Raw genomic sequence first — 144179 nt, 5'->3', positions numbered from 1 at the left:
AACTTTCCACTTGTTTTGTGCTGTTATGGATAGCACTGCTCTCACTGTTTCCATTCTTGCAACCGGTGCGAAAGTTTCCTCATAGTCTCTCCCATACTGCTGCTTGTATCCTTTGACAACAAGTCTTGCCTTGTGTCTTTCTATTTTTCCTTCAGCATTACTCTTGGTCTTGTAAACCCATTTGACTCCAATGACTTCTTTTCCTTTTGGTAGTTCAACCAAATCCCATGTCTTGTTTCTTTCTATGGCATTAATCTCCTCATCCATAGCTTCTATCCATTTCCTATCCTTAATTGCATCTTCGAAATGAATAGGGTCATCAACATGACAATATAAAGCAAACAAAGAATTCATACCTTCATCATAAATGTCACTTAAATTTCTGAATTTCTTACCTCTTTCATTTGGTGTACAAGTGCTTGAAGATGCACTTGAATTTCCTCCTTGTGGTGTGCTTGGAGAAGCACTTTCATTTCTTCTCAAGGGTGTCCCTTGCTGTCCTTGTGTTGGCACTACTGTTTGGGGATGTATTTCAGCCATCTCCTCATCATCTTCATCATGAGACAAACAGTTTTTAACATTCATTGTTTTCTCTATGATTCCATCCCAAGCTTTCTCCTCAATTAATTGAACATCTCTGCTCACAGAAAAATTCTTGGTAGATGGGATATACAACCTGTAAGCTTTGGATTCTTCACTGTATCCAATGAAAATACATTTCTCCCCTTTGCTATCCAACTTCTTCCTTAGTTGATCTGGAATGTGTGCATAAGCCACACATCCAAAAACTTTCATGTGGGTGACTCCTTGCTTTCTCCCACTCCATGCTTCTTCTGGCACTCTATTCATGACTGCTTTTGTAGGACACCTATTCAAAATGTATGCTTCACAGTGTACAACTTCAGCCCAATAATCATTTGGCAAATGCTTTGCCTTTAACATACTTCTCTCCATATCCATGATTGTCCTATTCTTTCTTTTGGCAACTCCATTTTGTTGCGGAGTGTACCTAGTGGTAAACTACTTATGAATTCCATTGTCTCTACAAAACCGTAGAAATTCTTTGGAGATATACTCACCTCATCTATCAGTCCTTAGAACTTTGATATGCAGCCCACTTTGGTTTTCTACAAGTGCTTTGAAATTTCGAAATTTTTCAAACACTTCACTTTTGTTCTTTAGGAAATAAACCCATGTCTTTCTGGTGAAATCATCAATGAATGTTAGAAAAAATTGGCTGCCTGCTAGTGATGGAGTTTGCATAGGTCCACATAAGTCTGAGTGGACAATCTCTAAGGGTGCCTTTGCCCTGATGCTTTTCCCTAATGGAAAACTTTCTCTGTGTTGTTTCCCCAAGATACAACCTTCACAAAGGTTGTCCGATTTCTCTATCAATGGTAATCCTCTTACCATTCCTTTTCTACTCAACAAATTAAGACCTCCAAAGTTGAGATGCCCAAATCTCAAATGCCACAACCAATTTTCATCTTTTGGTACGCTTTGGAAAGCCTCTTGGGTAACTGCTGCAATTACTTCTTTGTTTTTCAAATCTGCCTTTATTCTGAGAGGGAACATCCTGTTCCTCGTCATCTTCACTTCAACAATACATCATTTGCTGGGTGCTCTATCCATGATGGTGCATACATCATTCTCAAAGAAAACATTGTTCCCCTTTTGAACAAGTTGTCCAATACTTAAGAGGTTACACTTCATTCTAGGAACATAATAGACATTTGCTATGGTTTTCTTTTCACCTTTCTTTGTAAATATTTTTACTTCTCCTTTTCCCATAACTGAAATTTTACTATCAGTCCCAAGTGTGACTTGTGATTTCACATTTTGATCTAAAGCAGAAAACAGAGCTATGTTTCCTGTCATATGGTTGCTGCAACCGGAGTCTAGAAACCATATATCATCACTGTTTGTTTTAGCCATATTACAAGCTAACAACACATTATCTTGGCTGATATTTTCTCTAGTGATATTTGCACTAGATCTATTACTCATATCATGCTGCTTCTTCCTACATTCATTGGCATAATGCCCATATTTTTTACAATAATAACATTGGACATTGGATTTTTCATACCTTTGTCCTTGAGCATGATGTTGTCCACTTTGTTGGCTGCTGCCTTGGCCTTGGTTCTGATTTGGATTGCTGCCTCTTCCTTGAACATTTGCTGGACTATTTCTTCCACCTCTGTTTTGGCTTCTGCCTCTTCCTCTCTTGTTTCCTCTGCCTTGACCTCTTCCTCTTCCAAAGGACATCTGGGTCTTGAAGGCTTGCTCTAGAGATGAGTTTTCATTTCTACTCAACCTCTGCTCATGTGTTATCAGTGATGCATGAAGTTCATCAACTGAAAAGTTTGTGAGATCCTTTGTCTCTTCTATGGTGGTGACAATCACATCGAACTTTGAGGGTAGGACCCTCAACAGTTTCTCCACAATCCTCCTTTCTTCAAGAGTTTCTCCATGAGACCTTATTTGTGTGACCAGACCAATCACATGTGTGAAGAATGAGTCAATATTGTCTGACTCCTTCATGCACAGATTCTCAAAATCTCTCCTCAGCAATTGTAGTTTTGTTGTCTTCACTTTCTCCATGCCTTGATAGGCTGTCTTGAGAGTTTTCCATGCTTCTTTGGATGTCTTGGCTGCTGCTATCCTTGGAAACACACTCTCATGCACTGCTTGATACAAAAATACGAGGGCTTTTGAATCCTTCTTCCTATTGCTCTTCAACAGATCTTTCCCTGCCTGAGTTAACCTATTAAACTCATCTTCATCTCCTGGTTCTTCAAACCCATATTCAACAAGTTCCCATAAATCTTGTGAGGAAAACAGGGCTCTCATGGTTATTGCCCAATAGTCATAGTTTTCCCCATTAAACTGTGGGAGATGAGTATTAAAAGTACCCATGCTAGTGCTGGTGCTGGAGCCAGCCATTCCTTGCACTCTCAGCTATGCTTCAAATATTTGACTGTGTATTTAAAAAATCACTGATTGTCTTCAACAGCAACACAAAAAAAACTTTGAGAAATACCTGGATCCTTTCTTGACTGAGTCTTCACTCTGCTAGAGAAGCTGCTACAACAAGAAACCCTTCCTTCAGCTTCTTTGACACCTTCAAAGAGCCTGGACAAGATCTGATACCACTGTTGGGAATTTTTTGGTAAATTCCAAAACAAAATCACTGAACAGAGAGTAATACTCTGTTTTTGCCACAGGATCTTTAGCATAGGCAAGCATAAAAATTTTTTTTGCTAGAGAACAGAGATTCACACCCATAAAAACTCTTTGTATTCATTAACCAGAACTGCTGTTACAAAACCATCTTCCTCTCACAAAGGGATTCTCCAAGAACACTTTAGTTCCAAAACAAAAAAATTTACTCTGTCTCATTTTGAAAAGATTTACATTGCTGTGTGTAAATTTTTCATTTACATTTACTGCTGTAAATAAAAAAATTCTTACATATGCTGCTGCAGTTTTACATTCATATTCAATAAAAAAAACATTACATTCAGGCTCTGCCGAGCATTCCCTTTCTCCCTACTCACGCGCTGCTACGTGCTTACAATGCTTCCTTCTCAATAATATTTTCACGCTGCTCTGTTCTGGTTTTGTTTCACACTGCTGTGCATTTCTTCCCTTGCATTACAATGCGTATATGACAATGAACAAAAAAAAATTACATATGTTGTTTGACTTTTGCGGTAAAACATAAAACTTACTCCCGTGAATTTAAAAACATTAAAATTAAAAGCTTATACCTAAAATCTACGACCACAGTACATACATATTAATTCATTAATTGTTTTACTGGCGGTCAACAGAACTTTACTTCACGTCACGTAATGTTGCAGCAGGCCTGTGCACAACTTTGGCTTTAATCAACGGACATCATCCATCCTTGTAATCGGATGAATATCGCTTGCCCAAACAAAACGAACAATACGTCCCGATAAAAAGCTATTTTGCAAAAAGTATTGTGCACATGCGTCAAATGGTGTACAGTAATGGATCCCCTCGGAGGAAAACCACCAACTCGTGAAAGGCGGTGCGATAAGGCTCAGCGGTTTTCTGGAGTAGTTTTACGGTCGTTGTTTTAATGCTGTTGCACGACAGTTGAAAGTATAATTTCAACAGAAAAACTGCCCAAGAGCCAATTGTTTCTTTTCCAACAAATTATTAACCGCATCACTGGTATAAAATATCAGCATTTCACCTTTAATACTTTTGTAAAGGGGACCAAATACATGAGAGTGTCTAAGTGCTGCATGGAAAGTGGTTATAACTAGTAAAGTTCGTTGTTACACATGGTGCAAATTCTAAAGTTTTCGTAGATTTCTTTAATACATTTTGTTAAGAACTCTTATGGATATAAGAGGATATCTAATGTACACTTCAGTTAGGAGTGCTGCTACACTTTAAGTGACAGACAAAAATGGTTATAACAAGATAAGATATAACCAAGAGAAGTTCTTTTTTACACATGATGCATGTGCTAATGTATTTGTAGATTTCTTTAATACGTTTTATTAAAAACGATTCTTTATATAAGAGTATAGGTAACTCACATGGTAGTTAGGAGTGCTGCTGCATGCGACACACCAAAATTTTATTGTTGTTTCCTAACCAGTAGAATAATAATGGACTTTTTTCACTATTTAATCAACGAGAGATTTATTGTTTATTTGTTCTTTAGTTTTAATATTTTTTATATTTTATAAAAGGATATAGTGTTTTGGGTTTTTAGGGATTTTTAAATAATAAGATAAGATGTTATTAATAAGATGTATTCTAGTATTTTATATGTGGAATTGAACTTATATTAAGAGAATAATAACTCTTCTTACTAGTTGAGTTACATTCAATTGATAAGTTTATTGTTTATTTATGAAATTTTGGTTTCTTTTATCCATTATAAAACTACTATTTGGTATTTTCTTTCTGACTAAGTATTTTATGTTGTACTATTTCATAGTATCAAAGCTTTTCACCCACTCCCTATACTGGATTTGCAGATTTGAAAGGTTAATATGGCTCTTGGAATATAGTTATTAGTGTCTTATTTGTAAAATTAACTTTTTCTTCTTTTACATACAGTGTCAAAATGCATTTGTTGAAGGTTTGGATCCCTATTTCTATTGGTTGGTTAGAGGTGGATATGAAGAGTCTTAGTGAGATCCCTTGGTTGGTCAGAGGTGGATATGAAGAGTCTTAGTGAGATCCCCTACCCGTGCTACCCTAATCCTGTTTATGTCATCTACAAATGAAATCTTGTCCATCTTTAATGGTAGTGGGTTTGAGAAGGGAAATGCGACTAGGAAGTTGGAATTATTGTAAGAGTTATGTCCATGTATTTTTACTAGGAACGATTCAAGATGAGGAATGAGTTACTTCATATCTATGGTGTTGTTCTTTATCTTGAGCAATCTCCTCACCCTTTCTTGCAATGCCAGGCCACTGAACGCATTCTAAAGTTTTTCAAAATTTAGACTAATACTCGGATCAACAAACATTCCTCAAAGACGTTTAGGAATGATTCAAGATGAGGAATGAGTTACTTCAGATCTATGGTGTTGTTCTTTATCTTGAGCAATCTCCTCACCATTTCTTGCAATGCCAAGCCACTAAACGCATTTTAAATTTTTTCGAAATTTAGACTAATACTTGGATCAACAAACATTCCTCAAAGACGTTGCATTAATGGTGGTTATCAATTGCAGAGAATCTAAGAAATACTTAAAAGTAAAAATAGGAGTTAAGGAAACATAAATAAAGACCATCTTTGAATATTAAGAGGAAATCTATGTTGGAAATTTTATAGAATCTATCAATTTCACATAATGTAAGTGATTTTTTTAATTCTTTTTTGTCTTTTAACTTTGAATGACATTCTATTTATTAATTTTTATCTTCAATCATTTTTTATATGACGGGATTAGTTGATGCATAAATGAGGCATACATGGAGAAAATCTAAGACATTGAAATGATGTGACGGTTTCATTTTGTAATATGCATGTGTTTATTGCACTCAAATTAAAAAATTGTTGAAAGTAAATAATTTCTTTTGATATTCTATGGAGAAGAGGAAAAATATCCTATTTATATTCATAATAAAAATGAAATTACATCTTTTAAATGCATATTGCATCTTCACATAAATATTATTCTATTTCCTACATATTAAGAACATATCTTCTATTTTACTATTATAAAAGATAATCCCATATTATTTACAAATACTTCCCCATTTTATAAGAAAAATATATTTCACAATATTACAAAAAGGTTTTTTTATAATAGTTTTTCATTGTTTGTATAATGTGTTGGAAATAATACTGAGGGGGGGGGGGGGGTGTGAATCAGTATTAGCAATTTAACAATTTTCCATTTCCATAAACAAAGTGATATATGTTAATTCTGTTAATTAAACCCATGTATATACGCAACTGTGTTTTGAGAAAACCGCGTATATCTTGCAGACTTCTAATTTAGTTAGCTAATCTTAATCTGTGTATTAGAACCATAAAACAGTAATCAAGTGCAGTAAACAGTACAGGCAATCACACACATGAACACAAAATATAAGGTGGAAACACAATGTGGGTGAAAACCACCTGCTGCAATTCGTCTCTATCTTCTTTTAATAAGAAACTTCTTTTTACAATATTTTTGTACTGGTGCAGACTTATACCAATACGCAGGCTTCTACCTGCAGAAGGATACAACCTTCTCTCGTTCTATAGTTTCTTCTGGAAGGGAGATACTACCCCCTTAGCTCTTGTACTAGCTGATGTACTAGTACGTAGGTGCTGACCTACAGAAGGCTACAACCTTCTCTTCTCTTCTAGGGACCATGTTTCATAAATTTTCACACTAGATCCATTAATAACATCAATCAAACATCAAATATATTTGCATCAACCAATCTCCATTGCACCAACCAAAAACTAAATCTATGAATCATTTCTCTGAATGTTGTAACCAAAATACAATAACAGTAACCAGAAACCAATCCTGAACCCAGAACGCTGCAACAATAAACAAAAGTAGCTAAAACAGATTTTATGAGATGTACGCTACTTCAATATGTATAACCTACGTGCATACACTGCCAGATTAAGGAAAACCTACGTATATGCCATTTTCAATTACCGAACAAGCGTGTATATGCGCCTTTGATATGTTGAACCTGCGTACAAATCTATAAAAGATAATTTACCCTTTTCAATTAATCAGACATCAGTTATACCCAGATCATCAGATTTATAGATCAAGTCATGTGCCAAATATAACAGATCAAAATCACATAAACATACTTCTTTTCAAGCCTTAAGATCTTGACCCATCAATAAAACTCATCCTTCTCCTAGCGCTCAGGTTCCTCCTTGATTAAGATCTAGCTATGCACCATAACCGAATGACCAGTATTCTAGATCTTATTCTTCATAAGATATCTAATACTTGAGTGCCTTTGCCTAATGATCTCCTTCCCCTTTTATAGTCTTAGGATTTACTCAATACCATGGTCCAAAACCACTTAGAACCAATACTTGGGTCCAAATACCTGGGTTCAACACTTTGGACGAGATACCATGCTCCAAAACCATAGGTCCGAATACCAAGGACCAAAAACCAAGCTTTCAAAATTGTACGTGCTTTTCTGTGCATGAAAGTGTGTATATACACATACGCACCTTTTGGTCTGTTAATCCACGTGTATACGCATCTTTGTCAATGGGAACCTGCATATACCTCCTTTTCCTTTATTCTAAGAACCTGTGATCCTGAACTGTCATCTCAGTGATTTGTTGAGTGAGTTGCCATCAAGGATAATACCTGTGCCATAGTGCCAAGCTTGTGTCATAATGCCAACAATCTCCCCCTTTGGACTTGATGGCAACCCCCAGTCACTGTCCCCCTTTGTCATCAAGGGCAAAGGGTTATGCTCCCCCTAAGTACATGTTGAAATCTTTGTTCTGCTGAAGTGGATTGCTCATGCTCCCCCTAACTGTAAGAAAGGTCTGCAACAAGATGTTCTACAAGAAGAACATGACTCTATATATCATAAATGACCTTCCTATCACCAAAGACTCATACAAACATCCATCTCCCAACCAAGTGGGGATATACCAATATTGAATCATCTACCCAACCAAGTGGGGATACACCAAAAGCTTATACATGATAAAACAAGAACATTACATCATCCATCCCAGGCATAGTGGGGAAAAAAGATAGGTCGTTAGATGACCTTGATAAAGAAATACATGACATAGAGACTAAATAACTAAGACAAGACAATGCTAGTCATCAGTAACTATCATGAGCAGCATCTGTCAATCAGCATCTAGACCAGCAACCATGATCTCCCTCTGCACCTATTCCACCTAAATAAAAAACAACTGTGAAATTGTACCAAGATCTTCTAAGGTAATGCCAACAATGCACTATTAGAAGTATATGCTCCCCTTGAACCTATGCCAGATGATGAGACCCACATCAGACTCTTTTCATCCTGAGTCTGGCCCATTGATATTCTTCAAATCAACATATACGTGACTGTATCCACAGAAACCTACGTATGTACGCGGATACACTTCATGAAACTCGCGTACAACCACTGTTCTCTGAAACAGATAAGTGTCAACAGCAAGATGATGCATCAACTACTCCCAGCTTCTGTTTGAGGTATTCAAATGTCTCTCTGGGCAATGGTTTGGTGAATATATCAGCAACCTGTTCCTTAGAGGGAACATACTCCAATTTGACCTTTTGTTCAAGAACTTGTTCCCGAAGAAAGTGATATTTGATAGGTATGTGCTTGGTCTTGGAATGCATGACAGGATTCTTCGAAATACTGGTTGCACTTGTATTATCACATAAAATGGAGATAGGTAGAGTACAAGTGATTTGAATGTCTTGCAATGTTTGCATCATCCAAAGGAGTTGTGTTAGGCCCCTATACTACTAGTGTAACCCCTTATTGTTATTAGTACAACTCGCTTATTATATTGATGTACCCATGTAGTGCCCATATTGTTATTAATGTGCCCCATAGAAGCCCACTATTGTTATTATTGTGCCCTTACATTATTATTGTTATGTCGGCTCTGATTATGTTATGACCCCTTAGACTCCTATATATAGAAAGGAGGTCTTTTCATTTGTATCATCCAAGAATTGTTCATTTATGTAATGTAAAGGAGGTTGCCCCCTCGAAGAGGCTGAATTCTAAGGCGTTGATCTATCTTTTCTATCTTTTCTTGAGCTGGTTTCATAACATTTGGTATCAGAGCTTTAGATTCTAGGGTTTCGCTGCTCCAAACAGGTCATCGTGGCATTTTCTCTATAACTTTTTTTCTGTGAGGCTTCAAAATTCGCAAAAAACCCCATTTGAGAAGAAATCGCGCTGAACCTTGGGTCCGAATTTCAGAGATTTTCGCGCGATATTTTCGAAGATATGATCTGAGGAAGTTGGTCTTTTTGCAGACTCTTGAATTACATTCAAAACAGGTGACCTAGGGAAAATCGTCATAACTTTCTCTCTGAGGATCGGATTGAAATTTCGTAAGAAGGTACAGAAAGAGGACAGACTGTAGTTTCTTGTATATATTTTTCAGAGCCAAAGGTCGAAAAATTGACACGTGGCACTTCATACAAGTTTGCTCTTCTGGAAAGGTCTATAATTAGGTCATCTTGGGAGATTGTGCATAAATCTTTCTTGGAGAATCCAATTTGGATCAGACTGGTGGCATTAAAAAGAGGACACAGAGGGCTACTATAGGTAGCAATTTCAGAACTTAAATATCCGCAAGTACAGAGTTATAGTCGTTTCAAGATCGAGGTCCTAAAATCAAGAAAAAGCAAGATGAGGAAGTTTGATGGCAAGGATCCGGTAAATTGGATACTTCAGATGGAGCAATATTTTGATCTACATGGTGTACCACTGTTACAAAAGGTATGTATTGCATCTTCGTATTTAGAACCAGATCAATTTTTATGGTATAAAGGGCTTTGTTCTCGTAAACAACTTGTTACGTGGTCAATTCTCATGGAGGAAATGATAGCACATTATGAGGATACAAAGAGCAACACCTTCTTTAGAGCAACACCACAACAATTGGAAAGAGTAAAAGGGCTTTGTGACATATTTGAAAGTAAAATTATGGCAACAAGGAAGTCTACCCCTCACAACTTTAAAGATGGACGTGTTGTTTCTCCTAGCCTTCCACAACCTACAAGGGTTACACCACAACAATTGGAAGAAAAAAGAGAAAAAGGGCTTTGTTACAATTGTGACAACAAATGCACTAAAGGTCATAAGTGTGCTGAGAAGAAATTATTTTACATAGAGTATGAAGAGGAGGAAGAAAAGGATCAAGAAACATCAAAAGAAGAGGATATATGCCAGGACCTGACCCCAGAGAAAGAAGAAATGAATCAGAACATATCTTGTAAACTATTGGCAAGAATGACCACTCCTCAAACTCTCAAGATAGAAGGACATATCAAGAAGAAAAAGGTGCAAGAAGTGAAAGATCACATCAAGAAAGAAGAAATGAATCCAGCCATATCTTGTAATTCATTGGTCAAAATTACCACCCCTCAAACTATCAAGATAGAAGGACATATTAAGAAGAAAAATGTTCAAGAAGTGAAATATCACATCGAGCATCATGATCCAGGTGGATGTTGGTGGCCACCCACCTATCCCATTTGGACCCCCACAACTGTCTCTTTCAGTTTTTCTGTTTCCTTAATTATAGCACAATTTACTATTTTTAGCAGTTTTTCGGGTCCTAAACTTCCGGAGCCGTTTTGAGGCCCTAAACGACGTTTTTTGGGAAATCCACCGCCAGTGATTTTTCTGTCTAAAAATCATCTTTTCCGTCGTAGTCCTTGGAGAGATCTTTCCAACGGGCTATCATGCGCGTCAAACGGAGATAGTACGACCAATTCGCGACCTCGGGAAGTTGATGTACCAACTTACCCAAAAACGGGGCCCACAATTTGGCGTTTCATCTTCTAGGGTTAGGTTTTGGAATGTGAAGGGTTTTCCATTATTTCTCAACAATAAATAGGCCCGCGAGCCTCATTGTAACACAGTTCGATACAGTTCAGAGGCATGTAGTCGACACATCTCTTCTCAGAGATAAGCTACCATCGCCCTAGCTGGGTTATTTCTATTTGTAAGCATATTTCAATATTCTCCATTAATGAAATGAAGTGTTATTTCCGCTGCATCTCTGTTTTTATGGTTATCGCATCTCTGTATTTATGGTTATCTCTGTAATCTATTGCGTTCCTGCTTAAATCCGGATCAGTGGTATCAGAGCGGTCTGCTTTTTCTCTGTTTTTCTTTGCATGTCCCCAACGAGGTCGGGATATAAGGAGTTAGGGCTTGAATTGGTCGAACCTTTGCAAGACCAGCCTCGCAAATCTCGACGACCTCCCATGGCGGATGAGAAGAAAGACGAGGGGGCAGGAGATCCTATCAGAATCTTGATCGAAGAAGCCCTCGAGCGGCAAAGGAACGCGATGATGGATAGCTTTGCGCAGATCCTTCAGCGGCTACCCAGAGGCGACGCATCGGCTTCCAACAGCTACTCTGGAAACGCCACACCGTTTAAGGTACAAGTTAATTTTTAAATCCCCATCTTCGAGGGTCAAATAGATGCAGATGCCGTAGATAAATGGTTAAATATGCTAGATGGGTATTTTTCTGTTCATGAATTTTCAAGTCGGGAAAAGATTGTTTTCGCTCTTCTCAAAGCAGCCCCCCACGTCAAGGACTGGTGGGAAACATACTGCGAACAGAAGGATGAAAGTACAGGCTCACTGTTTTCAGCCGCACCCACTTGGAATGACTTCCGGGATGCCATCAAGGAGCAGTACTACCCTGTCCAAAGCTATGAGGACAAATACATCAAATGGACCACACTGCGACAGGGACGAGACCAAGATGTGTCGGAGTTCAGAAACATTTTTCATACCCTTTGCACACAATTGGGTATCAAAGATTCTGAGCTGCATCTGGTACTCAAATACCGTGGCTGCCTACACAGATACATCCAGGAAGAGATGGAGTTCTTGAACATCTCCTCACTCGGAACAACATACCGATACGCTGTCAAAATCGAGCAAAAGTTCAAACAGAAGAAGCAAGACTTTGGATCTGCAAATCCAAAGCCCAAAGGACAAAGCCAAGGCGGGGTGACCCAAGACAACTCGTCGAAGCCACAAGAAAAGAACAACACCACGAAGCCGAAGAAGGACACAGGAAAGTGGTGTGAGTTCAACAAGATGTTGGAGAGGTAAATCCCCTCTACGGATAGAGGCGATCCCTACTAGCCCAAAATGGGTCTAGCAACAATCAATCAATGCTACTGTGCAAGTTCCTAATTGCAATTAAAAGAGAGGCAATGAAAACCTACTTGGATTCCAACGCTATTGTTTGACGAAGAGATGCCGCTCTCGCTCCTTCGCTTTGGCCGGTCACAATCCTCCACGATCTCCGTGAATAGATACCTGCACACACGAAGAGAAAGACAAACACAAGCGTGAAATCTAATAAAAGCAATTATACATTAGTCAGAAAGGATGTAATTCACATTAACCATTACAAGACAAATGAGAATGGAACCATAACAGTAGTCATCTATTATTAAATCAATAACAGAGAAAGGTACAACCAAAGTTCTGACGCTGAGTCCTTCTCTAGAGGGTCCAGCCAGCAAGTCTCTTAAGCATTCACCCTTGGAGGTAGATTCTCCCAACACAAAAGCTCTCTCTCACACAAGCAATACTCACAACCTTCCTTAAGCTTCTTCTAGCAAAACCACACTTGTCACACCAACTACCTACTAGTAGCAACAATCCAGGCACTATGAATTCCACACTATCCAAACTAGCTGCTCATGGTAATGGTGGAGGTTTAAATATTGTAGAGGTCTCCATGAATGGTGGGAGGACAAGCTTATCTTCAAGGAAGGTGGTTCCAAATGACGAACAGACATGCCATAGAAGGGAGGGCGATACTCACAAGGCTAACAACCAGGTCTGGAGTTATCTGGAAGGTTGGTTGTTAGAACCAATTCGCCCAAACTGGATCAGCGCGGGTGTAACACTGAACTGGAGCGCTGATAGCGCATCATAATAATAGAGAAGGCTGTGTCAGCATGGCTTAATACTTTCATAGGATGCGCTGTCTCATGAAATTCGACCAGCGCGGAAAACCCGTGTGCTTCCGCGCTGGCAGCGCATCAGTTACACTATGAGCCGCCAATCAGCGCGGGAATTTTAATAACAGTCGCGCTAATGAAATAAACTTAGGAAAAGTGGGTCATTTGGCTAGTTTAGAGAGCATGAACATGGTGCATTTGATTCCATGGCATGATAGGGAGACTGACAAGGAGACAGTGACAATTTACTGCGTAACAGATGCCCCCTAAAGCATGAAGCCCGAGAGAGTGGGAGGGGTGAAATGCTTTACAAAACTGCTGAACTGGAACACCACCAGGAAGAACCTGCACGTATGTACAACTGATATCTCGATTACATGTAGTCTAGGCATGGGCACAGCCATCCCAAAAGACATACGAAGAAGGTCTGTGGTATGGACGCAGCCACCCAGCTGAAGAGACCATGATGATAAGAAGGTATGGTCGCAGCCATCCGAAAGACTCAGGTATGGGCGCAGCCATCCATCAATGAGTCATGTAATAATAATCCACAAAATCGCAGCCTGGTTCATAACAGACAAAAACCAGGGTCTTGCACTCCATCCAATCCGAACAAAGTACAAGTTCAAGCACGTGAATATATGAGTTGAAGTCGAACATGCATGAACAACGTCTGATTACCAGTCAATAATGAAAACTGTTAACAGACGCGAGAGGTACCACCAATAATGACAATGGTCCTCAAGGTACTTATAGGTACAATCCGCGGCGTGTGAATCAATGAGTTGGTGTCAAACACCCGCAGAATCATCCGATCGGAGGCCAATGATGAATACCTCACATCGAACACGAAGAACCTGCCATTGAAGCATGCAGGCTCTAAGGCACCTGAAGGGAGTCTCTAGGTCACTTTCCTGGATAATGAGCTGAAGTCGACAGGAAGTAACCTTGATCGAAGGTGGGCCATAATGTTTCCCACATCATCGACGCGAGACAGAGAAGGATAAAATATTTTGTGTGAGACATCAGAGGGAGGTGGTAATCTTGCAGAGGCCAACTTATCTTGAACATATCGGCGGCACAACAACGGATTTGGCAGTATCTGACATCAAATGAGCAGAGGTCATGGTGACAAGGCAACGAGCAGATGAGAGGTCAAATAGGATAACCCAAACCCACGGAGGCTAGTGTGAAACAAGATGAGAAATGCCCACCCAAACACGAATGCAGACGAGTGCCATGTCCAAGAGCGACATACTGCCGACACGACCATTATTACAGTTTTATTTTCCCCACCATTTCTGGTAGGTACCCCAGTTATTTTTGGAGGACAAGCTTGACGGGGATATCATATGCTTGGAAAGCATCATTTCGACGATATCCAATGTCATGAGGTTTAACGAGCCTGACAAAGGGAGAACTCGGCGTCTTTTCCTGTTTAGAGAGTCTGAAAAGACAGCGGAAAAGGAAACTCCAGGGGGGTCCTTTTTCATAAAGTTGTGTCTCTCGAGCCCGAAAAAAGTATAAAACAATGCCCGAAAGAACCGCCCGACCAGTACGGTCGAGGAGTACTTTTCGTAAATAGTGACTTCGACCCGAAAAAGTAAAAAAGCGGTCGGAAGCACGTCGTTTTAGAGCCAATAACGAGTGCGAAACGACAAACACCCGGCAATCTTTTTAAGTTAAACGGTAAAAAAAAGAGCTTTAAAATGACCGCCTCTCGTTCCCTTTAACGAGCTGAAAGGAAGCTCGGCCATCTTTTCTTGGTTTATGTCAGAAAAGAGCTCAAAGACGACATTTTTTGGGACCAAGTGTGCATAGAATTGTTACTACCACGCCGGTTACTAGAACCTGCACAAGAACACCACCCGCATAAATCTGTTCGACAACATAGTAAAACATGCATAAAAGCATAAACATAGCGACATTAGAGCTAAATCCATGGCAAAAATATGACAAAAACCCACATTGATAAGAAATTATAGCTAATTATGAATTTTTTACCATAAATAGGGGGGTAAAAGTCATTTTTTACCATTGTTACCATTTTGAGTTGTGAAGAACGTTGTGGAGCTGCCAGGTTGACGGAGCGATTTCCAGCCCGTGCGGACACCATTCATCCGGCAGCTTGTTCCAGGTAGGTTCTCCTCTCCCTGCGCTTTAATTTGAGTCTTTTTGAGAGCAATTCCACGGTGGGAAGTGGCCCTTTGGGCAAATTTTTTGAGCATTGGTGCGCTCTCGGTCAGCGCGGATTTCCCGCTCGGGACCGCGCTGATCGATTTACATTTACACACACCACCTCTCGGGTCAGCGCGGAAAACACGTGTTCTTCCGCGCTGACCCAAGGAAAAAACAACGGGGTGCCATGATCAGCGCGACTGTTTTAAAAACAGCCACGCTGACGCCGTAAAAATTTGTTTTTAAGAAAATGAACGTTCAAATTTCAACGATTAGCACTCTAATGTTTTTTCATGGTCTTGTAGGGAAAAATGTCTTTTGTTTGGCAAGAGAGAGCTCACGATGATGAGGATATAGCCACTTATGCCATTTCCGAATGCCGAAATGCACTGCGGGCATGCGGGTTCCTAAAATTCTTCCTCACTCCGCGCCTGAGGGCGCAACCTGATCTGCTCGAGCTCTTAATCAGAGCTTGGAACCCAGTTGATGGAAAATTCATGATCCGTGGCCGGGACATTGAGTTTGATTCCACGGATATCTATTTTTTGACTGGATTATCACGCCGGGGCCAGATGCCCATCCTGGAGGGGCAACGACCCAGCAGTGAGACTCTTGACCAGCTGATGGCTCGAGTGTGTCCAGGGGCTGTTAAAACACGGAGCGGGAAGGTTGGTATTCCGACAGTGAATGACATGGCCCTTCGCACCATACTCTTTATGGTGACACGGGCAGCGGGCTCTTTGGCCAACCATGAGGCCTCAAAGACCCAACTACTACTGGCTCTTGAGTGCTTACAGCCCACCATTTTCAACTGGGCAGCAGCTGTGACGACTAGCATGAAGAGGCAACTAAGCAACTGTCGACGCGGAGAGTCGAAGCAGTTTGCTTATGGGTCGCTCTTACTTCCGCTCATGCTGGAGTGGGTGCTGGCCCTACAGCTACAGACCATGGCCGTGGATCCACCCAGAGGTCCCCGGGAGACGAGGGCCAGTCGATGGGCTCGTGTCATGCCACGTGGAGGTGGCGGCCGCCCAGTGGCTTGGGGGGTGTATTTTCGAGAGTGGCTGGATCGGCAGGCCATTCTTGTAGAGGACTGGCCATATGCCGGTATGGACTTCCGCAACGATCCCGACATGCCACTGCCCGCGGGAGAGCATTGGGATGATGGAGGTATGACACTTGATCTCTTTTTAATATTTTTTAATGTTTTTGATTTTGTATGTACATGTCTTGATAAATGTCATGGTGTGCAGATGTGGGACCTGTGAGACCCATTGGCCTAGCCCCAGAGGCACGGAGAGAGGGGCAAGGAGCTGGAGCCCTGGCCCTAGTTCCTCCAAGAGTTGACACGACGGAGACTATAGCTCGCAACCTTGAGGGTTTACTAGAGGGGGTGCCAGATTACCAGGGGGTCGAGGAGGTCCCCATAGCTCACCAGATCCACACAGTGGGGGTGGCACCTAGGATGCACCGCCTTTTGAGGCGGGTGGCACGGGCAGCTGTATGCTATAGAGAGCATAACCCAGATCAGTAGTTACCTAGGTCTTTTCCACTGATGTTTTTGAGAGACACATGTCTCGGATGTACCGAGAACACCGGCTTTACTTCAGACATATACACTTATTTTTGAGCGCCTTAGTGCACCACACGATATATATATATACTGTTTTTGGATGGATCTTTTTCACATGTGATGATGTTTTTATATGCTATGCAAATGTCTAATACAAATGTGATCTAATTGTATCAGTTTGCACAACACACGACCCATGTATTTTCATCTTTATGCAAGCTTGAAAGCACACATGCAGGCACACATGCAAACTATGCTTGGAAAATAATTTATTTACACATGCTTATTCTATGGTCTTATTATGTTTTCTATGTCTTCTTGTATGATTTTTATCCAACACATGGTTTGCCAATGCATCAGTTAACGTATTTAATCGTCTCGGAATGTGTTGATATGTGATGTAATCAAAATTTCTTTCTAACAATCTTACACGTAAATACAACCTTAGAATGCGTTGGTCTTTGACGGAATATCACCCGTTGAGTTGATGGACGACAAGTTGAGAGTCCAGGTTTACCACTAATGCACGAATGCCGAGACCAACTGCTTCGGCTAGTAATTCAATTACAGCACTATATTCAACAACATTGTTGGTGGTATGGCCCAAGCACACGCCTTGAAGGTCTAGCAACTCGCCGTGAGGATCGTAGATCGCCCACGCCGCAAAAGACAAATTGCAAGTACTACGGCAGGCGCCATCGGCGAAACCAACATAAGGTGTATTAGACATTTGCACAAGAAGCAGAAAACAAAATAAGAGGCAAACACGCCTTCACACCAAAGCAAAACAAGAAATCATGCACACATAACACACTTGCTAAGAACACGCGTATGTACAAACTAGGTGCACGAAATCATGCATAGTATTTTTTCAAATAAAGCCCGTTGCGGGGCTTGTCAAGAGGATTTCCTTCGTAGTCGATCAGCTCATATGCCCCCTTTTGCAACACTCTCTTTATGATATAGGGGCCTAGCCACATGGATTCGAGTTTACCTGCCCCCAGCTTATCCTTAGCTTGATCATAGAGCAGTACTAAATCTCCCTCAACAAAGGAACGAGGTTGAATGGTGTTATCGAAGTGAGCCTTAACCCTCTTCTTCTGTGCTTCGATAGCTAGAGAAGCTAAGCGACGGGTCTCGTCTAGCCGCTCTAAATAAAGAAGTCGTTCCTCCACCGGAGTGGTGTTGGGAAGCAGCTCGACAGCTAACTTTAACGAAGGAATCTCAAACTCAACAGGAAGGGTGGCCTCTAGTCCATAAACCAGCTGAAAAGGAGTGAAACTGGTGGCGTCCTTCACAGAGGTCCGATAGGCCCATAAGGCGGGGAACAGCATCAGATGCCAGTTAGACTTGTGCGTATTCACGGTACGTTGGAGCATTGTGATCAAAACTTTGTTCACAGCTTCAACTTGACCATTGGATTGAGGGTAATACGGCGTCGAGCTATCTTGACGCAAGCCTAGCTGGGTCGTTAGTTCCGTCATCATGTGATTACGGAAATGTTTTCTGTGATCAGTGACGATAGCCTGGGGTATTCCGAACCGAGTAATGACATAATTAAACAAAAACTACGCCGCCGTGTAACCGTCTTCGTTCAATGTAGGCATCGCTTCGGCCCATTTGGTAAAATAATCGACGGCAACGATGATATAACCATGCCCCCCGACTGAACGAGGGTTACAGGACGTATAATCGATGCCCCATTTGGCAAATGGACCTACGGTAACAACGGGGTGCAGTGGTGCAGGAGGTGCATGCATTTTCCAGTGGTAGACCTGACATTCATGACATGCACGGACGGAAAGGATGCAATCCTTGAAGATAGAAGGCCAGAAATAACCAGCACGGAGAATTTTCTGGGCGGTGGCATATCCGGACATATGGCCGCCACAAGCACCGGAGTGGCAGTCATTCAATACCTGCTCGGCCTCCTCGAGAGTCAAACATCGGCGGAGAACATAATCAACGCCGAGGCGGTACAGGGTATCGCCAATAATGCGATAGGGTTGAGATTGGTGACGAATCCTCCATCGAGCATCTTTCGATACATTAGGACGGAAGGAAGACGTCTGCAAATATACTATGATGTCCCCGTACCAAGGGTCGAGGGTGCTAATTAAAAACAAAGTTTCATCCGGGATATGCTCTTCCGAACGAGATGGTACAGAAGGGGATGGCAAAGAACAGAGCAATTCTGCAAATACCAGAGATTTCTTAGACTTGGCAGCAGTAAATTCCAAGTCAAACTCTTGTAGGATGACAATCCATTTCGAGTATTTGCCCCCCAGCAGCTGACGCGACAAGATGTAGGTCATTGGGTTGCAGTGGGAAATCACGGTCGTAGTGCGCAACAGGATATAGTGCCGGAATCGTTGGACGGCGCAAACAGCTGCCAATGCCAACTTCTCGACATAAGCGTAGCGAGTTTCCGTATCCAAGAGATTGTGACTAAGGTAATAGATAACGTGCTCATTTCCATCATTATCATCCTGCACCAGGACCATGCCGATAGTGGTGTCAGCGGCAGCTAGATAGAGAGAATAATCACGGTGATAGTTCAGAGGTCTTAATAGTGGAGCCGAGACAAGGAGATCCTTGAGTCGCTCGAAAGACTCCTGGGCGATGGCATCCCAACGAAAGCGTGTGTCTCGCTTTAACAACCGTGTGAAACCCTTAGCCACCTCGGCATAATTCGGAATGAATCGTCTGAGGAAATTCGCTTTGCCCTGCAAGCTCTGCAATTGCTGCAAAGAGGCAGGGGGAGGAAGATTCAGAATGGCCTCAACTTTGAGGGGATCCAGACGGATGCCTTCTCGGGAGACGATGAACCCGAGAAGTCGGCCTGATTCTACGCAGAAGACACACTTATGAGGATTAAGCCTTATGCGGTAGTGTCGACAGCGGAGAAAAATCTCGCGAAGATGAGAGGGATGATCCTGACGCTTAGCTGAATGAGCCGGGAGGTCATCCAGATAAGGTTGTACAATGTGACGAATATCATGAAAGGCATAAGACATTGCATGTTGAAATGTAGCGCCGACATTCTTTAGACTAAAAGGAAGCTTCTTATAGGCGAAGGTGCCCCAAGGACAAATAAAAGCTGTCTTATGCTGGTCCGTGGGTGCAATGTTGATCTGGTTATAGCCAGAGAAGTTGTCCATAAACGAGTAAATTTCACTTCCTGCGCACTCGTCAATAAGCTGATCGATGAAGGGCGTAGGGAAGTTATCCTTCGGACAGGCACGATTGATATCACGATAGTCAACACAGACCCGGATAGTGCCCTGCTTTTTATTCACAGGGACTATATTAGACACCCAATCCGTAAGAGGAATGGGGTAAATGAAACCAGCTTTAAGAAGTTTTTCGACTTCGGCCTTGATGGCTGCAGCCTTTCGAGGGTGCACAGGGCGTAAGCGCTGACGAACAGGCTTAGCACCTAGATATGTAGGTATTTCGTGCACCACTATACTAGGATCGATGCCAGGCATTTCCTCATAGGACCATGCGAAGACATCACGAAATTCGCGAAATAGAGCAGTATAGAGTTGAACTTCCTCTGGAGTGCAAGTGACTCCGATATGAATGTGTTCGACGATCCCTGGTTTGACAGAGATGTCGATCGGTTGGGTTTGCGTGATATTTCCCATATTGCCCTCTGAAGACACTTGATAAAGCTGAATGGGTGTTTGGAGGGGCGGGGATGGGACATATGAAGCAAACCGCTCGAGACATGCGGTCATTTCCGGATGGGGAGGGAGAAACGAAGAGCGATGGTGGTGATCTGACCAAGGGAGCTCTTCGAGACACATGGTCTCTATGATGGCTTCGTCGGAAGGAAATATTTCCTTCAATGGATCAGAAGTAGCCTCATCTCCTAGCCAAGGGAAATGATCATATGAATCGGGAACTCTGCTCGGGAGAGCAGGTTCATCAGGGGGAGCCGATGCAGCAACAATCTCGATGTAGTTGAGTTCGGCAGGACTCAACGGCATCATATCACCCCAAGAGTCTTCCTGATTAGCAGGAGGAAGAATCCACGGATCAGAGCGTACAGAGATCATGTTGATAGGGGCGAGATTTGGAGGTGGGTGGGGAAAGACTCCCATTAAAGTGGGATCTTTGAAAATTCCGGCACCCACGCTCTCGAGTGACTTTGAGGTATGCTCCACAAATGGCACATTACCTTTAGAAGAAGAGGCGAAGAAGGAGAGCTGGTCCACCGTGACAATCTTCCCCTGGTGAGGGAAACGAATGACACAGAACAGGGAGGAAGCCACGACTTGCATGGCGTATGTCCAGCTTCGTCCGAGGAGGAGGTTGAAAGTGAGATTGGCGTCAAAAACTTCGACCTCCACTTCTACGGTCTTTCCTTCCAAAGAGATGGGTAAGCATTGGAGGATACCGTAAGGACGGGACTCTCTTCCATCGAAAGCTTCTAACGTCGTAGGGGACTGACTCAAAGCAGGGGAACCAATCGCCTTCCAGCAAGCAACGGACATGATGCAGGTTGAGGCACCTTCATCAATAACCGTACGATGAATCGTTCTGCTATTGATGATGACCTGTATAAGGAAAGCGACTTGGTGAGGCAGTCTTTGTGTAAAACCCTCGAGATCGAAAGAAATCAAATCTGAATCTGCCGGGTCGATGCCACCAATCGCTGATAGCAGGGACTTCCTCTGGGAGGGGCAGCTCTGGAGGACTTCTAGAGCGGACATAGCAGACGGAGCCTGAGCTAAGTCCTCAACAATGCTATAGTGCTGGGCAGCACGAGCATTAGGGTTGTAAGATGACTTCCTGAGTACACCTTTTGGAGGGGGTCAGGGGATCGTCTCAGTGCTGGGCCTTTCGATGTGGAGAGGACCAGAACTAGACGGAGGAGCGCTGGAGGGAACCTCCGGCTCTTTCCCGGCACGAGATGGATAATATTTCGCTCGAGTTGAAACATGGATGGGAATCGTTCCAGCCATGAACACTTGAGAACCGAACGAGGAAGAGGGTTGAGACGGGTCTGCCACCATTTGGGTCTGCTGGGAAGGGAAAGGCTCTTTAAGCACGGCGGGAGTCCCAGGAGCACCTTTCAATAACCGAATAACTTTGGACCGCCTTGGGCAATCCTTAGTGTAGTGATCTGCATCACAGATGAGACAAGGATACTTAGGTTTTCGTTTAGCTCCTTCCTCGGGAGGAGGTTTAGGGGCATCCTGCTTGGGCTGTCCAGATTTATCTTTAGCTTTCCCTTTCTTTTTCCCTTTTGAGGATTTATCCGCCGCGGTGGACTAAACGGCGTTTACCTAGGAGGTACTTCCAGGATTAGATTGGCCTTGAGGAGCAGTTTCATTAGAAGCGTTTTGTTTTTGCTTCCCAGGGTTCGCGGCCGATTTCTTCGATGACGAATTAACAGAGCCAATGACTCCATCAACAGATGGTTTGGGCGGAGCCTTGGTCTGTCCAGGCCTCGGGGCGTCTGGCAAATAATCATATAGAGTACCCGACTGAGAGTACACTAAGTCGAGGTACTGAGCACGCGCGATCGCTTGCTCTTCAGTTACACAAGCTCCCATGGCGATGTCTTTTGCAATTTTAGGGACAAAGGAAGTCGTGAACCAATCGGTCAGGAGTTGATCAGGAATCCAGAATTTGATCAAGCGGCGACGCCTTCTCCATTCATGTATATGATCAGATATGTGCGTAGCTGTGTCCTGTTTGAGAGACGTGAGGAGATTTGTCCCTGTCTCGTACCGAATGGGTAACTGAAAATGAGTTAAGAACGCCATAGCCAGCGAGTTGAAATCTTGAAACATGCCGCGATTCAGCTCAATATACCATTTAGCGGCTGAGCCGGTGAGAGTTCTTTGAAACAGGCGAAGTCGGATAGAGTCATCAAGCCACGAGTTCGATGAACACCAAAGGTGATAGGTCATAACATGTGCTTGAGGATCCTCACCCGCTTTGCCATCAAATTTTGGACAATCACCGGGTATTTTAGTTGGAACTGGTGGCCAATATGCATTATGCAGAATGGGATCATTCGTTAACTTGGATACATCCGGGAGTTCCAACGTCGCTAAGAATGGCAACCGAGGCTTAAAGGACATTTGTGGCTGTGGATTCGAGGCAGTATTAGGGTTCCAACAAGGTGGTGGTTGCCCCCATGGACTCTGTCCAGATGGACCTGGCCCAAAAGGGCCTGGCGCATAGGGACCTTGTCCGGATGGACCTGGCCCAAAAGGGCCTGGCGCACAGGGACCTTGTCCGTAGGGTTCTGCCCATATGGATTCTGTCCATATGCAGACAGTTGACCTTGGGTCTGCCCCCCAGCACCCCATGTGTTAGCAACTTGACCCGCAGGCGCAACATACTGATAATTTTGGTAAGGAGTGACCTGCATCTGTTGATAATTCTGGTAAGGGGTAAACTGAGTTTGCCCCTGGGATTGCTGGTAGCCATACATTTGCTGGGCTCCATGCTGAGCCTGATAAGCAGGCTGCGCTTGGTAGGAAGGTTGGGGCCGTGGCCCGCCTTGCATTTGATAACTCATTTGAGTTTGAGACCCAGCATAATGTCCTTGAACCGGTTGGGCTTGAATCATCTAGCCGGAAGGTTGGCCTGGTTGAATTTGGGATGGACCTGTTTGCCCAGAAGGACGTACTTGCTGGGTGCCAGGTTGTCCTTGAGCAACCAAGGATTGTCCTTGCGGAACAGATGATTGAGCAGGCTGGATGGCTGGTTGACCTTGCGGTTGGCCAGCCTGTCCAGATGGATGATTAGGGCGGACGGTGGGTTGGCCTTGCTGTATAGTAGGCTGGCCCGTTTGTCCGGAAGGTTGTACTGGCTGAGTAGTGGGTTGGCCCTGCTGTACGTAGGGTTGCCCCCCTTGCCCAGAAGGTTGCACGGGCTGAGCAGTGGGTTGGCCCTGCTGTACGTAGGGTTGCCCCCCTTGCCCAGAAGGTTGCACGGGCTGAGCAGTGGGTTGGCCCTGCTGTACGTAGGGTTGCCCCCCCTGCCCAGAAGGATACCCCTGTTGGACTGCTGGTTGACCTTGCGGAATATAATTTTGCCCAGCTTGTCCAGCGGGATACCCCTGCTGGAAACCAGGTTGGCCTTGTTGGATGTAAGGCTGCCCTGGCTGACCAGACGGGTAACCTTGCTGGGTACCCGGTTGCCCCGGATAACCAGAAGGTTGACTCTGATAGGAAAAAGATGGACCACCCATGGCCGAAGGTTGTCCCGGGTAGGGTTGTCCTTGTGGGCCCCCAGATTGTCCTGGGTAAGACTGGCCATAAAGTGGTTGCCCTTGGGGGGCTTGCACATAAGGTGGCTGGCCTAGATTGGGTGGTCCTTGAGGCTGTCTAGGAATTGCCTGGCCCCCATGAAAGGAATGAGTAACGGGATCATAAGTAATGTTTAATGGTACCGAGACTTCAACGAAAGGTTGAAGAGGCGCGGAATGAACGTACTGGAGGTACTGACCGGTAGAATCATAATAAAAGAGTGGACCTTGGTAATTCGGGTCCACAATGGGTTGCCCATGGGCATCATACGGCCCCCCTCCTGGAACAGGACCAGAAGAGGGCTGAGCACTTTGTGCAGGATCGATGACTCCAGACGAAAGTCCCGGCTGGCCATTGCTCACTTGACTGTGAGAGGGACCAGCCCCAGGGTTCGTAGATGAAGATGCTGTCACAGCACTGACGACCGGAGTTGAGTATGCTACACAAACAGTTGGATTTGTGGGAACTGAGGTAACAGGTGTATTAGGGGGTTGCGAAAGAAAGGGTTCCGTGGTGGCAATGAGACTAGGATCCTATATAGTCGTAGAAGGCATTCTGACAGCTATTCTATCCCTCATCGACTGATACCGTGGAGGGAGTGGAGAAGTAGCTGGGATGGGAGATTCAACATTTGACACCACAGGTGTCTCACCTGCGCTGGGAGATGTCTCGTCCATGTGGGAAGTGGACATTGGAGACGACATACCGGGAGGGGTAGCAGGAATATCGTCCTTGTCAGGCTCCCAGATAGGGTTCCAATATTCTTCGTAATCCTCGTCGCCCGGGGCACGTACGTTGATAGGCTGGATACTCGGGATAATCGGAAGAGTATCGCTTACAACTGGTACCTCAGGAGCAACAGAAGATGGAGAACCTTGATCACTTGGACCGAGAGTTGACGGGTCAGCCAGGATGACAAACCCCACACAAAACCCTAAAGGAAACTAACGATAAAGACCCTACTCAAACTAACGCACACAAAATCTAACCAGGTAATGTTATCGTGGCCGAATAAATTTTTAAGACACAGGAACTGAACTTGACCTTTTCATGTTTCGAGAGTCGAGAAAAGGACGAAAAGATGACTCTAGTCTCCTTCGAATGTTTAATGAGCACGAAGTGACAAGAAGCTCACTGGCACCTTTTCATTTAGGGAGTCCGGAAAGGATCAAAAGTGACTGCTCTGGAGATTCTAGGCAAAGGGTTTACCAAGCAATCAGTAAAACTGCTTATACACCTTGGCAATCGTATGAGAACCAAGGACTTTCCATACTGCAGTCAATCTTCCCGAATGCTGTGTTCGGTGTGTTACGGTTCGCAAGGCGGCAGACTCGGCTTCCTAGGGATCAAGGTCGATAACGTAGTGGGGTCTCCCCTATATACGCGACGGTACGTGGGAGCTCAAATCCGTGCTAGACCACTATCAAGTCACAAGAGGAGGAATCACCCAACCGTAATGTGAAACAACAGTGACTAGGTTTAACGACGCCGGAGCACGTCTCTAGCCTAGACCTCTACAATATGAGCGTTATGTTCCAATGCGTTTTTAGATTTATTCAGTTTATTTTATGGTTGATCTTGAATTAAGTTTCGGTTTCAGGCCTTATTGTATGATCTCTCACGATTACCTAGATGCAAACTACATGCCAAAGAATACCATTTCGTTCGATGAATTCTAACTATGAGAGGGTTAAGAGTTTTCAATCAAACAAAATGAACTCAAACAATCAAACAATCTAATGCAGCTAATGACAAAGAAATGAAATTTTTCTTTTGAGAACACAAATCAATGAAATGCTCTTCTTTTCATTAACTATTGAATGCGAAAAGATATTAGTTTGATTTCTTTTTCAATGGCACAATGCACTTAAAAATGAATTTTGAGAGACAGCAACACCGAGTAAAGAGAAATAAAATCACTCAATGAAAAGCACAACAAGCGTGAAAAGAGCTGATTGAACCCAAGCAAATGTGATCTGTGTCTGGGTAGTGAAACAATCTGAGGATTGGTCCAACAACAATCACCTCAAGCAACCAAGCAAAGAAAGCAAAAAGAGGAAGGTTTTCGTGATAGCAAAGGCAAGTAGCAATGAACTTTTTGTGAACAAGTGGATGAAACTAGGTCAATCCAATGACAATAGGATGATGGCACTAGGTCACGGGAGACAAAAACGAAATTCGTTCGACAAGACTTTGCAAGCAAGTGTTTCACGATTCAAACAATAAATATCAAGTCAAAACCAAGTAGAAAGAGCTGGAGATAGTCAAACCAACAGGCTCAGGAGGCAAAATTGAAACAAATTCAATTTTACAGGATCAGCGCGGGTAGCGCTCAGCAACAATGCGCTGACCAGAGGTCACGCGTAGCAACTAGGCGCTGTCAGCGCGGAAGGACACGACTTAAGCGCGCTGGTTCGATTTCAGAACCGTCGCGACTGTTTTACGCACAAGCGCGATGACAACGGGGTCAAAAAGACAGCTATGCGCTGTCAGCGCAACTGTTTTGATTTAAACCGCGCTGAGGCTAAAAAAGAGGCAGAATCAAGCCAAAAACTCCCAAACCAAGGCCAGAACTCTTTAAACAATTAAGACACTTCCCAGATTGAACCAGGAGGGCTAAAAGCAGAGAACTAATCTCCAATTTTGAAAAGAGAGTAACAATCAAACTCAAACACAAGAATGAACAAAAAGAGACAAAAGGCCAGCTCCCCAGTGGAGTCGCCAAATTGTTGGAGAGGTAAATCCCCTCTACGGATAGAGGCGATCCCTACTAGCCCAGAATGGGTCTAGCAACAATCAATCAATGCTACTGTGCAAGTTCCTAATTGCAATTAAAAGAGAGGCAATGAACACCTACTTGGATTCCAACGCTGTTGTTTGATGAAGAGATGCCGCTCTCGCTCCTTCGCTTTGGCCGGTCACAATCCTCCATGATCTCCGTGAATAGATACCTGCACACACGAAGAGAAAGACAAACACAAGCGTGAAATCTAATAAAAGCAATTATACATCAGTCAGAAAGGATGTAATTCACATTAACCATTACAAGACAAATGAGAATGGAACCATAACAGTAGTCATCTATTATTAAATCAATAACAGAGAAAGGTACAACCAAAGTTCTGACGCTGAGTCCTTCTCTAGAGGGTCCAGCCAGCAAGTCTCTTAAGCATTCACCCTTGGAGGTAGATTCTCCCAACACAAAAGCTCTCTCTCACACAAGCAATACTCACAACCTTCCTTAAGCTTCTTCTAGCAAAACCACACTTGTCACACCAACTACCTACTAGCAGCAGCAATCCAAGCACTATGAATTCCACACTATCCAAACTAGCTGCTCATGGTAATGGTGGAGGTTTAAATAGAGAAGAGGTCTCCATGAATGGTGGGAGGACAAGCTTATCTTCAAGGAAGGTGGTTCCAAATGACGAACAGACATGCCATAGAAGGGAGGGCGATACTCACAAGGCTAACAACCAGGTCTGGAGTTATCTGGAAGGTTGGCTGTTAGAACAAATTCGCCCAAACTGGATCAGCGCGGGTGTAACACTGAACTGGAGCGCTGACAGCGCATCATAATAACAGAGAAGGTTGTGTCAGCGTGGCTTAATACTTTCATAGGATGCGCTGGCTCATGAAATTCGACCAGCGCGGAAAACCCGTGTGCTTCCGCGCTGGCAGCGCATCAGTTACACTATGAGCCGCCAGTCAGCGCGGGAATTTTAATAACAGTCGCGCTGATGAAATAAACTTAGGCAAAGTGGGTCATTTGGCCAGTTTAGAGAGCATGAACATGGTGCATTTGATTCCATGGCATGATAGGGAGACTGACAAGGAGACAGTGACAATTTACTGCGTAACAGTCCCACTCATAACACAAGTGAGTGTCGGACCAAGCAGTCGCTGGTGGCCGAGTTGAAGGCTTCCGAATCAGATGCATGTTCAGACTCTGAGTCAGAACCCGACAAGGGGAATGACAAAGGGAAGCAGATCATTGATGCGGATCCCAGTTCCACTGTTGCTACTGCCAAGATCCAGAAAAATGAGCCCGAAGATCTAGAGGAGGGGGAACGTCTTTTCCACTCACAGATGTGGGTGAAGGGTTCACCGCTGCAATTCATTGTCGACAGTGGCAGCCAAAAGAACCCCATTTCAGCAGAGGTCGTGAAGCGGTTGGGCCTACCAACTACACCACACCCACAGCCGTACAGTATCGGTTGGCTTCACGAAGGACGAGATCTCAAAGTTCGCCAACAGTGCCGCCTTCCCTATAGCATCAAGCCCTTCACAGACGAGGTATTGTGTGATGTTACACCTCTGGATGTTTGTGATGTACTATTAGGCCAGCCATACTTGTGGAGGCGACATGTTGTGTATGAGTCAAGGCCTCGCGCTGTCATCATTTCTTTGGATAATTCATTATACAGGATACCGAAGGTAGCCCCACCTACCGCCACCTCTTTGATCAATACTAAGAAAGGCAGCAAGCTCATCTCACAGACTAGGAAATTTATTTTCTGTCTGGTTCGCTCCCAAAGTAACGGGAAGATCGTTGCTACATCCATGACCCCCGCGAAGGGTTCCTCCACACAGCAGCAGCAACAAAGGGATACAGTCGTGACAGAACACATGAACAACTTCTCCTTACCCGGAGGGGTACCACAGAAGTTTCAGGTGGGCGACAAAGTTTGGTTACATTTGCAGAGGGAGCGCCTTACCAAAACCCATTAGAAATTTAGACCACTTCGACATGGTCCTTACACCAGTAACAAGGCTACGGGAAACAATGATTTGAAGCACAGCATTCCTCCATTCCTTCGCTTGCACCGAGTGTTCAATGTGGACCGTCGCTAACCATGCTCCCCACCATTTCTGGACACATCAGAGATTGTAGAACAGCTCACCAGAGACCCAGCTCAACAGAAGCTTCCTCATCTCAGGGAGGAACTCAACGCAAGGGGGACCATTGCTTCCTAAGGGGGGAGGAATGATCCAGGTGGATGTTGGTGGCCACCCACCTATCCCATTTGGACCCCCACAACTGTCTCTTGCAGTTTTTCTGTTTCCTTAATTATAGCACAATTTACTATTTTTAGCAGTTTTTTGGGTCCTAAACTTCCGGGGCCGTTTTGAGGCCCTAAACGACGTTTTTTGGGAAATCTACCGCCAGCGATTTTTCTATCTAAAAATCGTCTTTTCCGTCGTAGTCCTCGGAGAGATATTTCCAACGGGCTATCATGCGCGTCAAACGGAGATAGTACGACCAATTCGCGACCTCGGGAAGTTGATGCACCAACTTACCCAAAAACGGGGCCCACAATTTGGCGTTTCATCTTCTAGGGTTAGGTTTTGGAATGTGAAGGGTTTTCCATTGTTTCTCAACAATAAATAGGCCCGCGAGCCTCATTGTAACACAGTTCGAAACAGTTCAGAGGCATGTAGTCGACACATCTCTTCTCAGAGATAAGCTACCATCGCCCTAGCTGGGTTATTTCTATTTGTAAGCATATTTCAGTATTCTCCATTAATGAAATGAAGTGTTATTTCCGCTGCATCTCTGTTTTTATGGTTATCGCATCTCTGTATTTATGGTTATCTCTGTAATCTATTGCGTTCCTGCTTAAATCCGGATCACATCAAGAAATGAATCCGACCATATCTTGTAAAGGATTGGAAGAAATTAACACTCCTCAAACTCTAAAGATAGAAGGACATATCAAGAAGAAAAAGGTTCAAGCAGTGAAAGATCACATCGAGCATCAACAACAAGTTCTCCAAGTTTTAAAGGATAATGCCACTTCGGTGAAAAATCAAATGAAACAACAAGTAGATCAACATCATAGTGAAAAATGTTTTGATGTAGGCGACTGGGTATTTTTACTGCTACATCTAAAGCAAGCTATTTATGAGAAGGAAATGTTGGCAATACTACACGCACTTAAAAAATGGCGACCTTACCGAATGGGAAGGCTGTTCAAGGATGAGGATGTGGAAGCATTGTTTTGTGTTATTTCTATTATCCAACCAGATTGGATAAACGAAGCAAGGGATGAATGGAAGAAGGACAAAGAAGTATGGCCACTTATTCAAAAGTTGCAAAAGATCCCAATTCAAACAATATTGCCAGATATTGAAAAGGAAGGAAAAATCATATTCGAACCTGGAGCAGTCACAGAAACAAGAACCTGACAGCTACGAAATCGATCAATTTCAGAGTATCTCATCAAGTGGAAGAACTTACCCGCTGAAGATTCCACATGGGAGGACAAGAATTTTATACAGAAGCATCAAGAACTACTCAAGCGTTGAGGACAACGCTTTTTGAAGGAGAGGTGCATGTTAGGCCCCTATACTACTAGTGTAACCCCTTATTGTTATTAGTACAACCCACTTATTATATTGATGTACCCATATAGTGCCCATATTGTTACTAATGTGCCCCATAGAAGCCCACTATTGTTATTATTGTGCCCTTACATTATCATTGTTATGTCGGCTCTGATTATGTTATGACCCCTTAGACTCCTATATATAGAAAGGAGGTCTTTTCATTTGTATCATCCAAGAATTGTTCATTTATGTAATGTAAAGGAGGTTACCCCCTCGAAGAGGCTGAATTCTAAGGCGTTGATCTATCTTTTCTATCTTTTCTTGAGCTGGTTTCATAACAAGTTGTGTGAGCAAGATGCAGCAGCCACATATTTTGCTTCAGCTGTAGATAATGCAATTGAACTTTGTTTCTTGCTGAACCAAGACACTAATCTAGAACCCATAAAGAATGCACCACCACTAGTACTTTTTCTATCATCCACGCTTCCTGCCCAATCCGCATTTGTATATGCATGAAGTGTGAGATTTGTCTCTCTAGGATACCATAAGCCATAGTTTTGAGTTCCTTGAAGGTATTTGAAAATTATTTTAACTTCTTGAAGATGAGCTTCCTTTGGATTTGCCTAAAATCTTCCAACTATTCCCACTGCATGCATGATGTTTGGTCAGGTACCTATTAGATAGAGTAGACTACGAATCATGGATCTATAGGTTGGTTGATGTACTGCTGCTGATTCATCATTTGCGCTGAGGCTGCATCCTGTTACCATAGGGGTACATACTGGTTTCAAATCTTCCATGCCATATTTCTTCAAGATCTTCTTGAGGTACTTGGTTTGTGATAGAAAGATATCATCTTTGTTTTGTTGGACTTGTAAACCAAGAAAATATGTGAGCTCACCAAGCAAGGACATTTCAAATTCTTTCTACATCACCAAGGCAAAGTTTTGACTCATGTCTTCTTCATTGCTACCAAAGATGATATCATCAACATACACAACAAGTATTAGCAATTTATCATTGTCAATTTTTATATATAGATTGCTATCTGCTGATCCTTTTGAAAAACCTTGTTGATGGAGGTATTTGTCCAGATGATAATACCAAGCCCTTGGAGCCTGTTTAAGACCATAGAGAGCCTTTTTGAGTCTGCATACAAGTTTTGGATCATTTCCAAGGATAAATCCATCTGGTTGCTCAATATACACTTCTTCTTCTAAGTCTCCATTTAGAAAGGCAGATTTCACATCCATTTGATATACTTTGAACTTCTGAAAGCTAGAAAGAGCAAGGAACATTCTTATGGCTTCAAGTCTGGCAACCGGTGCAAAAGTTTCTTCAAAGTCTATACCTTCTTGTTGAGCATACCCTTTACAAACAAGTCTGGCCTTGTTTCTAATAACATCTCCATTTTCATTCAGCTTGTTTTTGAATATCCATTTTGTCCCTATGACATTCTTATCATTTGGTCTAGGAACCAACTCCCAAGTGTTATTATTTTCAATCTGCTCAAGTTCTTCATTCATGGCCTTGACCCAACATTCATCTTTGCATGCTTCACTTATGTTTCGTGGTTCGACAGAGGAGAGCAATGCTAGATAGCTTGAAGCTTCTGTAATAGTTCTTCTTGTTTGTACACCTGCCTTTTTTTCCCCAAAATTTGAGTCTCTGGATGGTTCTTCTGGACATACCTGGATGGAGTCTTTTCTTCTACCCTTATCTGTTCCTATGTTGCCTCATAAGTTTCTTCTTCAACATTGGACTGATTTGATGTTGAAGGATAGTCCTCATCATCTTCAAAGTCTTTGGTTTTTATCTATTTTGGTTTGTTGCCTGCTTCATCAATCACCACATCAATGCTTTCAACAATTTTACCAAGTCTTTTATTGTAACACTTATATCCTTTACTTCGGGAAGAGTAACCAAGGAGAATGCCTTCATCTGCTCTAGGTTCAAACTTGCCAAGCTTTTCATCAGTCCTTTTGATGTAAAATTTTCTTCCAAAAACTTTGAAGTATTTTATAGTCGGGGTCTTACCATACCAAAGTTCATGAGGAGTTTGAGTGCTGTTTACCCGGACGTTTGTTTTCAGCTTCACCCCAGAAGGTTGCAGGAGTTCCAGACTCATCAAGCATAGCACGAGCCATTTGCTGAACCGTTCTGTTAATCCTTTCTACCACTCCATTTTGCTGAGGAGTCCTTGCAGTAGAGAATTCCGTTCTTATTCCATGTTCTTCACAAAAGTCGAAAAATTCATCCGAGGTAAATTCCCCTCCTCGATCAGACCTAAGACATTTGATTTTGTGATCTGATTCATTTTCAACAAAGGCTTTGAAATCTTTGAACTTTTCGAAAGATTCGTCTTTATGCTTTAGAAGTCCTATCCAACACATCCTGGAAAAGTCATCAATGAACAATATAAAGTATTCTTCTCTTCGAGGTGACTTTTTCCTTGATGGACCACATAAATCAGTATGGACAAGTTCAAGTGGCTTACTAGCTGATCCTTCCTTTTTAGGGAAATGTGTTCTGGTTTGCTTACCAAATTGACATGATTTGCATATTGTATTGTCTGGTATTATGATGTCAGGAAGATCGCAAACAGCCTGATATTTTCATGCTTTCATTATTTGAGGGAAGCTCAAATGCCCCAATCTTCTGTGCCATATCCAATGTTCATCATTTTTGCTTAGATAGCATTATTGCTATCCTCCCTTGAGTATGTATAAATTATTTGGAGTTCTTATGCCTTTGATCATTGTTTCTCCTGTATCAAGCTCACGAACAATACATCCATTTGATCGAAATACTACTTCATTTCCTTGATCACACATTTGACTAACACTCAATAGATTATGCTTTAAGCCATCAACATACATAACATTTCCAGCTTTGACCTTTTCTTTTAAAAGAACAGAGCCTTTACCTTTTATGAGTGCAGGGGTGTCATTTCCAAATGAGACCTTCCTTTCCTTTTCTAAGGCACTATATGACTAAAGTTTTCCTTTATCACCTGTCATATGTTTCGAGCATCCACTGTCGATGTACCATTGATTTTCCCGTCCTTCTGCATATAGGGCTATACCACATCTTTCTGTTTGTGGTTCTTTCTTTCTCCATGTTTTGGGACCTGATGAAGCTTTCTCCTTCTAAGATGTTTGCCGAAACTTACTCCTACATTCAGAATCTTCATGACCGAAGTTGTTACAAATAGAGCATTCTATTTCATTTTCAAGAGCAGAAAAATTATTGTAGGTCCTCTTCATGATCCCAGTCATACTCCTTTGATTATGTGTTTCTCTAGTCATGATGGTCTTGTAGGAAACACATTGAGCAGCTTTGTGTCCAAAGTTATGACATGAGAAACATTGGCCATTAAATAAATTCTTGCGATTATTAAATCTGCTGACCATGTGATTGTAGTTTCCATTGACATTCATTCTTGAAGCAAATTGGGAATGATTTACCTGCAGTTGGTTGTAGCTTCTGTTCATCCTTGAAGTAGATTGACCCCGATTTACTTGGTGAAACATTGGCCATTAAATAAATTCCTGCGATTATTAAATCCACTGACCATGTGATTGTAGTTTCCATTGACATTCATTCTTGAAGCAAATTGGGAATGATTTACCTGCAGTTGGTTGTAGCTTCTATTCATCCTTGAAGTAGATTGACCCCGATTTACTTGGTGAAACATTGGCCATTAAATAAATTCCTGCGATTATTAAATCTACTGACCATGTGATTGTAGTTTCCATTGACATTCATTCTTGAAGCAAATTGGGAATGATTTACCTACGGTTGGTTGTAGCTTCTGTTCATCCTTGAAGTAGATTGACCCCGATTTACCTGGTGATCCGCTTTACACCTTTGCTATCGATTGTCAACCTGTTCACTTCTCCTTGCTGCATCAAGATAACTTTTGGAGGTGGATGGCTTCTGTGCTTGAGATGCTTCTTCAGTATATCCAAGACCTGTCTTTATTAGAGGAGAACGTTGTACTTTGATAATCTCATCTAAAGTTTCAGATCCTTTAGAAAATCTAAGATTAAGAGCTTTTGTTTTCTCAATATCTTTTCTAAGTCCCACAATTTCACATTCTAACTTTTCATTGTGTTTTTCCCTTTCAACAAGTTGGAATGTCAAAGTATCTATAATCATACTCTTTTCTTCTAAACAAATTTTAAGTTTAGAAATCTCTTCATAGAGATCATCTTCATCTATAGCATCCAAGAAATCATCAGCTTCAAAAGCCATCAAAAGTCTATAATCATTACCATGTTCATCTTCATCACTATTTGAAAGTCCATCGTTGTCTTCATGTGTATAATAGCTCTTCTTACTTATGCTCTGTTTTCTATTCCATTTAACCGGTTCCTTACCTTTATCAAGCTTATCTTTATGAGGACATTTGGCTGCATAGTGACCGACTCTTCCACAAGCAAAGCATTTGAAAGGTAAGCTTACCTCTGAATCTTCCAGAACCCCGTTGAAGGTTCTTGACAAAGTTTGATTCTTCCTCTCCTTCTGACGTATGTGCTGACTCATTGTATTCTCCTTTTCCTGAAGCTTTGAATGCAGCTTCTCTCATGTCTGATGGACCACCTTTTCTCAGTTCGAAAGTAGTTAGGATTCCGTGTAGCTGTGACATGGTAATACTTTGAAGATTATGCTTTTCTTCTATGGAAGAAACTTTTGATTCAAACTTAGAAGACAAAGATCTTAGAACCTTTTCAACCAAAGTGACTTCTTTTATCTCTTCACCCAAGTTTTTCATGCAATTAACAATTTCATCTATACATAAGAAATAATTAGCCACACTTTCATCAATGTGCATTCTGATAGTTTCATATTGAATTCTGAGAGATTGTAGTTTTGCACGTTTTACCTGATCGTCTCCTTCATAGCTCAGAACGATCTTGTCCCATATTTCTTTGGCGGTTTTGAGTTGCATCACCTTGACAAATTCTGATTGAGATAGACTCCCCAATAAAGTATTGACAGCCTTTGCATTTGTTTCATACTGCTTTTTACTAGCCGTATCTATAGGAGTTGTTGATGGAAATGTGTATCCTCCTTCCACGATATCCCAAACTTCTGTACCAAGAGATTGAAGATAGGCTGTGATTCTTACCTTCCAATAGACGAAGTTGCTCCCATCAAAGATTGGTGGCCTGATAGATGCCTCCTTTTCGTAGTTGCTCATGATGATAGATCTTCCTTCAAGCGATCAAGCTTCTTCTGAAGGACTTGCTCTGATACCAATTGTTGGAAATAATACTAAGAGGGGGGGGGGGGGGTGAATCAGTATTAGCAATTTAATAATTTTCCATTTCCATAAAAAAATTGATATACGCTAATTCTGTTAATTAAACCTACGTATATACGCAACTGTGTTTTGAGAAAACCGCGTATATCTTGCAGACTTCTAATTTAGTTAGCTAATCTTAATCTATGTATCAGAACCATAAAACAGTAATCAAGTGTAGTAAACAGTACAGGCAATCACACACATGAACACAAGATATAAGGTGGAAACCCAATGTGGGTGAAAACCACCTGCTGCAATTCGTCTCTATCTTCTTTTAATAAGAAACTTCTTTTTACAATATTTCTGTACTGGTGCAGAGTTATACCAATACGCAGGCTTCTACCTGCAGAAGGCTACAACCTTCTCTCGTTCTCCAGTTTCTTCTGGAAGGGAGCTAGTACCCCCTTAGCTCTTGTACTAGTTGATGTACTAGTACGTAGGTACTGACCTACAGAAGGCTACAACCTTCTCTTCTCTTCCAGGGACCACGTTTCATAAATTTTCAGACTGGATCCATTAATAACATCAATCAAACATCAAATATATTGACATCAACCAATCTCCTTTGCACCAACCAACAACTAAATCAATCAATCACTTCTCTGGATGTTGTAACCAGAATACAGTAACAGTACCTAGAAACCAATCCTAAACCCAGAACACTGTAGCAATAAACAAAAGTAGCTAAAACAGATTTTATGAGATGTACGCTACTTCAATATGTATAACCTGCGTGCATACGCTGCCAGATTAAGGCAAACCTGCGTATACGCCATTTTCAATTACCGAACTAGCGTGTATACGCGCCTTTGATATGTTGAACCTGCGTACAAATCTATAAAAATTAATTTACCCTTTTCAATTAATCAGACATCAGTTATACCCAGATCATCAGATTTATAGATCAAGTCATGCGCCAAATATAATAGATCAAAATCACACAAAGATACTTCTCTTCAAGCCTTAAGATCTTGACCCATCAATAAAACTCATCCTTCTCCTAGCGCTCAGGTTCCTCCTTGATTAAGATCCAGCTATGCACCATAACCCAATGACCAGTATTCTAGATCTTGTTCTTCATAAGATATCCAATACTTGAGAGCCTTTGCCTAATGATCTCCTTCCCCTTTTATAGTCTTAGACTTTACTCAATACATGGTCCAAAACTACTTAGAACCAATACTTGGGTCCAAATACCTGGGTTCAACACTTCGGACGAGATACCATGGTCCAAAACCATAGGTTCGAATACCAAGGACCAAAAACCAAGCTTTCAAAATTGTACGCGCTTTTCTATGCATGAAAGTGCGTGTATACGCATACGCGCTTTTTGGCCTGTTAATCCACGTGTATACGTAGCTTTGTCAACGGGAACCTGCGTATACCTCCTTTTCCTTTATTCTGAGAACCTGTGATCCTGAACTATCATCTGAGTGATTTGCCGAGTGAGTTGCCATCAAGGACAATACCTGTGCCATAGTGCCAAGCCTGTGTCATAATGTCGACCCTCCACTCAGGTAAAGGCAACATGTTGAACGAGTCGGCTTGGGCGTTGGGCGTAGGTCGACCGAGTAACATAACCCGCCACCCACCCGTATATATTGGTGGAGCGTTTGTGGAGACGAGCCATGATCATCCAATCAACACAAGTTCGATCAAGGAGTTTTGCGGTGTGCGGATGAGCTCGCATGATGGGTAGAAAACTCGGGTGAGAAGCTCGTGCAGAAAACTCAGGTGAGAAACTCGTGTAGAAAAGTTGGGTGAGAAACTCCTACAGAAAAGACGGGTGAGAAACTCGTGCAAAGTTCTCGGGCTAGGTCGTTTAGGCAGAACTCAGGCAAGGTCGTCAGGCAGGAAACTTGAGTGAGGTCATCAGGCAGAAAAATTGAGTGAGGTCTTTCGGGCGAACTGGGTGACGTCATTTGGGCGGACTCGAGCGAAGTCATCTGATGACCCGAGTGAAGTCATTCGGGTGAAGTCGTCGGGTGACCTGGGTGAAGTCGTGTGGCGACTCGGGTGAAGTCGTTTGGGTGAACGAGTTCGGGTGAAGGCGCGGGCGGACGAACTCGGGTGAGAAACTCGGGCGGGTGACTCGGGTCGGAAAGTCGTGCAGACGGGTGGCCGGGCAAGGGCGCGTCGTGCATGCCGAAACGAAGGATCTTGCAGATGGGCGACCTGGGTAGGGCGCGTTGTGCACGACGAAACGGTGGAAACAGTGAAGTGTTGGAGTTGTGAACGGAGGTGTGACTCGTGCGGAGGCGCCCGTGTGTGGCGACTTGGTTACAACGAGACGCGCCCAAGTTGGGCAAATGACACGATCGTGTGATGAGGTGAACGAAGGGTTGGTGAGTCATGCGGCGACTGTGTGGAGGCACCGACAAGCTGGGCAACCGAGTTTGCTGGAAGTTGGAAATTGGCTAAGTGTAAATTTGGGGTTTCCCAAGATTTAGCTTATACTTTGTAAAAGTAGAAAATTATATATATTGATATCGGGTAGACTCATATTGCAGGGAGTTGCCCCTCCCTTTATACTGTTGTGCATTTCTCTTGTATAATGTTGTTGATGATGAATATGTATGGGTTTTCATCTGTATGAAGGACAAAGATAATACTTGGTAATGAAAAATAAACTAAGTACGAATGTTAGGCGTAGTCCATGAACATAAGTATTGGTGAAAAGAAAGTGTTCGGTGGTGCCGCACCTCGCTATAGTGCGGTTGGAAGATTACCACCAGTGTAGGGGCATGATAGGTGGTATTAGAGCTTGTCCAAGTTTTGCAGGAAACTTGGTGAACTGAATTAAGGAGCTGATTCTACGAAGACCAAAGACTTGGAAGGAAGTTCAAGTTTTGCAGGTAACAGGTGGAATATCAGGGTGATTCAGGTGAATGGTGAAGCAGTTTTAGCAGAGGTGAAGCATTGTGCTTGGGCCAAGTTGAACGACAAGGCATGGCAGGTTTGGAAGAATGCGAAGGGAAGCTCTTGCTTACCTTATACAGGTTGAAGCGGATGAAAGAAGAGAACCCCTGGATTCGAAAGGAACTTGAAGTTTTGGAAAATAATGTTGAAGGCGAACTTCTTCAACTTGGTTGGACAATGGAGTAGGATGAAGTTGTAGATTGTGCTGACAAGGAAGAGGAAGACGTGATAGTTGAGGATGTTGCAGATGTGACAACGATGGAGGATGAACTTGAGATTGATCAAGTTGGGCCAGAATCGTGCAGTTTGCAGACATGGATGGATGAGGATACTCACATGGAGGAGCCTCATGATGATAAAGTAAGTATTGATATGTGTGTTTCACTTGAGCATTTGGTAGATGAATCGTATGCAGGGAAGAGCAAAATCAGTTTGCTGATGCAAGGGAGCATCTTACCATGGATGTCTATGATAAGACCTTGTATGGAGAAGCAAGGATTTTTTATTGTTGCAAGACTTGTTGGGGTTGTTTGTGACCTTATGGTAGAAGGTACAAAGGCTTGTGACAAGGGAGGAACATGATGATTGGAGGAATGGGTCATGCTTTAGCCACATGGAGAATTGGCTAAGTGCCCGGCATGACTCATGGACAGATTGGAGGAGGGCACACACTTGAGTACGATGATACTTGGGTGGACTTCTCATGGCCGAGACCAAGAGAAAGTCTTGGTGGAACCTTTAGTGGGGGAGCTATGATGGAGAGACTCATGTGATGATGATATGGTTGGGTGACCGAGTTCACTAGACCAAAGATTGCAGGCTTGGATGGGGATGGCCAATTGTTGTGATGGGTCTACTGGGTTGGACTACATGGGCAACTTGAGTCATGGACATCAGGTTGGAGATATGGAGCATGGTAGTCTTATGCAGGGACATGATGCAGGAGCACTTGTAGAGGTGTCACTTATGGGCATATAATGAGGAGTGCCAAGGCAAGGATGTTGTGCAAGTAGATTTGCTGGTGTGACATGGAGATGTTTTACTTATGAGCAGATGGAGAGGTTGTGCAATCTTGTACAACAAGGTCATGGACTTGGATGGAGTTGTGATCAGACTCTGGAGCATTCCTACTACATGAAAAGCTAAGGCATCTTGCAGAGACCTTTGGGCTGAGACTTGTATGCTTGCTGGATGTTGGTTGGAGATGACACAAGGAGCTCATGATGACTTGAGGTTGTGACTTTTGAGGACTTCATATATGGTGGACTTGGAGGATCTGATGCATTGAGGAGATGAGGTCAAATACTTTGATGCAGAATGGGGTGCATACTTTTGAGTACATGTATGGGTGTGGCTTGGAAGAGTGACTTGATGTGGAGGATCGATATGTGACACTTTGGAGTGATAGAGTTACAACGATGATGATGCATTTGTGGCAACACTTGGGCATGGGTTGAGCCGAGGCTTAACGACTTTGACACATGGGAGATGAGACAGGTGTATACTTGTTTCTATGGTAGACTTGAGGGATGGCACATAACAGAGATGATGGAGGTTACTTCATGGACCTGGATGTGGCACATCGAGAGTCGGGTTTGATGAGATGATCTCTTCACTTTGAGGAGATGGATGTTTTGCAGATAGATGATGATGTGGGGATAGATGTGGCTGATTTCATGCAGCACATTGACACCAAACATCATGGACAGCATGTTGCAGATGAGATGGGGACTACTTCATGGACCTGAGCATGGCTTACACTTATATGGAGATGGATTCTTGATCGAGTTGATGATGTGACAGGATGTTCTGAGAAACTACTGATGATGGCATATGGATGGAAATTCTTATGATTTGGGCGTGACGGTTGGATTAGCTACCCAAATAGTTCAAAACATGGGGACGCGTAGTGTGCAGAGATGTGTTAGCATTGTGTTGGAGTATCACGGTAGCAGTTCACACGATGACGATACATGATGAGGTCGACATGATATGTTGTAGGAAGCATGTAGCTTGAGATGGAGGGGCCAACCTTCCATGATGGGGAGCAGCATGTGGAGATTGTGACAAGGTGGTTGATGATCATGGATTGAGATGATTTTCTGATGTATGACATACCGATGGAGTATATGCCTTGGTATGGATATCTTGGTGACGGATGGTTGCCGGGACGAGATATTGTCGAGGACGACAATGACTTCAAGTGGGGGAGGATGTAAGGACCTGCGGTCCGGGTCACCTTCACCATGCGAAGGATGAGCGAGGAGCTCATGTGAAATGCGAAGTGAAACAACCAAGAGACGAGTTTATACGATGTTGGGCGAGTTGAGAGGGCGGTCCCATGAGTTGGGTGAGCCAACCCTCCACTCGGGCGAAGGCAACATGTCGAACGAGTCGACTTGGGCATTAGGCGTAGGTCGGACAGGTGACATAACCCGCCACCCGCCCGTATATATTGGTGGAGAGTTTGTGGAGACGAGCCATCATCATCCAATCAACACAAGTTCAATCAAAGGAGTTCTGTGGTGTGCAAATGAGCCCGCACGACGGGCAGAAAACTCGGGTGAGAAAATCGTGCAGAAAAGTCGGGTGAGAAACTCGTGCAGAAAAGTCGGGTGAGAAACTCGTGTAGAGAACTCGGGCGAGGTTGTTCAGTCAGAACTCGGGCGAGGTCGTCGGGCAGAAAACTCGGGCGAGGTTGTTCGGGAGGACTCGGGTGAAGTCGTTGGGTGACTTAGGCGAAGTCGTTCGGGTGAGCTCCATGAATCATCTCCAACCAACATCCCAGCAAGCATACAAGTCTCAGCCCAAAGGTCTCTGCAAGATGCCTCAGTTCTCCATGTAGTAGGAATGCTCCATAGACTGCCATGCTGCATGTCTCCAACCTGATGTCCATGACTAAGTTGCCCATGTGTCCAACTAAGTAGACCCATCATAGCAATTGGTCATCCCCATCTAAGCCTGCAATCTTTGGTCTAGTGAACTCGGTCACCCAACCATATCATCATCACATGAGTCTTTCCATCATAGCTCCCCCACTAAAGGTTCCACCAAGACTTGCTCCTGGTCTTGGCCATGAGAAGTTCACCCAAGCAACTCAAGTGTGTGCCCTTCTCCAATCTGTCAATGAGTCATGAGGGGTACCAGTGTGCAGAGATGTGTTAGCATTATGTTGGAGTATCATAGCAGTAGTTCAAATGATGACTATACATGATGAGGTCGACACGATATGTTGCAAGAAGCATGTAGCTTGAGATGGAGGGGTTGGCCTTCCACTGGAGAGCAGCATGTGGAGATTGTGACGAGGTGGTTGATGATCATGGATTGAGATGATTTTCAGATGTATGATATACCAGTGGGGTGTATGCAGCCTTGGTATCGATATCTTGGTGATAGATGGTTGCCGGGATGAGATATTGTCGAGGACGATAATGACTTCAGGTGGGGGAGGATGTAAGGACCTGCGGTCTGGGTCACCTTCATCGTGCGAAGTGCATGCGAGGAGCATGTGAAAAATGTGAAGTGAACGAGCCAAGAAACAAGTTTATAAGGTGTTGGGCGAGTTGAGGGGGCGGTCCCACGAGTTGGGCGGGCCAACCCTCCTCCTGGGCGAGACAACACATTGTGAACGAGTCGGCTTGGGCGTTGGGCATAGGTCGGTTGAGTGACACAACCCGCCACTTGCCCATATATATTGGTGGAGCGTTTGTGGAGACGAGCCATCATCAATCGATCATCATTCAATCAACACGAGTTCGATCAAAGGAGTTCTGCGGTGTGTGGGTGAGCCCGCACGACGGGTAGAACTTGAGTGAGAAACTCGTGCAGAAAAGTCAGGTGAGAAACTCATGCAGGAAAGTTGAGTTAGAAACTCGGGTGACAAACTCATGTAGAAAACTCGAGCGGGGTCGTTCAGGCAGAACTCAGGCGAGGTCGTTCAGGCAGAACTCAGACGAGGTCGTCAGGCAGGAAACTCGGGCAAGGTCGTCGGGTAGGAAACTCGGGTGAGGTCGTTCGGGCGAACCGAGTGAGGTCATTCGGGCGGACTCGGGTGAAGTCGTCGGGCGACCCAGGTGAAGTCATTCGGGCGAACCAGGTGAGGTCGTTCGGGCGGACTCGGGTGAAGTTGTGTGGTGACCCGAGTGAAGTCGTGTGGTGACCAGGGTGAAGTCGTTCAGGCGAGTTTGAGTGAAGTCGTCGGGCGACCCGGGTGAAGTCGTTTGGGTGAACGAGTTTGGGGGAAGGCGTTTGGGCGGACTCGACTGAGTCGTGTGAAGGCGACTCGAGTGAGTCATGTGAAGGCGCGGGTGGACGTGCGGACGGGTGACCAGGCAAGGGCGTGCCATGCACGCCGAAACGAAGGTTAGAACCGAAGGTCGTGAACGAGAGTCGGGTAGGCGGGACTGCATGTGGTCCACTGAACGGAGGTCGGGCAGGATAGCACGATTTGGGCGTTTGCTGACCAAATGGAGAGTGAGTCGGGTAAAGACGTGCGACGAGGTGAACGAAGGGTTGGTGAGTCATGTAGCGACCGCGTAGAGGCGCCGACGAGCTGGGCAACTGAGTTTGCCTAAGTTGGAAATTTGGCTAAGTGTAAATTTGGGGTTTCCCAAGATTTAGCTTTTACTTTGTAAGAGTGGAAAATTATATATATTGATATCGGGCAGACTCATATTGTAGGGAATTGCCCCTCCCTTTATATTGTTGTGTAATTGTATATGTGTTAATTGCTGTTGATGATGAATATGTATGGGTTTTCATCTGTATAAAGGACAAAGATAATACTTGGTAACGAAAAATAAACTAAGTACGAATGTTAGGCGTAGTCCATGAACATAAGTATTGGTGAAAAGAAAGTGTTTGGTGGTGCCGCACCTCGCTATAGTGCGGTTGGAAGATTACCGCCAGTGTAGGGGCATGATAGGACCCGGCGGGCGCGCCTTCGTGCAGCCTGCCTATCGACCTCGCCCAAGTTCTACCTGAACGACCTCGCCTGAGTTTTGCCTGAACGACCTCGCTTGAGTTTTCTACACGAGTTTCTCACCCGACTTTCCTGCACGAGTTTCTCACCCGACTTTTCTACACGAGTTTCTCACCCGAGTTCTGCTCGTCGTGTGAGTTCATCCGCACACCGCAAAACTCCTTTGATTGAACTCATGTTGATCAAATGATGATCGATTGATGATGGCTCGTCTCCACAAATGCTCCACCAATATATACAAGCGGGTGGCGGGTTGTGTCACCCGGCCGACCTACACCCAACGCCCAAGCTGACTCATTCACAATGTGTTGTCTCGCCTAGGAGGAGGGTCGGCCCGCCCAACTCGTGGGATCGCCCCCTCAACTTGCCCAACACCTTATAAACTCATTTCTTGGCTCGTTCACTTCACATTTTTCACATGCTCCTCGCACGCACTTTGCATGGTGAAGGTGACTCGAACTGCAGGTCCTTACATCCACCTGTCATGCCCCTACACTGGGGGTAATCTTCCAACCGCACTATAGCGAGGTGCATAAATGAGGCATACATGGAGAAAATCTCAAACATTGAAATGATGTGACGGTTTCATTTTGTAATATGCATGTGTTTATTGTACTCAAAGTAAAAAAGTTGTTCAAAGTAAATAATTTCTTTTGATATTCTATGAAGAGGAAAAATATCCTATTTATATTCATATTAAAAATGAAATTACATTTTTTAAATGCATATTGCATCTTCACATAAATATTATTCTATTTCCTACATATTAAGAACATATCTTCTATTTTACTATTATAAAAGATAATCCCATATTATTTACATATACTTCCCCATTTTATAAGCAAAATGTATTTCACAATATTACAAAAAGGTTTTTTTTATAATAGTTTTTCATTGTTTGTATAATGTTTTTCTCCACACATTTTAATGTAGACAATGTAGTCCATGAATATAATGTCTCAATGCACCATGTATTATTTAAAAAAGATTATGCATATGTCATATAAAACAATCCAAAAAAGATTTGTTTTTATGGTTAAAACGTTTGAAGTAGTCTCACTATTTTACATTTTACATTTTGGTTATATATATATATATATATATATATTTTTTTTTTATTTTTTATTTTTTTTTTTCACTTACAAATATTTTTTGAACTTTTTTGAACTTACAAGTTTAAGTTGTGTACTCTATATAGCATTCAAAATACAATTTAAATAATGAAAAAATAATAGAGAGAGATGCAATTTTCTTTCAAATGTTTCATTCTAAAAGAGGTTTGTAACTTAAGAGATTTGATCCCTCTTGACACAAGCTAGACCTTAAGATCAATTGAAAAAACCCGTTTTTATGGTTAAAACTTTTGAAGTAGTCTCACTATTTTTAGGTAATTTTTTTTGCCAATTTTCCTTGAAATCCAACGAAAATTTTTCGGACTTACAAGTTTAACTTATGTACTTTATATAGCATTAAAAAATACAATTCATATATATATATATATATATATATATATATATATATTGCAAATTTTGCATTCTAAAAGTGGCTTGCACTTAAAGATATTTGATCCCTCTCGGCGCATATTAGATTCGTGCTTAAGATGGATCTATATGCTCAAAAAACATTAAGAGAACCGTTCCAAGATCACCATAGTTTTGTTGACTTAAAACATCAAGAAAGTTAGTAGTGTGACAAATATTTTGAAAATAAGATGGAATATGAGTATACTGAATAGTCAACCTAAAAGAAAGTGATTTTCTTTTCATCTTCAATGTCTTAGTGTGACAAAAGTCACAAACTCTTTCATCTTAGGGTGTTTTGGGAATAGACCAATGCCCAATTTCACTATGAAGCTCATGAGAATTTGTTCTTATTTTAGGAATGTTCATTCTCTTCTTAACGTTATGCCCAATTTCACTATGAAGCTTATGAGAATTTGTTCTTATTTTAGGAATGTTCATTCTCTTCTTAACATTAGTCAAGGCAAATAGATACTTTTGATTTTTGAGATTGGGGTTGATCATCTACTTATAATTACTTAGTTCTTTTTTTCCCTATAACTCTTTATCACTCGACAATAAATTTGGAAGTAAATTTTTTTTATTATTATCTTTATTTTGCAAAATGATCTCCTCCTTTACCCCTAATGATCTAGCCAAGACTTGTGATCCTTATGCCATCATTGCTTAATCTTAAAGTGAGGGTTTAGGCTAGAGTTAGAAGCAATTTTAGGAAATATCTTTGCTTCCATGTTGTTTAACTTCTTCTTATGCATAAAATACCTAGTCATAGCCATGCTTTCAATGGGGAAATACTTGCAATACTTGCTTCAAGATGGAGGATAGGATAGGGAGTATTTCCTTTAATCTTGAGATTGTAAATTATAAACCACTTTTAGATATGTTATATCTTCTTATACAATTTTTTGGAAACATTGCAACCCCAAACCTTACATCCATATAAAATAACAAAATTAATCATAAAATATATTCTATCCACAATTATAACATATTAAACTCACATTTTGATTTTAATTCTTATTATTAAATATCCTTATACTCTAAAATTATAATACCATCCTTCAAAAAACAAAAAACACTAGTTAATACTAAACTTAAAATGAGTTTACACTTACACCCAAGTGGAGATTGGATGCGGTTTAGACTATTACCTAGTCTGTTTTAGTTACATAATAAAGACTAGTTACATAACTCAATGTGGTCATTATTGGCCATCCTTAAGTCGATTGCAGATTCCCGTAATATTCGGGAATCCGACGGACAAAGGTGCGGTCAATTTTTTGACCGTGCCCATGTCCGTCGGATTCCTGAATATTCTGGGAATCTGCAGTCGACTTAAGCTCACCCGCCATTATCTAGTTTGTTTTAGTTTTACATTAAATATTTCATATTTTGATAATAAAAAAGAAATCATGAAAATTTCAAAAACGCATTTTTATCTATTTTAGCATAAAAACTTTGATGAAAAAGAGAGACCCCGTGTTATATTTAAAAAGCAATGCCATCGCGATGAAAAGAAAGTTACAACACCTAGTGTCCATGCTGGGGACATGTCAAGGACAACGAGACGGGAAAAGCTAAAATAGCAACTGTTGGTGATAATTGCGATAAAGAGCCGCTTACCCCATGCATCAACTTTTACAAATTTTCCCACAAACTTTTACAGGCATTGTAAGATCTGTAGTTGAACTTTTACAACTCTTGTAACGAAGTTGCATCTTTAGTTGAACTTTTACGACTCTTTCTGCAAAGTCTTTTTTTCAGGCGTTGTAGAATCTATAGTTGAACTTTTACAACTCTTTCCGCATAGTGATACTAAAACAAAAGGCATTCTTTGTTTTTGGTTCTGTAGATTGAATTCGTCCAACGTCCTTGAGCTTTCCGTAAGGGTAGCTTTCATCCACAAACTGTGCTGAAGGTACATAATGATTACTGCCTTGCAGGTCTAGATCATTAATCATTAACCTCGATATAGGATTATCTAGGATCATGTGTTTCTCATGAACTGTACTCCTTCCCTGACCGTCTAGTACGCTCCTACATTATTCTTTATTTTCATTATTGCAATCCACAATCACACATGACATCCAATGTCTATCAGTTTAGCAAATTGAAATAATATACAGATGTAAACTTCCTCAATTCGTTCTGAACTTCATTTATGATCTGGACACATATATAAATGATTAAACTATAAAAAGGATCACGTTTGCCAAATTCTCAATGAAGGTAAAAATTGGAACCATATTTGAAGTTAATTGTATAACAATTTTTTCTCCAAAGATGAAGAAATGAATTTAACAAAAATATAAAATTAATATAGATCTGTGGAAATTTATATTGAAAAAAGAAACCAAGACTTGAAAAATTATTAAAAAATGGCTACCGTTAATGGAGATGTTATTTAAGGAGAACTCAAGGTATACAAAATTATAAAAAATGGCCACCCACATATGGAGATGTTCTTTGAGTATAATCAATTAAGAAAACCATATAAAATAGGATAGAATTTGTTCTTTGAGTATAATCAATTAAGAAAACCATATAAAATAGGATAGAATTTATTTAAAATTTATGTTAAAAGTGTTGAAAGGAAAGAATAACAATGAATTTCTCTTGGAGTGACAATGCCATAATCCAACCTTCACGCTTGATATTTGATGTTGAACATTCATTAGATATCGTGTGAGCTAATAGAAGTGTGGCTTGTCATGCTATATTCCATGTGATATGATTTAATATAAGCATGTAACAAGGAGTTAAAAATAATTAATATTATTTTGTATTAATGGAGAAAATGGTTACATTGTTGTAACGTTCTCCCTAGTTTAGGATTAGTTCCTAAAGTTTAGGGGTTTGGGTGCAACTTCCTAATTCCTAGTATTGTATTTAATGATGTAATCTTTCATTGATGAATAATAGAGTGTACGAGAGTGATCTCTCTGTTTTGGTGAGTGTAGTCTCCAGGTGCAGGCCACACTTGAGAGCTACATCTCTTTCTTTTTCAATTCTGTTCACATTTTATCGAGCTACATCTCTTTCTTTTTTAATTCTGTTCACATTTTATCTTGGTATCAGAGCTCAGATTGGGTGAGCCTGATCTTTTGTCACCTTTGTGGCCGCGTGTACACAAGAGCTCTGTGCTCAATTGAGCAGGTGGATTGCATAACACCTGGCTCGGACTCAGATATATTTTTTTTGAGTGGAGAGGATATTGGCACGCTTTTTGCGCTGACAGAAGCGCCAGGAGGGGGAATTAGCGCGGATTTTGTGGGATTAATCGCGCCAGAGTGCCAGAACGTCCAATTGGCGCAGAATTTAAGGAGGAAATCGCGCCGGAAAAAAATACTCTAACCGATTTTTAATTGGCGCGGATTTTTCGCTCGGGATCGCGCCAACACAAAGAGGATTTTTCGCTCGTTGATTGAGGACGCGCCAATCTTCCTTCAAGGGGATCTGTGGGAAGCCTCAACTTCGTTTGGCGGTTTGCAAGGGGTGCAGATCGGCGAAGTTGCAGATCTATCCGAGAGAGGCAGATCGGATCAATTTTGATCAGATCGGATCTTCGGCTGTATTGAAGACGTCGAATTTTCTCGTTGGAGCGGGATTGCCAGACACTGTAGATCGGTGGCAGAGGTGATAGATCGATCTGACAGGTATTGTTTTTTTTTTTTGGTGTTGGGTAGATTCAGAATGAGTAATACGATGGAATCTTACCTTAACGAGTCTGGTAAACTTAATGGATCTAACTTCACAAATTGGAAGTTTAAGATCCAGACCTTGCTTGAGGGTGCGAATGCTTCGTCCATAGTTACAGGCGATGAGCAGAAGCCGAATGGAAGGCCACAGGAGCAAGATTGGGAAAAACAAAAGAACAAGGCCAAAGTCTTGTTGAAGATGTCTGTGAAAGACAATGTTATTACGCACATCAGAGACTGTAAAACGTCTGCGGACATCTGGATGAAAATCAAAAGTCTGTATGAGACCCAGAATACAAGCAGAGTCTTGGCACTTAAAAGCAAGTTATTTTCAATGAGGATGGACGAGAGGGAGACTGCTACTGCATTTGTTGCGCGAATTAAAGATGTGAAAGACGGATTGGTGGCCATCGGAGTGGCGGTGTCTGATGAAGATCTTGTTGCAATCACAATGAACGGGATGCGTGATGATTTTCAAACGTTCATCACTGGAGTGTCGGCAAGCGAGAAAGCGCCCTCATTTGATGATCTCACTGGGATCTTGTAGCAAGAGGAGGAGCGGCGGCAGAACTTGAACCCCCAGAGTGATGATCTTGCACTGATGGTGAAACGACGATCATCCAAAGGAAAGCAGTCACAGCAGCAATCAAAGCAGAAAGGAGGAACATCACATAAGAATCTACATTCTCATAAAGGTATGCTTGCAAATCATTCTGAAAAGAAGTGTTATTACTGTGGAAAGACAGGTCATATACAAAGAGAATGTTATAAGAAGCAGGCTGATGATGCAAAGAGGAGGCAGGCCAATGCAAAGCACAGAGGATACTTTGTTGAAGAAGAAGATGAATTTCGACCGTTCACAGTCGACTGTGCCCTTTCAGCATCTAATGAAGATGACATTTGGTATGTCGATTCCGGAGCATCCTCTCACATGACAGGTAAAAAGGAATTTTTTGATAGTCTTGAAGAAAGTATAAATGGATCAAAAATATATCTAGGAGATGATAGTGGATACGAGATTAAAGGTCATGGGGTGATTTCAGTTAAGTTACCAAATGGAAAAATTAGTCACCTTACAAATGTTTTATATGTACCTGGAATTAAGAAAAACCTGATATCTGTATCCATGATGGCTGATCAAGATATGCAAGTCGAGTTCTTCAAGACTCATTGTGTGATAAAGGATTGCAGGAATGAAATAGTTGCAACAGGCATGCGAGTTGGAAGCCTATACAGACTAGATGCAAAAAGCATACCAAAGCAAGCCATGGTTGCAGGAGGATCGACAGCCGAACAACTCTGGCATTAGAGGTTCGGTCATTTGAATTTGCAGGACCTCATGTTATTGCAGAAGAAAGGTATGGTCGAGGGACTCCCTATCTTTCGTAATGTTCAGTTAAATTGTGATGGTTGTGCCTTAGGAAAAATGCATAGAGAACAGTTTCCTGTGCATGATAGGAGGAAGGAAATAGATGTTTTAGAACTAGTGCACACTGATGTATGCAGACCTATCCAGACAAGGTCGCTAGGAGGAGCATATTATTTTTTGTTATTTACTGATGACTGCACTAGATATTCATGGGTTTATTTTTTGAGCAAGAAAAGTCAGACTTTCCAGTGCTTTATAGAATTTAAAACCTTGGTGGAAAAGTAGTTTGGTAAGAGTATAAAAATTCTCCTATCTGATCAAGGGGGAGAATACAAGCTAAAGGAATTCATGAAATTCTGCAAATCTCACGGGATTGTTCAGCAGTGTACAGTGCCACACACACCACAGCAGAATGGAGTTGCAGAGCGCAAAAACAGAACCTTGGTGGAGTGCGCAAAGAGCATGTTACAAGGTAAGGGTCTGTCTAATAGTTTTTGGGCAGAGGCTATCAACACTGTTGTATATTTGAAGAACAGAAGTCCTACCAGGTATCTTGGCTTCAAAACCCCTTTTGAAGCTCTATATGGATTTAAACCAGCAGTAAACCATCTAAGAGTATTTGGGTCAAAAGCATTTGCCCATATACCCAAAGCTGATAGGAAGAAATTAGATCCTAAAGCTGTGAAATGCATCTTTGTTGGTTATGGCACAGAATTTAAAGCATATAAATTATTCAATCCTGAGTCTCGTAAGACATTTGCAAGCAGGGATGTAGTGTTTCATGAACAGGTACAGGAAGGGAAAGATGACGTTGGTGATGATTGGCACATTCCATTGTTGTTGGAGGAAAGCAGCGAGGATGAAAGAGAGCAGGAGTAGAAAGAAGAGCAGAAAGAAGAGCAAAAAGAAGAATAGCAAGAAGGTGATAATGCAAGCCCAGTTATAGCAGAAGAAAACAAATTTGAGGTAAGTCCCCTACCAAGGAGGTCAGGTAGGAAGACTCAATTACCACTAAAATTGAGAAACTATGCTTTGATGTCAAAGGTTTTGAACATTGTAGAACCCTCTAATTATAAAGAAGCCAGTCAATTTAAGGAATGGAGAGCTGCAATGAATGAAGAAATGGAATCAATTCTTAGAAATGATACTTGGGATTTAGTTGAGCTGCCTAAGAATAAAACACCCATAGGATGCAAATGGTTGTTTAAACCAAAAATGAATGTAGACGGAAGTATAGATAAGTTAAAAGCTAGGCTGGTTGCAAAAGGATATTCACAGCAGGAAGGTATAGATTTTGATGATACTTTTGCACCTGTAGCAAAGCTAAATACAATCAGAATGCTTATTGCTTTAGCTACTAAATGTAATTGGGAATTACACCAGCTTGATGTTAAATCTGCATTTTTAAATGGTGATTTAAAAGAGGAAATTTACTTAGTACAGCCAGAAGGATATGTAAAGCAGGGGCAGGAACATCTTGTTTGCAGATTGAAAAAGGCTTTATATGGTTTAAAGCAAGCACCCAGGTCTTGGTACGAAAAGGTTGATTCTTTCTTTGTAGAGTATGGTTTCCATAGAAGTTTAAATGACCCAAATTTGTATACCAAGTACAATAATCAGGGGCATATTATTTTGATTTCTTTGTATGTGGATGACATGATTATAAAAGGAAATGCAGATGATTTAATCAAAGGAATCAAAAGGCTTATGGCACAAGTTTTTGAGATGAAGGATCTCGGAAGCCTTCACTACTGTCTGGGATTAGAAGTATGCAGAGATACTGGGCAAACTTTTCTTACCCAAGGGAAGTATGCCAGAAATTTGTTGGAAAAATTTGGTATGGATCAGTGTAGAGCAGCAGCGACACCTTTGCAGCAGAATCTGAAATTGAATAGTGATGATGGCACTAAGGAGGTTGATGCCACAATGTACAGATAGCTGGTTGGCAGCTTGATATATCTTACAACAACTAGACCTGACTTGGCATAATCTGTTAGTGTGTTGAGCCAATTTATGTCGGAACCGCTTGAAAGTCACTGGATAGCAGCAAAGAGCATGTTGAGGTATCTTTGTGGTACTGTTAATTATGGTATTTTATACACTGATGTATCTGATGTTACTCTAGCAGGTTTTTCAGACTCAGACTGAGCAGGTAACCTGGATGATCGGAGGTCCATCACAGGTTATGCATTCAACATAGGTTCCGGGGTCATAGCTTGGAGCAGCAAGAAGCAGAGTACTGTAGCCTTGTCTTCATGTGAAGCTGAGTATCAAGCATTGTGTGCAGCAACGTGTGAAGCGATCTGGTTGAGAAGCTCCTTAAAGATGTAGGAAAAGAACAGAAGAAACCTACTTCCATCAAAAGCGACAACCAGAGCACCATTAAATTAGCATACAATCCAGTGTTTCACAAAAACACCAAACATATAGACGCTCAGTTTCATTTTGTTAGAGAGAAAATACAATCAAAAGAAATTTTTGTTGAATAGTGTAAAACTTGTGACAATGTGGCTGATATCTTTACAAAGCCTCTTGCACGAGTGAAATTTGAATTGTTTAGAAAGATGTTAGGAGTCCAGGAGAACCCTTTCTCCATTAAGGGGGGGAGTTAAAAATAATTAATAGTATTTTGTATTAATGGAGAAAATGGTTACAATGTTGTAACGTTCTCCCTAGTTTAGGATTAGTTCCTAAAGTTTAGGGGTTTGGGTGCAACTTCCTAATTCCTATTATTGTATTTAATGATGTAATCTTTCATTGATGAATAATAGAGTGTACGAGAGTGATCTCTCTGTTTTGGTGAGTGTAGTCTCCAGGTGCAGGCCACACCTGAGAGCTACATCTCTTTCTTTTTCAATTCTGTTCACATTTTATCTCAAGGATGGTTAGGTCTTGTTAATAGTCACTCTATCACTAATATATAATGTTTTCCGTTTCTCCTCTAGGAGGTATTGGATTTTGAGTTCACCTTCATGTTATGTTCGCAAAAAATATGGCACCAATTCACCACTTCAAATTTGAAGCAATACTACCTCATCCTTTCCAAAATGGAAGAAAGACATAAGTTTCTTAGTTTAGTGTTTCTCAAAAAGTATGGTATCAATTCACCACTTCATAGTCGAAGCAATATTTCCTCTAGGAGGTATTGGATTTTGAGTCCACCTTCATGTTATTTTCGCAAAAAATATGGCACCAATTCACCACTTCAAAGTCGAAGCAATACTACCTCATCCTTTCCAAAATGGAAGAAAGACATGAGTTTCTTAGTTTAGTGTTTCTCAAAAAGTATGGTATCAATTCACCACTTCATAGTAGAAGCAATATTTCCTTGTAATTTCCAGAATGGAAGGGAGACTTGAGCCTCTTAGATTGGTGTCGTAGAACATGTGCTTGATGATTGCTACATAAGAGTAGCACCATGAGATATTTTTAATTGAATGTTATTGGCCATTTTGAATCCTTGCTAAAGAATATAGAGTTTAACTTTGATGGTGTTAAAATTCCATTGGTTGCGCTTGCTGAGGCGCCCAATATTTATAAATGTTGTGACGTAATGTCATGTAATGTTGTGTAAATAAAAATACAAATAAAAATTAAAATAAATTAAATTAAATAAGAAGATTAATGTAATGTAAAGTAAACATCTTAACTCTGTCAAAAAAATAAAAAAATAAAATAACTCTGTAAAAATAAAATAATAATAATAAATGATCCATGGTATTGACTTGGCCCATGGTATTCATGTGGAATATATAGCATATTTAAAGGGGGAAATTAAACCAACCCAAATTCATATTAACTTTGGATCTACCCAGCCCCCATGGTATTCATGTGGAATATATAGCATATTTAAAGGGGGAAATTAAACCAACCCAAATTCATATTAACTTTGGATCTACCCAGCCCCCATGGTATTCATGTGGAATATATAGCATATTTAAAGGGGGAAATTAAACCAACCCAAATTCATATTAACTTTGGATCTACCCAACCCTGAGAGGGATCAAATATCTTGATATATAAATCTCTTTCAAAGTAAGAAGAGATTTGATCCCCTGATGCTTGATAGATCCAGAGTTAAAATATATCTAAATTAACAAAGATTCATTCTTTTCCTCCAGAATCAAAAACCATTTTCTCATTTACTAAAAAAAATTATAAAATTTAATTTAATTTGATAAAAATAATAATAATTCAACTTTATATCATAAGTAAAGTTTTATAAACAAAAAAAATGATAAAATAATATAGAAAAAAATAATTTCGAATTTAACCCAAATCCAATAAAAATATAACATTTAATATAAAATGCTTAAATTTGATAAACTACCCTATGATTTAAGTTTCAAATGAGAATGACTTGTATTTAGTATTTTTGTTTATTCTAAATCCCTCCGAATCTCTCAAAATTAATCAAAATTTTAAAAATTACAACATTTTATATCTCTCAAAATTAATCAAATTTTCAAAATTATAACCTTTTATATAATCAAATATCAATCGAATTACAGTTTGTACGGCATAAATTTCTAGCGATAATTAAGAACGTGGATGGCAAGTAATGTTTGACAAGTTGGAATGTGTGGCCATATGATTTGACAATATTACTTTCTCAAAATCATTGCGGCGACATGATTATAAGGTATCGCTTTCTCAAAATCAAAGATCGTTTTGCTTCAACCACTCACAACAACTCTTCTTATTTTCTTTATTTCATAAAGATGAAAATAAAGCGACCAGAAGGTTGGAAAACGAAGGCAAACGACCAGAAGGTTGGAAATGAACATTTGGTGAAAAGAAGGCTGGTGTGACATAATATACCTTCCTAATAATGCTCTCAAATAGAGTCCTAATAATATAGCTTCCTAATAATGCAGCTTCTTTTCCGTGCGACTGCGTACACCGATTCGTATATGGACATGAAGCTTGTTTTCCTTTCACTGCATACAGGATTTGTTTATAAGGAGCAAAGTGATTTCACTGTTAGTACAAGTGCTGTATCTAAACACATAATTGTCTGAAATTTATTAGTCACAAATACCATGTTTTGGTATTTCACATGAATGTCATAATTTATTAGTCACAAATATCAAATTATTTTGGTATTTCACAAAAATATTATAGATAAAATTATACATACTTTTTCAAAAACTACTCAATTTAACCCAAACAAATTTACTTGTGTCCTCCTCAGGTAAGAAAATCACACAAAAAAGGTCTCTACAAAATGACATAATTTTCATGCTACGCCTCCACATAATCTCTTCAATGAATTTCGATTTGTGCTACTTCGCCAACAACTCAATGATTACCGATCTGTGCTACTTCGCCAACAAGTGAAACAAGACAGAAAGCTATCACTTTACTGATAGAGTTTTGGCGGTTTTTAAATCTATTCATACTCTGTCACGACGTAATTTTATGATCCAATCCTGTTTCCTAAACTGATGATACAACCTGAACCTGATATTCTCTATAATCCGATCAATATTTCTCATACTGAGCATTGGATCCCATTTCGCCTGTCCTTTGTTAGATTTAGTGGAAAATCACTATATTCCTATTTTTTTTGTACGTTTACAGTGCTCATTGATCTGGGCAACCTGAACATTAACCTGACATATGTTAGCACACCTATGGGACACAAGCAGTGTAATAATAATTTATTTAATTTATTTAAAGACGTGTAATATTATTTAGTTGTTATTTTATTTCAGTTCCATCTTGTAGTATAAATTCATATGCTGGGCTTTAGCAGAAGTAGACCTATGTTAGCACACCTGCATCTAGCTTGGCCATAATGGGACGAAAGCCATGCTATAATGCAAAAGATGGAGTAAATAAAGGCCCCTGGACTGAAGACGAAGATCTCCGCTTGATCCAATCTATAGAAGCTCATGGTGAAGGACGCTGGCCTGCTCTAGCCAAAATTGCAGGTAAGAATTCTGTACAAATCTGCATTTTATAGTCTCTCAATATTACTTCTCTTATTATTACAAACAATATATAGTGCATGACTCTTAAGGGAGCAGCTAATTTCTTAGTTATTATAAATAATATATGGTGAATAATTTTTTATCAATTTAATACGTTATTGTTTTGATTATGAAGTCTTATGTATTAAGAAATTTTGGATTAAATTTTTTTTATTTACTTGAAATGATATGTATTCAGAGATTTGAAATGGTATGTATGGGGAGATTCTATATTAAAATCTTTTTATTTATATTAAAAGGTTCTAAATTAAAATCTCCCTATTTAAGAAGTTGAAATGTTATGCATTAAAAAATTCCAGGTTAAAATCTCTCTATTTAGGAAGTTTAAAATCTTCTTTACCTGTAATTCCCTAAAAAAGATAAATAAACAATTACTATTACATCAATTATAGAAATTTACCCAATATTGACAGAACCAATCCTCTAATCATAAACAATACAAAACAATATACATAGTAAATGTGGTGATCCCTGAACATCAATCGCATGACTAAATACAGGTCTGAAGCGTTGTGGAAAGAGTTGCAGGCTTCGTTGGATGAACTATCTTCGGCCAAACCTCAAACGTGGTAACATTTCACCGGATGAAGAAGACCTTATAATAAGACTCCATAAATTGCTGGGAAACCGGTAAGGAAATATCGATTTTCTAATAGATTATGTTGTTTCAGTTGTGTTTTTTATCCATCTTGAACCGTTGTAATGGCAGGTGGTCATTAATTGCGGGGCGTATACCGGGCAGAACTGATAACGAAATCAAGAACTACTGGAATACTCATTTGAACAAGAAAACTCATGCCAATGACGGCATTGGCAGATTGAAGTTCGTTAGACCGACAGAGCCAGATGTTAAGGAAGCGGCTGTCAATTTGACACAAACATTAAACACCAACGCCAACCAGTTGGGTGAAAGAGACGAAGTTATTGCTCAAGAGTTGAACAAGGGATCGACATCTTCCAATTCTATTGAATTCGAAAACTCAATGTGTCCCACGAAACAAAATCCAAGCTCCTATTTACATGGAGGTACCGTATCGGCAGAGATGAAGTTGTGGAATCAGTTGCAATTAAATTTTATCCTTCCTTCATCATGGACCAATTCGAGTTTCCTGCATATTGACGACTCTAATGTTGATACTGAGGAAAATGGCCATCCATATTCTTGTACCTTTGATACTGTAAATGTCTGTCAAGATTTCATTGACCAGAAGATGTATGCAACCCCTCACAGTTCTTTGCCCTTCCCTGAATTTGTCCCCACAGACACTCTGGAGGATGAGTTTGCAGATTTCTTCAATTTTGTTCCCTATCCATATTGATCTGCATCCTGGCACTGCATTCAAAGGATGACTGGGCAAGTACATATTTGGGTTTCATCACCTATTGATGTTTTGTGAGACCAGAAAGTGGGAAACTATTAGTGTTCAGCTGATTTTAAGAGCCTGTATCTTTGGTTTGAGTCAGAGTTGGATGTGGAGAGCTCTGAATATTGTACAGAAGTTAATTGTATATGATGTGCAGAATTTAATCGTATATGGTGATTAAAGGCCAGTCAGCATCCATGTTTTCATTGAAGTGAAAAAAAAAATAAAAAAAAAAATAAATTATACTAATATCCAATTTGATTGAATTTGTTAAATGTATATTAAAATCTTTATGGTATGTTTTATCACAATAAATAAATTTATGATTTTTGCATTTTATGTCGACATAAAATATTATAACTAATTAATTATAAAACAAATTTAAGAAAAAAATACATTGAAAATGGAGCTGGAGTGAGTGGGCATGTGGAAATTTTTTCATTGGTTTAATAATAAACTTGTTACATGTATTAATTTTGTTAAGCAAATCACACGAAAATAGGATAAAATAGGATGTTAATGGTATAAGCTGTTAATATGGGAGTTGTATTATCAAAACTTATTTCTATGCTTATATGTGTTTTGAATTGATATATTGGGTATTAATATGGGAGTTATATTATCAAAACTTATTTATATGGTGTATGTATATGTTTTGAATGGGGTTATTTATGTTTAATTTAAATTTACTATAACTAGCATTTGCATGAGATGTTGCAAAGGAAACCCCCTAAGGTATAAGGGATTTTTTTTGTTTTAAATTTATTGCTCCAAAAATCCTCTTGCTTTATATACTAAAACATAGCTAAACTATGCATTATTCATGGCTATGACCTATATATATATATATATATATATATATATATATATATATATATATATATATATATATATATATAGATATATATATCAACAATGTACTTGATTGGTGATCATGTTTTTTCGATCTCTAAGCATGGGTTTTCCCACCTTAGTAAATGTGTTGTACTAAGTTGGTTTTTTTTGTGGGTGTTTTTTGGTCCATTGTTTGGTGAACTCCTCCTAAGCCAACTTGATAACATCTTTCCAATTTTATATAATGTCTTTTGGCCATTAAATACCCTTTTGATCTCACATATTATGGGGACTCTATTATAGTATCATTCCCCACATTTATTGGAAGATGTACATATTGGCTTGATCTTATCATCCCTATCCCCATTGCAAACATTTTTTTTCCCAAAAGAGATCTTTAAAAAAAATGAGTTGGGTTCATATACACCCATTTTGACCTAGCATAACACAGACATACACAACTCTTGTGAAATAAAAGTGCACATATACGCTAGTTTCCGTAAGGAAACTAATGTATGCCCTTATTTTGAACCAAAAACGTTTTAGTGTTTGCATTATTATGTGTTTTAGGCTAGGAATTGTGGGTTTAATAGGAAGCCATCTCCTATATCCCATACCCTAATGACCTTAACCTATTTCTAAGATATTGATTCATGCCATGGGTGGAGGATAAGACAAAATTTGACTGAGTATCGTTTGTTGGCGATTTCCCCATTGATCCTTGTGTGAAATTCCCTTGGATTTTAAATACCTTTGCCCAAAAAGGAAACCCTCATTTCCTAATATACTTATTCCAAGATGGAAATGAAAAGGAAGAAGTTGAAAATAGAAGGGCATGAGGATTGGTAATCAAAGTAGTATGAGAAGACCATTTGCAAGTGGAAGGTGATCAATTTGTTGAAGTTCAATAAATACAACATTAAGAAGGAAAGAAGAGTAGCTTGCAGAAATAATAGAAGTTGGCTTGAGGAAGAAGAAAGGAGATCTCATTAGTGATGCAAGGTAATGGTTGAGGTTGGTATGGCCTCAGACCTAACAAACCAACAATCTTTATAAGTTGATATGAAGTCTTTGAGCCATTGAATTTATATTCTACAAAAAATTATAGAAATAATTTAGGTTTCAAAATTATATCCCTATACATATTTGTGGATTATTTGTGTGATTATATTATTGTGTTGATTTTGTATCAATGGTTGTAGATTACATTTTGTTGTATGGATGATTAATATTTTAAAAATGTCAAGGATGAACAATATATCCCCTTATGGATATCAATGTCCTCATGAATCCCTAACATTATGTGTATTCATATGTGTGCATGCATGTGTGTGGAAATACTTGAGTTTCATAATTATGCAGGGAAGTGTTTTAGTGTGTTGAAGCATGAGTCAATTCTATTGTGTATGATGCTCATGAGGATGAGAGTTCCTATTGAATATAAGTAAGAATACAAATATTTCCCAGATCACTGATGAGTGTCTTCATAAGCAAGATATGATAAGTTTCCATATGAGAGAGGATAATTTCTTTGGTTTATGAACTAACCATTGATAACATGAAGTGGCATATAGATGTTGTCGAATATATAATTGTTCTCGAAGACACTACATAGATCGCCACCCTTATTCACCCATATGCTACAAATTGAGAAATATGGAGTAGACGTGATCATGCATACTTGTGTTATGTGGTGTCCATTTACAAATGCTATAAAAGAGTAGATACTGAGGATAAGTAATTCTGATGGTTATATCATTCTTTGTTTGAGAATATTGTGTGGTTTTCTTTTGTTGTAGAAGATTTAGAGCTCCTACATTCCCAAATTAATGTTCTATGAAGGTGAGATAGACTTAAACATTATTTACATAAATCTAATATACAATAAAAGAGAAATTATATATCGCTTACTAACCAAAACAAGAAAATGAAAATATATTAATAAAGAATTTTATACTTTACAAATTAGGAAAAATTGCTAATGAAAAACACAATTTTTTTTTTGCATAAGAAAATGTAAACATAATCCAATATGAAAATTTAAATCACGTACCTCATTTCTTATCTTTACTTTGAAAAAACCATTTATATCAAAAATGTTTTAAAAAACCAGTAACCTAAATTTTGTACTCAATCTTACAAATCTTTTATGATCAAATTCTTTCTTCTAAATTGTTTATAATAAAAAAGTTATTAATTATCCGAATCACACTTAATAATTCCGATGTTCTATAAATTTCCACGAATATAAATGAAAATTCTCTCTCTTAATTTATTTATAATAAAGAATTATCTAAAACCCCAGTCACTTAATTATTCACAAAGTGAAACCATTTCATTTAAAAGTAACATCATATGGAGCAAGCAACGGTCGATCTCAAACTAAAAATATGGATGGTGAGCATATCAAAAGGCACAGCCTGATACTTCAAAACAATTTTAGACATATTTATTGACCAGAAGGAACACTAAACTTTTCTCGCACTCACGTCATTGAAAAATAACTTATTAAAAAAAACATGGCAAACATATCCTTCACAGGGAGTAGCATGTTGACGGTTGGACATACTGTCACAATGCCTTTGAGATAAAACTATCCACCTACAAATTTCTGAAATACTTATAGCTCTGCATTGGTATGATGAATTGAGGACAGAGGCCAGCGGCCACAAGAACCATGTGCAACAATTTTTTATTAGTGGTCTAATTCACAACCATAACGAACACAATAATTTCAATTCACATAAATTTATGTTACACCCATTTCTTGATTAATCATGAACCCACTAATTGGGACACCGCACTTCCGGGAGCCCACATGGGCGACCGCGGGCTGAAGTAGGAATGGGTGACTATGGAATTTAGTAGCTCCACCATACAACTGCTTTTCACGCATAGGGGTGCTTTATATTCATTGATTGATGCCTTTTCGCGTGGACAACATGATCCATCAATTCTTCAAACGTTCCCTCTTCAACTATTCTAATTTATAAGGAGCCGATGGACTTATCAGCCCCTCTTCCTTGCCGATAGACATAATTCAAGGATTCTTCTATGGTGAGACAACAATATTCAAAAACAGTGGAAGGAACTGCACCTGCAACTTCTTTGGTGTTGTAGCGAAGTTCCCAGTATAACACGTAGTGACCAAGTGATGTGGATATGTCGACAAAACTTGTATAATCCATCCATGTGATGTTGAAAGGATTGAGATGCTTAACACATTTCTCTACTGAACTTTGAAACTCTGCTTCATCCATTTTTTCTATGTGGATACTCAGCACAACATTCTGTCTCCAAACAAAATGGAATTGAGGTGCCATGTTGTGAAAGTCGGTCACCCGCAACACATCCCCCATTCTATAGCTACAAACCTGCATGCAGATTAATCAATTAAACATTATTTCACACATTACATAAACAACTTTTGTTGAAAATCAATACCTGCATATGTGGTGATGACAAGCTCGTATTCTTGCCCTTATTGTAAGTAAAGAAGGAAGCTCATATTGGAAATGATGAATTCAAGATACCACACCGTAATCAGTTATGCCGACTAGTCCGCAAACCGTTTCCACAACGAATTTATAACCATTTTGTAACCATTTTGATCGAAAGGCTGAAACTTTTATAATCGTCTAACATATAATCCTAAGGCATACAAGGATGAAAGGTGGGCAGAGAGGAGAGTTGATTTCAGAGGGGAACACGTTACGATGTAAATATATAATATTTATTTTATTAAATTATATATATGTATATGGGGAAAAAGGTGTAATTTTTTTCCAGGAAAAAGGCGTAATTTTATTAGTTAAAACAAAATTACATGTTACATTTTAATGAGAACCAAGTATCATCGAGTCAATTATTGATGATAAGCAGAAATATGTAAAAAAACAAACTAATATACAATAAGGAGAAAAGCGAGGCTTTTCTCCCCTTCTTTTTTTCCACTGTGTCCCATTCCCCTTAAGATGACTTATCAGAGGCAAGTGCAAGTTGATAGGGTCTTGCATTATCCTTGTCTAAGTCTGAGTTTTCTCTTGAATGAGTACGTTATACCCACTTATTTCCATATCTTCTGGATTATTTGTTGTTTGTTCCTGGTTTTCCAATATTTCATTGAGGTCCTAAGGGATTACCCCTTGGTTTTATGGGACTTGTATTATCTGGTTGTTCTTGGTTTGTATAGGTTCCTCCTCTGCTTCATCTTCCTCCTCTGCTTGGTGGGGTGGAGGTAAATTCCATCCTTTGGGTTGCTTCCCATTCTTCTTCTTTCTATCAGTGTCTTTCTTGCCTCAGGGCACACATTTTGTAGATGTCATGTTTGTTTGCAGATTCTACATCTGAAAGTTATGTTCTCATAGTCTAGTGTCTGAGTCTAACTCATCTACTTATGGATCAGCTAATATATGTGGTTTAGTATTATATTATAATAAAATTAATATTAAATTTTAATATTAATATATTTTTAAATTTTAAATAAGTTTCTTTAAAATTATATGTTTTAAAATTTTAAAACTAAGTTATTTTAAGGTTTTAATATATTTTTAATCTAAAACTAACTATATATGTACACTATAAGGAAAATGTAGGGTATATATATATATATATATATATATATTTATATTATAGAGAATATAGAGTACATGTAACAAGCTATTGGGTGATTGCCCTATACCGAAACCAAACATCAACCATCTTATTGGTTGAGGTTGTTTCTCTATCCTAGTCTTCTCAACATCACTAAAAAGTGGAAAATGATTAATATTTGGGTCAAGGAGCTACTCATCCTCTTCTAGGATGATGGAATTGGCAGGAGTACTCTAATTGTCTCTTTGTTACTTTGCTCTGTATCTCCTTTTATGGCGGGTGGTACTGAAAAAACAATACCATGTACTCCTTTGCACATCAACTCAAATTTCCCTTCAAAAATTCTAAGTGCATGTAATGTGTCATCATGGAGAACTAGGGATCTTTCAATTTCTTATGCTACAATAATTTTGGTCATCCAAAATGTCTCTCCAACCTTGTAGAACTTTGTATCTTGATTTCTTGAGTAGATGGGGCCCAATGCTTCATCTAACATTTGGTCCTATGATATAACACTATATATTTCTACCACCTTCTTCTCAACATCTGTTATTGTAGTCTAGCAAATAGTGTGCAATGGTTACCGGTGGAAAGGACAAAAGGAACTCACATAAAAATATGCAACATAAGAATAAAAGAAGAGACACAAAGTAGCAAAGAACCAACAAGGAAGTACTTTATATTATATTCTCTTGAGAAGCAAATCAAAACAAGTACATTGATATATATATATATATATATATATATATATATATGTATGTATGTATGTATGTATGTATGTATGTATTGATCATCTAAGACATATAGGTTGAGACGATTCTTATAGTTAAATTGTTGTAACTATTCAAAAGAGTATATATATATATATACTCTTTTGAATAGTTACAACAATTTAACTATAAGAATCGTCTCAACCTATATGTCTTAGATGATCAACCTAAATAGAGACTTGATCGACTTTACAATGTGGATTTCTAACTTGACTGCCCCTCCAACATCTCCCCCACCCTCAATGCCTTCTTTGTCCTGAAGAAGGGGATATTTGGAGTCTTACAAAATTTGATACATCATAAAGAAAAGAAAATAAATGTTTAGAAAGAAACTAAAGTTTTTCTGGATAGGTGGTTCGCTGATAAGCAAATCCAGTTCCCTGGTCGACTCGTTCTTCTTGAAATAATTCTACCAGATTTAAATTACGAATTCTTCTTCTTTGCCTTTCCTCGGGTGACCAATTACATAACCTTTGACTTCGATTTCCTTAGTTTCAGAGTGATGTTTAGAGGCCAGATGACATCGTGGAGAACTTGGCTCAAAGAAATTAAATTTAGGTCACAACGGAGATGACAAAGATGATTGTGCTAATGCAGGCGCTAGTGTTGGGGTCTCAGGGGAAGCTATTTGATAAATGATTGGTGCAATAACTTTGAGATGTTGATCGAATATAGACCATTCTCATACAGCTATTCTTAACTACGCATTCAATGATTTTAATTTTTCTAAATACTATACTTTTTCAGCTAATGACGTTTTCTTATAATCATTGATCAACTGGTAATTGTTGTTACAATTGATGCACTTTATTAAAAATTCCTTGCAGATATTCAACAACATTGGGAGCTTCTATATGTGCTTTCTTCCCTTCTCTAAACCATTGTCTCTCCTCCTGCAATAGCTGAGCATGAATCCTTTTCTCCTGTGTAACTTGATTATCATGGGCAAACTTTACTTGAGGTTGAGTTACTTGTTAGGAGCACAATTCATAAATTATAATTTCTTGAGTCTTTATTTGGTTACATGTAGATGATGAATATGTTGGTAGATTAATAAGAACCATGCTAAGTGTAACTCTATGATCCAATCTCTACTCTATCTCTTTCTTTGCTTGGAAAAATTCTTCATGAGCCTTCTGAATTAGAGTATACAATTCTTGATTTCCTTGAACTGTCACCCTATCTTGTAGCTCATTTACTCGATCATTCAATTTATCATTATGGTTGACAAGTTGATGGACTAATTTTTAAATTGCAACAAGTGGATCATCAAATCTGGTTGGAATGTTGATATTAAGTTTTACTATTGCCTAGTGTTGTCGCTGCTACAACACCCTCCAAAATTTTGGCCTACATCCAATTTTGGAGCCTACTTTGTCTTTGCATGCTTTCATCGCAAACATTAAGAGTCATCACACATGTTTTCTCTAAAAATTCTTGTTCCTTTTTGAAGAACATCAAAGTGTCATATTTTAGCATAGGCAAGCATCACACATCACGTAAATGTGGTTTTGGTTTGTTTAAAGGGACAGTCTTTATGTTAATGGGTTATTCTCAGTATGTATACATGTATCACACTCATTTCCAAAGTTTTAAGAACAACCACAGAAGTGTTGTCACCGTCGTCACAAAGTGTATCTTTGATGTCACACTTGAGGTAAGACGTCACAATGTCATCGCATTTAGGAAAGTATCTTGTTCATGTGTTCTAGGTGATCTATGTTATGTCGTCAAGTATTCTAAGTGTGCGATCATAATCAAGTCTTATCACTATTCACTTCGGGTTCACTAATCCCATAGTTAGTCGGATCCAACGAACTTCCCGATCGAGCAATCTGACATCACCTAACCTTCCTAAATTGTGCACTACACAGTCTCAGTCTTCAAGCCTCATCCTTGCCTCTTGGCATTGAGCATTGCACAATACCTGCCTCCCAGAACTGCAAAATGCACAATCACAATGCTCATTCCTGACCCTTGAGATCCAAAACTACATAGTCCTTTCCCTCAGCCAGTCTCTTCTGCGCACTACACAATCTCAAGCATCAAGCATCAAGCATCAAGCCCTAGCCTTGAGCCCTTCAACTTGTAACTACGCAATCCCTCAACCTCGCTCCCTCCGGAACTATGGAATGGGCAACCTCAAGCCTCAATCCCTCAACCTGACCTCTTGAGCCCCTCAACTGCTCAAATGACAAGCCTTAACCCTCCTGAACTGTGCACTGCATAGTATCAAGGCTCAATCCTTGACCCTGACATCCTGAGCTGCACAACTACACAATCCTTGAGCCTTACTCCCAACCTATCACTTGGTTTCAACTGAGTTAATGGATTGTTATGAATCATATTAGACTAGGGGTTTTATGAAACTGATGTCGTCTTTCCATGAGTGGATTTCAGTTGCGTGTATTCTATCATGTTATGATAGGATGGTGATGAAGGGAATGAAGAAGGAGACCTTGCTAGAAGACACTTTTGAAGCTGCAAGAACAAGTTGATCAATCAAGAGAAGACAAAGGGACATCAGCTGCGACAGTAGTTGGAGATCAATTTTACATTGAAGACTCCTATCTTCAAGCCATAAGGAGGAATAAGAAGACCATGTCCATATTTCAAGAAGACACAAAGAAAGAAACAACAAAGAGTGGATTGACATTGCCATGTTAACATGAAGTTCATGTCATCAATGTCATGTCGTGTCATGTCATGAATCATCATGTGTCACATCATTTTTTCGATTATGTAAATTCAATATTGGAGTAATGTAATGTAAAGTGGAAGTCCAAGAGTCATATATATAATGTGAAAAGTCATGTAGGAAGTCAAAAGTTCATTGAGAAGTAAAACAATCATTAGGGCAATCCAAGATTCACAAGGGAGGTGAGAAATCACCTCATTTGTTATATATACACTCTCATTGCTCATGTAAAGGAATTTTCACCTTGGCTCCTCCTACCAGGCATTAGAAAGGAAGATAGTTATTTTGGAGGAGAAAGTGGTTTCTCTAATGATCCAATATTGGGGTTAGTGGTGTTCGTTGTCTTGATGTATCTTGTAACTTTTACTTAATTCAGAAGTTCGTTGAGCCAACACACTTTCATGCGTATGTCTTAAATATTGTAAGGCTATTCTTTGAATGTTTGCGATGTATGCTTTTTTCATATGTACTAAGGAAATTAAAATATTTTGGTGGCTTTGATACTTATCTTGTTGAAGGTGTGTTGTATGTGTTTTTACAATCGTTGCTTCTAAGTGAATTATTTCGTTAGTTTTCCAACGATTCATTTATATGTCATGCTTGTGCGTCTTTTATAGATTAGTACTATTAATTGTCTTTAAAAGGATCACTTTTCTCACCCCCCTTCTATAGAAGAACCTTTATACATTCTGCAACTGAACAACCACAAGGCATACTCACTTGCTAATCCGAAATTACCTATGTATTTGTCTCTTGTGCTGAACATTGTGTTAGAAAATCAAGGATATTATATTAGGGTTTGGTTCTCATTTCTTAATAATTATTTGTGAGTATGTTGGCTTCTTTTACTTGTTTATTATATTATCTTTCATCAAGCAATCATACATACATGAAGATCACAAAACAAGAGACACAAGATATAGGCACATGCGAGGGAAAATCCCCCCTTGAGGGGAAAACCCATTCAAGATAATTCTTCCTTTCAATTTCTTTGGGATTATTTACCCTAGAACAAGAATAGACTTTCCCTCCACACCCTGTCAGCCTCCAAGACCTTTAACCCCTTCTAGCAACTTCAGCTAGGCAGCAGCTTCCAGCAACATGCAACTTACGACAACAACGAAATCTTAGGAGACTTCAATCTCCCAACCCAGACCACGAAACAGAGAGAGAGGCACCAAATGTTTGATTGATCTGGACTTAAACAGGAACGCAATAAAATACAGAAATAACCATAAATACAGATATGCAGCAGAAATAATACTTCATTTCATTACTGTAAAATACTGAAATATGATTACAAACAGAAATGGAAATAAACCAGCTAGGGCGATGGTAGCTTATCTCTGAGAAGAGATGTGGTGGCTACATGCCTCTGAATTGTGTTACAATGAGGCTCAAAGGCCTATTTATTGTTGAGAAATAATGGAAAACCCTTCACATCTCGAAACCTAACCCTAGAAGATGAAACTCCACATTGTGGGCCTCGTTTGGGTAAATTGGTACATCAATTTCCTGAGGTCGTAACTTTGGCATACGATCTCCGTTTGACACGTACAATAGCTTGTTAGAAATATCTACCCGAGCACTACCACTTTGGGAAGGGAAACATGGATCCATGGACCAATGTTGCCCCCAGATTTCCCAAAAAACGTCGTTTAGGGCCTCAAAATGGCTCTGAAAGTTCAAGACCCGAAAAACTGCTAAAAATAGTAAACTGTGCTACAATTTAGGAAACTGAAAAGACTGAAAGAGACAGTTGTGGGGGTCCAAATGGGATAGGTGGGTGGCCACAAACATCCACCTAGATCATTCCTCTCCCCTTAGGAAGCAATGGTCCCCATTGCATTGAGTTCCTCCATCTGTTGAACTTGGTCCCTGGTGAGTTGTTCTGCAATCTCTAAAGAAAACGCATACTGAGCAGTATCTTCATGCCGATTCCCATCATTTCCCTGCTCAGAAGATGGGTGTTCTTAACACCCTCGCTACTCGTGCCCTTAGGATTTCTGATAATGATATCTTTCATAAGGAGAGATCCCATCTCCTTAATGTCTTTGTGGAGAATGGATATAGTAGGTGCCTAGGTCAGAAGGCTTTCCTTAAAGCCTCAAAAAATGCGTTAATCAAAAAAGAACCAAAGGAATGCCGACTAGGTGTCCATATTCCCTATGTCCAAGGAACCACAGACAAGATTGCTCGGATCCTTAAGAGGTATAATATTCCCTCAACCTTTAGGCCCCTCAACACCATTCGTAAATCCCTATGATCGGTGAAAGATCCCGTTGACCCTAAGGACATGAAGGGTGTCTACTTGATCCCTTGTTCTTGTGGGACCCCCTATATCGGGGAAACAGGGTGCTCCATCCATCAGAGGATCAGCGAACATGCAGTTGACCTAAGACATGGGAGAACCAAGTCTTCAACGTTAGCAGAGCATGCAGAAAAGGCCAAGCATCAGGTTTGTATAGAGGAGGCCGAGGTTGTTGCCAAAGTTGCTCAGTTCCATCATCGTAAATTCGGGGAAGCTATTGAGATTGAAAGAAGGCCCAACAATCTCAATAGAGATGACGGCTGGAAGATCAGTAGCTCTTGGATCCCTACCCCTTCGTGCTAGTCTTTCGTTTCCTTCTCCCCCCCCCCCCCCCCCCCCCCCTCCCCTTTTTTATCTTTTTCAAGCTTTCGTTGCTCTCCCTGGAGCCTTCCTTCCTCCTAAGGTTTATCCTTCTTGCTCTATGGTTTTTATTGGCTTTTTCCTGTCCTTCTCCATTTTTTTTTTAGAATCTTAATTAATATCCTCCTTTTATATATATATATATATATATATATATATATATATATATAATCTTAATTAATATCCTCCTTCTTTTTTTAGTATACTTATATATATATATTTGTATTATTATCATTATTTATTTATGTTTATTTTTAATTATTTATTTATTTATTCTTAATTTTATTTATTTATTTATTCTTAAGTTTATTTATTTATTTATTTATTTATTATTATTTAGTTATTTATTTATTTATTTATTTATTTTTTGTTTTCTATTTATTTATTTTTTTCAACTAACTTTTACCTTTAATAGCTAAGTTCTTAATTGAATTTATTTATTTATATTTTTATATATTTGTTTATGTATTTTTATTTATTTTATTTTCATTATTATTTATTTATTTTTTTTATTTTTTTTTTTATTTTATTTTTTTTCTCGTTATAATATATATTTATTCTGACTAACTATTATCTTAAAAATACCTTATATATTTTTTTTATTGAAAGAAAGGTCTTCCATATAACTAAATCCTATTTAATTTCAATTTTTAATTATTAAATGATAACTTTTTAATTAACTATTAACTTAGGCACCAATTTAAATTATTTTATTTATAAAAATTTTATATATATTAAGGGTATGGTCACCGAATATAACTAACTTCCTTTAAATTATATAAATAACTTTATGACTCTGGTCCCTTAGTTAAAATTAGTCGTTGGTCAAGATAGTCGTTGGAGGCTCTGCTCTTACTATTTAACATGCAAAGCTGGATCTGTTTCTTCAGCTTGTCCTGACGATGAACCACATTGGTTGGTTCGAAACGCGTCGACAAAGGTCTTTCTACATGTGATTTATGCCGAAGTTCTTCTTACAACTTTTATGGATCACAAAAGCCTCAATTCAACAATCTCTGATGTGTCCAGTAATGGTGAGAAGCATGGTCGAGGGCGGTACACATTGAACACTTTGTGTAGATGAAGGAGTGGAGGAATGTTGTGCTTCAAAGCATTATTTCCCACAACTTTAGTAATGGTGTAAGGACCATGTTGATGTGGTCGGAGCTTTTGATGGGCTCTTGTAAGGTGTTCTTTCTGTCGATGCAACCAGACTTTGTTGCCCACCTAAAACTTGTGTGGTACCCCTGTGGGTGAGGAGAAATTGTTCCTGTGTTCTGTCATGACCGTATCCCTTTGCTGCTGCTATTACGTGGAGGAACCCTTTGGGGGGGTCATGGATGTAGCAACGATCTTCCCCTTACTTTGGGAGTGAACCAAACAGATGAATTTCCTGGTCTCGGAAATGAGCTTGCTACCTTTCTTAGTAGTGATCAAAGAGGTGGCAACAGGTGGGTCTACCTCTGCTATCCTGTATAATGAATTATTCAAAGAAATAATGACAGCACAAGGCCTTGACTCATACACAGCATGTCGCCTCCACAAGTATGGTTGGCCTAATAGTACATCACAAACATCCAGAGGTGTAACATCACACAATACCTCATCTGTGAAGGGCTTGATGTTGTAGGGAAGGCGACACTGTTGGCGAACTTTGAGATCTCGTCCTTCATGAAGCCACCCGATATTGTATGGTTGTGGATGTGGTGTAGTTGGTAGGCCCAACCGCTTCACGACCTCTACTGAAACGAGGTTCTTCTGGTTCCCACTGTCAACAATGAATTGCAGCGGTGAACCCTTCACCCACATTTGTGAGTGGAAAAGGCACTCCCCCTCCTCTAGGTCTTTAGGCTCCTTCTTCTGGATCTTGGCGTTGGGCTCCGCATCAATGATCTACTTCCCTTTGCCATTCCCCTTTTCAGGTTCTGGCTCAGGGTCGGAACATTCATCTGATTCGGTAGCCTTCAACTCAGCCACCAGTGACTGCTTGGTCCGACACTCACTTGTGTTATGAGTGGGACTCTTGTGGAGCTCACACCACTTTCCTATGTCCTTCTTCGGCTTCGTGGTGTTGTTCTTTTCTTGCGGCTTCGAAGGGTTGTCTTGGGTCACCCTGCCTTGGCTTTGTCCTTTGGGCTTCGGATTTGCAAATCCAAAGTCTCACTTCTTCTATTTAAACTTTTGCTCGATTTTGATAGCATATTGGTATGTTGTGCTGAGTGAGGAGATGTTCAAGAACTCCATCTCTTCCTGGATGTATCTGTGTAGGCAGCCGCGGTATTTGAGTACCAGATGCGGCTTAGAATCTTTGATACCCAACTGTGTGCAAAGGGTATGAAAAATGTTTGTGAACTCCGGCACATATTGGTCTTGTCCCTGCCGCAGTGTGTTCCATTTGTTGTATTTGTCCTCATAGCTTTTGACAGGGTAGTATTGCTCCTTGATGACATCCCGGAAGTCATTCCAAGTGGGTGCGGCTGAAAGCAGTGAGCCTGTACTTTCATCCTTCTGCTCGCGGTAGGTTTCCCACCAGTCCTTGATGTGGGGGGCTACTTTGAGAAGAGCGAAAACAATCTTTCCCCGACTTGAAAATTCATGAACAAAAAAATAACCCTCCAGTAGATTTAACCATTTATCTACGACATCTGCGTCTATCTGACCCTCGAATATGGGGATTTCAAAATTAACTTGTACCTTAAAGGGCGTGGCGTTTCCAAAGTAGCTATTGGAAGTCGATGCGTCGCTTCTCGGTAGCCGCTGAAGGATCTGGGCAAAGTTGTCCATCATCGCGTTCCTTTGTCGCTCGAGGGCTTCTTCGAGCAAGATTTTGATAGGATCTCCTGCCCCCTCGTCTTTCTTCTCATCTGCCATGGGAGGCCATCGGGATTTGCGAGGCTAGTCTTGCAAAGGTTCGAGTAGTTCAAGCCCTAACTCCTTATATCCCGACCTCGTTGGGGACATGCAAAGAAAAACAGAGAAAAAGCAGACCGCTCTAATACCACTAATCCGAACTTAAACAGGAATGCAATAAAATACAGAGATAACCATAAATACAGATATGCAGCAGAAATAATATTTCATTTCATTACTGTAAAATACTGAAGTATGATTACAAACAGAAATGGAAATAAACCGGCTAGGGCGATGGTAGCTTATCTCTGAGAAGATATGTGGTGGCTACATGCCTCTAAACTATGTTACAATGAGGCTCGAAGGCCTATTTATTGTTGAGAAACAATGGAAAACCCTTCACATCCAAAAACCTAACCCTAGAAGATGAAACGCCAAATTGTGGGCCCCGTTTGGGTAAATTGGTACATCAATTTCCCGGGGTCGTAACTTTGGCATACGATCTCCATTTTACGCGTACAATAGCTCGTTAGAAAGATCTACCCGAGCACTACCACTTTGGGAAGGGCAACATCGGTCCATGGATCCATGTTGCCCCCAGATTTCCCAAAAAATGTCGTTTAGGGCCTCAAAATGGCTCTGGAAGTTCAAGACCCAAAAAACTGCTCAAAATAGTAAACTGTGTTACAATTTAGGAAACTGAAAAGACTAAAAGAGACAGTTGTGGGGGTCCAAATAGGATAGGTGGGTGGCCACCAACATCCACCCGGATCATCGATTTTCTTCTTCTCTAGAGACTCCCCCGAACTCACACTTCTTTCATCCTCCCGACAACAAAATTCACACTTCTCTAGCTCTTCTTGAGATATCGAACATGCTTGAGAGTGAGTGTTTCAAATTACTTCGACCTCCTTCAATATATAGGCTTCTAGTGGGTCGAATGGGGGTCCTTAGGCCGACATGATGTGGAGGACACATAATTCATCTTTGACTTGATACAAAACCTTTTTACATGGTTTGAAAGCCCAAGAATGGTCTCTTATAATGTACAATAACTCTATAAACTAAATATTAATCCTAACATTCCACAATGTTGAGAAATGGTAACAAGAAATTCCAGTTTAATTTGTCCTTGAATTAAACTTTGAATTAAAATTGAATTCTATACTCATAACAACGTGTAAATAGGTAATTAAGTTTAATTAACTTAATTAGCTTAGGAATTTCGAGTTGGAAGTATTTTTGTAGTCATGTATATGTTCTCCCTAAATTTTAGGGGTCCAGGATGAGTCTATTTGAGTTTTAGTTAGATAACAACTCAATTTGAATGAGTTATATATAGTTAAACTAGTTCTATCTGTTTGTGGAACTAGTAGAGGTCTACTAATGAGTTGGTGCACTAGTGCATCCTTAGTGCTACTCCAGCTAACTGAAGATTCCCTCATGAGAAACTCATGCATGTCAGTTTAGAGAAATACCCAATTGAGACTAGAGTGCAGGGACAATGTATTATCAGTTGTATGATGATCCGAGTTGTACAGGTCATGCATGAAATCAGAGAAGGACCTATTTTTGGATTGCGTAGTTATGGAGAAAGTATTTCCCAATTAAATATGGGTTGATACTCACTGGAATTGCGTAAGGAAATAGGGGCTTGGCAAGTAGAAAAATTGGATAAGTGTTGGCTATAGCGAGCTTGTGAGGAAGAGAGTTGATCATACTTGTGTAGGAATTGTTCTAGTGAGAAAAAGCCTTGTATTCAAGGATAATTTTAGGGGCGAATGTTCGCCCTTTGGCGAAATTAAGGGGTTTTAAATTTTTAGTGGGCGAATATTTTGTATCATAGTACATTTTTACAAATCACCTCAAATAGCCCACCTTATTTTAAGGGAGAGGGTAAAAAAGGTAAATTTAGCCCTTGAAATTAGGACTTACAACCTTCCATTCGCCCATTTTCAAGAATAGGTTTTATTTAAGTGAATCCATTCGCCCATTTTCAAGAATAGGTTTTATTTAAGTGAATCCTATGGGCCAAATACCATATTTATAAAAGGGGTATGGTAAATTAATAAAAATATAAATAAATGAGAGGTATGATAAATAAATAAAACATTTTTTATATTTACTCCATAAGTCACCTTATATACATGTAAGGGTGTAAACAAATAAAAATATAAGTAAAGTGGAGGTATGGTAAATAAATAAAACGTCTTTTTATACTTACTCAAAAGGTATGGTAAATAAATAAAAATGTAAATAAACTAGACGTATCGTAAATAAATAAAACCTCTTTTTATATTTAGTCCATAAACCTCGTTCTATTTATGAAGGCTCAAGAAAGAGGTTTTATTTACGTGAATCCTATGGGCCAAATACCATATTTGTAAAAGAGGTATGGTAAATTAATAAAAATATAAATAAACGAGAGGTATGGTAAACAAATAAAACATTTTTTTATATTTACTCCATAAGTCACCTTATATTTACGAACACTAAAAAAATGGGTTATATTTAGGTGAAACCTATGGCCAAAATACTATGGGAAAAATACCATGGACTAGATTGTTATTAATACCATGCAAAAAACCATTATTAACCCTAATATTAGAATTAATAAAAATAAAAATGGCACATGGTATTGACCCATGGTATTCACCAAAATGGCACATGGTATTGACCCATGGTATTTACCTGGAATGTAGCCTATTTAAATGGGGGAATTAAACCAGCATGTAGCCTATGCTAAGATTCACTAGGACTTTACAAAGTTGTATTATTTAGTGAAAGACTCGCCAAGATCTTACAAGATTTTATAATTGAGTAAAATATTCGCCATGCCTGGTGAGAGATTCGCCAAAAAATTATATATACATATTATATTATTGATAAAATCGCCTTCCATTTTTCCTATATACCATGGAGATTCGCCCATTTATTATATTTATAAATTTAGTGGGGGTTCTTAAAATTTTCCCTGCTTGTATTATCACTCAGATTTATGATTAATGCAATATATAGTCATAGTTTTGAGCAGTGTCTTTCCCCAGAGAAAAATTGTGCTATGTGTCTTTGATTATCTTCCTCTTGTCGATTATTATTTTCATAGATCTATTGGTTTCTTTTGTTTAAAGAGTAGAGTAGATTCTTATCTTGTGTTTTAGTACATTACATAAGTTGTGAATCTATAGGAAAATCTACATGGTATCAAAGCTGAAGATAGGATACTAGAGGAGAATTCAAAGTTTTGAGTTTCGGGTTACAAGTGAAATTCAAATTTGCAATACATACTTCAGGATCGGCAATGGCTTTCTATGGGTTGAGGCTTGAGTATGTCTTGGAAGGCAGCTCAAATTATATAGCCTGGAAGGACAAGATAGAGGCAATTCTAGAGGATAATGGCCTCAAGGAATTCATTGATCAATAAATTCCTAAGCCAATAACATCGGATGCACATAATATAGGCGAATGTAAGCAGTGTGTGGCGAAGACAAGGCAAATAATCCTTGAGGGAGTTCAAGACAACATTGTCTTGAGTCTCCATGGGCAGGAAACTCAATATGTTATGTGGAAAGCATTGACGAACCTATTGTAGAACAACAATGACCATAGGAAGTTGGCACTGAAAGGAAAACTTCGAAAAATAAAGATGGAGAAAGGCGAGAACATTCGAAAATACTTGACCAAGTTCACTCACTTTCATGATGAGCTTGGAAGTGTTGGAAAATTGTTGTCGACGATGATATGGTGAGCCTAGCTCTCCTAGGACTTCCCAACTGTTGGAATAGCTATCAAGACATTGCCAATGGGAGGGAGAAGCTTCCAGATTGATAACGACTATGGTTGGATTTGATGCAGGAGGAGATCAGAAGGAACACCATAGATGGTTCCTCTTCGAAGACTAATGATGAGTAAAATTGTACCTTAGAGGGTGTTGTCACTAGGATAGATAGGCTGGGTTGTGTCAACCTCCAACCAAGAGTAACTATTTCAAACCACTTGTAGCTAGAATTTAGCCCTTCTAGCATGAGAGGGATCTCTCAAATAAAATAATATGATGTTCTAGATAAAACTCAATTAGATGGCTAACTTTGGATTTTTGTGTGATTCTTGCAAGTGAAAGAAAGTGTGATAATCATCACCAATGGGCATGGAGTCAAAAGAAAAACTCAATTACAGACAAAAAATGTTTTGTGGAAGCTGAGGCATTTTTGGCTTACTAATGTTAATATGAACATTTACAGTTAATCACAACAAATTGAAGGAAGTTGGAGCAATATAGCATTGAATTCCAAGTAATCAAATAAGGTATGAAAACTGATAACGACATAAAAGCATGATGATATGGAATTGAAACCAAAAATAAATCTTAGGTTAAAAACATAGTATTGTTGCAACTGTACTTTTTATTAACTGAAAAAATATACAAAAGTGGTCTTTCTCACATTCTCGATCAACCTCTCTTCAAAGTGAAAAGATACACATATATAGAGTGAGGTCTACATTTAATAATCTACCACTTAGGATAGAATTGATGCATAGCTAAGAGACCTAATTCTATTTGACTTAGAAAACATTGAGCCTTTGTAGGGATTTTTCTGTTTTACACAATTTCAGTACAAATAGGAGTCTCATATCATTTATGAGATCAACAAATTTTGTTGTTGAACCTTATCGAATCCAACCAAATGCTGAGTATGTTAGAATTTTGATGTGCTCTTGCCACATGGATGTGCTGACCTAGTTGACTTTTCTGACCTAGACCTCCATCAAGTCGAATTTCAAAATTTCTGCAACAAATATGGCCAGGAAAAATTCAATAAAATAGGCCTCAAAGATAAGTACATATCTTCCAAACCCTGATGTCGGTGTAAAAACAAGTGAAACAAGACTGAAAGCTATCACTTTACTGATAGAGTTTTGGCGGTTTTAAATCTATTCATACTCTGTCACGACGTAATTTTATGATCCAATCCTGTTTCCTAAACTGATGATACAACCTGAACCTGATATTCTCTATAATCTGATCAATACTTCTCATACTGAGCATTGGATCCCATTTCGCCTGTCCTTTGTTAGATTTAGTGGAAAATCACTATTTTCCTATTTTTTTTGGTACGTTTACAGTGCTCATTGATCTGGGCAACCTGAACATTAACCTGACATATGTTAGCACACCTATGGGACACAAGCAGTGTAATAATAATTTATTTAATTTATTTAAAGACGTGTAATAATATTTAGTTGTTATTTTATTTCAGTTCCATCTTGTAGTATAAATTCATATGCTGGGCTTTAGCAGAAGTAGACCTATGTTAGCACACCTGCTTCTAGCTTGGCCATAATGGGACGAAAGCCTTGCTATAATGCAAAAGATGGAGTAAATAAAGGCCCCTGGACAGAAGACGAAGATCTCCGCTTGATCCAATCTATAGAAGCTCATGTTGAAGGACGCTGGCCTGCTCTAGCCAAAAATGCAGGTAAGAGTTCTGTACAAATCTGCATTTTATAGTCTCTCAATATTACTTCTCTTATTATTACAAACAATATATAGTGCATGACTCTTAAGGGAGCAGCTAATTTCTTAGTTATTATAAATAATATATGGTTAATAATTTTTTATCAATTTAATAGGTTATTGTTTTGATTATGAAGTAATTAAGAAATTTTGGATTAAATTTTTTTTTATTTACTTGAAATGATATGTATTCAGAGATTTGAAATGGTTTGTATGGGGAGATTCTAAATTAAAATCTTTTTATTTATATTAAAAGTTCTAAATTAAAATCTCTCTATTTAAGAAGTTGAAATGTTATGCATTAAAAAATTCCAGGTTAAAATCTCTCTATTTAGGAAGTTTAAAATCTTCTTTACCTGTAATTCCCTAAAAAAGATAAATAAACAATTACTATTACATCAATTATAGAAATTGACCCAATATCATTGACAGAACCAATTCCTCTAATCATAAACAATACAAAACAATATACATAGTAAATGTATTGGTGATCCCTGAACATCAATCGCATGACTAAATACAGGTCTGAAGCGTTGTGGAAAGAGTTGCAGGCTTCGTTGGATGAACTATCTTCGGCCAAACCTCAAACGTGGTAACATTTCACCGGATGAAGAAGACCTTATAATAAGACTCCATAAATTGCTAGGAAACCGGTAAGGAAATATCGATTTTCTAATAGATTATGTTGTTTCAGTTGTGTTTTTTATCCATCTTGAACCGTTGTAATGGCAGGTGGTCATTAATTGCGGGGCGTGTACCGGGCAGAACTGATAACGAAATCAAGAACTACTGGAATACTCATTTGAACAAGAAAACTCATGCCAATGACGGCATTGGCAGATTGAAGTTCGTTAGACCGACAGAGCCAGATGTTAAGGAAGCGGCTGTCAATTTGACACAAACATTAAACACCAACGCCAACCAGTTGGGTGAAAGAGACGAAGTTATTTCTCAAGAGTTGAACAAGGGATCGACATCTTCCAATTCTATTGAATCCGAAAACTCAATGTGTCCCACGAAACAAAATCCAAGCTCCTATTTACATGCAGGTACCGTATCGGCAGAGATGAAGTTGTGGAATCAGTTGTAATTAAATTTTATCCTTCCTTCATCATGGACCAGTTCGACTTTCCTGCATATTGAAGACTCTAATGTTGATACTGAGGAAAATGGCCATCCATATTCTTGTACCTTTGATACTGTAAATGTCTGTCAAGATTTCATTGACCAGAAGATGTATGCAACCCCTCACAGTTCTTTGCCCTTCCCTGAATTTGTCCCCACAGACACTCTGGAGGATGAGTTTGCAGATTTATTCAATTTTATTCCCTATCCATATTGATCTGCATCCTGGCACTGCATTCAAAGGATGACTGGGCAAGTACATATTTGGGTTTCATCACCTATTGATGTTTTGTGAGACCAGAAAGTGGGAAACTATTAGTGTTCAGCTGATTTTAAGAGCCTGTATCTTTGGTTTGAGTCAGAGTTGGATGTGGAGAGCTCTGAATATTGTACAGAAGTTAATTGTATATGATGTGCAGAATTTAATCGTATATGGTGATTAAAGGCCAGTCAGCATCCATGTTTTCATTGAAGTGAAAAAATAAATAAATAAATAAATTATACTAATATCCAATTTGATTGAATTTGTTAAATGTATATTAAAATCTTTATGGTATGTTTTATCACAATAAATAAATTTATGATTTTTGCATTTTATGTCGACATAAAATATTATAACTAATTAATTATAAAACAAATTTAAGAAAAAAATACATTGAAAATGGAGCTGGAGTGAGTGGGCATGTGGAACTTTTTTCATTGGTTTGATAATAAACTTGTTACATGTATTAATTTTGTTAAGCAAATCACACGAAAATAGGATAATATAGGATGTTAATGGTATAAGCTGTTAATATGGGAGTTGTATTATCAAAACTTATTTCTATGCTTATATGTGTTTTGAATTGATATATTGGGTATTAATATGGGAGTTATATTATCAAAACTTATTTATATGGTGTATGTATATGTTTTGAATGGGGTTATTTATGTTTAATTTAAATTTACTATAACTAGCATTTGCATGAGATGTTGCAAAGGAAACCCCGTAAGATATAAGGGATTTTTTTTTTCAATTTATTGCTCCAAAAATCCTCTTGCTTTATATACTAAAACATAGCTAAACTATGCATTATTCATGGCTATGACCTATTATCTTGGATCCATGGTGTAATCCCTTAATGGCCATGGTTGTCACTTTTCATATATATATATATATATATATATATATATATCAACAATGTACTTGATTGGTGATCATGTTTTTTGATCTCTAAGCATGGGTTTTCCCACCTTAGTAAATGTGTTGTACTAAGTTGGTTTTTTTTGTGGGTGTTTTTTGGTCCATTGTTTGGTGAACTCCTCCTAAGCCAACTTGATAACATCTTTCCAATTTTATATAATGTCTTTTGGCCATTAAATACCCTTTTGAACTCACATATTATGGGGACTCTATTATAGTATCATTCCCCACATTTATTGGAAGATATACATATTGGCTTCATCTTATCATCCCTATCCCCATTGCAAACATTTTTCCCAAAAGAAATCTTTAAAAAAAAATGAGTTGGGTTCATATACACCCATTTTGACCTAGCACAACACAGACATACACAACTCTCATGAAATAAAAGTGCACATATACACTAGTTTCCTTAACGAAACTAATGTATGCCCTTATTTTGAACCAAAAACATTTTAGTGGTTGCATTATTATGTGTTTTAGGCTAGGAATTGTGGGTTTAATAGGAAGCCTTCTCCTATATCCCATACCCTAATGACCTTAACCTATTTCTAAGATATTGATTCATGCCATGGGTGTAGGATAAGACAAACTTTGATCGAGTATCGTTTGTTGGCGATTTCCCCATTGATCCTTGTATGAAATTCCCTTGGATTTTAAATACCTTTTCCCAAAAAGGAAACCCTCATTTCCTAATATACTTATTCCAAGATGGAAATGAAAAGAAAGAAGTTGAAAATAGAAGGGCATGAGGATTGGTAATCAAAGTAGTATGAGAATACCATTTGCAAGTGGAAGGTGATCAATTTGCTAAAGTTCAATAAATACAACATTAAGAAGGAAAGAAGAGTAGCTTGCAGAAATAATAGAAGTTGGCTTGAGGAAGAAGAAAGGAGATCTCATTAGTGATGCAAGGTAATGGTTGAGGTTGGTATGGCCTCAGACCTAACAAACCAACAATCTTTATAAGTTGATATGAAGTCTTTGAGCCATTGAATTTATATTCTACAAAAAATTATAGAAATAATTTAGGTTTCAAAATTATATCCCTATACATATTTGTGGATTGTTTGTGTGATTATATTATTGTGTTGATTGTGTATCAATGGTTGTAGATCACATTTTGTTGTATGGATGATTAATATTTTAAAAATTTCAAGGATGAACAATATATTCCCTTATGGATAACAATGTCCTCATGAATCCCTAACATTATGTGTATTCGTATGTGTGCATGCATGTGTGTGGAAATACTTGAGTTTCATAATTATGTAGGGAAGTTTTTTAGTGTGTTGAAGCATGAGTCAATTCTATTGTGTATGATTCTCATGAGGATGAGAGTTCCTATTGAATATAAGTAAGAATACAAATATTTCCCAGATCACTGATGAGTGTCTTCATAAGCAAGATATGATAAGTTTCCATATGAGAGAGGATAATTTCTTTGGTTTATGAACTAACCCTTGATAACATGAAGTGGCATAACTTGTATGCGATGCTACTATGAAGAGAGCATATAAATGTTGTCGAATATATAATTTTTCTCGAAGACACTATATAGATCGCCACCCTTATTCACCCATATGCTACAAATTGAGAAATATGGAGTAGATGTGATCATGCATACTTGTGTTATGTGGTGTCCATTTACAAATGCTATAAAAGAGTAGATACTGAGGATAAGTAATTCTGATGATTATATCATTCTTTGTTTGAGAATATTGTGTGGTTTTCTTTTGTTGTAGAAGATTTAGAGCTCCTACATTCCCAAATTAATGTTCTATGAAGGTGAGATAGACTTAAACATTACTTACATAAATCTAATATACAATAAAAGAAAATTTATATATCGCTTACTAACCAAAATAAGAAAATGAAAATATATTAATAAAGAATTTTATACTTCACAAATTAGGAAAAATCGCTAATGAAAAACACAATTTTTTTTTTCATAAGAAAATGTAAGCATAATCCAATATGAAAATTTAAATCACTTACCTCATTTCTTATCTTTACTTTGAAAAAGCCATTTATATAAAAAATGTTTTAAAAAACCATTAACCTAAATTTTGTACTCAATCTTACAAATCTTTTATGATCAAATTCTTTCTTCTAAATTGTTTATAATAAAAAAGTTATTAATTATCCCAATCACGCTTAATAATTCCGATGTTCTATAAATTTCCACGAATATAAATGAAAATTCTCTCTCCTAATTTATTTATAATAAAGAATTATCTAAAACCCAGTCACTTAATTATTCACAAAGTGAAACCATTTCATTTAAAAGTAAAATCATATGGAGCAAGCAACGGTCAATCTCAAACTAAAAATATGGATGGTGAGCATATCAAAAGGCACAACCTGATACTTCCAAACAATTTTAGACATATTTATTGACGAGAAGGAACACTGAACTTTTCTCGCACTCACGTCATTGAAAAATAACTTATTAAAAAAAACATGGCAAACATCCTTCACAGGGAGTAGCATGTTGACAGTTGGACATACTGTCACAATGCCTTTGAGATAAAACTATCCACCTACAAATTTCTGAAATACTTACAACTCTGCATTGGTATGATGAATTGAGGACAGAGGACAGCGGCCACAAGAACCATGTGCAACAATTTATTATTAGTGGTCTAATTCACAACCATAACGAACACAATAATTTCAATTCACATAAATTTATGTTACGCCCATTTCTTGATTAATCATGAACCCACTAATTGGGACACCGCACTTCCGGGAGCCCACATGGGCGACCGCGGGCTGAAGTAGGAATGGGTGACTATGGAATTTAGTAGCTCCACCATACAACTGATTTTCATGCATAGGGGTGCTTTGTATTGATTGATTGATGCCTTTTCGCGTGGACAACATGATCCATCAATTCTTCGAATGTTCCCTCTTCAACTATTCTAATTGATAAGGAGCCGATGGACTTATCAGCCCCTCTTCCTTGCCGATAGACATAATTCAACGATTCTTCTATGGTGAGACAAAAATATTCAAAAACAGTGGAAGGAACTGCACCTGCAACTTCTTTGGTGTTGTAGCGAAGTTCCCAGTATAACACGTAGTGACCAGGTGATGTGGATGTGTCGGCGAAACTTGTATAGTCCATCAATGTGATGTTGAAAGGCTTGAGATGCTTAACACATTTCTCTACCGAACTTTGAAACTCTGCTTCATCCATTTTTCTATGTGGATACTCAACACAACATTCTGTCTGCAAATAAAATGGAATTGAGGTGCCAGGTTGTGAAAGTCGGTCACCTGCAACACATCCCCCATTCTATAGCTACAAACCTGCATGCAGATTAATCAGTTAAACATTATTTCACACATTACAGAAATAAATTTTGTTGAAAATCAATACCTGCATATGTGGTGACGACAAGCTCGTATTCTTGCCCTTATTGTAAGTAAAGAAGGAAGCTCATATTGGAAATGATGAATTCAAGATACCACGCCGTAATCATTTATGCCGACTAGTCCGCAAACCGTTTCCGCAATGAATTTATAACCATTTTGTAACCATTTCGATCGAAAGGCTGAAACTTTTATAATCGTCTAACATATAATCCTAAGGCATACAGGGATGAAAGGTGGGCAGAGAGGAGATTTGATTTCAGAGGGGAACACGTTATGACGTAAATATATAATATTTATTTTATTAAATTATATATATGTATATGGGGAAAAAGGCGTAATTTTATTAGTTCAAACAAAATTACATGTTACTTTTTAATGAGAACCAAGTATCATCAAGTCAATTATTGATGATAAGCAGAAATACGTAAAAAAACAAACTAATATACAATAAGGAGAAAAGCTAGGCTTTTCTCCCCTTCTTTTTTTCCACTGCGTCCCATTCCCCTTAAGATGACCTATCAGAGGCAAGTGCAAGTTGGTAGGGTCTTGCATTATCCTTGTCTAAGTCTGATTTTTCTCTTTAATGAGTACGTTATACCCACTTGTTTCCATATCTTCTGGACTATTTGTTGTTTGTTCCTGGTTTTCCTGTATTTCATTGAGGTCCTAAAGGATTACCCCTTGGTTTTATGGGACTTGTATTGTCTGGTTGTTCTTGGTTTGTATAGGTTCCTCATTTGCTTCATCTTCCTCCTCTGCCTGGTGGGGTGGAGGGAAATTCCATCCTTTGGGCTGCTTCCCATTCTTCTTCTTTTTGTCAGTGTCTTTCTTGCCCCAGGACACATATTTTGTAGATGTCATGTTTGTTTGCAGATTCTACATTTGAAAGTTATGTTCTCATAGTCTAGTGTCCGAGTCTAACTCATTTGCTTATGGATCAGCTAATATATGTGGTTTATATTATAATAAAATTAATATTAAATTTTAATATTAATATATTTTTAAATTTTAAATAATTTTCTTTAAAATTATATGTTTTAAAAATTTCAAATTAAGTTATTTTAAGGTTTTAATATATTTTTAATCTAAAACTAACTATATATGTACACTATAAGGAAAATATAGGGTATATATATATTTATATTATAGAGAATATAGAGTACATGTAACAAGCTATTGGGTGATTGCCCTATACGGAAACCAAACATCAACCATCTTATTGGTTGAGGTTGTTTCTCTATCCTAGTCTTCTCAACATCACTAAAAAGTGGAAAATGATTAATATTTGGGTCAAGGAGCTACTCATCCTCTTCTAGGATGATGGAATTGGTAGGAGTACCCTAATTGTCTCTTTGTGACTTTGCTCTGTATCTCCATTTGTGGTGGGTGGTACTGAAAAAACAATACCATGTACTCCTTTGCACATCAACTCAAATTTCCCTTCAAAAATTCTAAGTGCATGTAATGTGTCATCATGGACAACTAGGGACCTTTCAATTTCTTATGCTACAATAATTTTGGTCATCCAAAATGTCTCTCCAACCTTGTAGAACTTTGTATCTTGATTTCTTGAGTAGATGAGGCCCAATGCCTCATCTAAAATTTGGTCCTATGATATAACACTATATATTTCTACCACCTTCTTCTCCACATCTGTTGTTGTAGTCTAGCAAATAGTGTGCAATGGTTACTGATGGAAAGGACAAAAGGAACGCACGTAAAAATATGCAACATAAGAATAAAAGAAGAGACACAAAGTAGCAAAGAACCAACAAGGAAGTACTTTATATTATATTCTCTTGAGAAGCAAATCAAAACAAGTACATTGATGCATATATATATATATATCTATATATATATATATATATATATATATATATATATATATATATATATATATATATATCGTTCATCTAAGACATATAGGTTGAGACGATTCTTATAGTTAAATTGTTGTAACTATTCAAAAGAGTATGTATATATATATATACTCTTTTGAATAGTTACAACAATGTAACTATAAGAATCGTCTCAACCTATATGTCTTAGATGATCAACTTAAATAGAGACTTGATCGACTTTACAATGTGGATTTCTAACTTGACCACCCTTCCAACATCTCCCCCACCCTCAACGATTTCCTTTTCCTGAAGAAGGGGATATTTAGAGTCTTACAAAATTTGATACATCATAAAGAAAAGAAAATAAATGTTTAGAAAGAAACTAAAGTTTTTCTGGATAGGTGGTTCGTTGATAAGCAAATCTAGTTCCCCGGTCGACTCGTTCTTCTTGAAATAATTCTACCAGATTTAAATTACGAATTCTTCTTCTTTGCCTTTCCTCGGGTGACCAATTACATAACCTTTGACTTCGATTTCCTGAGTTTCAGAGTGATGTTTAGAGGCCAGATGACATCCTGGAGAACTTGGCTCAAAGAAATTAAATTTAGGTCGCAACGGAAATGACAAAGATGATTGCGCTAATGCAGGCGCTAGTGTTGGGGTCTCAGGGGATGTTATTTGATAAATGATTGGTGCAAGAACTTGGAGATGTTGATCGAATATAGACCATTCTCATACAACTATTCTTAACTACGCATTCAATGATTTTAATTTTTCTAAATACTATACTTTTTCAGCTAATGACGTTTTCTTATAATCATTGATCAACTGGTAATTGTTGTTACAATTGATGCACTTTATTAAAAATTCCTTGAAAATATTCAACAACATTTGGAGCTTCTATCTGTGCTTTCTTCCCTTCTCTAAACCATTGTCTCTCCTCCTGCAATAGCTTAGCATGAATACTTTTCTCCTGTGTAACTTGATTATCATGGGCAAACTTTACTTGAGGATGAGTTACTTGTTAGGAGCACAATTCATAAATTATAATTTCTTGAGTCTTTATTTGGTTACATGTAGATGATGAATATGTTGGTAGATAAATAAGAACCATGCTAAGTGTAACTCTATGATCCAATCTCTACTCTATCTCTTTCTTTGCTTGGAAAAATTCTTCATGAGCCTTCTGAATTATAGTATACAATTCTTGATTTCCTTGAATTGTCACCCTATCTTGTAGCTCATTTACTTGATCATTCAATTTATCATTATGGTTGACAAGTTGATGGACTAATTTTTTAATTTCAACAAGTGGATCATCAAATTTGGTTGGAATGTTGATATTAAGTTTTACTAGTGCCTAGTGTTGTCGTTGCTACAACACCCTCCAAAATTTTGGCCTACATCCAATTTTGGAGCCTACTTTGTCTTTGCATGCTTTCGTCGCAAACATTAAGAGTCATCACACATGTTTTCTCTAAAAATTCTTGTTCCTTTTTGAAGAACATCAAAGTGTCATATTTTAGCATAGGCAAGCATCACACATCACGTAGATGTGGTTTTGGTTTGTTTAAAGGGACAGTCTTTATGTTAATGGGTTATTCTCAGTATGTATACATGTATCACACTCATTTCCAAAGTTTTAAGAACAACCACACAAGTGTTGTCACCGTCGTCACAAAGTGTATCTTTGATGTCACACTTGAGGTAAGACGTCACAATGTCATCGCATTTAGGAAAGTATCTTGTTCGTGTGTTCTAGGTGATCTATGTTATGTCGTCAAGTATTCTAAGTGTGCGATCATAATCAAGTCTTATCACTATTCACTTCGGGTTCACTAATCCCATAGTTAGTCGGATCCAATGAACTTCCCGATTGAGCAATCTGACATCACCTAAGCTTCCTAAATTGTGCACTACATAGTCTTAGTCTTCAAGCCTCATCCTTGCCTCTTGGCACTAAGCAATGCATAATACCTACCTCCCACAACTTCAAAATGCACAGTCACAATGCTCAGTCCTGACCATTGAGATCCAAAACTACGTAGTCCTTTCCCTTAGCCAATCTCTTCTGCGCACTACACAATCTCAAGCATCAAGCATCAAGGCCTAGCCTTGAGCCCTTCAACTTGTAACTACGCAATCCCTCAACCTCTGTCCCTCTGGAACTATGGAATGGGCAACCTCAAGCCTCAATCCCTCAACCGGACCTCTTGAGCCCCTCAACTGCTCAAATGACAAGCCTTAACCCTCCTGAACTATGCACTGCGTAGTCTCCTCAGCTACACAACTACACAATCCTTGAGCCTTACTCCCAACCTATCACTTGGTTTCAACTGAGTTAATGGATTGTTATGAATCATATTAGACTAGGGGTTTTATGAAACTGATGTCGTCTTGCCATGAGTGGATTTCAGTTGCGTGTATTCTATCATGTTATGATAGGATGGTGATGAAGGGAATGAAGAAGGAGACCTTGCTAGAAGACACTTTTGAAGCTGCAAGAACAAGTTGACCAATCAAGAGAAGACAAAGGGACATCAGCTACGACAGTAGTTGGAGATCAATTTTACATTGAAGACTCCTATCTTCAAGCCATAAGGAGGAATAAGAAGACCATGTCCATCTTTCAAGAAGACACAAAGAAAGAAACAAAAAAGAGTGGATTGACATCGCCATGTTAACATGAAGTCCATGTCATCAATGTCATGTCGTGTCATGTCATGAATCATCATGTGTCACATCATTTTTTCGATTTTGTAAATTCAATATTGGAGTAATGTAATATAAAGTGGAAGTCCAAGAGTCATATATATAATGTGAAAAGTCATGTAGGAAGTCAAAAGTTCATTGAGAAGTTAAACAATCATTAGGGCAGTCCAAGATTCACAAGGGAGGTGAGAAATCACCTCATTTGTTATATATACACTCTCATTGCTCATGTATAGGAATTTTCACCTTGGCTCCTCCTACCAGGCATTAGAAAGGAAGATAGTTATTTTGGAGGAGAAAGTGGTTTCTCTAATGATCCACTATTGGGGCTAGTGGTGTTCGTTGTCTTGATGTATCTTGTAACTTTGACTTAATTCAGAAGTTCACTGAGCCAACACACTTTCATGCGTATGTCTTAAATATTGTAAGGCTATTCTTTGAATGTTTGCGATGTATGATTTTTTCATATGTACTAAGGAAATTAAAATATTTTTGTGGCTTTGATACTTATCTTGTTGAAGGTGTGTTGTATGTGTTTTTACAATCGTTGCTTCTAAGTGAATTATTTCGTTAGTTTTCCAGTGATTCATTTATATGTCATGCTCGTGCGTCTTTTATAGATTAGTACTATTAATTGTCTTTAAAAGGATCACTTTTCTCACCCCCCTTCTATAGAAGAACCTTTATACATTCTGCAACTGAACAACCACAAGGCATACTCACTTGCTAATCCGAAATTACCTATGTATTACTTTCTTATGCTGAACATTGTGTTGGAAAATCAAGGATATTATATTAGGGTTTGGTTCTCATTTCTTAATAATTATTTGTGAGTATGTTGGCTTCTTTTACTTCTTTATTATCTTATCTTTCATCAAGCAACCATACATACATGAAGATCACAAAACAAGAGACACAAGATATAGGCACATGCGAGGGAAAAGCCCCCCCTTGAGGGGAAAACCCATTCAAGATAATTCTTCCTTTCAATTTCTTTGGGATTATTTACCCTAGAACAAGAATAGACTTTCCCTCCACACCCTGTCAGCCTCCAAGACCTTTAACCCCTTCCAGCAACTTCAGCTAGGCAGCAGCTTCCAGCAACATGCAACTTACGACAACAAAGAAATCTTAGGAGACTTCAATCTCCCAACCCAGACCATGAAACAGAGAGAGACACTACAACAAAACAGGCAATTTGCGCCAGATTTAGCACCAGATTCTAGTGCATTTTTTTCTCAATTGGGATGAGCAACCTGGCGCTAAATCTGGCTCTATTGTACAATTTTTAAAGCGTCATTTTTTGCACCAAATTTTGCATCTTTTTTACGCCAAATTTTCCATCATTTTCTGCATCATATTTTGCACCAAGATTTTCATTTGGTTTTACAACAGGTTTTGCTTCTAGTTTTGTGCCTTTTTTGCATCTATTTTTGCATCATTTTTTGCTTCCTCTTTTGTGGAATTCTTTGCTTCTATTTTTGTGTCATAATTTGCATCCATTTTTACACCATCTTTGACATCTTATTTAGCGCCTTTTTTTACATCCAATTTGTGCCAATTTTTGCATCTGGTCTTATGCCATCTTTTGCTTCTAATTTTGTACTTATTTTTACATCTATTTTTGTGCCAATTTTTCTGTCTTTTTTTACACCATCTTTTTCATCCAATTTTGCACCATATGTTGAATCTGATTTACTGCCAAATTTCGCATGCATTTTGCACTATTTTTTGCATCCACTTTTGCATTTTATTTATCTCCCTTTTTTGCATCCTATTTTGCACCATATTTTGCATTTAATTTTGCATCATTTGTTGCATCCAATTTAGCATCATTTTTAACACCATTTCTTGCATCCAATTTTTCATCCTTTTGAGCATCTAAATTTGCATCATATGTTGAACCATATATTGCATCCACCTTTGCATCCCATTTTGTGTCTATTGTTACGTTCACTTTTGAGCCATTTTTTCGTTTACTTTTGCATTTGTTTTTGCACCAAGTTTTGAATGATTTGTTGCATCATTTTACATCCAATGTTGCATCTCAATTTGCATCCAAAATTGAGCCATTTTTATGCCCATTTTTGCACCATTTTTTCTTCTTTTGTGTCCAATTTCGCACCAATTTTTATGTCCAAATTTGCATCCTTTTTTCTGCCACATTTTGTGTCCACATTTGCATCTCATTTTGCACCTAGATTTTAGTTGGAATTTTCATCTAGTTATGCATCATCTTTGACATCCTTGGTTTCACCATTTTTTAGTCCCATTTTGCATCTTGTTTTGTGTCTTTTCTTACATCCTTTTTGCATCCTAATTTTACACCATTCTTTGCATCCTCATTTTGGTGTCCATTTTTGCATCCTTGTTTGCAACCAATTCGGTATCCTTTCATATGCCCTATTTTGTTCCCTTCTTTGTGTCTAGTGTTGCACCCTTTTTTAATTTTACTTTAAAAACCTTTTTGTGTCATTGTTTGCATATTGTTTTGATGGCTAGTTTAACATCCAATTCTACTCCCAATTTTTCATCCATGGTTAAATCCACTTTTGGCTTCTTGTTTAGAGTTTTACTTTTATTTCCATTTATGACCACCTCTATGGGTTCATTTTACTAAGTTCATTTACATAGTGAAATATATTAAATTTTCTAAATATCATTTTGCTGTAGGATTTAATGCATGGTTAGATGAAAACAAAACCCTCTCAATTTATCTCAGAAACCTAGGACAAACCAATTAAGAGAAAGGTTGTTCTAAGGCTTAGGATTCTTAGTAGATCAAGATGTAGAGTATAGATTAAGAAAAAGAGAATGAATTCTTGTGAGTCCTCGCATGCAGGTCTTCTTGGAGTTTTTCGTATAGCCAAGAAGCGCTCCTAGCTAGCTCCAAAGCTTGGTCCTACACATAAGAGAGAGAATAAAGCAACCTTCACAACATAATATCTTAATAATCAAAACTATAAAAAACATATAAATATTATTGAATAAATAAATATAAACCAAAAACCCATGCATACATTAGTTAAATAGAAGAAGTAAAGAATGAATAGAAACATATGGAAGGAAGAACAACTGATCTATATGAATAAAGGAGTTGGAGGAAAGTTACAACAATCAGATATAGTTGCAACATCACCTCCCCCAACTCATAGCTCCAAAACTCTCCCTCTCAAGACAGATCTCAAGAGCGTGACAATACAAAATTCCCATCATTTTTTCAATGGCCAAGCCTCTAATATATAGGAAAGTGGAGGCTATGAAGATTTCCAAAATTCCTCATTAGTTCAATTTGGGAAAAATCTTTTGGGTGAATAATGTTTCATCATATAAAAAAGGAATTTTCCACTTTTTAGATGTTTTTGTGCTTAGGAAAAAGCTTCCCCATGCTTTATGGCTCTTTCCCACTTTTGTATGCTTTTATTTTTTAGGAAAAAGCTAAAGATGAGGATAAAGAGATTACATTCCACCATATGTTTCCGAAAGTGACCAAGAATGTCAAATTCAAATTCTAGTTTGCTTATGTTTTAGTTTTTTTTTAAATATATATTTAGTTTTAGTATTTTTTTTTTTCTAGAAAAATATATTTAGTTTTTGGTATATTTTTATATAAGAAAAATTATATTTTGTTTTTATAAAAATGGATTTTAAACATTCCATTCATACTAAATTTGTGATTTTATGATAGGAGTTTAAATTATATATAGTAAAGTAACTTAATGTCATGTGTCGTGTTGCTGAGATGGGTGTTATACATCTCTTTCTTGCTAAGTTATAGAATGTGCTTGGGTTTTCTTAATGCAATAAAACTAATTATGTTCTTCATGATATCTTGAAATGTTCATCTTGAACCAGGCTAATAAAACAATAAAGTTAAAATAGGTTTTCCTTTGTCCTTTATAGATCTTTGTCCCCATTAATCTTGGTCTTAATAGATTAATTGTCTTGTGGTGGCCTTGAGTGGTCACTTCCATTAGTTGCATGCTTTGTAGTTTTTAGTTAGTGACATTTTTTAGGCTTGATAATATGTTATTTAATTTATCAAAATGTGTTATTGTCCATATTATTGTTAAATATTAATATTAAATATGCTGATTTTTAAGCATGTTTTAGCAAAACTTTCCCAAAATGTTTATAGATTGTATTTTATAATGCAATTATTCTTTGCTTGATGAAATTGTTTTGGATATTTTTTTTTAATGATTCATTAATTGATGAAATTGTTATGGATATTTTTTTTAGTATATTAAATTGTATGTGATAAATTCAAAAATCACCTCTTTTTCAGATTTTCATTGATCAATTTCCCTTAAGGCCATCAAGTTCACCATTTGGTCCCAGGTTAAGGAAATATAGGAGTCATGAAGTGGAATTGTCCAAGCACTTAAATCTTGAGACATGTTTCTTTTTAGTCACTTTATACTTTCTTTCTATGTAAATTTTTGATGAAAATAGTCTTGGAACATGAGGGGCGTCAATAGTAAGCGAAAACAAACTCCTAAAAGAAAAATGGTATGCAAAGCACCCATAAATAATGTTGATATAAGAAGCAAAAATATTAAGTGAGGTTCAACCTCATATAATTAGAAAATGGGGGAGGAATTTCCAAGTAGTAGTGATTGATGCTTAGAGATACTTGGGTGGAATGGTTATTATTTGAAATGATTAAGACATTAAGGTTACCAATATGTTTACCTCTTTTCGCATTATGACAATACAATTTTAGTTAATTGACATTGAGGACTACTACCATGTATCCAATGTTTATGACTCCAATATCGCAAATGGAAAACCTCTATTTCTCAATTCTATTTCTAGCACAAGTAATTTATACTCCCCATCTCCATCGATTGTTGGGAGTGACTTCAATATTATAAGTGTCTCGAGGAAAAGAAAGAATGAATCGAAATGTTTAAAAAGATATTTTGTAAGCTATACCATTAAAGCCACAAAGTAGTCTCCATTAAAGTTGTCAAGAAATGAGTCTCCAACCCACACATGTGGATCAATGAGATGTAATACATGTGTGTGTGGTTACGAACTCAATACACCTCTATAATAACTCCACAAACTTATGTATTTCACTCTGTCACATAAATTGACAGTAGTGTGACATAAGTAAACCAAGAGTAGACATGAAAGCCTTAGGAAACAAACATTCCTTAGATCCTCAATTAGGTGCTTAAATGATGAAGTGAAAATGCAAGGAGAAAAGAAGAATTCATGATTTAACCATCACATACATGTGATCAAGTGTGACTAGGAGTGTATATATTCATATATTTTCCAAAGAGGGAGTGAATACATGAGTTACCATTTATTGGCCCTTATTTTTCTTTCTTTTTCATTTTCTTATATATAGGACTTAGGGAATAAGGTTTTCATAAGTTTGGCACAACTCATAGATATAAGATTTACATGAATTTTCACTTCAACCTTAGAGTTTAGACTTAGATAAATCAATATAGTGTATGTTTAATGATTTTGGCTTTCACTTTTTTATTGTATTCCATCACAAATACAAAAGGGGAAATATTTTGCCACAAATCTATGAATGCTTAATCATAAAGTCGTCATGTGATGAAAACAAATTAATGATGTTATTCTCTACGAAAATGATGGGTATTCTTGAGAAAATCTTATGCTTGTGGATGTTTCCTCCCTGGTTTAGAGGGAGTGAGGGTAGACACCATGTTATCCATGTGTCATGTACTATGGCTAGGATTAACAATCGTAAGCCTAGTAAAGGCACTAGTAGGGATAATGGTGGATTGGATAAACATCTGGGACCAATATTCTTTGAGAATTTGGACATTGACTAGGACTAATCGCCATAAGTCAAGTACATTAATCCAAGATAAGAATAGTCATGAGGATTGACATTTTCTGGTGTCAAATATTATGATAGTGGATTAGGAAATGATCATGTGAGGACATACCTGGTAAGCATCTTGGTGGGGTAAGTGCCTTGAAAGGCAATGGTGTCCAAATTTATGCCTCCCAACATTGTGCTCTGATCTAATGGAGAGATAAACTTGTTAGTCAAGGCCTTACTATTTTGAAAATTTTGGCTATGATGATGTAAATCATCATTGATGCTTATCAATCTAGATCCCTTCTTATATGAATATTTCAACTTGAGAGTACTTTTTTGTCTCATTATGAGTACCTCACTAGTTTAGAGGGAGGGTCATCATCTTCATTATTGCCATCATCACCACCATCAATGTGATCATTATTGTCATCATTTCATTATCATCATAATCACCATTCATGTCTTCTTCATGATCATCATCATCATCATGATTTTGTATATTGTCGTCAATTGTTCATAATTATAGGTATCATAAGAAATATCACCAACCTTAGGACACATGATATATGAAAGAAAAATAACCACTTTATTTTTTAGAAATGATTGATGATCATCAACATCACTACCATTATCATCGTCATTATAATTGTCATCATCCCCATCATCATAACTAATATAAGTTTTATCATAATTTTTGTCATCTTCATCATGAACATCATAATCATCATTCATGCCATTATTGTTCTTGATTATGACCAAGATGAAAATAATGATAATGATGATCAGATGATGATGACTTGGAAGATGACGCCAAAGATAATTATTATGATTTTTACCATGATAACATTTAAAAATTGGGAGGAATGGCCAAGGTCATTAGCATCATCATCATTGTCATTGTAACTCCCATCGTCTTTATCATCATTGTCATTATCATAACAATCGCAATTCATGTCATCGTCATCATCTTCATTATCATCATCGTTATAATTATTGACATTGTCATCAGTTGTTCATAATTTTCAATGTCATAAGAAATATAATCAATGCAAAAGATATGATGTGTGTTGGAAAATGGATGCAAAAGTAAACAAAAAAATGGGGGTAAAAATAGACGTAAATTTGGATGAAGAGTGGACACAACATAAGTAGATGCAGAACAAGACAGAAAAATTGAACAAAAGTGGATGAAAAAGTAGATGCAATAGTTCATACAAACTTGAACACAAAATAGGACTCAAACATGGATGAAAAAGTGGAAGAAAACATGGGCACAATAGTAGGCATAAAACTTAGCATGAATTGTGGTGAAACAAATGTGGATACTCCAATGAATGTAAAAAAAAAGGGACACAAACTTGAATGCAAAAAGGAGGAAAACTTGGATGAAAAAAGGGATGTAAACATGGGCCAAACATGGGTGCAATAGTGAACACAAAATTAGTTGCAAAACTAGACAAATCAAAAGTGGATGTAAAAGTAAATTCGAAATGGGATGCAAAAAACATAAACAATATTTGATGCAAACTTGGACACAAAAGAGGATGCAAATATGGATGCAATAGTGGAAGAAAATGTGGGTTTCAATGATAGGCATAAGATATGGCACAAATAATAGCACAAAAAAGGTGGATGTAATAATAGACACAAAAAAATATGCAAACTTAGATGCAAGACAAGATTCTATAAGGGATGTAAAAGTGGATGCAAACACGGGTGCAACATGAAAAACAAAATTGGATGCAAAATATGGATGAAATGGAAGTACATGCAAAAGAAGATACAAAATGAGATGCAAAACCCAACACAAAAGTGGATGCAAAAATAGATGAAATATTTTATGCAAAAGAGGATGTGAAGATGGATGCAAAATTGGAAGCAAACGTGGGTACAACAGTATGTGCAAAACATGGAACAAATTTTGTCACAACAAAAGTAGATGTAATGATAGATGCAAAAAAAGAAGCAAATGAAGATGAAAAATAGGATGCAAAAAGGGATGTAAAAGTGGGTGTAAACATGGGTGCAACAATGGATTTAAAATAGCTTTTGCAACTTATTTGAAAGAGCAATTTTGTCCCAACAATTAGACTTGTAGCATAAAGAACATGGTTAATACATATGATTCGACCAAAAACTAGTTACTACCAAAATTCAACCAAAAAAAATATTACTGCATAAAAATAGAATTAAAAACAAAAAAAATAAAAACAAAAATTTCCCAAATTAAAAATAAATAAATGATAAACTGTTTTTTACCAAAATTTAGTGATTTTTTTAGTGCTAATACTAACATCACCATTACAACAAGATATTTTTTTAGTGCTAATACTGCCATTACAACAAGATATAAGAGGGATATAATGCAAAAAGTTTAATAATAATATGTATGTAGAAGATGGTCTTCAGACTGGTGAATTCATGATAATCAATGGGACTACAGTCAAAATAATTGGATGTTATTTACTTTTTTACATAGATTGTCAAAATAATTGCATAAATCGATTTTTTTTAACCAAAATTTAACAAAAACTTTGCTAGTGCTAACATTAGAACCACCATTACAACAAGATATCTTTCTAGTGTTGACAACACCATTATAGTAAGATACCTCAAGAGAGACAAAAAATTTAAAAAGTATGATAGTAATATGTATCCAGAAGATGGTAGTGAAACTAGTAATTGTTCATTCTCATTATCATAATCATTGTCATCATCATCACCATCATCCTTGTCATCGTTATTGCCATCATTACATTATCATCATAATCACCATTCATGCCATCATCATCAGCTCCATCATCATCATCATTATGGACATTGTTTGCAATTGTTTATAATTATAGACGTTGTAAGAAATATCATCAACCCAAAAAATGTGATCAGTGCTAGAAAAGGGTTGTTTAGGACACATTGATATACGTAAGAGAAATAACAACTCTATTTTTGAGAGATGATCGATGATCATCATCATCACCACCATTATCATCGTCATTATCATTTTTATCATCCCCATCATCATCATTAATGTAATTTCTATCAACATTGTTGTAATCATCATCATCATTCATGCCATTATTGTTTTTGATGATGACCTAGATGAAAATGATGATGATGACACCAAATATAATGCTTATGATTATGACAATGACAACATCTAAAATTGGGAAGATTCGCCAAGGTCATTAGCATCGTCATCATCATAATCATTTCCATCATCATCATTAATGTCATTGTAACCACTATCGTCTTTATCATCATAATCACAATTCATGTCATCGCCATCATCTTCATTTTCATCATTGTCAATATTATTGACATTGTCATCAATTGTTCATAATTTTCAATGCCATAAGGAATATCATCAATGCAGAAAATATGATGAGTGTTGGAAAAGGGATGCAAAAGTGAACATAGAAATGGGGGCAACAATAGAAGTAAAATTGGATGAAAAGTGGATACAACATAAGTAGATGCACAACAACATGAAAAACCTAACACAAAAGTGGATGCAAAAGTAGATGCAGTTGTCAATGCAAAATTGGATGCAAACATGAAGGCAAAAATGGAAGCAAACATGGGTCCAATGGTAGGTGTAAAACTTGGCACAAACTGTGGTGAAACAAATGTGGATGCAACAATGGACACAAAAGTAGATGTAAAAATGGATGAAACAAAAGTGGATACAATAGGGGATGCAAAAACATACACAATATCTGATGCAAACTTGAACACAAAAGAGGATGCAAATGTGGATGCAAACGTGGAAGCAAATGTGGTTGCAATGGTAGGCGTAAGATATGGTGCAAGAAAAGTGGATGTAACAATAGACAAAAAATATGCAAAATAAGATGCAGAAATGGATGTAAAAGTGGAAGCAAACATTGATGCAACAGGCAAAACAAAATTGGATGAAAAAAATGGATACAATGGAAGTAGATGCAAAAGTAGATACAAAACGAGATGCAAAACCCAATGCATAAACCTGACACAAAAGTGGATGCAAAAACAGATGCAATATTTGATGCAAAAGAGGATGTGAACATGGATGCAAAATTGGAAGCAAACGTGGATACAATAGTGAGTGCAAAACATGGTGCAAATTATGGCATAACAAAAGTGGATGTAATGATAGATGAAAAAAAAGAATCAAAGTATGATGCACATGAAGATGTAAAAATGGATGCAAAAAGTGAAATTTAAAATGGGTGCAACAGTGGATGCAAAATTGTATGCAAAAGTGGATGCAATAGAAGTCGATGCAAAAGTAGATGCAAAACGAGACACAAAACCCGATGCAAATCCTGGTCCAAAATTGGATACAAAAAGGGATGCAAAAATAGATGTAGTAGTTGATGAAAACCTAGATGCAAATGAGGATGCAAACGTGGATGCAAAATTATAATCAAAAGTGGGTGCAAAAGGAGGTGCCAAACTAGGCGCCAATTGTGGCACAAAAATATTAGATGCAATAGTGGGTACAATAATAGATGCAAAAGAGGATGTAAATATGGATGCCAAACAAGATGGAAAAGTGGATGCAACAAAAGTAGATGCAAAATTATATGCAAAACTAGACACAAAACTCGATGTAAAACTTGGCGCAAAAGTGATGCACAAATGGATGAAAAAATGGATGCAAAAAATGATTTAAAAAAGGATGCAAAAGTCGATGCAAAAGTTGATGCAAGTTTAGGTGCAAAAAGTGGATGCAAATGAGGATGCAAAAGTATGTCAAACAAAAATAGATGCCAAAATTGATGCAAAACCTGGAACAAAACCTGGTGCAAAGGATGACACAAAACTTGGCATAAAATTTGGTGCAAAACGTGGTGCAAAACCTATCGCAATACCTGGTGCTAAACTTGGTGTAAGATTTGGTGCAAAACTTGATGCAAATTTTGTGTCAAGTTTTGCACCATATTTGATAAATGGATGCAAATAGCACCAAAAATGGGCTCTAGATGCAAAAAAAGAATTAAAAAGGGACGCTAATCGCTGGTTTTGTTGTAGTGAGAGGCACCAAATGTTTGATTGATCCGGACTTAAACAGGAACGCAATAAAATACAGAGATAACCATAAACACAGATATGCAACAGAAATAATACTTCATTTCATTAGCATAAAATACTGAAATATGATTACAAACAGAAATGGAAATAAACCAGCTAGGGCAATGGTAGCTTATCTCTGAGAAGAGATGTGGTGGCTACATGCCTCTGAATTGTGTTACAATGAGGCTCGAAGGCCTATTTATTGTTGAGAAACAATGGAAAACCCTTCACATCCCGAAACCTAACCCTAGAAGATGAAACTCCGCATTGTGGGCCCTGTTTTGGTAAATTGGTACATCAATTTCCCGAGGTCGTAACTTTGGCATACGATCTCCGTTTGACACGTACAATAGCTTGTTAGAAATATCTACCCGAGCACTACCACTTAGGGAAGGGAAACATCGGTCCATGGACCCATGTTGCCCCCAGATTTCCCAAAAAACGACGTTTAGGGCCTCAAAATGACTCTGGAAGTTCAAGACCCGAAAAACTGCTAAAAATAGTAAACTGTGCTACAATTTAGGAAACTGAAAATACTGAAAGAGACAGTTGTGGGGGTCTAAATGGGATAGGTGGGTGGCCACCAACATCCACCTGGATCATTCCTCCCCCTTAGGAAGCAATGGTCCCCATTGCGTTGAGTTCCTCCATCTGCTGAACTTGGTCCCTGGTGAGCTATTCTGCAATCTCTAAAGAAAACGCAAACTGAGCAGTATCTTCATGCCGATTCCCATCATTTCCCTGCTCAGAAGATGGGTGTTCTTAACACCCTTGCTACTCATGCCCTTAGGATTTCTGATAATGAGAGCTTTGATAAGGAGAGATCCCATCTCCTTAATGTCTTTGTGGAGAATGGATATAGTAGGCGCCTAGGTCAGAAGGCTTTCCTTAAAGCCTCTAAAAATGTGTTAATCAAAAAAGAACCAAAGGAACGCCGACTAGGTGTCCATCTTCCCTATGTCCAAGGAACCACAAACAAGATTGCTCGGATCCTTAAGAGGTATGATATTCCCTCAACCTTTAGGCCCCTCAACACCATTCGTAAATCCCTCCGATCGGTGAAAGATCCCGTTGACCCTAAGGACATGAAGGGTTTCTACTTGATCCCTTGTTCTTGTGGGACCCCCTATATCGGGGAAACAAGGCGCTCCATCCATCAGAGGATCAGCGAACATGCAGCTGACCTAAGACATGGGAGAACCAAGTCTTCAGCGTTAGCAGAGCATGAGGAAAAGACCAAGCATCAGGTTTGTATAGAGGAGGTTGAGGTTGTTGCCAAAGTTGCTCAGTGCCATCATCGTAAATTCAAGGAAGCTATTGAGATTGAAAGAAGGCCCAACAATCTCAATAGAGATGATGGCTGGAAGATCAGTAGCTGTTGGATCCCTACCCTTTCGTGCTAGTCTTTCGTTCCGTCCCCCCCCCCACCCTTTTTTATCTTTTTCAAGTTGTCGTTGCTCTCCCTGGAGCCTTCCTTCCTCCTAAGATTTATCCTTCTTGCTCTGTGGTTTTTATTGGCTTTTTCCTGTCCTTCTCCTTTTTTTTTTTAATAATCTTAATTAATATCCTGCTTTTTTTTATATATATGTAATCTTAATTAACATCCTCTTTTTTTTTTAGTATACTTTTATATATATATATATATATATATATATATATATATATATATATATTTTTGTATTATTATCATTATTTATTTATGTTTATTTTTAATTATTTATTTATTTATTCTTAATTTTATTTATTTATTTATTTATTAATTATTTAGTTATTTATTTATTTTATTTTATTTTATTTTTGTTATTTATTTATTTTATTTTTTTTTTCAACTAACTTTTATCTTTAATAGTTAAGTTCTTAATTGAATTTATTTATTTATATTTTTATATATTTATTTATGTATTTTTATTTATTTTATTTTTATTATTATTTATTTATTTATTTATTTATTTATTTATTTATTTCTCGTTATAATATATATTTATTCTGACTAACTATTATCTTAAAAATATCTTATATATATTTTTATTGAAAGAAAGGTCTTCCATATAACTAAATCCTATTTAATTTCAATTTTTAATTATTAAATGATAACTTTTTAATTAACTATTAACTTAAGCACCAATTTAAATTATTTTATTTATAAAAATTTTATATATATTAAGGGTATGGTCACCGAATATAACTAACTTCCTTTAAATTATATAAATGACTTTATGACTCTGGTCCCTTAGTCAAAATTAGCCGTTGGTCAAGATAGCCGTTGGAGGCTCTGCTCTGACTATTTAACATGCAAAGCTGGATCTGTTTCTTCAACTTGTCCTGACGATGAACCACACTGGTTGGTTCAAAACGCGTCGACAAAGGTCTTTCTACATGTGATTTACGCCAAAGTTCTTCTTACAACTTTTATGGATCACAGAAGCCTCAATTCAACAATCTCTGATGTGTCCAGTAATGGTGAGAAGCATGGTCAAGGGCGATACACATTGAACACTTTGTGTAGATGAAGGAATGGATGAATGTTGTGCTTCAAAGCATTATTTCCCACAACTTTAGTAATGGTGTAAGGACCATGTTGACGTGGTCGGAGATTTTGATGGGCTCTTGTAAGGTGTTCTTTCTGTCGATGCAACCAGACTTTGTTGCCCACCTAAAACTTGTGTGGTACCCTTGTGGGTGAGGAGAAGTTGTTCTTGTGTTCTGTCATGATCGTATCCCTTTTCTGTTGCTGTTGCGTGGAGGAACCCTTTGAGGGGGTCATGGTTGTAGCAACGATCTTCCCCTTACTTTAGGAGTGAACCAGACAGATGAATTTCCTGGTCTCGGAAATGAGCTTGCTGCCTTTCTTAGTAGTGATCAAAGAGGTGGCAACAGGTGGGTCTACCTCTGCTTTCTTGTATAATGAATTATTCAAAGAAATAATGACAGCACGAGGCCTTGACTCATACACAGCATGTCGCCTCCACAAGTATGGTTGGCCTAATAGTACATCACAAACATCCAGAGGTGTAACATCACACAATACCTCATCTGTGAAGGGCTTGATGCTGTAGGGAAGGCGACACTGTTGGCGAACTTTGAGATCTCGTCCTTCATGAAGCCACTCGATATTGTATGGTTGCAGGTGTGGTGTAGTTGGTAGGCCTAACCGCTTCACAACCTCTACTGAAACAAGGTTCTTCTGGCTCCCACTGTCAACAATGGATTGCAGTGGTGAACCCTTCACCCACATTTGTGAGTGGAAAAGGCACTCCCCCTCCTCTGGGTCTTTAGGCTCCTTCTTTTGGATCTTGGCACTAGCAACAGTGGTGCTGGGCTCCGCATCAATGATCTACTTCCCTTTGCCATTCCCCTTTTCAGGTTTTGGCTCAAGGTCGGAACATGCATATGATTCGGTAGCCTTCAACTCAACCACCAACGACTGCTTGGTCCGACACTGACTTGTGTTATGAGTGGGACTCTTGTGGAACTCACACCACTTTCCTGTGTCCTTCTTCGGTTTCGTGGTGTTGTTCTTTTCTTGCAGCTTCGAAGGGTTGTCTTGGGTCACCCCGCCTTAGCTTTGTCCTTTGGGCTTCGGATTTGCAAATCCAAAGTCTCACTTCTTCTGTTTGAACTTTTGCTCAATTTTGATAGCATATCAGTATGTTGTGCCGAGTGAGGAGATGTTCAAGAACTCCATCTCTTCCTGGATATATCTGTGTAGGCAGCCGCGGTATTTGAGTACCAGATGCATCTTAGAATCTTTGATACCCAACTGTGTGCGAAGGGTATGAAAAATGTTTGTGAACTCCGGCACATCTTGGTCTCGTCCCTGCCGCAGTGTGGTCCATTTGATGTATTTGTCCTCATAGCTTTTGAAAAGGTAGTACTGCTCCTTGATGGCATCCCAGAAGTCATTCCAAGTGGGTGTGGCTAAAAGCCGTGAGCCTGTACTTTCATCCTTCTGCTCGCAGTAGGTTTCCCACCAGTCCTTGATGTGGGGGGCTACTTTAAGAAGAGCGAAAACAATCTTTTCCTAACTTGAAAATTCATGAACAAAAAATAACCCTCTAGTAGATTTAACCATTTATCTACGGCATCAGCGTCTATCTGACCCTCGAATATGGGGATTTCAAAATTAACTTGTACCTTAAAGGGGGTGGCGTTTCCAGAGTAGCTATTGGAAGTCAATGCGTCGCTTCTGGGTAGTCGCTGAAGGATCTAGGAAAAGTTGTTCATCATCGCGTTCCTTTATCGCTCGAGGGCTTCTTCGAGCAAGATTTTGATAGGATCTCCTGCCCCCTCGTCTTTCTTCTCATCCGCCATGGGAGGCCATCAGGATTTGCGAGGCTGGTCTTGCAAAGGTTCGACTAGTTCAAGCCCTAACTCCTTATATCCCGACCTCGTTGGGGACATGCAAAGAAAAACAGAGAAAAAGCAGACCGCTCTAATACCACTAATCCGGACTTAAACAGGAACGCAATAAAATACAGAGATAACCATAAATACAGATATGCAGTGGAAATAATACTTCATTTCATTACTGTAAAATACTGAAATATGATTAAAAACATAAATGGAAATAAACCAGCTAGGGCGATGGTAGCTTATCTCTGAGAAGATATGTGGTGGCTACATGCCTCTAAACTGTGTTACAATGAGGCTTGAAGGCCTATTTATTGTTGAGAAACAATGGAAAACCCTTCACATCCCGAAACCTAACCCTAGAAAATGAAACGCCAAATTGTGGGCCTCGTTTGGGTAAATTGTTACATCAATTTCCCCGAGTCGTAACTTTGGCATACGATCTCCGTTTGACGCGTACAATAGCTCGTTAGAAAGATCTACCCGAGCACTACCACTTTGGGAAGGGCAACATCGGTCCATGGACCCATGTTGCCCCCAGATTTCCCAAAAAACGTCATTTAGGGCCTCAAAATGGCTTCGGAAGTTCAAGACCCAAAAAACTGCTAAAAATAGTAGAATGTGCTACAATTTAGGAAACTGAAAAGACTGAAAGAGACAGTTGTGGGGGTCCAAATGGGATAGGTGGGTGGCCACCAAAATCCACCTGGATCATCGATTTTCTTCTTCTCTAGAGATTCCCCCGAACTCACACTTCTTTCGTCCTCCCGACAACAAAATTCACACTTCTCTGGCTCTTCTTGAGATATCGAACATGCTTGAGAGTGAGTGTTTCAAATTACTTCGACCTCCTCAATATATAGGCTTCTAGTGGGTCGAATGGGGGTCCTTAGGCCGACATGATGTGGAGGACACATAATTCATCTTTGACTTGATACAAAACCTTTTTACATGGTTTGAAAGCCCAAGAACGGTCTCTTATAATGTAGAATAACTCTATAAACTAAATATTAATCCTAACAGTCCACAATGTTGAGAAATGGTAACAAGAAATTCTAGTTTAATTTGTCCTTGAATTAAACTTTGAATTAAAATCGAATTCTATACTCATAACAACGTGTAAATAGGTAATTAAGTTTAATTAACTTAATTAGCTTAGGAATTTTGAGTTGGAAGTATTTTTGTAGTCATGTATATGTTCTCCCTAAATTTTAGGGGTCCAGGATGAGTTTATTTGAGTTGTAATTAGATAACTTAGTTTGACTGAGTTATAGATAGTTAAACTAGTTCTAACTGTTTGTGGAACTAGTAGAGGTCTAGTAATGAGTTGGTGCACTAGTGCATCCTTAGTGCTACTCCAACTAACTGAAGATTCCCTCATGAGAAACTCATGCATGTCAGTTTAGAGAAAGACCCAATTGAGACTAGAGTGCAGGGACAATGTATTATCAGTTGTATGATGATCCGAGTTGTACAGGTCATGCATGAAATCAGAGAAGGACCTATTTTTGGATTGCGTAGTTATGGAGAAAGTATTTCCCAATTAAATATGCGTTGATACTCACTGGAATTGCGTAAGGAAATAGGGGCTTGGCAAGTAGAAAAATTGGATAAGTGTTGGCTATAGCGAGCTTGTCAGGAAGAGATTTGATCATACTTGTGTAGGAATTGTTCTAGTGAGAAAAAGCCTTGTATTATCACTCAGATTTATGATTAATGCAATATAAAGTCATATTTTTGAGCAATGGCTTTCCCAGAGAAAAATTGTGCTATGTGTCTTTGATTATCTTCCTCTTTTCGATTATTATTTTCATAGATCTATTGGTTTCTTTTGTTTAAAGAGTAGATTAGATTCTTATCTTGTGTTTTAGTACATTACATAAGCTGTGAATCTATAGGAAAATCTACATGGTATCAAAGCTGAAGATAGGATACTAGAGGAGAATTAAAAGTTTTGAGTTTCGGGTTACAAGTGAAATTCAAATTTGCAATACATACTTCAGGATCGGCAATGGCTTTCTACGGGTTGAGGCTCGGGTATGTCTTGGAAGGCAGCTCAAATTATATAGCCTGGAAGAACAAGATAGAGGCAATTCTAGAGGATAATGGCCTCAAGGAATTCATTGATCAATAAATTACTAAGCCAATAACATCGAATGCACATAATATAGGCGAATGTAAGAAGTGTGTGGCGAAGGAAAGGCAAATAATCCTTGAGGGAGTTCGAGACCACATTGTCTTGAGTCTCCATGGGAAGGAAACTCAATATGCTATGTGGAAAGCATTGACGAACCTATTCCAGAACAACAGTGACCATAGGAAGTTGGCACTGAAAGGCAAAATTCGAAAAATAAAGATGGAGAAAGGCGAGACCATTCCAAAATACTTGACCAAGTTCACTCACTTTCATGATGAGCTTGGAAGTGTTGGAAAATTGTTGTCGACGATGATATGGTGAGCCTAGCTCTCCTAGGACTTCCCAACTGTTGGAATAGCTATCAAGACATTGCCAATGGGAGGGAGAAGCTTCCAGATTGAGAACGACTATGGTCGGATTTGATGCAGGTGGAGATTAGAAGGAACACCATAGATGGTTCCTCATCGAATACTGATGATGAGGAAAATTGTACCTTAGAGGGTGTTATCACTAGGCTAGATAGGCTGGGTTGTGTCAACCTCCAACCAAGAGTAACTATTTCAAACCACTTGTAGCTAGAATTTAGCCCTTCTAGCATGAGAGGGATCTCTCAAATAAAATAATATGGTGTTCTAGATAAAACTCAATTATAGATGGCTAACTTTGGATTCTTGTGTGATTCTTGCAAGTGAAAGAAAGTGTGATAATCATCACCAATGGGCATGGAGTCAAAAGAAAAACTCAATTACAGACAAAAAATGTTTTGTGGAAGCTGAGACATTTTTGGCTTACTAATGTTAATATGAACATTTACAGTTAATCACAACAAATTGAAGGAAGTTGGAGCAATATAGCATTGAATTCCAAGTAATCAAATAAGGTATGAAAACTGATAATGACATAAAAGCATGATGATATGGAATTGAAACCAAAAATAAATCTCAGGTTAAAAACATAGTATTGCTGCAACTGCACTTTTTATTAACTGAACAAATATACAAAAGTGGTCTTTCTCACATTCTCGATCAACCTCTCTTCAAAGTGAAAAAGTTACACATATATAGAGTGAGGTCTACATTTAATAATCTACCACTTAGGATAGAATTGATGCATAGCTAAGAGACCTAATTCTATTTGACTTAGAAAACATTGAGCCTTTGTAGGGATTTTTCTGTTTTACACAATTTCAGTACAAATAGGAGTCTCATATCATTTATGAGATCAAAAAATTTTGTTGTTGAACCTTATCGAATCCAACCAAATTCTGAATATGTTAGACTTCTGATGTGATCTTGCCACATGGATGTGCTGACCTAGTTGACTTTTTTGACCTAGACCTCCATCAAGTCGAATTTCAAAATTTCTGCAACAAATATGGCCAGGAAAAATTCAATAAAATAGGCCTCAAAGATAAGTACATATCTTCCAAACCCTGATGTCAGTGTAAAAATAGAGAGAGGATTTTGTAGATGAGCTCGTGTTGAAAAGAAACCTCCTTAAGATTTCCAAAATTCCTTTCCATTTGCCCAAAAAGTGAGCTTGAAGTTGACTACTAAAACAATCATTTCAAGAATTTCTGTAGCAAATTTTGGTAGCAAATTTCAAAAAACACCTTTCTACTAGTTATTTGACCTTTCTGATAGTGATGAAGTCTTCATTGACGTTTATTAGCTAAATACATGCCATTTACACACCCTTAGCTGATATTTCTACTTGCATTCTCCTCCATGAAAAGCTACAGCAATTCTGTAGCAAATATCTAGCTTAACTATGGGGAGGTGCTATGAAACTATGAATTTTCTGAGTTTTTGATTTTTCATGATTTCTTGTGCTTCCTTATTACTCCTAATATCCTGTTCAACTATGCACAATGCTGAAACTCTTAGTTAAACATAGTATAGGCAAAAATGAGGGTTTTACCATATTCAATGAGTGCCATCTACTATAACAGAAATCTTGAGATTTCTCTTTAAGAGATAAGATTTGATCATTTCAATTTGAGTTTCTAATGCTTTGACTTGTCCCTGAGAAATTGATAGCAAAATCTTTGGAAATTTGACCATGGTAACCCTACAATTTCTGATAGAAACGAAGGCAACCCACATTGGAAAATTCTTGGGTGAAGGCAGGGTCCTCCTCCAGTGGTTTCATATCCATTGGTTCATATCTCACAACTGGGCTTCCTTTATATTGTTTTTTATGTGCTACCATAGCTTCAAAATGTTGAGATCTACTTTTCCCCTGCAAATAACCCTAAAGACAACTAGACCAACTATGACAACAATGGAATCTTTCTTAAAGATAGCAAGACCAACTCATGGACAACAAAACTAATCTAAAGTGAAAAGAAAACAAGGTAGGAATGAAGTTATACAGTGTGAACGTTTAGGGGATAAAAGAAAACAACATGTATTCATGAGCCACGTGACTCTGACCCACAACGTGTTTAAAAAAAAAAGTATCGTTACCACAACATCACAATTTCGTAGCATGACAAGTGTTCTAAGTGACAGATCCACTACGGAAGTGTGAGGAACTTTCGTAGCAAACTCTCGGTTTCCCTAACAGGAGTTGCTACGAATTTCTGCAAAATTGTCAAAATGCCAATCATGAACAAATAAGCTCGGAACACATGGAAGTTTGGATTTTAACCTTTATGATTGACCCTATTTAAAATCATATTGACCCTACATAATGACAAGATGACCAAATGACACTTTGTACGTGAACTTTTATTTTGAGAAAATTTAAAACCCTAGCAAATTTGACCAATTGACTCAAAAACTATTTCTAAGTGTTATCATAGATAACAACAGGTAAGGCAAGGAAGGGGAAGGGAAGGCGTCCCATTCCAATTTAGATTCTTGTCATGGAGGCAAGAAGAAAGACATGTCAAAAGTTAAGTGCTTTCATTGTCATGAGATGGGACATTTTGCTACAAATTGTCCACTCAAGAAGTCCTAGAAGAAGTCCTTAGAAGGAGAGGTGGGTGAGGCTTTGGCCTCTCAATTCCAATTGGAATTTACTCTCATTGCATGCATGTTGTCACCAATTATGGTTAGTGTATGGTACCTTGATAGTGGAGCTTCATTCCACATGTCTGGTGACAAGGAGCTGTTTAGTGACCTAGAGGAGAAGGATCTCCAGATGCATATTGAGATGGGTGACGACAGGAGGTATAGTGCTACTGGATTGGGCACGGTTACTTTTCAGAGGGAGTAGGGTGCTCCTCTCACCTTGAGAGATGTTATTTATTTACCTAGGTTGAAGAAGAAATTAGTATTGGTCGTCATGTTGGAGGATAGAGGCTGTGATGTGGTCTTTAGCAAAGGAAAGGCGTTCCTTCGACACATAGCCACGAGTCAGGTAAAGAATATAGGGATTCGATTTAAGAATATCTATAAGTTGGAGGTAGAGGATTGTGCTTCTTTGAGCACGAAAGCTTTTGAGATCGATACCGATGCCGGTGAATACACCATTGGAGCAGTATTGATGCAGTAGAGGAAAATTGTATGTTACCATTCAGAGACATTCTACCAAGATGTTGTGAACTATCCCACATATGAAAAGGAGTTGTATACAATGGTTCAAAGTGTGAAGAAGTGAAAGCGCTATTTGATTGGCAAGGAGACCATCATTCACACAGATCACCAACCTTTGCAGTACCTCTAGTCACAGACCAAGCTTCAACAAGCACGTCATTTCAGATGGACAAGATTCCTCCAGTAGTTTCACTTGGTAATAAAATACAAGAAGGACACAAAAAATAAAGTGGAAAATATGCTTTCTTTCCCTACTATTTCTACATCTATAGTTTTGCAAAATGCTTCTTTATCTTTTGAAAGTTATGCTGAACAATATGTTGATGATGATGATTTTAAGGATATTTATGCAAATCTGACTCATGGATCGCAGGTGGATAATTACCATTTGCAGGGAAAATTGTTGTACCACCTTTGCAAAATTTGTATCCCCACCAATTAGAGAATACTTGTAATCAGAGAGGCACATACCTCTCTTGTGTTAGGTCATTTTGGTGTAGGGAAAACTTTGTGTCATTTGCAGAGGTTGTGTTATTGGCCTCACATGAAAAATATTGTGACTCGATATGTAAAGGGATTTGTGTTGTGTTAAGTTAGTAAGCCCACTAATAGAAATTTGGGGCTTTACACACCACCTCCTATTCCAAGTGGCCTTGAAAAATATCAAAAATCAAAGTCATTATATGGAAGTGAAACTAGGACTAGATCGCAGTGCTCATCACCCTGATTCCAACGGTGTGAACGACACTCAAATCCAAGTTCATATACTCAAGATATAGTCGTTCAAAGATTTGGTCAAACTAGGCCAAGTTGCAGTCACTAACAAGGCGGAAATTTGGTGAAGGGACATCGCACAGAAAATGGTAGTCGGAAAGGGTGAATTTGTCGCCTCTTTAATTTTCCTAATGACCCCTAAAAATCTGATATTTTGTTCATAAGGTTGGCATTAAAAAAAAATATAAGGGGGCAGGCCACCAACCCCGCCACCCCTCTACAAATATATTATATTAAAATTTTGAAAAAAAAACTGACCAGTTGGCGGGTGGTAAAACCCCTCCAACCAACATGGACTAACCGTAAGTCAAGTATGGCATTGGCACGGTCTATCCGCAACCACCAACGAATATATATATACCAACCATGAGGCCAGCGAGATTCGTACCTGCCTGACCCGGTGGGCCGACCCACCAAAAAGTGTGGCCTCATATCCATTCATAACGGCAGAACCAGCAAAGTCCTCACTGCATGCCAAATGTAACATAGATGAACCAAAATGGGAGTCTTGCAGTTTGGAACCCATGACCTCCCAACAAACAATGCCTTATTTTTACACAGCCAACCAACAAGCTGTTAAGCCTTTGTTGGAAGGTCCGCCACCCACTTATCATTTGAACCCTTCACATTTTCCATTCGACCCATCAGCGGAGGAGCGGAGCGGGGTCTAGAGCTTGAAGAGGGGTAACTTTTGATGCTGAGAAGATTCCTTTGGGATCTAGAAGTTCCACTGTCAGAATATGGTCGATTTTATAGTCGTTTGACTCGATTTTGTGCCATGAATACAATGGTGATGTTCATTTCTACATCCGAGCTTTGCATTTTTCATCCATAACAGAAATTGGAGGTATAAGGGTAATTTATGTAAAGTTGATTGTAATTCATTTTTTCTTACATTTAATGAAAGAATGATTCCCCACTTTGATGAGGGCCTGGAGACATAACCCACACTGGGTGAACTCCATAATCAAATCATTTGTGTGACTTTGATTTCATGGTTTCTTTATGATTTCTGCTTCTTTTTATGTGTTTAAGTTACTTGGTTACATTCTCTTTTATATGCAATTCTATATGTTTCACTCTTTGTAAGCTGATTGTTGTTGAGGCTATGAGTCATGAGAATTATTTCACTCTCTTTTCAGTAGTAGGGTTGGATGAATAATTGTTTTTTAATTAAAATATATATAAGTTAGTGTCCCTCTTAAACACACTATGAATTCTCCCCCCATATTACATATATTATAACTAATAAACACTTGTCTTATGCCTACTAACGCGTTCATTTCAATTTCCACACTTTTGCAATTAACACATGTTTAGACACAAGAAATATGGATGTTGGATGTTATTCTAACACCTCCCAAAAATTAATGATCAACTCACTTGATAATGGGACACAAATTTTCCCTTATCAGACCTCAATCCTATTGTCCTCCAACATTTATTCATTTAAGTATGACAACCCACACCTTTTCAACCAACACTTGCTAAATCACGATAAACAATTAGTAAACCACATGATATGTGGATGTTGGAGATTATTTCCAACACCCTCTCTACAACTAAGCATACACCAAGTTAAAAAATGGGCACACCTCTACCCTTATGAAACCTCAAATGCATACATCCTCTAACACCCAACTTGGAGGCATGTCATTGAAGCTATATTTTCCACAATCATATTTTAATGGTGCTTGATAATCCTAATGCATATAACAACTATTAAAATAGCGTGACAAATTCATCATTGACCTTATCAATAATGTTATCAATGGAGTGCACTTCTTCATTGCTATTTTTTCTAATAATGTATTTGGTACCTCTATTAACCAATTGTTTCCTTAGACATGCCATCTTTCTCTTTGACTTCTTCTATTGACTCATGGGTACAATAGAATCCTTATTTCTCTTGCCTTCTTTGACAACTCTAAATTTTAGTCTCATTCAATCACATTTAGACATAGGATTTTGATCCAAACTCTTTTTTGTTTCAACCTAACAATTTATTCCCTAGGGATCTGCTTCTTAGTTTCAACGTTGTTTCCATTTATACCAAAATCCCCATTCAAGAGGCAATTGATGTCATTAGTCGAATCACTGACCAAGACACTGCCAAATTGGTTGGCCTCTGCCTCACCTCGACTTTTTTCAGTTTCCAAGGTGAATTCTATGAGAAAACCTGTGGTGTTGCAATGGGTTCCCCTCTTTCCCCTATTGTTGCTAACCTTTTTATGGATTATTTTGAAACCAAGGCCTTAGCCTTAGCCAAATTTCGCCCTAAGAAGTGGAAGAGGTTTTTTGATGACACTTGCATCGTTTGGCCCCATGTTCGTGAAAAGTTGGATTTATTTCTAAACCACCTTAACTCCCAATCTAAATCCATCAAGTTCATGATGGAAGTAGAGGTGGATGGATGCCTTCCTTTCCTTGACATTATCCTCTCTAGAATGGATGATGGTTCCGTTTCTCACAATGTCTTTTGCAAAAAAACTCACACGGAGCAATATCTTCATGCTAGTTCTCATATTTTCTCGCTCAAAAATTTGGAATTCTCAGCACCCTTGCTACCCTGCGCTGAGAATATCTGATGATAACCACCTTGAGCAAGAGAAGTCCCATCTCCTTGAAGTATTTAAGAATAATTGGTACAACAGAACTCAGAGCCTCAAGGCCTTTCAAAGATCCTCTAAAGAATCTAGAGTTAAAACTGCTCATATTGATCCTATATCCAAGTTTCATCTCCCATTTATTCAAGGGACCACAAATAGGATTGCCCATATCCTTAGACAGAATAATGTTTCCTCTTCGTTCAAGCCTCTAAGGACCATTAGAAATTCTCTTGGTTCGGTTAAAGACCCTATTGACCCGAAGGACATGAAAGGCGTTTACCTAATTCCATGTTCCTGCGGTACTCCATATATTGGAGAAATGGGTCGGTCGATTAACCAGAGGATCCATGAGCACGCTGCAGACATAAGGCACAATCATTCCCGCTCATCAGCTCTTGCCGAACATGCGAAGAAATCCAAGCACCATGTCTGTATTGAGGATTCCAGGGTCATTTCTAGGGTTGACCATTTCCACCATAGGAAGCTTAGGGAGGCTATTGAGATTGAAAGGCATGCTAGGAATCTCAACAGAGATGATGGTTGGAAGATAAGTAAGAGTTGGATTCTAGCCCTCTCCTTATGATCCTCTTACCCCCTTTTTTCCTTTTTATATATATTTTTTCTCTTTTTCGGTATATATGTATATAATTATAATAAACCCTCCTGCTCCTAAGTTCCTCTTTTCCTGTCTTTCAATTTATTTACAACTTTTATCCTTTTTTGACCCTTTTTAACTTAATTAAAATCGATTATCATTCTCCTAATTTACTCATAATACATTTCCTCTCTTTACTTTTCAATAGATATTATTTAGAACTAAACTTTTTATTTTTAATCTCCCTGAACTTTTTATTTAGTTTTATAGCTTATTCTTTGTTGTTAATTTATGAGTATTCCTTATGATATATTATTCCCAAAATCCAATGTATAACTAAAGTGATTAACCTACTCTTAACCTCTCTTTATTCATTTCATTAGTGATTATAACCTAATTATTATTTAATATTAAACAACAATTATTTTTATCTTATAACTTTATTATTATAACAACTATTAATTACTTATTCTTAACCCCCCTTATTAATTTATTTATTATTTAATATTAAATAACAACTATTTTTAACATTATTATTATAACAACTATTAATTCTTAACCCCCCCGCCCTTTATTAATTTAATCCGTGCTCCTAACATCTATTTTATAACTAATTTTAGAGTATCTTATAAATTTAAAATATTAAACCCCCCTTTTTTATGAATTTAAAATTATTAAATAATTTTAAAAAAATAAATATTAAATCTAACTTTTCAAAAATTTTATTTACTTGTTTGACTAGTTTTTGACGACTAGTTTTCATCAGTTAACCTTGGGCAATGATGCATGCTTACTATCTATTAATGAAGATTCTATGATTTCTCTCACTTTGCCCTGAAGATGAACTACATTAGTTGGTTCGAAACGTCAACCAAATCCTAATGATGCGATTAATCTGAAATACTTCTATCTACAATATGGATCACAAAAGTCTTAGATCTAACAATATTTATATACTCATAATTGGTTACTTTTGATTGATCAGCATTCTCAATGGGCTTATCTCTTGGATTGAATACTCTCATTCACAATATCCACCAACAACATTTTAAGCAAAACCTTGTAACAACAACCATAGCATTAAAATCACACCATATAACATTGATACCATGTACAAAACATTAAAAAGTTTTAAAAAACATACATAAATTACTCAAAATATATAGATTTTCTAACCCTTAACCTAACTTAGAATTGTTTTTATGACTATAAAATCTCCACTCACAGCAATGTTTATCATCAGCCAGAAAAATTAGATTCAAGTTATAAATTTTCATACATTTTAAACATATTATGGATTCTCTCAACATATTACACATCTTACAATAGAAAGACATGTCCCCTGTGAGTTTAACATGTTCATTTCAATTCAATTTGATAGGGAAAAATTTCCGTGGGCACACATTAAATGTAGATATTGGATATTATTTCTAACCCAAATTAATCAAATTAATAATATAACTTTAAATTTGGTGAATTGTGTCAACTAATTCACTACGTGATTATGACTTAGTTGATGCATAAATGAAGCGTACATGGAGAACATCTCAAAGATTGAGAGAATGTGACGGTTTCATTTTGTACTTTGCATGTGTTTATTGTAGTCAAAGACAAAGAAAAAACATGTTGAAAGTAAATAATTTCTTTTTATATTTTTTTAGAGGAGGAAAAATATTCTGATTTATATTCATAATTGAAAATAAAGTTATATTTTTCATGCCTATTGCATCTTTATATAAATATCTTTCTATTCTTCATATGTTAATAATATATATTTTAGGATTATAAAAGACAATTCCATATTATTTTTCTATACTTCCCCATTTCATAAGCAAAATGTATTTTAAAATATTACAAAATATGTCTTTTATAAGATATAGATATAAGATATAGATATAAGAAATTGTGTATCATCATTACTTGTTTGTTTTGTTTTAAAACATTATAAATTTCAATATTTCTAACTTCATTATGGTTATTCTATTTGTTGTTAATATTACAACCCAATGTGGGGAAAGTTTTAATTACTTTCTCCCAGGAGTGGCTTCCACCCCTCCCACTCCCCATGAGATTTGAACCTATGACTTGGTGGGGACTAAACCCCACACAAACCAATTGGTCTACACCTCATGGGTTTTAATTGAAATCATTATAAAACATCAATAATCCCAAGCTCATTATGGTCACTTGATTTGTTGTTGATATTGCAACCCAATGTGGTAAAAAAGTTCACTCACTTGTAGTCATAAATAAAATATTGCAATGTCCACATGATGTAATACAATCTCATATCAACTTTAAAAGTAGATAAAGTAATTAGAAGTGAAAGATGTTTAAACCTTATACTTTTCAAAAATATTGACGTATACTTTTTTTTTGTTTGTTAACCTTGGCAGGACCTTGTTTTTCTATTTATAAAACACAAGTTTACACCACATATGTGAGATAGGTGGCCTCAACTTGCCCAATGGGAAACCACGTCTATTGGCCACCTATCCTTGTTATAAACCATCCAAAAATAATATAGTTTTAGTCAGTCTAACCAAGCTATATACGTATCAGTATCACGATAAGAGTCTATGTGTCTATCTATCATAAGCATGCATCAGTAAAAGTAAATGCTACCCGCAAGAAACAAAAAAACATCCAAGAAATTGACTAATCCTATTGTTCTTCTAAGGCAGACTCCACCGGAGCCGGGTCTTTAGCTGAGTCTCCAGGCATGTTAGCAAGCTCAATAATGCAAGGGATGTGGCTTTTGATTCGATCAAGGCAGATGTCCTGCTTACACAGCTGAAATTGGATTGTTTGCAAGTCTTTTTGTAATTTGGCATGTCTTGGAGGGTCATAGCCATCCCCACTTAAATTTTCTCCATTTCCTTCTCTATGAGGCTCTTCATGAGCCAGTACAGATATAGCATCTATTTAAATTAGGTGAGTCTGCCCCTAGTACTCCCAAGATCCAGGATTACAGCCCGCCAATTCTCCATTTCCTCTTCGAACTCCTCCTCCTGTTTTATCTTCTCCTCCCATTCATCCAAAATATTATGGATGCTTGCATCCGTTCCTTCCCTATAAGTTGTTGTCGCTTCGCTAATGAGGCGTTCTACATGCTTCCTCCCATGCCTAGGTTCCGAAGTGCTCGGGTCTACTGCTTGAGTCGACTCCCTCCCCTTCAGGTCAGGCCATCTCTTCTCTTTTCCATGCTTGTTCACACACGAGATGCATTAGCTCACGGGATGTGGTCTCATGCCTCTTCGGATTGATGCAGGTTCCCCTCCCCTCACGCTTCCCATCACAATTGCCTCTACCCAGGTGCCCCTCTGCCCCAAGATGCAGTGCCTCTCCTCTACCTGATGTGGTTGCGCCTCTCTTCTGCCTCTCGTTTTTCTTTCTCACCTACCTTGCGATAGCCTCACCACCCCGTAGTTATGCCAATGCTCTTGCCTAATCACAGGGGTGATGTCTCGGTGGCAGACCCAATTTATGCTTATGGCTCTCACCACTAGCCCATCAAGCCAGGTTACCGTCACTCCAACTCGCATTGCCTTCCCTCGCCCCTCTGGCCAGTGCTGATGCCTCACATCGCTACGGGGAAGAGTTTCCTCTCTTCTCTTCTCTTCCCGTGTCCATCGCGCATGCTTAGTCGCAGTCTCCCCACCCTCTTTGGTATACCAACTATCTTGTTCACTCACAGGAGGTTTCTCAAGGTTCCAACCCTAGTTTTCTCTCTCAGCTCTAGCCTCTGGCCCAAACGCAATCACCAACCCCCCTAGCTTACGCTGGTCTCCCCGGCCTTCCCCCTAATTTCCCTCCCCTGTCATCTCCCGCGCCTCCAAGCCATGAATTAACATAGTAACCATAGTAATGGGCCTATAAGGCCAACAAACATTCCCGTAAATGGTTCGTAGTGGTCGTTGTTGGAAGCTCCACAGTCTTGCACCCTCGCTCCTTCCTCCTCCTATAATCTCGACTATACTCCTCTCTTTGTCCCGACTTCTTTCATAATACCATTCCACCTTGCTTTGTCGCATCACCCATCATGCCTTAACCGCCTCAACTCCTTCTCCACCCTAGTCCTGCCTACCACTTCTTCCATGTCTTCTATCAGGTAGCATGCGGGAGGCCACCATACCCATTGCCATGAGCGTGTGGGGGGTGATGGGTGGTACCCTTCCTTTACATAACATAACTACCATATCTGACCAGCGTCCTCACCTAGCTCGGGCATGCACCCCGATCAGTGGAAAATATTGACGTATACTTAAAAATATGTTAATAATAGAAAAACTTTTTAATGTGGACAATGTAGTCCATAATTATAATTTAATGTCGACTATGTATATATTATGTATTGTTTAAAAAAAATTATGCATATGTCATATAAAAAAATCCAAAAAGGAATTTTTTATGGTTAAAACATTTGAAGTAGTCTCACTATTTAACATTTAGGTTATATATATATATATCAATTTCCCTTTAATCTAACAAAGATTTTTTGATGCAAGAGCATCCAGCTCAGGGAGGTCATGGCTGGAGTGTTTGTCTTTGCAAATAGATATGTTTCAGTTAGTTTTTTATTTTCATTTAAATTTCTAGGAACGGCTATCTCAGCCCACTGTTAGTTTTGCTTACGTTCTTTTTATTTTTTATTTAAACTTTACTTTTAGATTACAGTCAAGAAAGAACAGTTATCCAGAAATAACCAAATGTAACTACTGGCAGTTTAATAATTGTCCAGTGATCTTTACAAAACAGAAAAAGGAAACAGTTACTGTAATTTTTTAACCATCATAGTATTGAATAGAAATCAGCATGAAATTATTTATATATATATATAGCAAAACCGAACACCTACAGTCCCAGATACAACTGCCCAAAACAAATACAGTTAAGTCACAGAACAGAGGTCCTATACTATGGTGCCAAACTGAACTTCAAGTTCTCCACGGAACCAACATAAGCATAGTCCCCTCAAAATATAAATACATTCGCATATACAACAACAGCTTGAAGGCATAAGTTATAGAACACGAAACTGGGAGGCCGAAGCCCTTGCCCTCGAAAACAGACCAAGCAAGAAGCATAACCCATCTAATAAATTGACAGAGGGACAGCAAGGTGCAACCCTACCCAATACTTGTGTAGGTGTCAGCGCACACTGTTACAGAGGTAAATCCTCTCTGCGGACAGAGACGATCCCTACTAGCCCAGACCGGGTCTAGCAACAATCACACAATGCTATCATGCAAGTTCCTAATTGCAAATAAAAAGTAGATGGTGAGAACCTACTTGGATCCCAACGCTAGTGTTCGTCGAAGAGATGTCGCCTTCGTTCCTTTGCTTTGGCCGGTCACGATCCCCACGATCTCCGTGATGAGATACCTGCACACGCAAAGAACAACACGAAAACAAGCGTAAAATCTAGTAGATGCAATTATACATCAGTCAGAAAAGATGTAACTCAACATCAAACATGAAACAATGAGAGTGGAACCATAATGATAGTCATCTATTATTAATCAATAACAGAGAAGAGTACAACCAAAGTTCTGACGTCGAATCCTTCTCAAGAGGGTCCAGCCAGCAAGTCTCTTAAGCATTCACCCTTGGAGGTAGATCTCCCAAGACAAAAACTCTCTCTCACACAAGTTTACACAAGAAAGGAACACTTCACAACCTTCCTTGAGCTCTCTAGTAATCCCACACTTGTCACACCAACTACCTATCAAATTCACACACTAGCAGCAGCACTCTAAGCACTATCAATTCCACACTATCCAAAACTAGCTGCTCATGGCAATGGTAGAGGCATAAATAGGAGAAGGAATCTCCATGAATGGTGGGAGGATGAGCTTATCTCCAACGAAGGTGGCTCAAATGACGAAACAGACATGCCAGAGAAGGGAGGGCGACATTTAGAAGGGCAACAACCAGGTCTGGAGTCATCTGGAAGGCCGGCTGTTAGAACAAACTCGCCCAAACTGGATCAGCGCGGGTCCATAACTGCACTGGAGCGCTGACATCGTTGCTGAATAACAAAGAAGGTCAAGTCAGCGCGATCAGATATGAATAACAGACGCGCTATCTCATGAAATTCGACCAGCGCGGGAATCACGTGTACTTCCGCGCTGGCAGTGCATTCGGTCTGTTATGGAGCACCCATCAGCGTGGTTATTTTGACAAAAGTCGCGATGATAGTAAAACTTTGGCAAAGTGGGTCATTTGGCCACATTAGAGAGCATGAGCATGATTAATTTGAAGTCATGACACAGTAGGGAGACTGACAGGGAGACAGTGACAAATTACTATGTAACACACACGACCAGCCAATAGCAAACCCCAGCTCCAATTCCTATCACGGCCACCAAAACAAAGTCTTCAGCAACCAAAAGATAGAGCTGTGGAACAGGAAAACTGAAGACAGAGCCAAGGGTTAGAGAAGGTTCACTTACTAGAGCCGAGTTCTGCTAACGGTGAAAAGAAATCACATGACAAGGCAAGAGTTGCAAAGTCCCCATTGCTCACCAGGGAGCAAGAACAGTCATCAATAGTCGAAAACGAGGCAGAATGCTAAAATATGGAGGGGAAGAGCCTACCTATGGTTTGGTCCTGGAATAATGTCGAGAGCCGAGCTGCCCCACAACCATGACATGCCAAGAAGAACCAAGTTCACAATCAGATAGCGAGGTGGACATCTGAAAGCTAGTAACACAACCGAAACCAGAAAATAGCAAGGACCTAAGACTGTAACCAGAGCCAAACAAAAAGAGACCCATGACTGAGACCAGAGGTCCTGAGAGCTTAGAACAGGGTGCTGAGCAGAGAACATTGTTGAAGAGTGAAAACATTATCGAAGAGTGTAACAAAACCCTGAGGAGCAGTGACCTGTGATAGAGCGGAGAGACTCCCCTCAACAATGCAGCAGAAGGCTGGAGCAAACAAAGTGAACTGATCTGAGCTAGGGTTTCTTGGTCACAGTAAATGGTGGGAGGAGCGAACCCCAAGACCAGTACACTTGTCCTCAAACAATTAAACCATTGTACCGCGCCATAAATTCAACCAACCACATAGCTATCAAAATACAATCAGTAGTTAATTATGAAACCGTAAGTGTACAGGGCTGGTCCCATCAAATTTTGGTATCAGAGCAAGTTAGAGTTGATTGTTTTTTTTTCAAAATGGAAGTCGGAAGAAGAGGTTGGGGCAGAGCTGTTCGAAGGGTAGTAGATGAAGGATTGAGGGAAGAGATTAGGATCCTGAATGCCCGTTTGGCAGCAGTAGAAGCAGGAAGAAGAAGGGATCCTGAAGGAGGAGATGACAGTGATGAAGAAGCTGCAGCTACGACAGATGGATCAGATGAGGAAGGGCTTGAAATCAGACTATTAAGGTCAGTTTTGTTGGCTAGTAGTAAGCCAAATCCTGAGATTTCAAACTATGATGGTAGTTTGTCCACAGAAGTGCTGGTGGACTGGATTAGTGAGTTAGACAAATAATTTGAATATGAGGAGATCAACGAAGATAGGAAAGTTAAATTCATTGCCACCAAGTTAAAAGAACACACAGCCTTATGGTGGGACAGTGTCCAAGCAGAGAGGAGAAGATCAAATAAGTTACCTATTAAAAAGTGGACCAAAATGGTCGCCAAGATGAAGGGTAAGCTTTTGCCCAAATATTACCAAATCGCTCTGTATCGGCAGGTGCAGAATTTGAAGCAGAGAAGAATGACGGTGAAAGAATATACCGAAGAAGTTGTCGGGTGAATCTGAGAGCTGGTTATATTTAAGACATCCCCGAAAAGACAACAAGGTTTGTGAATGGCCTAAGGCTGGAGATATTAGACGAGATAAGTATTCTTTCTCCAAAAACCATAGAGGAAGCATACCAGAGTGCCTTAAAGGTAGAAGAAAAGATCGCAAGGAAGAAGAATGCCAGAAGAGGACGTGGAACTGGTAGAGGGAAAGGACAATCCTTTGGCAGAGGAAGGACTGCCAACAATAGTGAAGAAGGCAGCAGTTCAAAGACCTCAGGGACAACAGAAAAGGAAGGTAGCACTAGGGGAGGAAGGCCATACCAGAGAGGAAGGGGTAATGGCAGAGGCAGAGGGGCTGCCTACCAGTGTTACAAGTGCCACAAGTGGGGGCATAGGTCCTTTGAGTGCCCTGAAGGTGAACAGACTGGACAAAGAGGAGCATATGTTGCTCAAATAGAGGAAGCGAAGGCACCACCCCAAGAGGTAGAGAATGTACCGGAGATAGGGGAGGCCTTAGTCTTGAATAAGGTACTGCTGAAACTGGCAAAGGAGATAGTTGAACAAACCCAGAGAAAGGCATTATTCTGGACTGTGTGCAAGTCACATGGAAAATGTTGCAAACTGATTATAGACAATGGAAGCACTGATAATCTGGTTGCAACAAAGATGGTGGAGAAATTGGGTTTGAAAAGGTTGAAGCACCCAACTCCCTATAAGGTGTCTTGGTTACAGAAAGGTCACCAACTGCTAGTTGATGAGCAGTGTGAGGTGGAGTTCCATATTGGCAAGTATAGGGACAAGGTGATTTGTGAAATCATGCCCATGGATGTGTGTCATATTCTACTAGGGAGAACATGGCAGTATGACCGAAAAGTTGTTCATGAAGGAAAAACAAACTGTTATAAGTTTGTCAAGGATGGGATTAAGCATGCACTAGTACCCATCAAGGAAGAAGAAACAACAGAAACTAGTGGGACAAAATTTTTGTTGGTGGGTGGAAAAGAATTTCTAAAACAAATTGAAGATGACAAGGTAAAGCATGTTGTTGTAAGGAGACGGAGAGCAATGCTATTGCACACAGAAATTTCTGACTTACCTGAGGAAATCCAGGAATTGTTGCTGGAATTCAGCGACATTGTGGTGGATGATTTACCGGATAAATTACCACCAAAGCGGAGTATCAGTCATCACATAGATTTCATTCCCGTAGCTAGTTTACTAAACAAAGCTACTTACCAGATGATTCCTAAGGACAACGAGGAGATCAGGAAGAAGGTACAAGAAATGTTGGACAAAAGATTGATACGAGAAAGTTTAAATCCCTGTGCGGTTCCGACAGTTTTAGCTCCAAAAAAAGGAAGCGAGTGGCAGATGTGTACAGATTCAAGGGAAATCAATAAAATTACTATCAGGTACAGGTTTCCATTGCCACAAATGGATGACATGATGGAATGCTTGAGTGGAGCAGCATATTTTTCGAAGATAGATCTAAAGAGTGGATATCACGAAATTAGAATAAGAGAGGGGGACAAATGGAAAACAACATTCAAAACCAATGAAAGGTTGTATGAATGGCTAGTGATGCCATTTGGGTTGAGTAACGCCCCTAGCACTTTCATGGGCCTGATGAATGAGATGTTGAAGAAGTTCATTGGGAAATTCGTGATTGTGTATCTTGACGATATACTGACTTTCAGCAAGACCAAGGAAGAACATTTTCGACACGTTAGATATGATTTGGAGAAGTTGCAACAAAACATCTTGCTGATAAATTTAAAAAAATGTTCTTTCTTTCAAAAAGAGTTAGTCTATTTGGGTTTTTTGATTACAGAAAATGAGCTGAAAATGGCACCAAAAAAAGTTGCAGCTATACTTAGCTGGCCATCCCCTAAGAATCTGTTTGAAGTTCAAAGTTTTCACGGGTTGGCAAGTTTCTATTACAAGTTTATAAAGAATTTTAGTGGAATCTGTGCACCCATGTTGGATACCATCAAAAAGGCAAGTCAGCCTTTCCATTGAACTAAATCTGCGGAGAAGAGCTTCCAAATATTGAAGAAGAAGATCACTGAAAGGCCAATCTTGAGGTTGCCTGATTTTAACAAACTTTTCCAAGTTCGTTGTGATGCCAGTGGTACAGCCATTGGAGCCGTACTCAGCCAGGAAGAAAATCCAGTAGCTTATTTCAGTGAAAAATTAAATGAAAGTAGGAAAAAGTATATGTCTTATGACAAGGAGTGTTATGCCATCATCCAAGCCTTGAAGAATTGGAGACATTATTTGTTGGGTAATGAGTTTGTCTTGTTTTCTGATAATTCTGCATTACAGCATGTTATGCAGCAATATAAGCTAAATCATAAGCATGCAAAATGGGTGGAGTACTTGCAGAGTTTTACATTCGTATTGAAGCATATCAGTGGTCAAGCCAACAATATAGCGGATGAACTAAGCAAAAGAGTTGTACTCTTGCAGGAGAGCACGATACAAGTGTTGGGTTTTGAACAACTGAAGGACTTGTATCAAACAGATGCAGATTTTAAGGAGGCTTATGAGGCCTGCCAAAATCCTTTGTTCAGGAACAATAGTCCATGGCTAGACTATAACTTACAGGAGGAGTTGCTATTCAAGGGCAGACAACTTTGTGTTCCAGAATGTTCGATGAGGGAGAACATCATCCGGGAGAAACATAGTGGAGGACTAGCTGGACATTTCGGCATTGATAAGACCTTGGATCAGCTCAGTCATTTTTATAACTGGCTGAAGATGCAAAGAGACATGCAACGATATGTGACCAGGTGTAAGATATGTCAGTTGGCGAAAGGGCATAGTTAGAACACGAGGTTGTATACACCCTTGCCTATTCCAAATAGATCGTGGGATTCAGTAAGTTTGGACTTTGTCCTGGGTCTGCCCAAAACACAGCGGGGTTTTGACTCCATCATGGTGGTGGTGGACCGTTTCCCCAAGATGGCACACTTCATCCCTTGCAGGAAAACCGGTGATGCTACCCATGTAGCACACTTGTTTTTCACTGAAGTCGTCAGATTGCACGGCTTACCCAAGTCCATTATTTCCGACAGGGATGTGAAATTCACAGGACATTTTTGGCACACCTTGTGGAAAAAGCTGGATACAAAGCTAAACTTCAGCTCCGCTTATCACCCACAAACCGATGGGCAGATGGAGGTGGTAAGCAGAAGCTTAGGAAACCTGCTACGAAGTCTAGTTGGAGAAAATTCACGAATATGGGATCATGTACTTGCTCAAGCAAAATTTGCTTACAACGATTCACCAAATCGAAGCACAGGAAGTAGTCCTTTCTAGTTCTTGTATGGAATGCATCCCCAAGGAGTGCATGAGTTACCAGATTTGGGACAATTAGAGAGAAGAAGTGTTGACAGGGAAGATTTTGTGAGAGCAATTAACGACCTACATGAGCAGGTGAAGTCAAAATTACAGGACAACAGTCAAAGGTACAAACAGAAAGCAGATCTGAAACGACGAGAGGTACAATTTAATGTAGGGGATCAAGTTCTAGCACATCTGCGCAAAGAAAGATTCCCTAAGGGCAAATACAATAAGCTGAAATTCAAAAAAATTGGACCTTGCAAAATTCTGCGTAAGTTTTCTGCAAATGCCTATGAGCTGCAATTGCCTCCAGGTATAGGAATATCGCCCATCTTTAATGTGGCGGATTTATTCCCATACACTACTAGTCCTGAAGAGGACAGTTCGGCACAGCCAAAACGGGATACCCAGGAAGAGAGTAGTTCGTGGATGAGACAAATGCCTTCAGCTCAGCCACTTGAAATCGAAGGAATCCTCAATACACAGGTGGCCAGGTGGACTCGAAGAAAGGAGTACCTACAGTACCTCATCAAGTGGAAGAACCGCCCTATTGAGGACAGTTCGTGGCTTGACGCAGGATAGATACAACGTGCAAGGTATTCTATCAAGGAGTTCATGGACCGAAGCCATGAATTTTCATCTACCTCGGGAGCCTAATGTAGGAGCATCCAGCTCAGGGAGGTCATGGCTGGAGTGTTTGTCTTTACAAACAGATATGTTTCAGTTAGTTTTTTTAATTTCATTTAAATTTCTAGGAACAGATGTCTCAACCCACTGTTAGTTTTGCTTATGTTCTTATTATTTTTTATTTAACCTTTACTTTTAGATTACAGTCAAGAAAGAACAGTTATCCAAAAATAACGAAATGTAACTACTGGCAATTTAATAACTGTCCAGTGATATTTACAAAACAGAGAAAGGAAACAGTTACTGTAATTTTTGAACCATCATAGTATTGAATAGAAACCATCGTGAAATTATTTTGGCAATCTGCATCCATATATTATAGTCTGAACACTTTCTTCCTTAACTTAACAGAGACCATTGATCTATTTTATAACGAAGATAGGAAAAAAATAATTAACACAGGAGCAAACAGAGCATGCAGACAAGTTTCATAAAAACAAAGGAGCGAGCTTGCCCAAGAATCAACTGAAACATCATCGAAGGAGCATACAACTTGTTATCACAAAATCACTACTAAGCGCTACAACCAAGCAAGATTTCATGTAACTCTTTCAACCAGACTTTAGACCAAAGATTAGCCTCTTTGGTCAGAGAGGGCTCTCTCACAGACTCTTGATAAAAATCCTTCACTACAACAGATGGCTAACTCTTTACTCATTCATGAAAACAAAAGCTGGTTGGATACATATCAAACTGGTCCTCATTGGGCTATGGAGTCTCATACACTAAGTAAACAAGAAAAACATAGTCATTTCATGGAAGTCAAGGCTCTTTGCATTAAATGTTCAAACATACTCCACAAAAACCACAGCTTGCCAAACACACAGGAAGTCAGAGCATAAGATATGAATTCTGAGTGATTGTGCTATAACAAGGCTATAAAAGAACATATAATATAAAGCACCACCATTATATTTGAACAACATAATCCATCGAGAATCTTGAGAAGAAATCAACACTGTTTTACTATTACTGTAACAAGTCTTACATTGGCCCAAATAACTCTGTTTTTGTATAAAATGTCCAACCTTTTTTACATCAGAGTCATTTCTATATATAGCAAAACCAAAAATACTACTACCTGAGACTCCTCAACAAGCATGAAGGGAGCTCAGAATCCTATCATTAATTATCTTATCCATATCTAAACAAACTAATTAATTACAAAGGTATTGCGCTGTGAAAACAGAGGGTTCCATTCCCATTGAAACTTCAAGTCTATCTCCTCGTGTGCATTGATGCTTTCTTGAAATTTGACACCTGTATCACTTCAATGATAGCCGAGCCATGCTGGAAGAACATTCACTGAATGAGCAGTTTCGGATGCCTGATATGTGGATGATTCATCAACTGATAAGAATCTGTGCCCTATGTTCACGGTCTCTGCCTCCCATTAGTCTTCATGCATTAAAGATTATGCTTCAAGCCATTTAATCCTTTAATAATCACGCATGATAGAAAAAACCTTATGATCTGGCCACCTTGTAAACTGAACAGGTGTACCACTCACAATCTCGGTAACCCTACCAGAACCCTAAAAATTCGGATATAAAGTGAAGACTTTAACAAAAGACAAAAATTTCACCTTTTCCTTAAATACTCACACCTGTCACCTTTTAAACATCTGAATGGCTATATATAATCTCCATGCTAGCCTCGAGTCATCCCTTTAAGATTCACTGACCTCAGCATCAATCTCAAATTTTTCACATAAATAGTCATCTACAGCAGTTTCGTAGCGTGCTACGAAACTGCTGTAGGTAATCAAAACTAAGCATATGAACCTTAAAGCAATAATGACTTAACTCTGTGATTTCTTCAGCTATTTTACACAGGTGTAAGGACTTCAAAAAGTTTCAAAAAGTTTCAAAACGATGATAACCAAAATTTACCAAAACTTGGAAGGCATATTTTCCCTTGGATTAATTAGCTAGTTTGCCTAGCTTCATCTTCAAACTACTAACTTCTTCCTTTAAAACCTTGTTTTCTACTCTTAAGCTTGTATTCATCTGTTTCATGATTTTTGCCTACTTCAGAGCTGGCACCGTCCACACATATGCATCAGAGACTGAGTCAGTTTGACTCATCAAACTTGTTCTGCCTTTCATTACAGCCTTTTTATAATTTGCATATCTTACTGCCCTTTCCTTAGAAACATTTTTAATCTGAGGTATTTCTTCTTTTGTTGTTCCAGCTTGTTTCTTGATAGCAATAACATTTCCACCTTGACTGATGATAACCCTATTACCCTTGTTCTTACTTTTGGCTGCTTGAACTATTCCAGTCAAAACCTCAAGTACCTCTGTCCTAGGCACTTCTAAAGGTGCCTTCTCTTTCTGCGCTTTCTCCACTTCTTTGATTTGCCTTCTTGTGACTGGTCTACGTGGCTTAAAAGCATATTCTTTACTAGGCTCTTCAAATTTCAACCTTTTAGAAGCCCTTGATTTTTTAGAACTTTCGGGTGAAGACTGAGTGAGGTCAATATGCATTGGCTGCACCGGGTGATCTTGCTCAAATTCTATTGGTTCAATCTGTATTGGCTGATCTTGCTCTAGTTCAATGGCTTCAAGTAAGTCATTTAAACTACCTTTTGAAATAGGGCTTTCTTCCACAGTAATTGACTTACCTTTCTCTTTGTTTAGTTGACCTCTGGTTCTCACCCTTGAAATTTTTTCAACTTCACTTGATTTAGCTTCATCCTTCTTTTTCTGAATCTTCTGCTTTGATGACTGAGGTGTTTCCTTAGATGATGACTTAGGAGTTTCCTTTTCTGATACTTTAGATGTCTCCTTAGATAATGGCTTAGGAGTTTTCTTCACTGATGATTCAGGTGTCTCTTTAGCTGCCACAGACTTCTCTGATTTCCTTGACTTAGTTTTAGGCTTCTTTTGGTCTGTCACTTCTCTCCTAAGTTCAGCCAAAGTAGGTTCTTCACTCCTTTCTTCCCTTTCTCTCACAGGCAATGGAGTGAGGCCTGTTCTGCTTGGGAAGTCGGCCATAAACACAAATGAATCCCAATCTCTGCCAATCTTTTGTAAACTATCCAACACCAGCAACTTTACTAGACCATGATGAAACAGGGATGTTTCACAACCATCTTTCTTTAACTGAATTTTATCACACATTTTGCTAATGCTTCTGAACAAATAGAAAGGTATGTCTATTGAAACCTTACCTGTGAAATGTAACAAAAGTTTGAAGTGGTAGGAGTAAACTTTATTGTACCTACCCTCGCATGTCAGGTATTTCTGGATGCATGTGAGGAGCATAGCATAATGTTCTTTTATATAACTCCTTGGCACCGCTTTGGTGAGGTTTTCATCTACATAAGGTTCCTTCAAAAACTCTTTACAGGGACTCATGTCGAACTTGAAGTTTTTGAACCATTCTTGGCCACCCCTCGGAATTTCAGTGACAGTGGAAATAACTTCAGGAGACACAGGAAACTCTAACATTGACACCTTTGAATTCAGTCCAGTAAAATTTAATGCGAAAGCCTTCGTCACCTCTGCATGTCCTCCCTTCAATTTTTCGCAAAACCTCCAGCAACCAGCATTTCGAAAGGCTCTTGCTACACCTTCATCCCTGAGAGCAACATCTAACCCCTCCGGCTCTGTCCTCACACACTTACCGGATCGATGTTCCCTCTTTTCCATCTTGCTTTGAATATTTTCACACAGGGAACTAATGGTAGCTGTAGCGCGAAAACAAACTCGACTTTGGAGTGCAGGCTCGCTTGCAATGATCCCTTTAAATAAGAACTTGGGCTTCTCATACAGCAATCATGTTTACACATTATGAAAAACCCATTATGATATAACCATCCCTTGTAAAATCCCTTAAACTGACACTCAAATGCATGACTCTGGACCTTATGGCGGAATGATGGTTTATCATGACCTGGAGAGGACGTAAACTGACAAACATGAACGGACCTATGACTCACCTCTCTCGGATTTGACATTCAAAGGAAGAGCGCTACAAAAAACCCTGAAACCCCGATTTCGTAGCGCGGACAGTTCAAACTTAACAAGATGCGCTACTAAATGGCTGACAAACAGAACGCTGCGAAAAAACGAAAACATCATTTCGCAGCTAAACTGACCAATCAAACATGCGCTGCGAAACTGCGCAAAGTACTAATGACATGACATGCTTTAACTAACAATGATGGAGGGTATCTAATGATTTTTTCCTTACACGAATTCACATCAATACCTTTTGAAATTCAAATTTCAAATTGACATACACCAATAAACCTATTCACAAAACTGAAAACCTTTATATGAAACTTATGGACAACCTTATATACATGAACTATAGTTCTAAGTGATAACACAACTTCTACAGGTACCAAACATAACACACAACATTTTATTACACTGTTTAATTATCAATATATATATATATATATATATATATATATATATATATATATATATATATATATATATATATATATATATAGCGAAACCGAACACCTACAGTCCCAGATACAACTGCCCAAAACAAATACAGTTAAGTCGCAGAACAGAGGTCCTATACTATGGTGCCAAACCGAACTTTGAGTTCTCCATGGAACCAACATAAGCACAGTCCCCTCAAAATATAAATACAGTCGCATATACAACAACAACTTGAAGGCATAAGTTACAGAACACGAAACTGGGAGGCCGAAGCCCTTTCCCTCGAAAATAGACCAAGCAAGAAGCATAACCCATCTAATAAATTGACAGAGGGACAACAAGTTGCAACCCTACCCTATACTTGTGTAGATGTCAGGGCACACAACTAGCCAATAGCAAACCCCAGCTCCAATTCTTATCACAACAACCAAAACAAAGTCGTCAGCAACCAAAAGATAGAGTCGTGGAACAAGAAAACTGAAGATAGAGCCAAGGGTTAGAGAAGGTTCACTTACCAGAGCTGAGTTTTGCTAACGGTGGAAAGAAATCGCGTGATAAGGCCACAGTTGTAGAGCGCCCATTTCTCACCAGGAGCAAGAACAATCAACAATAGTCGAAAATGAGGTAGAATGCTAAAACATGGAGGGGAAAAGCTTACCTCTGGTTTGGTCCTGGAATAACGCCGAGAGCCGAGCTGCCCCACAACCATGACCTGCCAAGAAGAACCAAGTTCACAATCAGATAACGAGGTGGACATCTGAAAGCCACTAACACAACCGAAACCAGAAAATAGTAAGGACCTAAGACCGTAACCAGAGACGAACAAACAGAGACCCACGACTGAGACTAGAGGTCCCGAGACTTCATAACAGGGTGCTGAGCAAAGAACATTGTCGAAGAGTGTAAACATTAAGTATGGGGGATTTACGCAGTGCATTATATTAGATAACATTTTTGGGATTCAACTGCGTTAAGTAAGTCATTCAAACGTATGACCATTTCCATGAGAGGTAGTCGTAACTGACTAATTTCTCATGATTTTCGAATAGTTCACTTAGCACTCATTGCATCGGGAATAGTTCACTTAGCACTCAAAAAGTGTAAGCGAAACCCTGAGGAGTAGCGACCTGTGATAGAGCAGAGAGACTCCCCTCGACAGTGCAGCAGAAGGCCGGAGCAAACAAAGTGAACTGAGCCGAGCTAGGGTTTCTTGGTCACACTAAAGGGCGGGAGGAGCGAACCCCAAGACCAGGACACTTTTCCTCAAACAATTAAACCACAATACCGCGCCATAAAGTCAACCAACCACACAACTATCAAAATACAATCAGCAGTTAATTATCAAATCGTAGGTGTACAAGGTTGGTCCCATCATTTTTTGAACTTACAAGTTGAAGTTGCGTACTCTATGTAACATTAAAAATAGGCATATATTATGTAAAACATTTTTATGTCAACTATGCATATATATTATATATTGTTTAAAAAAATAGTGTATATATCATACAAAGCAATTGGAAAAAAATAAAAGTTTATGGTTACAACGTTTGAAATAATATTACTATTTTATATTTTGATATTTTTTAGGTATTTTTTGTTTTGTCGATTTTTCCTGAAATCTAACAAAGATATTTTGGAGAGAGAGAGAGAGAGAGAGAGAGAGAGAGAGAGAGAGAGCCACTACATATTCATTATGATCTATTAAGAGAGGTGTAATTTTCTTTCAAATTTTGCACTCTAAAATAGGTTTGCACCTAAAGAGATTTGAACCCTCTCGACACAAGCTAGATTTGTGCTTAATATTGATAAAAACTGAATATTCTATTAATTAAATGGCTCTCCAGGCGGGATACCTGGAGAGTGCCCAAGCACTACACACAATACACTTCTATTCAATCAGGAGAACCTAGTACATATAGGCTTTCACACTCTTCAGGTACCTCACCTGGAGAGTCATTTAGTTAATATATTGAGTTTTTATCAAATATTAATTGAAAAATTAAGTCTTTATGGTCAAAACCTTTGAAGTAGTCTAACTACTTTTTAGGTAAAAAAAAATTCCAATTTTCCCTGAAATCCAACAAAGATTTGACTTACAAGTTTAAGTTATGTACTTTATATAGCATTCAAAAATACAATTTAAACAATGAATATATATATATATATATATATTCATTGTTTAAATTGTATTTTTGAATGCTATATAAAGTACATAACAAGAGAGAGATATTTTATCAAATTTTGCACTCTAAAAGTGGTTTGCACTTGAATATATTTGATCCCTCTCGGCGCATGCTAGATACGTGCTTAAGAAGGATCTATGCTAGTGATAATTATTGTCCATTAAGACTAATATGGTCTATCCGACCTTGTAAGAGATTACTCAGAATTCTTTAACATTTTATTTATATGCTAAAAAACATTAAGAGAAGCGTTCCAAGATCACCTTAGTTTTGTTGTCTTGAAATGTCAAAAAGGTTAGTAGTGTTATAAATATTTTGAAAATCAGATCGAATGTGAGTATACTGAACTAAGACAATATAAGATAACGTGCTTTTCATCTTCAATCTTTTAGCACTGCAAAAGTGGTAAACTCTTTCATCTTAGGGTGTTTTGGGAATTGATCAATGCCCAATTTCACTATGAAGCTTATGAGAATTTATTTTTATTTTACCAATGTTCATTCTCTTCTTAACATTATTCAAGACAGATAGATACTTTTGATTTTCACTGTGAAGCTTATGAGAATTTATTCTTATTTTACCAATGTTCATTTTCTTCTTAACATTAGTCAAGGTAGATAGATAATTTTGATTTTTGAGATTAGGGTTGATTTTTTCCTTATAACTCTTTATCACGCGACAATTTCTCCTTAAATTTGGAAGTAAAATATTTTAATATTATCTTTATTCTACAAAATGATGTCCTCCTTTACCCCCAATGATCTAGCCAAGACTTGTGATCCTTATACCATCATTGCTTGAGCTTAAAGTGGGGGTTTAGGCTAGAGTTAGAAGTAATTTTAGGAAACCTCTTTGCTTCCATGTTGTTTAACTTCTTCTTATGCATAAGATAACTAGTCATAGCCATGCTTTCAATGGGGGAAATGCTTGCTTCAAGCTGGAGGACAAAATAGGGAGTATTTCCTTTAATCTTGAGATTATAAGTTGTAAACCACTTTTGGATCTATTAAATCTTCTTCCACAATTCTTTAAAAACATTGCAACCTCAAACTACACATCCATATAAAATAACAAAATTAACTATAAAATATATTCTATCAATTATTATAATATATTAAACTCAGATATATTGTTATAATAAGTATACTCCTTCTTATTAAATATCATTATACTCTAAGAATTCTAGAATTAATTGTACTCCAACCATTCTAAAGTTACAATACCATCCTTAAAATAAAAGGAACTAGTTAAAACTAAACTTAAAATGAATTTACACTTACACCCAAATGGAGATTGGATGCGGTTTAGACTTGAACCAAACTGTAGACTCGATGCGGTCATTACCTAGCTGTAGTTTTGTGAGGTGTTTAGCTTCTAAAGCATTGGTAGCATTAAATATTTCATATTTTGATAAAAACAGAAGTAATGAAAATTTTAAAAACATATTTACTTTGATGAGTGTACATGCGGGCACATGTCAAGGACAACGAAAACATTTAAAGTGAAGGTGGCAAAAGCTAAAGTAGCAACTGTTGGTGATTATTGCGATAAAGGGCCGCTTTACCCATGCATCAACTTTTACAAACTTTTACAGGTATTGCAGGATCTGTAGTTGAACTTTTACGACTCTTTCCACGAAGTTGCATCTGTAGTTGAACTTTTACAACTCTTTCGACAAAGTTTTTTTAACAGCCATTGTAGAAAGTTGGTTCTGTAGATTGTAGTCGTCCAACGTCCATGGGCTTTCCGTAAGGGTGGCTTGCATCCACAAACTCTGCTGTAGGAACCTAATGATTAGTGCCTTGCAGGTCTAGATCAATATAGACATAATCATTAATTAATATTATTAATAAAGGATCATGTGTTTCTCATGAACTGTACTTCTTCCCTGAAGGTCCTTACATCGTCCAGTACGCTCCTAATTATTCTTTATTTTCATTATTGCAATCCACAATCACACATCACATCCAATATATATCAGTTTTAAATATCAGCAAATTGAAGTACTATACAGATTTTAGCCTCCTCAATTCGTTCTGAACTTCATTTACGATTTATGATTTGAATATAAATAAATAAATGATTAAACTATAAAAAGGATAACGTTTGCCAAATTCTCAATGAAGGTATAAAATAGATCCATATTTGAAGTTAATTGTATAACTTCCTCACTTCGTTCTAAACTTCATTTATGATTTGAACATATATGTAAATGATTAAACTATAAAAAGGATAACGTTTAACCATATTTGAGGTTAATTGTATAACAATTTTCTTTGAAAGATGAATTAAATATGAATTTAGTTAAAATATAAAATTAATAGGGATGTGGGGAAATTTATATCGAGGAAAAAGAAAGAAGAATTTGATATGAATTTAATAAAAATATAAAATTGATAGAGATGTGAGGAAATTTAAATAAGAGAAAAATCAAAGTCAAGATTTAAAAAATTACTAAAATGATTCGTTATAGTTATGTTATTTAAGGAGAAGTAAGGCTTATAAAATTATAAAAAATAGTCACTGGTGATGGAGATGTTTTTTTTCTAGTATAATCAATTAAGAAAACCATACAAAAATAAGATAAACTTTATTTAAACCTTAAGTTAAAAGAGTTGAAAGGAAATAAAATATTTATATATTTTATGAAAGGAAAGAAAAATGTTGAAATGAAAGAAATATTTATATATTTTTTAGACAAAATCAAACATGATATATTTAATAAGAGATTATAGATTGAGAAGAGTTTAAGGAGTTTCTTTTTCTTGATTGCCAATTTTTTATGTGTTTGGTTACATAATAAAGACTATTGTGTTTTTATCCATCTTGGGTGTTCATTGCTAGTGCCAATTGAATTAATTGTAGGTTCATTGATCATTCATTTTATTGTTTTGTTGAATTCCTTTTGGCAACTAAATTCCCAAACCACTAATTTCAATGCTAGTGCCCATTGCATTCATTGTGGGTTCATTGACTATTCATTCTATTATCTTAGTGGAGTAACTATTTTTTGGCAACTAAATTCCCAAACCACTAATTTCAAAGTATCTAAGTGTCTTTTTTGTATTTAATTTCAATCTTGAGATTCAAGGTGCACTCTTGTTTGTTAGAGGTGTTAAGGAAGGATCTGAATTGAGATTTCAAATCATTGATCGCATCCTCATGCCTCTGTAGAGCAAGGCACGTTTCCTTTAATTCCTTGAAATCCATTTGCTTTATGTGTGAATGTCGAAGTTATAAGTTAATAGACTATAAGGAAGAGAACTTTGAGGAGAGAGATAATATTAATTGAGATAATACTAATTGACCTAGTTAAAACTTATTCATGCTTGTACTATTACTCAATTTGGACGCACAAAAAACTTCTAAAATATAAGAATCAAAGTCAAATTTGATAGAGGGAGCCAACAAGAATAATACCTTTGACATGGGAATGACAATGGACCTTACCACATGTGCTGAGAAAAGACTAAACCAAAGTGCTAGAGCTCATTGAAACCAAACATTGCACCCCTTTCCTTGAAAGTAAAGAATAAGAATGAATTTCTCTTGGAGTGAGAATTCCATAATCCCACCTCCACAGTTGATATTTGATGTTGAGCATTCATTAGATATTGTGTGAGTTGATAGAAGTGTGTAATGGGAATGGTTTGGTCTTAGTCCCTTTTTGTGGCTAAATTGGAGAGACCGGTCATGCTATATGCCATGTGAGTTAATAGAAGCATGTAACAAAGATGGTTAGTTCTTGTATGTTCCCAGTTTCTCCTCTAGGAGTTATTGAATTTTAGTCCACCTTCAAAAAAATATGGCACCAATTCATCACTTCAAAGTAATACTACCTTATCCTTTCCAAAATGGAAGAGAGACATGGGTGTCTTAGTTTAGTGTTTCTCAAAAAGTATGATATTAGTTCACCACTTCATAGGAGAAGCAATACTTCCTTGTCCTTTCTAGAATGGAAGGGAGACTTCAGTCTCTTGGATTAGTGTCCTAGACCATGTGCTTGATGATTGCTACATAAGCTTAGCACAATGATTTTTTTTTTATTTGAATGTTATTGACCATATTGAATCCTTGCTAAAGAATATAGACTTCAACTTTGATGGTGTCAAAATTCCATTGATTGCTTTGAGGCTGCGAGTGTGTACAAATGTTGTAACTTAATTTCATGTAATGTAGAGTAAATAAAAATAAAAATAAATTAAATTAAATAAAAAGATTAATGTAATGTAAAGTAAACATTTTAACTCTGTCAAAATAAATAAAAAATAAAAATAAACCTATAAAAATAGAAATGATCCATGGTATTCATGTGGAATATATAGCATATTTAAAGGGGGAAATTAAACCGATCCAGATCTATATTAACTCTGCATCTACCCAACCCCTCGACTCTAAGAGAGATCAAATCTCTTGATATGCAAACCTATTTTAAAGCCAAAAGAGATTTGATCCCTAGATACTTGATAGATCTAGAATTAAAATGTATCTAAACTAATAAAAATAAATTCTTTTTACCCCAAAATTAATAACCCTTTTCTCATTTATTTAAAAAATAATAATAAAAATTTAAAATATAATTTAATTTGATAATAATAATAAAACTTTATATTATGACTAAAGTTTTATAAAAAATATGATAAATAAAATTATATGGAAAAAATAATTTTATATTTAACTTAAATCCCATAAAAATATAAAAATTTTAAATTCCATAAACTACACCATTAAATCCGTCTTAATCTTTCAAAATAAATCAAAATTTTAAAAATTACAATTTTTTATATTTCTAAAATTTTCAAAATTATAACTGTTTATATAATCTAATCTCAGAAATAGAAGAAATACAAAGAAAATAGAGGTTCTGAGTACATGTATTATCTGAATATATAAAAAATAGCGTTTTTTTCTTCTAAAAAATATACTCCAATATCAATCCAATTACACTTTGTACGGCATAAATTTCCAGCGATAATTAAGAACGTGGATGGTAAGTAATGTTTGAAAAGTTGGAATGACTGACCATATGATTTGACAATATGACTTTCTCAAAATCATTGTGGCGATATCATTATACGGTATTGCTTTCTCACAATCAGAGATCGTTTTCCTTCAACCACTGACAGTCACAACAACTCTTCTTCTTTTCTTTTTTTTCATCAAGATGAAAATGAAAAGACCAGAAGGTTGGAAATGAACATTTGGTGAAAAAAATGAACCACGGTGACAAAACATAGCTTCCTAATGGCTGCTCTCTCAAAATAGAGTCCACGTGCACATGCAGCTTCTTTTCCGTGCGACTGCGTACTGCGAATCGTATATGTCTGCACCGATTCCACGTGCACATGCAGCTTGTTTTCCATGAGACTGCGTACAGGATTTGTTTATGCTTACATCTAGACAAGTGGTGGTGGCTTGTGTGATTTCAGCCTCGGTGGCAGTCTTAATCGATGGATTCTTTACTGATTTTTTCAAAATCTCCAGGGGTCTGAGGCAGGGGTGTGCACTTTCTCCCTTTTTATTTATTTTTGTCATGCATTCGCTCAGCAGACAGATTAGAAAAGCAAAAGATACAGGGCCTATTTCTTGGTGTAGGGTATCAGCGACTTATTCATCCACACACCTCTGTTTTGTTGATTATGTACTCTGTTGTGGGGTTGCGGTGATTTATGAATGGGAATCTTTCTATTAAATTTTCTCTTCATTTGAGAGGGCGTCAGGCCTGATTATTAACCCACCTAAATCAGAGATTATATTAGATGAGAAGAATTCTGCCACACATTTCACAAATAGCGGTCCTCTTTGGCGTTAAATCAACATTTATGTCTTTCGGTTTTAAGTATTTGGGTTGTTTTCTCAAGCCAATTAGCTACCTAATATTGGATTGGGACTGGTTGATCCTTAAAGTCAAAAGTAAGTTATGTATGTGGGACTACAAAGGGCTTTTTATTGGCCACAAAGTCATTATGATCAAAGCTGTGCTTCAGGTGAAATCTGGATGCATTTGTTCCTCATCCCCCGCCAGTCATTAAGAAAATTGATGTCATTATTGCATGCTTCCTTTGGTTTGGACTAAGTTTCACCTAAGCCAACTAGAGACACTTTCTCAGTCCTATGAGATGGGTGGTTGGGGCATGAGAGACACCAAGTGCTTCAACTTAGCACTTTTTTCTACAAACCTATGGAAGGCTTTTACATAATATCTGAAACACCAAACTTGCTAACAAATCTGGGACATTCTTGATGTTCTAAGAATTTTGCATTAAAAATGTTGAACACAAACCAAATCTGAAAATGCAGCCTTTATTTATATTAATAACTGAAGAAATAGTACATGCCATACAATAAATTTCAAGCCCCTACAATGGCACGCACGACTGCTTATCAAAGAGAAGACAAATGCATTGAAGCACAATCATGGACCTTTGGATCTACCAGGGAAAATAACACCCACGGGAATGCATTGAAGCACAATCGTGGACCTTTGATGGATCCACCAGACAAAATAACACCCACGGGGTTTTCATCCCTAGGATTATTATTTTCCCTTCAAAAATGAAGGGGAATACCATGGACGAATACCATGGGTAGATTCCATCTATTTCACCATATCGAGAAAACAGAATATTACATTTTAACTCTCATGGCATGTGGCAGGTGGTTTTATAAGGAAAATATTTGAGACTCCGTAGACTAAGAGATTGGGTTGAAGCTGGGGCTCCAAAAATCAGCAGACAATCATACATTTGGAGGAGCATGACATTGACGAAAGCCGGGCTATGTGGAACCTTGCTATGGCAAGTTGGAGATGGGAGACAAATCCACATTGGATTGGATTCCATTAAGGGATTTCCCGGGAACCACTCCCTTTCTCAACAAATCATCTAATATCTACACCAAAGGGTTATATGTTTCCTAGCAGTTTTACAAATGATTGGTCTTCAAGGATCTCTTGATCATATATGGCCCCACTCGTGGGATGTGGGTCTACCGGCTGGTTTGGAACTTGAATTGGAAACATAGAGATATAATTTAGTATTGTATGGATTTCAATCACCAACAGGGATGACTCTCTTACTTGGGGTGGCAAGAATTTCAACGGAAAGATAGTACTTAAAGAATTTTACCTATATATCTATGGTTCTCCTACGACATCTCCCTTTGAGGATTGGACTATTTCAATGTGGAAGCGGGAGGCCCCTATGAAGCTCAAATGATTCTCTTGGTTCAATCTGTTCAACTGAATTCTCACATGGGATAATTTGATGCAAATAGGTTATTTTAGTCCTGGTAGATGTCAATTATGGGGAAATGTTGTTGAGGATTGCCTCCACTTATTTCTTGGATGCTCTTTTGCTAAAGAAGTTTGGAGGCGCGTTGCTGAGATATTAGGTTTAACAATGGATTCCACTTGGAAGTCTATCTATCCATGCCTCTATTATTGGTCAAGCAGGCACAGATCCTTGAGGAGAATCCTACTATATGTGATCTGGGGCATTTGGACCTCTCGAAATGTTGTTATTTTTTAGGATAAAGTCCCTCTCATTGCTGCCACATGTCTTAACATTATTGGATATTTTTCGGAGATTGGTCCATGGATGCCTCGACTCTCTAGGCGAGCTTCCTCCTACAAAGATCTTGGTGATTCTTTCCCATTGGGTTTTTTATGGTGCAGAGAAAGGTGACAACTCTGGGTGTGGGGCACTCATCAAACTCAGTCCTGAAGTGGAATATTGTTTTTACTGGCATGGGGGGGAGGGTACAAACTTCAGCGTTGAAATTGTGGCTCTTTAGGGGCTCCTTAAATGTGTGAAATGGTTGGAGATTGGATCTATCAAGATCGTTGAGGATTCGAAATCTATCATCGAGTGGGTGTTGGGACAAAATTCCCTCCAGAACCCCCCTTCACCATTGGATGACGCACATCAAGAAAATCATTCCTTCTTTCAATGACATCTCCTTTGTTCATGTGTATAGGGAACAAAATAGGATGGTTGATCCCATGTCTAAAAGTGAACTACTCCTCTGTTTTGGCAATTTGTCATTTGAAATGCTGATTGATGGATCTATCTGTGCTGGAGGATCCTTTGAATTTTGATTTGGGATATATTTTGGCCTTCTTTTTCCTATCTGCTTATAGATGTTCGAGGTTTTTGTTTTTTGGTTTTGTGAGGGTTTTTTTTTGGTTTTGTGCTTGAATATGATATATCTATCTGTAGGGTATTGAGAATTTTACTGCCTGTTATTGCAAGTTGTATGGCTATGTATGCAAGCTGTAGAGGATTGATATATTCCATCTATTGTATCATACACTTGATTAATAAAGCTGTTATGTTTTTTTCTGCTGAAAAAAAGCGGTGATGTGTAAATGATATGTAAATGCAGCATTGCGTACATAAGTGGTGGTGTCTAAATACATCATTGCTTAAATTCTATTGGTCATCCATACTAAGTGATGGTTTCTAAAGACATAGTTGCCTGAATTCCACTTGCTGGTAACCATACCAAGTGGTGGTCCCTAAAGACATAGTTGAAGTCCGTTTTTTTAAAATAGACTATATTCCACATGAATACCATAAGTAAAATCATAAATTCTCACTTAGAGCTCAAAAATAACTTAATAGAATACGATTTAACAACACCACAATAACCTAACATAGTCCTAACTACGGTGTGTCCTCCTCAATTAAGAAAATCACACGAAAAAGTCTCTACAAAATAACATACTTTTGACACTACGGCTCCACATAATCTGTTCAATGATTTTCGATTTATGATGGTTGGCCAACAAGTATGATTTCCGATCTGTTCTACTTCGCCAACAAGTGAATCAAGACTGAAATCTATTACTTGACTGGTAGAATTTTTGGGGTTTATAAATCTATTCGTGCTCTGTCGCATCATAATTTTATGATCCAATACTGTTTCCTGACTCGATGATCCACACGAGACAGACAAGTTGACATTGTCTAATTTTTTATCAATATTTCTCATACTGAGCATTGGATCCCATTTCACCTATCCTTCGTCAGATTCAGTGGAAAATCACTATTTTCCAATTTTTTGTACGTTTACAGTGCTCATTGATCTGAGCACACTGAACATTAATATCATTTAATTGTTTCTTTATTTCGGCTCCATTTTCTACTATGAATTCATATGTTGGAATTCAGCAGAAGTAGACATATGCTAGCACACCTGGTTCTAGCTTGGCCATAATGGGAAGCAAGTCGTGTAATAATAATGCAAAAGATGGACTAAATAAAGGCCCTTGGACAGAAGACTAAGATCTTCGCTTGATCCAATCTATAGAAGCTCATGATGAAGGAAGCTAGCCTGCTCTAGCCAAAAATGCAGGTAAGAAATATTATTAAATTTGGATTTTATAGTATATCTATATTATCGTAGATCTAATGAAATAAATCATCATCTCTTACCTATTATAACACACAATATATAGTGCGTGCATGGGTCTTAAGGGAGTAGTTAATTTCCTAGTTATTATTGTTAAGAGTGGCACAGGGAATACATGAAATGACAAACCAACACAAGAGGAGCTCACAGGTGCGGATCACCAGGAGCTACCTCAAGCAAAACACCACATAGGCTTCACATTAATCTCCAATATTAAATAGATACAATTTGTTAGGGACAGCAAATCATATCCCTCAAGAATAGAACTGAATAACTATGAAAAGGAAAATCATAACTACGTAACAATAAGAGCCTATTATCCATTATTCTAACACTCCCCCTTAATGGATAAAGGGTTCTTAAACAAACCTAATATGTCCCTAAACAACTCAAACTTCAATCTTCCCAGAGGCTTAGTAAATATATCAGCCATATTATCACGATAATTACAATATTCAACACAAATATCTTTGGACTGTACCTTTTCCCTAACAAAATGAAATTGAGTGTCTATGTGCTTAGTGTTTTTATGAAACACAAGATTGTAATCCAATTTGATGGAACTTCGATTATTGCAATTGATAACCGTAGCTTCTGTCTGTTCTTCCCCTACATCTTAGAGAAGTCTGTGCAACCAAACTGCCTCACATGCTGCACCACACATAGCTTGATATTATGCTTCTGCTGAGGATAAGGCTACAGTATGTTGCTTCTTGCTACACCAAGAGATGACCCTGGATCCAAAGCTAAAGGTGTAACCTGTAATTGATCTTCTATCATCTAAATTTTCCGCCCAATCAGAGTCTGTATAACCTGTCAAGCTAACATCAAATGAGTCAGAATACAAAATACCAAAGTCTGAAGTTCCTTGCAGATACCTCAGTACTCCTTTCGCTGCAAGCCAATGGTTCTCATGAGGTTGAGTAATGAACTGATTGAAAACACTCACTGCATAAGCTAGATTTAGTCTCGTTGTAGTCAAATAGATAAGACTACCAACCAACTGTCTGTACAATGTTGCATCTGCATATTTCGAACCATCATTCACCTGAAGTTTGTAGTTCTGCTGTAAAGGCACAAATGTAGCCTTGCACTCATCCATTTTAAATTTAGTCAACAAACCATTATCATACTTACCCTGGGACAAGAAAGTCTGGCTTGAATCTCTCCAAACTTCTAGACCCAAACAGTAATGCTTTTCTCCAAGGTCCTTCATCTCAAATTTCTGTGATAATTGCTACTTGATTTCTTCAATGAGTTTGTTGCACTTCCTACCATGATCAGATCATCTACATATAAAGAAATCAACACTATCTGCCCCTCATCATTAAACACAGTAAACAAATTAGGATCATTTTTGCTCTGTTTATAACCAAGCATGAGGAAAAATGAATTAATTTTGTCGTACTAGGATCTAGGAGCCTGTTTTAAACCATATAAAGCTTTCTTTAGTCTACAGACTAAATACTCTTCTCCATTCTTAACAAACCCCTTAGGCTGCACTAAGTATACTTCTTCTTTTAAATCACCATTTAAGAAAGCAGATTTAACATCTAATTGATGTATTTTCCAATGATGCTTAGTGGCTAAAGCAATAATCATTCTAATAGTATTTAATTTTGCAACAGGGGCAAATGTTTCCTCAAAGTCAATACCTTCTTTCTGGGAATACCCCTTTGCAACCAACCTTGCTTTATACTTATCAATAGACCCATCTGCTTTAAATTTCAACTTAAATAACCATTTGCAACCTATGGGTTGTTTACCATGAGGAAGCTTTACTAGATCCCAAGTATTATTCTTAATAATAGATTCATAGTCCTCTTTCATTGCTTCCTTCCATTCAGAACTCTTACTAGCTTCATGAAAATTAGAAGGTTCTGCAATGTTTAATAACCAGTGATGAGCGCACAATCCCTGTACCGAGTTGGTAACTATTTCGGCTTGCTAGATCTCCTAATAGGTGGTGTGTCAACTATTTTGCTCTGTTCTTCTCTTTGTGGACTGAACTCAATTTCCTCCTCTCTATCCTGCTACTGTTGTTGTTGTTGTTGTTGTTTCTGACTTATCCCTGTTTCAACATCCTCTTCTGAAAGTAAGGGTACATGTCATTCTTCATTATCTTGAATAGGATTTCCATCATCAAATGGTTCGTGGGATACTACGTCTCTACTAACAAACACCTTGTGAGTAGAATAATCAAACAATTTGTAAGCCTTATACTCACTACAATATCCAATGAAGGTACATTTAATGGCCTTTGAAACTAAATTCTTCCTGTTTTCTTTGGGAACATGAGCAAAAGCTTTACAACCAAATACTCTAACATGACTTATTGCAGACTTGAAGCCAAACAATGCTTCAAAAGGAGTTTTATAATCAAGACATTTAGTGGGACTCCTATTCTTCCAGTATTGACAGCTTCTGCCCAAAAACCATTAGTTAGATTCTTACCTTTCAACATACTGCGAGCACACTCCACTAGTGTTCTATTTTTCCTCTCAGCTACTATTGAAAATGCAACAAGACGATGGAGCTTAGTGGAAAGAAGTCACCTTCACTAAGTGGGCCCACAGGGTATTTTTGGTGCAAAGTCTATTTTTAGACTATGTCTATTTTCAGACATATGGATCATGGTCTATGAGTTGCAGGATGTTGTTTATGGATGATTGGCATGTTGGGAAAAATAGATGGACTTCAATTTTTGGTTCACAGCAGAGTGATCAGAGTCTATTTTTAGACTGCCAGGCTAAAAATAGAAATAGTCAAATATTATTAGCCCTTAGTAATATTTGGACTCTAAACATTATCTTATTCTCTTGGAGCACTTTAGTTCGAGCTACGGATGTGGCACATGCAGCTGACAAAAGGAATCACATGGTTTCTTATGTGTTAGTTGAGCTATTGCATGGAGGACTTCAGTTAGAACTCATGCATGTGAGTTCTGTGGAGTTGGATGTGGAGTTGATGGAGTTGTGTTCAGTTTGACTTAGTTGAACTAGTTGTATTTAGTCTAACTAAAGAATACACTAGTGATGAGTTGTGTGAATTAAATATTAATTAATTCACTAATTACTAACTCATAAAGCAACTGAAGAACACATCAGTTAACTCAGTGCATGGATAGTTCAGTGGAGACATGTGTTAGAGGTAAGTGAAAGGGTGAGTTGTGACTATCAGTTGTGCATGATATTTTGCACATGCATGGATTGAGTAATGCCAATGAGGATTGCGTAGTGTGGACCAATATCAAGGCAATTGTAGCTTGTTCTCACGTGATTTTCACCAGGGTATTTTGCAGAGGAGGCATGCAAAGAAGTGGAGAAGATTTGAACCTGTGACTTGTTCGGATCTAAGCTAGTTTTGTGTGTAACAGTGGAGATAGTGTTGGATACTTGAGAGGAGTATTGTACTATGTATTGTTACATGTTCTCAATCATTAATATACAGATAGTATGGGGTTTTCAGCTGTAAGCTTTCCCCGGTTTACATACTGTGTTAATGTGTGCATGCGATTGATGTTTCATTGTTTTTGATGCTGCTAAATTGATGATCAACGTAGAGGAGATTATGTATTGTGCATGTATTCTGCAATAGTGTATAATCAGTATAATCTCTGTGAATAAGTGT

The 144179-nt window shown here is 38.2% G+C and overlaps 1 protein-coding gene and 3 pseudogenes across 1 annotated transcript; 2 read left to right on the top strand and 2 right to left on the bottom strand.

The window, feature by feature from the left end:
• Positions 1–56135: 56135 nt before the first annotated feature.
• Positions 56136–57768, top strand: LOC149174139 (transcription factor WER-like). The gene is made up of 3 exons (XM_089422544.1): positions 56136–56287; positions 56848–56977; positions 57057–57768. Exons 1-3 carry the CDS (start codon positions 56152–56154, stop codon positions 57664–57666), a joined length of 876 nt encoding a protein of 291 aa, XP_089278670.1. The 5' UTR covers positions 56136–56151; the 3' UTR covers positions 57667–57768.
• Positions 57769–61320: 3552 nt separating this feature from the next.
• LOC149174138 (indole-3-acetic acid-amido synthetase GH3.6 pseudogene) lies at positions 61321–61904 on the bottom strand (annotated as a pseudogene).
• A 15549-nt stretch (positions 61905–77453) lies between these two features.
• Positions 77454–78732, top strand: LOC149174137 (transcription factor MYB1 pseudogene; annotated as a pseudogene).
• A 3935-nt stretch (positions 78733–82667) lies between these two features.
• LOC149174136 (indole-3-acetic acid-amido synthetase GH3.6 pseudogene) lies at positions 82668–110083 on the bottom strand (annotated as a pseudogene).
• Between the last annotated feature and the right edge of the window lie 34096 nt (positions 110084–144179).

The sequence above is a fragment of the Pinus tabuliformis genome, chromosome 4_1 (assembly GCF_031772625.1).
Source record: "Pinus tabuliformis cultivar Carrire ecotype Pingquan chromosome 4_1, CPIR1, whole genome shotgun sequence".
NCBI classification, from domain to species: Eukaryota; Viridiplantae; Streptophyta; class Pinopsida; order Pinales; family Pinaceae; genus Pinus; species Pinus tabuliformis.
The sequence above is the reverse complement of the archived record's forward strand: the minus strand, read 5'-3'. Positions and strand labels throughout refer to the sequence as shown.

What these genes read in the sequence shown, in the direction of transcription:
- LOC149174139 (XM_089422544.1), top strand. Translation starts at nt 56,152, where the DNA reads ATGGGACGAAAGCCATGCTATAATGCAAAAGATGGAGTAAATAAAGGC. An exon ending in TGCTCTAGCCAAAATTGCAG is followed by an intron (nt 56,288 to 56,847) that starts GTAAGAATTCTG and finishes GACTAAATACAG; the next exon opens with GTCTGAAGCGTTGTGGAAAG. An exon ending in CATAAATTGCTGGGAAACCG is followed by an intron (nt 56,978 to 57,056) that starts GTAAGGAAATAT and finishes TTGTAATGGCAG; the next exon opens with GTGGTCATTAATTGCGGGGC.